General features: G+C 42.5%; 4 protein-coding genes across 12 annotated transcripts; 2 read left to right on the top strand and 2 right to left on the bottom strand.

The window, feature by feature from the left end:
- The first annotated feature begins 3455 nt into the window (after positions 1–3455).
- On the top strand, positions 3456–37444 carry LOC146977036 (uncharacterized). Of its 3 annotated transcripts, none has more exons than XM_085792937.1 (4): positions 3456–4067; positions 10201–14069; positions 16358–16429; positions 36427–37444. In XM_085792937.1, exons 2-4 carry the CDS (start codon positions 11062–11064, stop codon positions 36614–36616), a joined length of 3270 nt encoding a protein of 1089 aa, XP_085649063.1. In that variant the 5' UTR covers positions 3456–4067; positions 10201–11061; the 3' UTR covers positions 36617–37444. The 3 variants fall into 3 exon arrangements, with proteins under 3 accessions (XP_085649063.1, XP_085649062.1, XP_085649061.1); XM_085792936.1 differs by having other exon boundaries at positions 3457–3818; positions 16355–16429; XM_085792935.1 differs by having other exon boundaries at positions 3457–4067; positions 16355–16429.
- An 8369-nt stretch (positions 37445–45813) lies between these two features.
- On the top strand, positions 45814–81166 carry pcsk5a (proprotein convertase subtilisin/kexin type 5a). Its single transcript, XM_085792934.1, has 37 exons — positions 45814–46255; positions 47598–47702; positions 49267–49446; positions 49606–49749; positions 50043–50119; positions 50403–50491; positions 50597–50769; positions 50979–51185; positions 55492–55592; positions 55687–55790; positions 56176–56296; positions 57489–57677; positions 58872–59008; positions 59150–59272; positions 60840–60945; positions 61184–61374; positions 61666–61750; positions 62243–62346; positions 63331–63469; positions 63736–63851; positions 64180–64282; positions 64803–64939; positions 66163–66363; positions 66530–66598; positions 66780–66822; positions 67041–67183; positions 68787–68987; positions 71583–71666; positions 71808–72006; positions 72812–73026; positions 74055–74297; positions 75162–75398; positions 76097–76274; positions 76927–77144; positions 78080–78180; positions 78563–78758; positions 80189–81166. Exons 1-37 carry the CDS (start codon positions 46103–46105, stop codon positions 80686–80688), a joined length of 5712 nt encoding a protein of 1903 aa, XP_085649060.1. The 5' UTR covers positions 45814–46102; the 3' UTR covers positions 80689–81166.
- Positions 81167–81237: 71 nt separating this feature from the next.
- Positions 81238–93752, bottom strand: prune2 (prune homolog 2 with BCH domain). 7 transcript variants are annotated; one of them, XM_085792928.1, is made up of 11 exons: positions 93672–93752; positions 90692–90758; positions 90340–90540; positions 88765–88941; positions 86732–86834; positions 83905–84036; positions 83695–83781; positions 83147–83245; positions 83018–83056; positions 82481–82531; positions 81238–82348 (listed from the first exon to the last, which is right to left on the bottom strand). In XM_085792928.1, exons 2-11 carry the CDS (start codon positions 90744–90746, stop codon positions 82315–82317), a joined length of 978 nt encoding a protein of 325 aa, XP_085649054.1. In that variant the 5' UTR covers positions 90747–90758; positions 93672–93752; the 3' UTR covers positions 81238–82314. The 7 variants fall into 7 exon arrangements, with proteins under 7 accessions (XP_085649054.1, XP_085649052.1, XP_085649058.1 ...); XM_085792926.1 differs by having other exon boundaries at positions 88765–88944; positions 93672–93732; XM_085792932.1 differs by having other exon boundaries at positions 81238–82345; positions 93672–93730.
- A 201-nt stretch (positions 93753–93953) lies between these two features.
- LOC146977033 (guanine nucleotide-binding protein subunit alpha-14-like) lies at positions 93954–101558 on the bottom strand. Its single transcript, XM_085792924.1, has 7 exons — positions 101152–101558; positions 98866–99050; positions 97885–98039; positions 97547–97675; positions 96506–96635; positions 96226–96379; positions 93954–94676 (listed from the first exon to the last, which is right to left on the bottom strand). Exons 1-7 carry the CDS (start codon positions 101267–101269, stop codon positions 94486–94488), a joined length of 1062 nt encoding a protein of 353 aa, XP_085649050.1. The 5' UTR covers positions 101270–101558; the 3' UTR covers positions 93954–94485.
- Positions 101559–106242: the final 4684 nt, after the last annotated feature.

Raw genomic sequence — 106242 nt, 5'->3', positions numbered from 1 at the left:
GTGATGCTAATAAAATGATACCACAGTTCTAATGGCAGTCGCCACATGCAGTATTCAATATCAGTAATATATTGTATGTTTATTTCCAGCTCTAAAGCTGTTGTGATAAGAGCTAATATTCTTTTTACAGACTCATTACAGTGAGTATTTTTAAATTCTGTCCAGGAAATGCAGCAACATCACCAGTAGCTCTGCTTGCCTATTGTGGCCTATTAGCATTCTCACTTCTGTCATTTGACAAAGCAGGCTGCAGGCAGCTGCTGTGTCTGTGCTCACGACTCTCTAAAGCTGGAGAGAACTGTTTTTTCCAGCTCTCCCAAGATGTCCTGGTCCTCACACAACTCCTCTCTAATCACCAGCGGGATGGTTTAGATGGTGGTCAGCTTCGAACCTCGTCAAAAATATTATGGACAATAAACTAAATACCACCTATAAATGCTGCCAGCAGAGGCTCTTTGTCGTCTGTAAACTCAAGGTCCTCTCTGTGGCTGATAGACGGCTCCGCCTGTTCAGAAGCCTCATAGAGTCTGTCCTCCTTTCATTATCCTCCACTGCTCCATCTGCTGCTTCGCCATGCTGACAGTCTCCTACAGACACACCAACACGCGCTGATTCGAACATCACTGGGTCTTTCAACTCTCACAGACGTCAACGTCGCTGCAGTGGCGTTACAGCCCAGCTCTCAGTGCAGCTCATGACCCTGAACACCCCTTCAACCAACCAGTGCGTCACTCTGCTTCACCCCGGCTGCAGGTGCAGATCCTGGGGCCTCTTCCTGTCTGATCTGGACAACACATTTAATTTTGTCACGTGTTATTCTGATGATGATTCTGATGATGTTATTCTGATGATGAACAAAATATCATCCTTAGATATTTTGTTTAATGAAATTAACTCTACAACAACATCAAAAGGTTCTTATAGATATAATGTGTAATTTGTCCACATTAAAATGGCTAGACCTGTAAAAGTGTTTTCTTTGTTCATTCACCAAATCAAAATAAAAGACAATACAGGGAAATAATTTACAAGAGGAATAACATTGAATAACAATAAAAGAAAGGATCATTAGGCCACAGCAAAAAATAAAATAAAATAAATAATATTAAAACAAACAAACAAGAAAATATGGATATAATATTGAACAAATATTGAAAAATATCTATAAATGAGTGGTATGTGCAAAAGTTTCCATCAATTCTCAAACCTGTCATTTGGTCGCCTGTCAATGACATCATATCCTCGTCATATACCATATGGCAGCTCAGCGCACAGCGCGAGGAGGCCTCCTGTGCTGAGTCAGCTAAATAGAGTATCTTTGGTCAGCTATATTTTGGTGTAAAAAAAAAAAAAAAAAAAAGTGGTGTAAAAGTTAAAACAGCTTTACCCGTTTACTGGTTTAAATCCTTGCACGTGTTTGTTATGGAGAGGACGACACCTCTGCGGATAATTTAGCTGCCGGGACGACTGGTTCTCAAGTTGTAAGAAAAAAACAAAGGTAAGCAGTCTCTGTTTGTGGATGACTGACTCTGTAAAACGGTGAAACTGCTCCATTATTTGCGGGTTTTAATTCCCTCGGTCTGTTTGTTTTGGAGGTGACGCACCTGGTGGTTTATGCAGCTGCAGGTAAAAACCTGCTGAACATCTGGTTCACAAGTTATTAAAATAACATTAACTAAACAGCCACTACATAATGTCATTGTAATTTTTTTTTTCTTCAATATTAAGTTTTTCTCTTGGAGTTAGTTCTCGTTGCTACAGTGTGAGCTCTGTGGTGCAGGTGTTCTGTGGTGCAGCTGGAGGGTTGCCCTGGATGGGTGTTTCTGCTGGGTTTAATCACATAGTCCGTTTCGACAGGAGGTAGCAGCAGTCTCAGCTCTGAGCATGTGGATTTTCTTAATAGACTAAATGAATAATCACATCATCATATTGATTATATTAGTAATCATTATTATGCTGACCCTCTTGCAGTCTATGCAAATTAACACCTCTGAATGTAATGTAGTCCAGTACAACATGACATATAACAACAACAAAACATAACAGAAATATGAATGAATGGTAGAATTTATGGCAAAGCTATTACTGTATATTGCATTGCAGCAGATTGTACGGGTCTATCAAATAAAGTGGCCACAGGGTAGGATATGCAAAGTTGCGCATGTACTGTATGGTGTGGAATATTTTTTTTCTTGAGTCCATGTTCATATGTATGTTCTTCGCGCTCCATGGGTACATTATATCCTATTATATACCATTATGTATCAATATTGCAGCCGCTGGCCCGTCCATTCTGCTCCTATTACTCTAAGTTCCGTGGAAATAATTGTGCTCTTTCCATGAAATTGTATTTGAAATCCATCCGAATGATGATTCCCAGAAACTGGGTCTGCAAGTGTATAAGTAGAACATCTGAGAGATGTAAAAACCAGATTCACTGAGATTTTAATGTAAGTCTGATAGAGGGAGAGAGGCGATAGGACAAGATAAGTGATCAGAGCTGATAAAATGGGATGAGATGTCTCAGCCCTTAAGGCATTTCAGTGTAGACTTTATCTCCGTATCTGCATGAGCTGTATGGAGTGATTCCTACTATTCAGCCTCAGGTGACAACAGCCGGCGCGGTGATGACAGGGTCGACGTGAAACAATAAACAAACAAAAAACTAGTAAAAAACTATTAAATCAATTTATTCTACTCATCATGCCTGGACAAAAACAACATATCCCCCATGCTCAGAACTTCGGACGGGAGACAATCCAAGCAAAAAAAAAAAAAATGCATGATTGGTTTTTGTACAATGGGGTGTTTCGCCTGTTAATTTGCATGCACAACACTTACGCATGTTAATTTAGAGAGGCCTGAAAACACTGGAGTGGTTTAACCTTCGCTGACTGCATGTGGATCATTGTGGCCATTGTCCATGTGTCTGTATTATCCTGCTGGTCACGGTTCACCGGCTCTGCCCCCCCACCCCCCACCCACCCATCCCACCCCCTCAACCCCCCCACCCCCCATCCTGTTCATATGGGAGATATCTGTAGAATAATTCCACCTGTCTCTTCCTATCTCCTTCTCTCCCACCCTCTCTCTATGCATGACCTTTCTGCATTCCTCTCCAGCTGACCTTGGTGTCCTGTCAGCTCTTTTCCTATTCCCCACCTCACACTACTAGCAGCCCCCCTCCCCACGATCAAACCACCTCGTGCCCCCTCATTTCCACCCCCCACTGACTGCTTCTTCCCTCCTTGTCCCTCGGTTCCGCCCCCTGGATCACTCTTCTCCCCTCTCTCCTCCTCTCGCTTCTCTCCCTCTTTGCTCTCTGCAGCTGTACATACTCTGCTTTTTAATTAGACCGACTCACTAGCTCCTCCTCTCTCTCTGCCTCCTACTCTCCATCCCACAACCCTCCCCTCCCTCCCTCCCTCCCTCCCCTCTCACCCCTCTCCCCTTTCTCCCTCCCTCTCTCTCTTTGCTTACAAGGATAGAGGGGCTTGCATGGCGACACGGAGAGGAGGTCATGATGGAGAGACGCAGAGAGAAAGGGGGAGAGAGGAAAAGGGAAGAAGACGGGGAGAACTGAGAGGAGCATCTGAGAGGATAACTGCCTGTTTGCTCACTCTTGTCTTCTTGCTCCCCCTCCTGTCCATTCACTTCCACTCGCAGCGCAAACGCTCAGACAGCTAGGTATAGGCACAGCGGAGCTCAGAGCTCTGAGGGATGGATAAAAAGGTTCCCACGTGAAAGGCATGAATCCACGGAAGAAGAGGAGGGCGAGCTAGAAGAAGACACAAGCCAGAGAGGAGAGGAGGAAAGAGGTGAGGAGGAGAAGGAAAAAGGGGAGAGACAAGAGAGGAGCAGATGGACTCTGTACAGAGGAAAGGAAACGGTGAGAAGCTCACCGAGCAGCAGTGACAGAGAGGTGGGAATAAAAGCAAACATGAATGTCAGAGGGATGGAAGAATGGGAGGAAGAGACGTGAAGGAGCAGCGGAGAAGAGGAGCCAGCGTTTGTGTGGGGGGAAAAAGAGACAACAACAGAGGGAAACAGGAAGAGAGAGAGATGTGGTATGTGTGACTCTCTGTTCTCCGTCTGTCCTGATGGAAGATAGTACAGCAATCTCCCCATCAGCCTCCTCTCAGCAGCATCACCATAGAGATAACGAAGTGAGAGATCAGAGATTTTAAAAACATTGGACAAGTGTCTGTTTTGATTTTGTGCAGTGACACATTAGTATCTGTGACTTAACGCTTTGTTTTGGCTCTTTTCACATTCTGCCGTACAGCGAAAAAGAAAGGCAGTGTGTGCGTCTTTGCATGCGTGCGCACACGTGCATGCATACATTTTGTTTATGTGTTTGACAGGTGTGAGTGCGTGTTGTGTGTGCACATATTTATTCCGACAATGAGGCTGTGTTCAGTCCTGTGGCTGTGTTTGTGGAATGAGATCGTGTGTGTGTGTGTGTGTGCGTGCATGCGTGCGTATGTGTGTGTTTGGGTACTGGGATTTGCTTCACTGCAGGTGTGGGAGTTATTTTCCGAGATTGTGCAGCTTTATGAGAAGCTTTAAAGAGTGAGGAGCTTAGATTGGTCTGTCAGTGATGTAGCTTTGCAGATTCCAGCAGCGTGCTTTCATTGCATATTTGTCAGGAGGAGCAGGACTGTTTGTGTGTGTGTGTGCATGTGTATGTATGTGTGTAGGGGGGGTATATATGCAGAAAGTTTGAGGAGGAGGAACTGAGAGGGAATTCCATTTGTATGGGTGGATATGTGTGTGTTTCTGTGTGTGCGTGTATCCAAGCAAGGTCCAATGCATCAGTGCACGCTGCTCTCTCTGGCTACATGAGCATTTAATTTAGCAGATTCCTGTAAGTGAGGTGTGAAATTGTTGATGCATCTCAGTGTCACCGATGTGCTTCAACACCAGGACCTTGTAGGCGCTGCATGTCGGAGCTGCAGCTTATTGTACTTTCCACATTCTTCTCAATTGACTTGTCACATAGTAATAGTGTCGTCGGTGGTCGTGATACAAATCTAATTGCACATGTGCTCTCTCATGCATGCGTGCCGATGCTGCGCCACGCACACACACTTGCGCTCATGCACTCATCGTCACGCACAGGTGCACACTTGTACACACACGTTTGCTGCATGAAGAAACGCTGTGCTGTTAATCCTGTCTGTCGTCGCACAACTCTTTTCACTTTCTTTTCGCTCCCTCTGCTCCACACTCTACGGTATCGCTCCTTTTCATCTTATCTCATCAGCGTGTCTTTTGAGGGGTCAGCTATCTTCCATCTCCCAGCTTCGTTTTTTTTGCTTTCTTTCCGTCTACCACTTAATCCTTTTTCTCACATTTCTTATGAATCTGTCATCCGTCCTCACACCGCTTCATTTTCTCCCATTTACCTGGAGAGAAGTGAATGTACTTTCCTCTCATTCCTTTACTTTAATTTTCTTTTTCCACGCTCTGATAATCTGCGTGCCTGCCGGCCAGGTGTTTTTCGCTGGACTGACAATGATTTGGCTTCATAGGTATAACGCTCTATGATGTACTCCCAGGACATTAGTTTAGACAGGGACATTGCAGCACGACAGCCCGGGCAGAGAATAACCCCCGCCGGGTAGGGGGGGAGAAGAGCGAAGGTCCACGCTCTATGTGGCTGCATGTAGCGTGTTGCTGTGCTCTGGACATGTCAGTCATGCCACCTGCTCTGTTTTGTTGCTGATAATCCACACGGACGGAGAAGTTTGGTACTTTTAACCTCTCCATCCTGTGGCAGAGTGGAGCGCTGAGAGAGACACACAAAAGCTCCAGTAACAAAAGAACTAACCAGCCAGAGAAACAAGACAATTAGGAAGCAGAATGAGTGCAGGAAAGAAAACAATGTTTACTCTAGCTTTCCTTCACAGATACCCAAACATCCTCGAATTTGCTCACAGTTGGCTAAGTGTGCTTATCACAATCCATTGGCCTACATATAGGGATTTCATATTAGGCAGAGGATTTTGGTCAAAAGAGGACAGATGGAACAAATCATTCCTGGCACTCACACTCTAAAAGTTAGCGGTAATCCGGCCATCCTTCAAGGAAACTGGAACAAGTAGGGTGGCCGTACTCTCCTCTTCAGTAATGAGCTGGCCAGGAACTGTGCGAGCCAACGGTTGTGTTTGTTTGCAGGACTGAGAAAGTGATGTTTAACCTCGAAATATTTGCATCCTGTGCTATTGTATAAATAAAAAAAATTGGTATTTTGAAGAGTTACAGTGATAAAAAACCTCCAGCATTGAATTCTGAGAGGCTGCGTCCATGAGGATCAGATTGTACGTGAGTAACTATACTTAGGATCCTCTATGGAAGGAGGTAGTACTCCGACAGTATTTGTGGAGTTGGTATTTTCATACTTGGCACCCACCGTATAAACATCATGTGTCTGCTGCAATTTATTTTTGCTCTTGGTTCTCCCCTACATGCTGCGTGTGGGGGAGCGAGGATGTGCAGGTGGTAGTTCACATTCATGTCATGGTGCTTCTGTGTTGTTTCATGGATCAGCAGTGATGGTTTCCACTTGGGCAACAGCTTTATTTTGACCGGGGCAAAAAAAACAAAACAAAACAATAAAAAACACACACTAGAAACTTCCCAACTCTATTTGCAGACGTTGATTATGTAAAACTTCTGCTGCGGTGGCTTGTGCCTGGTGAAATATGGCTGTTGCAGCAATGGCTGACTGTAACTGGCCAAATTGGATGCCACTACACAGTCATAAACAAACAAACTAGCATTTGCATCTTGCTGCTATTACTCCCCGAGTGTCTGACAGGAATAACAATAGTCATGTTCACCGTGCTGCCTCAGATATATAATGAATTAAGAATCATAATTTAATTTGTGTTTGTTTGTGTTAATTTAATTTGTCTTTAAGCATGATCAGGCTTAAGGTTTCATCAGTCAGAGCCAGCTACATCACAAACACTGTTTCCTGCTCTGAGTAAAAAAGTCATGAAGATTGCCAGACTAGTAAAAAAAAAAAAAAAACTTACTTTACCAGAGTGATATACTTGAAATATTCCTCTACTCTTCTCTAATAACAGTTTGTCAAAGCTGCAGAATTTGGCATTGCTTGTGTATGCATAAGTTTTTGTGCGTACATGTGCATTTTTTTAAAAATGCGCTTGTTCGTTTTATTGTATCAAATAAAATGAAACCGTATTGAGACCTTGCTGTGCCGTGCTCCGCTGCACACAATGCTTACCTCACAAATATTCATGTATAGGCAGCTCTCAAAGAGTTTTTCTCGATTTCGAGATCTCTTTGGACACGAAGGCGAACACCACTGAGGCTTATGCGCTTTACGTCTGTTGTGTGAGCTTGACTGTGTTGTGAATTCCTCTGACGGAGCGCAGGTATAACTCTTGCTCTTCCTTGTGCTCACAGGACCAATAACTGATCATATAGCTTTGCTTAGTTCCTCTCCAGTTCCCCCTTAAATGCCCTGACACGCTGATGCTCCTGATTTGCCACTCCACTGAACCCTAACCATGACATTTCCTCTGCTGCCAGGGGTTGTTCCCTCCTGCTTTGCTCCCTGTCCCCCTACCTCTGCCTGTCTGTCTCCCACCGCCTCTTCTCCCTCCTACTTATTCAGATTCCCACTCCTCTCAGTTTGCTATGTGTCTCATAGCATCTCTAAATATAACCAAGCATGTCTACCTCCTCTCCTTCCTCTTCCTCTCTGTGCCTCCTCTTCATCTCATTCCTGTCTGACAAATTTAAGCGTGCCTAGACAATCCGATCTGACATGCCTTTACATAACAATTCAATCCACAGCACCTTCCACCTCCTCAGCACAGTGAGACCCAAAGGTGTGTTATTGGCGTGGATGCAATTCTCAACATCCCTGAAAGACTCAGGCTCGGAATATTATTAGATCTGCGCAACCACAGTCTTGGCTTCTTGAATTTTGCATGCATCAGATATGTTTCTCAGAGTCAGCATGGCTTAGCACAAGGAGATCAGATGTGACCTTAGCGTTATCATCACACACACATCCCCAGTCATAAAACCACACACACAGGGAAGAGGATAGAAGCCTATATTCACAGTAAAGGCTTCTCAGAGAGGTAAGCAGCTAGCAAAGAGGCTGTTGTAAATCTTAAATAATAACCGCAAAGAGTTATGACCCTTGCTGGCATTATGCCGTCGCACACCTTCCTCCTCCTGCCTGGTGATTTATCTCTTGTCTGCCAATAAAGCTCAACATGAAAATGTCACATGTGGGAAAGGGCTGGCCTCACCCACAGGAGTGAGGCCGTGCAGCATCAAGAGGGTCTGAATTCATTAAAGTGTCGCCGTAAATTTAGATCCAAGGGTAGTTCGCAGATAGAGAGGGAGGAAGGGATGGGGAGACCAAAAAGAGGTAGAGGGAGCAAGTGGTTGGTGGTGGTGGTGGGGGGAGGTTAAGAAAGATAGGTGGTGTGACAAGGGTGGAAACAGAAAAGGAGAGGGAGCAGATGGAGCAAAGATAGAAAGAAGACGGGATCGGGATGACACCCCCAGTGAATGAGTGAGGGTAATGGTCCTGCGACGGGCGGACGAAGCTCAGAGGGAAATCTATCTGGGTGAAGGTTGACAATGGAGCAGGTGAGGAGGAGGAGGAGGAGGAGGAAGATTGGCAACTGGTGTGAAATGGCTCGTTAATGAAAAATAGAAGTGGAAAAACTGATTTTTATGCAGAGATAATTAGGGAAAAAACTCATCTCGAAGGTCAGATGCGCAGTGTAGAGGTCAGATAGATAGATAGATGAGCCTTTTGATTTTGATTTCATACCTCTGTAGTGCAGGATTCATCCACCTCCCCATCTGAGCGATTGTGTACTGTTACCCAGAGCGATCTGGTCTTCTGTGTGAATCATGCTGTAGTTAAACAGCTCATCTGTATAGACTGCAGTGATAAGAAAGTCAAATGAGAAGGAATCCCGTGGTTTGTTTCTAAATGCATTAATATATCTAATGTATAGTATGCATGGCAGCTATTTCCCCTTAAGGTTTCTGTCTGCTGTGACTTTAATCATAATTAATCCTAATAACCATGTTTTTTAAAGGGGTTGACGGTGGGGGCACGGGCGGTGACAAAGATCCTCCTCTCCAGAGCTGGAGAGAGAAACAGAGAAAACAGTGGACGTAAATAAAAGTGGCAGCCCCTCGGGTATCTCTCTCCCTAAATAACCTGGGAGCTGTGAAGGAGTCACTAATTACCCCTCCCACAGAAAAGAGAGGAGGGGAGAGGAGGAGGTGGGGGGGCAGAGTAACGGCCAGTCACACTCGCACAACAGAATTAGCCCGGGCCTGTCAATGTCAGAGGCTATCACAGGGAGATAACAAGGCACAGATCCATAGATTGTGTAAGGCAAATGACAGCATCACGCCTGACTGCCAGTGGCACGGGCAGGAAATGGAAGTGATATATATATACGTATCAAGGCCATAGATTGTCAAAAGCAGAGCGCAGAAATCGCAGTGACGAGAATATACTACTAACTACAGCATGTCGGACAGACTGTCATACAGTGACCAGATGAATCAGAAAGGATGTCACCATGGCAGATCATCAAGGACTGATAACAGGGCCGCAGACTGTTAAACATGGAGGAAAAGAAAAATCTGTAAGACACACGCACATGAGGAATAAAATAAGAGCCACAGGAATAACACAGTGCATCACCAGTATCACTGCTGCTCCTACAATACAGCCACTTTTAATGATAGTGTTAGTACATGCATATGTACAATAGACATAATATAGGGAATTGCAGGGAGAGTGATATGAAATAGACATAAAACATAAGTATCCCCCTTAGCCAGTGTGAATGGGCCTTAATTACAATCTCTTTTCTCTTGTTTTTTGGTGGATATCGCTCCATTGCTGATGATATACCTAGTGTTTTTCCTATACTCTTTCGCCACCTCCGTCCTTTCATTACTTTCTCTGAATTGATGTCTTTCGTTTTCCCGCTCTGCATTGACCCCCGCTCTCATGCATTTTTAAAATAGCTGCCTATCTTATATCTTCTTCATTATCCCGAGGAACAAGCACTTGGTGTTTTCAATGGAAATGCAATAATACGGAAACAATTACAGTCCCTTACTCCTCCTCTCTCTCTCTTTCTCTCTCTCTCTTTGTCTTTCCGCTGTCTTCAGGAGCTCCCCGAGTCTTCAGCCATGAGAGAGTGAGTCGCTGAGAGAAGAGCTGCGAAAGCAAGAAAGAAACAGAAGGAGAGTGGAATAAGATCACAAGGAATAAGGGAGAACAAAAAAAGGAAGTTGTAAGAGATAGGCCATTATGGGGAAGAACGCAGGCCCATCACATGCTTTGTCCATCCAATCTCCTGAGGGCCCAGGGGACAACACAGGTAGACAAGGAGGGCCCACAAAGTAGATAAGCCGATGTGATGGACACAGAAAGGATGGACAGGCTGCATTCTCCTCCTCCGGCCTCATCAAGAGTTCATCTCCCTGGAAAGTTAAAGCGAAATGGGAATAAGAAGCAAAAGTGCACAACTTCTGGAGACATGGAACAAGTATGGACACTTCTCCCGTGCTCATTTTAAAGAATATTTGATGCTGCATATATTTATTTTTGTATGAACATAAAGAGTAAAGACCCACAACGCTCTTCTTCGGGTTTGCATTTATCAGAGTGATCTATACTCAGTTTATACTTGATGTGCTTAATGTTGAACTACATGTTGAACTGTGAATATGGTCATCCACTTGTTTCTTGAGGACAATCTTACTTGCAGTGCTTGTCCTTGGTGTGTAGATCTGAGATAACCTGAGCAGCTGCACACAATCCCATAAAGAGACAGCTCTACTCTAAGCCTGCTCTGGGATGAAACTGGAACTCGGTCAATCAATTGTACAGATCTCTCTCTGTTAGAATTGATATATTGTAGAGGAGAGGTCACTTCTCTTGGTGACACACAAACACGACTGGGCTTTCACAACATCAAACTGCCTGCAGAGCCTGTGGATGTTGGGGGGGCAAGAGAGACAAGAGAAATGGTGAGCAAAGAGCCCAACCACTTGCTCACGGGCCAAACCAACGGCAAGAGCACCTTGGCGGACAAACTGCCCGGGACAATGACTGTGCGCTCTGTGCTGCTCAATCGAGACTCCCCAGATATCGAGAGCCGCCTCAAGCGCCGCCGCAGCCGCACCCACCAGGTCCGCTTCAAAGACCTGGAGGACGGAAGCAGCAGCAGTGGCAACAGTGGTACAGGGGAAAACAATAGCCATCAGAGGCCTGCCACGGACTGTGACAGCCCGCATCCTCTCCGGAAACACAGCAGCAGCAGCAGCAGCAGATCCCCCCAGCCATGGACTGACAGGGATGGGCCACGGACTGACAGTCTACCTGGCCAAACCTCCGTGGTGGGGGCCGTTCGTGGGGACATGGCGAGTACTATTGAAGTGGTGGCCGCTTTCTTAGCCAGGGCCCCTCCCCATCCACTGACGCCGGGTCCCACACGTCGATGCTGGGCGCCACCACAGACTAACTCCCTAACCTTGCCAATGACACGCAGGCCCAGTACAAGCACCAGCACAGCCATCCAGACCTCCCCATGCCTGAAAAAGCCCCAGTCCATCACTTCCACACACACACGTAGCCACAGCCTCGGGGACTCGGTCGGCGTGGACGGGGACGACGAACACGACTCCCAAGACGAGTATCTTACGCACAACCATGTGTTGTCCAAGGACCAGAACGGTCCTCCCGGTCCTGGGGATCGAACTGTGGTTGAACGGAGGTCGAGAGCCTCCAGGACGGACATGAAATCAGCTGTTAGCGTGGTGAAAAGCTCGAGGCACAGCTGCCCCCCTTCGGTCCTTCACAGCACTGAGCCATTTCACTGTTCCTCCGTATCGTGCCGTGACGGCCCCAAGCGGCAGGGAAGCAGCACTCCCTCCGTGGTCCGGAGGAGGAAGCGACTAAACAGGGCAACAAGCGATCCTGGGAAGGAGGTGCACTACTGCACCACCCCCACTCAGACTGAAAGCCCCAGTCCGTCCCCACCGCCCGCAAATACCAAACTCTGCACCACTCAAGTCCAAACCGAGAGTCCGTCCCCATCGCTGCAAAACTCCAAGTACTGCACCACCCAAAGTCAAACGGAAAGCCAACAACAACAGGCTCCACCTTCGAGTGACAAACAATGCACAACCCAAATTGAAGTCGCCAACTCTTGTCCAGCCCTACCTCCAAAAGCTGAACAGTGCGCCACTCAAATACAAACAGACTCTCCCTGTCACTCTCCTTCAGATAATCAGCCTTGCACTACCCAGACTCAAACGTGCAGCCCCTGTGCTTCCCCGCCTCCCACGGTATCACCACCGAGTCCGGTGCAGATTGAACCTGAGATTGAACCCGTATCCCTATCACCTGAGACTCAAGACCCTCCCACCACCCAAACAACTACTGTGCCTTACTCTACCTCTCCCCCACCTCCAAGTGCGCCACCAACACCACCACCACCACCCTCACCACAGACCCCTGAACACTCTGCTAAGCCACCTTGCTCCTCTCCAGTCAAGCCAGTTTGCACCACCCCACCTCCCCCCATTGCACTACCCATCCCTTGCACCACTTCTCCGCCTCCTGTTGTTACCCAACAATACCCCATCCCCTATTACACTGTTGTGTCACCACCGACCACCCCGGGTACAGTGGTTGTCTGTGCCACCCCTTCCCCAACTACTGCACCACCATGCCCCACTCAAAACTGCACATCTCCAGTCTTAAACACAAGATCACCCACTCCCTTAACCTGTTCCACCCCGACCCCAACTACCACCCCCAATGTAACTCCCATTGAACCCACCAGACATCCAACCGCCGCCCCAAACGTGACGCATCAACCACCGTACCATGCACCGAACGCCGCACCCCCTCCCAATCTAACACCCTGTACGTTTGTAACTCAGACTGCCCTGTCTTGCACCTCGATATCGTATTACACCACCACGCATCCAGTTGGCCCCCATGCCCCTCACCCAAATTCTACTTCACCTTCTTATGCGACTCTTATACAAACTGTATCTCATTGCAACATCCCGCTTCAAAACGCTTCCTCCGCCAACACAGGCTTAACCCCCTACTCGTCCCCCTCCCCAAACCTGAGATCTTGCACTTCTCCGCCTCCACTTGTGAAAACGTATGCGTCCACTCTTCCAAACGTGCAACCGTGCGCGACGCCAACTAAAGCTGTTCCTCTGTACTCTTCCACATTTCGTGCTGCGCCACCATACACCCCCCCCTCTCAGGCCTCCTACAACGCTCAGGATAAGAGGGGCATTCGACTTCCACCTCCTCCCCCGCCGCCTCCGCCCTACACGCCTCGTAAAAAGGGAAATGATCCACCAGGTCCTGCGATCCGAACACCCATGCTCAGGGCAGACAGCAAGAAAGATAAAGACAGGGAGAAGGAGAAAAAGGAAGGTATAAAATGTACAGACTCGCCCAAGCTCTGTGAGAGAGCCAGCTCTCTGAAGCACAGAGCTCAAACCCCGCCAGTTGCTGTGATGAAGGGAGAGAAGCAGTCCTCCTCATCCTCTCCTGCCAAGGCCTGTTTTAAGCCCAGCTGTCTCAGCTCAGCCCAGGCTCAGCTTGGGGCACTACACAAAATGCTCTGCTCAGGAGCCAATGCAAGGCCCAGCACTCCCAACAGCCAACACCCTCTCCCTCCAAACCAGCAGGGTTGCTCTGGAGCTAGGGGCTGCTCAGCTTCCGGGGAGCGGTCTACAGCTGGGCCCCTGACTGCCACCCAAGCTGACACACTAAGACAGGTTCAAGAAATTCTGGGAGGGTTAGTGTCTGGGGCCAGGTGTAAATTGGACCCGGCCAGAGTGACAGAAAAACTCCTGAGTCCCAATGGGCCCCTGCATGATATACGTAGCCTGCAGAACCAGCTCCACAGTTTGGAGGGGGTCCTGGAGACCAGCCAGAACACCATTAAGGTCCTGCTGGATGTCATTCAAGACCTTGAGAAGAAGGAAGCCGAAAGAGACGGGTGAGGCAATATTTCATTTCAGTTATATAAATGAAAAGATAATGGATGCACACTGTCTCCAAACCACAGGTCTGTTGTCAGATTTAAAAATACTAAACTTTCCACTGTTTACCTGATGACAAAAGATGAAATGACTGCTGCTGTGATAACTCTCCAGAATTGCTAAATCTCGTCTCTTAGTATTCTAAGTATGCTGTGCAGTGTCTCGGCTTATTATCTAGCTTATAATTCACTGTCTCTTCAGAATCTGAGTTGTGTTGCTGGATGCAGGGCAGTCTACCACTTGGAGGGCGTCTTCACCACATTAATGCATAGACTGTTTGACCTCAATTCAGATTTCACTTTTGCAGGGCAAACACAACCCGGGATCACAGTATTGTTCTTTGCACCACATGTCCAAGGTGGTGTTCAAAGTTAGTGTTAACAGCAGTGTGAAATGTCGCATAGCCCAGGGTTAAATCTGGGGTTTTGAAAGGGGGTTCGCCTTAGTTTAAATGTAGTGTGAAAGCCCTGGGCCAAAAGATGAGCTATCCCGCATTTGAAGTTGTAAATTCGAAATGACTGGAGGCCTCGGGCTAATGGAGCTGTAAACCCAGGGCTAACGGGGGGCTCTCAGCCCAGGGCAGAGTGAAGCGTGGAATACCATCTGGTAATCTGTAGCCATAGATAGATAGATAGATAGATAGATAGATAGATAGATAGATAGATAGATAGATAGATAGATAGATAGATAGATAGATAGATAGATAGGTAGATAGGTAGATAGGTAGGTAGGTGGATAGATACAGCTATATATCTAAATGGATACAGATACAGATACTAGATAGATAGAGAAATAATAGAAACGGTGCAGAGGATGAGCAAACAGTAGGAGTACGTAAATTATGAGAGCCTGGTGTTGTGGAGACCTGGAAAGTAAATGTCAGCATGTAGCCTAAGTGCCTGCTGTTTTATTCCCAGACAGTTAATTTCTCGAGTAAGATTCAGGTTGTCTCTGCACAAAAACAAATGAGGGGCAGACATGATAATGTGACCGTAGCTCTGCACTAAAAGACTGTCTCCTCTCTCCTGGAAAGGAGTAGACAAGTGGGTTGTTGCAGGCAGATTATTCTTCACCAAAAAGGGAATATCCACAACCCGGCAGTAATAACCTCCCTGCATCATGTGCTGTGAATATTACAGATAGATGGTTGTTGTGCCTAAGCTTTTGCTGTGATGCAGCTTCTCTATTTATAGCCAATCCCAGCATTGTAAGAATTGTAAATACTTTGGCAACAAAAAGCTACTGTGGACAGGACACAATGAAAAATTGGGTAAGAAAGAGGAACGAGAGAGGAAGAGGGATGGAGAGCGGGAAATACCTGATTGAAAGGAAGACAGAAGGCAGGAGAGCGACTGTAGTTATTTTTATGGAGTCTCATGTCAGTCATGGACGTCTCAGCTGTCCATATGTTTAAGAATTTATGTCAAATTAGACCACAGGGAGACTTTTTTTGGGGGAAAGTGATTGCACCTATTTTGCAGCATCTGTTTCCTCATGTTTAAATGCAGCAGGCGAGGATAGATAGATAGAAATCAGCGTTTGGCTGTCATGATGTTGGTGGATTCAGATGCTCCACGCCTCTTAGTGTAAACCCTTTACCATTCTCATCAAGTCTTTAATTAATCTGCTTCCTACATTGTAAGCTGCTTAGTAATTTCTCCCGCCTTATCACACCAAAATAGTACACGATGCGGGGACAAGAAAACTCCAGGATAGGAAGCGATGGCCGCGGACAGATGTGTGTCTATGAATCCATGGAAAGTGTTTGACTGATATCTGAGCAGTGTAATCCAAATAACACTGTTAACATTGATGCCGACACCACACTTTGACATTTGAACATGTGACTGTGCGATCGCCTCTCTCATAAAGTGACATATCTCATATCTTGCGTGCTCTGGTATAAGAAATCAGTGATGGGACTAAGTGTAATGCATGCAGACTTGACTTTTACCTCATAAGCATTATTTTATGCCTGGAGTGATATGGTGACTCATGGTTTACGTAACAGCCTGAGCCTGTTGGAAGGGGTATCGCTCATTAAAAAATGATCAGGGGTGATTTCAGAGAGGAGATTGGTATATCTGCAGAGATGTGTGCGTGTGTGTGTGCCAGTGTGCCAGAAATCCGGTTCAACGAGGGAGAAGATAACCTGAATATGTCTTTGTGGGCTCACACAAACACACACACACACAACATCACCCTTTTACCCCTGATATGTCATCTCTGTGCTTCTCAACAGAAGACATTCCTACAGGACCGGACAGGACATTGAGAACTGTGGGACCTGCAGGGACTGCGCCTGCATCATCTACAGGTATGTGGCTGGCTGGCTGGATGCAGCGTGTGAATTTTTCTGCATATTTATTATTGCTTGTTTTTACACGTGAGCGAGCGAGAGAGCGCGCAGTGCACGTCTCGGCACCACGCTGTCATTTTGAATCGCGTCAGTTTCGGGGGGGGGGGGGAGTTCAGTTTTTACGGCTCGGTATAGGATTGTCGTTGTGCTCAGTGTGACAGTGACAGCACAGCCGGATGCAGCGCTTCGAGTATGGCCACTCGTTGCAGGTTTGATCACTGAGCACATGTTACAAGAGACTGATTAAGACTTATCACACACACACTTTCATGCCCTCTCTCAAGTTTAATGAGGTGAGCAACAACACAAACTTAAGTCGTGCACTCGTGTGAGCTCCCTTTTTTTTATATGCCTCCCTCCTCCTCAATACTCCCTTCATTTTTCTACTCTCCTTATTGCTCTTTTACACAGAGATGCTCAGATGATACAGTGTCAACAGAGTCACTGCATTATCATTCTTCTCTGAGATTTGAATTGAAATCAATAAATTAAGAAACAGGATTTCACACTTAACAGGAGGGTGAAGAAAAACACACAAAAAAAGAAAAGTGTGAATTGCTATGAAATTGAATAGGCAGGACATGAGGGATATTAGAAAAGGAAGGGGATCGTGTCAAGGGAGAGGAGAAGGAGAAGAGGGAACGAGAGAAAGAGCAGGGATGGCATTCAGTGAGTGCTTACATGCACAAATGTAATTTGATTATGACAGGATTAAGGCGGCACTCTGATTATTAAAACTTTCATGTAAACACCTTACAGGGGTTATGTTTGTCAAATTATGTCATAAATCTCAGAAAGCATAACCCGATTACCAGGCCCAGATTCATCATCAGTCTTTCTAATTGTGTACTGGAGCTGTGAGATGTGGTGTGTGTGTATGTGTATGTGTGTGTGTGTGTGTGTGTGTGCACCTTAGATTGATTACTTCCAATAATTTGATTCTGCACACTCACCTACCCACTCATTTATTAATCTTATTTATTTATTTATTTATTTATATATTGCTAATAAGGTGTTTCCCGTAGCTACCGCACACCCTCAATGTTAAACTGATTATCAAACAAATTATATTATTGCTGAAGCTGAGTTACTGTAAACCACATGAATGATTCAATCACGCTCTTACCCTAACCTGGTTATACAGTCATTTATTTATACTGTGTATACGCAAACCCTCCCCGATCAAGGAACAAGAAGAAGAATACGAAGAAGAAAAAGAAGAGGAAGACAGTGGGGGAGGACAAGAAGAGAGACAGCTGAGGATAAGAGAGTGGAAAGCAAAAAGGGAAGAAAAAAAAAGATCTGAGAGAAAAGATCTGAGATTTAGAAATGGAACAAGAGAGAGAGAGAGAGAGAGAGAGAGCCGAGGGAGAACAGGCCTATAAAGAAAATGATTCATTCAGAAACTAAATACAGCTTCATCTCAAAAGATTAGAATATTACAGTGAGGGTTACTGCTCAGGAACGTCAGTGTGAAGCAGCCGCGGTTCCTCATCTTGAAGGCAGAGGGTAGGAAACACAGATGAGGAAACCTGACAGTAGACGAGTTATCATTAGGGCGTGTTGTACTGTGTAAAAAAAAGAAAAAAAAAAAAAGAAAAGTGATGCCTTCCCTTCTCCTGGGTGGCCACTCTGAAATATTACACTTTCACAGTCGAAATCCCAAGCCACTGTTTTATGGTCAGATGAGGACTTATCACTCAATCACCTGTCAAGTCGACACGCTGCTTTCATGTGTGACAAGAGGATTTTCCTGCTTTGAAAGGGGAAGAGATTTTCTTTTCTTTGAGGTTCAACTTGAGCTGAGTCTAAAAAGAGAATTTGGCAGCGACAGAGAAAAAGGTGTTGGAGGGGGAAGAAAAAAAAAAAAGATAAAGTGAAGCCTGAAAAGGAGTGAGTGATGGAAAAGCCATAAAATCTGACAGGACAGATTCCATCAATTAAAAAGCTTCTTGAAGAAGTCTTAGTCCTCAAAGGAAAGCACAGCTCAGCACACCACACTCTATCAATCTACTTGAAAAGCTTAGAGAGGAATTTATTTAGAAAAATGAAAATAATTTCACATTTGCATGCAAGAACGTTTGTCCCCGCCCAATAAGCTTCTGATGAATTTGACCTGAGTAAAATGAATGTTACAGGAACTTTTTTTTATTTTATTACAAAGCTGCTGTAATCGATATTTTTTTAATATCAGCAATAGATGAAATGACCAGGCGTAATGTGAAAGAGATCGCTCACAGAGAAATATCAACCATTTTTATCCTGGGCTCTGCACGGTGTTGCAGCCTGTTTCAGCCTACAGTATCATTTTAGGGTTTCAGGTTCAATGCTTTACCATTTTCACCTGGCTGAGATAAGAAAATGAATGAATATCGATTCATATGAACACACGGTTAATATGAAAAAAGCTCCAATCTGTAGTAACATACATGTATTTCCACCCTTGTTTTCAAATCAAGCATTATGCAATTGTGTGATTTACCGTTGTTCAAACCTCCTGCTGTGTTTCCACACTAGCAGTTACACAAACAACCAACAAATGGTTAATAATTGATATCAGTGAAACAGGTAAATTGTTAAAATATCATGAAAAATTTTGCAAAGCAGAAGATGAAGCAGGCATGAACTTAAAAAGAATAAACGTCAATACATACTGTTTATATAGCTCTGTGTTGCATCCCTTTGCTTCCAGCATAAATCTCCTAAATCCCACTGCATGTTACCTGCTGAGGCGTTCAGCAGCTAAAGATCCAAGAAAACCGAGCTGAAAGGATAGTGAATATTGAACTGATACAAAATGTTGGTGCGGCAGGAAACGCTACAGGTATTATACTTTATAACAGCTTATAGTTAGGCAGCTGTTTTGATTGTCATGGTTGTGTTCACAGCAAATTGGCCAACAAAAAGATGGATGAAGTTATTACGTTTTAAAATATAACAAATGACAATGAAGTTAGGGCATTGGGGCAACTTCAACAAAAAAAAAAATCACTGTAATGCATTGCACACAAACTTTATTATGATACTGTCATGTGGTGTAGATTTATTATTTAATATTTCATTTTTACACCTAAAACCCTGAAGGAGGAAATTAAGGGAAGAAAAATCATAGCTGTACACAGAAAACATTTCTTTGGAGAAATAAGAGTCCAACATCAACAATATTAACATGTTAAGTACAAAGCCATTACGATACATGTGTGTCTTTGTGTGTTTTTGCACACACAGGGCTTTGTTCTCCAGTTACTCGGGACATCTTTCAGGGCAACGCTTATATAAAAATGCTAATGACACTTCAAACATGCAAATGTAGATACTTGTGGCTACAGAATGTAACATTTTGAACATTTTGTACCCAACCAAGACTCATAAATAAGCACTTCATTTGTTCTGCTTTTTTAAGGGTCTTGTATTACAGGAAGAATAATGCATGATGTATGTGATGTTATTTATCCAGCACCAGTGGCACATTAACTGCATATTTATACGTGATTGTGTGGCCATGCAGGAGTGTTAATTAGCAAGTGCAGTGGTGATTTTTATTTTTATTTTTTCAGGTTTTTTTTGCTAATGGCGAATGTGCCGTTTGAAACAAAGTAGGGAGGTCTAACAAGGAAGTGTTGTGCTTAATCCCCGTGGAGTGTGCGGAGATGGCAGCCTTAATCAGATCTGTGCTGCGCTGTTTTATCTCAGCCGCTGCTCTGTCTATTGCTCGATCACGCATTTGGCTGGAGGAGCTCGATGGGCTGCTACTCTGAGATGGATTAATGACTCTCTGGACCATACGATTTCAGCTAAACTATGAGTCCACAAAGAGGTTTCTTTTTTTTTCTTTTTTTTTCCCAAACACAATCCGTCATCGCCTTCGCTGAGCAGCAGATAATTGAGAAAAGGGGCTTGCTGAGGAAGCAGTCCTGCTCCTTCTCCCCTCCCTGCTTGCTGCTATCTGTGGGGATGCCACTCATGCTTGTTTAATATCTGTACTGTGGCATCATTTCACACTTGTATTGTTGTCTCTCCGGTCCTCTCATTTACAGTCTGCGCTGACTCTTTAAGTATCCTGTTTGTCAATGAATGCCTCCTCACATCACTGATACGCATATGTATGCCAGTGGTGGTGGTGGTGGTGGAGGAGAGGAGGAGGCTTCCTCCTCTGAGTCTCCAAGACTCGTCGAACGGAGGCTGTGGACGGATCCATTGGGAGGGTTTGAGACGAACATTTTGTGACAGCGCCTACAGTAACAACTCATCACTCGCCATTCTCACCACACACCCATCATGAATCAGCGCTTCCTGACGCACATCTCCACTGACACAACATTGCATGACAGGAGTGGATACTCGCACGCTGTCTTTCGATTGCGATAGACCAGAGAGTGAGGTGGTGGAGCATAAGAGACACTGGAGAGAGAGACTGGGCACCGGGAAGGAAACTGGGATGACTCTTCATGCATCTCAATATCTCCAACTTTTTTTTTTTTCCTATTCCTACCTCTCATAGTATCTCACCCATTTACTCTCTCTCTCTCTCTCTCTCCTTCCTTTTTTTAAACAAATGCCTAACTCTAGGGTGCGGTGAAATATTCATCCACATGAAAACTTAATCACGGCGGCTTTAAAAGATTTTAAAAAGTAATAAAAGTTGTTAAAAGAGACCTGGAGACATCTCTCTGTTGGCCTGGTGTGGCTGAAGGGTGGCTGCCAGACACGTTTTGTCCGATACATCCCCTGGATGGAGCAGTGCGACATGTTTTGCATGGTTAAACAGGCAGTAAAATGTGGGCTGATAAGTTTCAGTGAGAATTAATTTGTCGCATTAAAATGGAAAAAAAGAAAAAATCCATACCGGCGCATGGGGACATCAGTTGTCTGTGCACCTGAGTCAAGGGAATATGAAGTGCTCGTACTCTAAAGTGGAGAATCTAGTAGGAAGAAGAATGCATAGTGTCTTTCTGTCACTCAAGGCAGCGTTAAGAGCTGTGGGCCGTGGTGCATGGAGCCCTCATTCACATTACTCCTGCCCTCTATAATGTGCTTCTGTCTACTTCCCCCCGTCTCCAGAGTGCCACTTCTCGGCGTGGACTCGAGTCTCCTTTCACCGCCTTTGATTCACTTTCTCATGTGGCCCAGAAAGGCATAGCAGTTCCAATTCAAATACTCTCCACATGGTCCCAACACTGGCCCCATAACCACTGACAGCTTCTCATTGTCCTGGTTTTATCCAGACGAATATGCTATTTTACAGACATCAGAAAGAGGCGCCTTTTCCACTAGATTGCTTGTGTCACTTCCTCCGCTCTCTCTCTCTCCGCCCTCACTTTTTCTGAGCTTTGAATATAAATACATTTCACACCTAAATGGGGATGAGGAGAAGTGGTGCAAACTCGCAGCTCTGGATTGGGTATCGGAGCAGCAGGAGAGAGGGGTGAGAGGAGCGTCAGGGAGGAGGTGAGCAGGAAAGATTGCCCAGGCAGCTACTTACAGCTTTGCTTTCCCCCTCTACGGCCAAATGAACCAGAACCTGATGTGTTTTCCGTGCGCAGTTTATTCAGGGAAACCAACATCTGCACTATACATACAATATGCAAATCAACGCAAACTTACTTGTCCAAAATAAATCTGGGCCCCCATGTGTGTGTGTGTGTGTGTTTAGCTGAGGTCCTCTGAAACACAGTGATGTGTGAGCGAATTATAGATGAACTTCTCATGTTCACAGTTATGAGGATATTTCTGAACCTGTATCCAGCCTCCAGCCATTCATTAAACATTGACAGTTCTCTACCATTATCATAACAGGGAGCGAAAAGACCTGACTGAATAGAATATAAAATGAAATCCGGGGGAAAATACAGAGGTTAAGTAAAAGGAGAGGGAGGGAGAGTGCATCTGTATTTGAGGAAGCAACGAAGCAAAAGCGACAGAAGAAACAGAGCAGAGTATATTACAGTGACAGAGGAGCCGGTGTGTGTGTGTGTGTGTGTGTGTGTGTGTGTGTGTGTGTGTGTGTGTGTGTGTGTGTGTGTGTGTGTGTGTGTGTGTGTGTGTGTGTGTGTGTGTGTGTGTGTGTGTGTGTGGTGTGTGTGTGTGTGTGTGTGTGTGTGTGTGTGTGTGTGTGTGTGTGTGTGTAAAAGAGAGTGAGAGAAGAGATAATATGAATTTCAAAAGCAACTTAAAAAAGAAATTCTGCAGCCCAGTATCGTAAGAAACTATGTTTATATTGGACTATTCTGAGCTCCACAGTGTTCAGTGAACTAGACCCTGACCCTGACCTTTGGACAAGTTCAGGGTCCATTTAATTCTGCCTTTTAAACAGTATGATTTGTAACCACAACCTTTCCTTAAAGGGATAGTTCAACATTTTGGCAAATTGGCCCATTGCCATAATCGCTATAGTCATAGCAGTAGGTTCGTTACCTTTATTTGTCGTGTAAGCTATTTTTAGAACGGCGGAGCAGAGCCACTAGCTGCTCAGAGCTACGCTACGGAGGCTAGTGGAATTTCTTGGTTTCCCTCTTCAAACTCATAAAATACACAATCCAAAAACTCCAAAACGCTTTCGTGGACAAGTTGTGACCTGCACATTCACCACGCTATGAGATAATAATGGAAAGTTAAGAAATGGAGCCATTTTCGAGGCTATTCGAAAATGGCTGTATTCAGGAAGAATACAGGGACTGCTTGCTGAAAAACTGTCCCTGAACGCAACGCGCATCAGCGGTTTTGCATGAATTCACCTCTAAAACAACTCCGTCTCGTAACGTTCCGTTATTATCTCATAGCGTGTTGAATGTGGTCACAACTTGTCCACCAGAGCGTTTTGGAGTTGTTGGATTGTGTATTTGATGAGTTTGATGAGGAAAACTAAGAAATCCCATTAGCCTCCGTAGCGTAGCTTTGAGCAGCTCGCGGCTCTGCTCTGCCGTTCTAAAAATAGCTTGCACCGACAATTAAAGGTAACAAACCTACTGCTATGACTATAGGGATTATGGCAATGGGCCAATTTGCCAAAATGTTGAACTATCCCTTTAACTTGCTCTGGTTGATTTCCACCGCTCGTAGTGTTGTTGCAGACATGTAGCTGTTTTCATTATTAAAAAAGCCTAAAAAAAATCATTACACTACCTGCTCAACACCAAAGAGAAGTCAGATACTGTTTTCATTTTGGTGGAGACCAAACACAGAGCTAAAAGAAGGTCAATTTTGGCCTTAATAGTAGAAGTATTTTAGTAAAAGGTAGACTGTGTCATCCATATCCACACAGTGTTAATTAAAGAATGGAAATGCAGCGAATGGAATTTTGCTGGCCATAATTAGTTTAAAGTTTTTGCCTTTATTGTTCAAACTGAGGAGAATTTTTCTTTCTCAAAAGAGAGAAAACAAGCAGTGCAAATGTTACACCCAAAGAAATCAGACAGCTTACCGATGGGTCAATAATACACCTATTGAATTCTCAGGGTAAGTCCCTGCTGTGTATCAACATCAGGGCATAATCTCCTCACAGCAGAGCCTGGATTTACTTGTTTCTGATCTTTTAAATCGCCAGGTTGTCCATATCTGCCAAGAAATTGATCCGAACCTGAACAGATTTCTTATTTCTTATGTCGTATCTTTAACCACAAATATATAGACAGAGAAACGGAAAGTGATAGAAAGACATCAAGAGAGGAAAAATGGGGCCTATATTGTTCTTTCAGTTTAACTAGATATGAGAGGTTTTTGTTTTATCTGAAAAAAAGAAAAGATTTGTCAGATTCTTGACTTGACCTTTTGCTAACAACCCCGTCAGTGCTTTCAGACCTGTGTGTGTGTGTGTGTTGTGTTCGTGTGTGTGTGTGTGCGTGCACATGCGCAGCACTTCATCCCCGTGGATGAGGCTGATAATGGAGAAGTGGTGTGTGTGAAATGTGTAAAGGGCAGGGCAGGCAGTTCTTCTGCAGTAATCCATCTTTACTTCAGGCTGAGCCGCGGAGCAACAGGCATCTCACAGGGGAGAGGGGAGGAAAATACACTGTAGGCATCAGTCTCATTCATATGAAACTACACACAGGAAATGTTCAGCCAGCAGGAGCACGAGATTTTCACAGCAAGAAAACAAGAGAATAGAAATGAAGAGTATTATTTGTTTCATATCCTCTGTTTTTCTCCTGCAACCGCTGCTGACAGCACCACGGTCACAAAATAACAGGCACAGTGGTGTGTGACGTGTTAGCAAGCAGTGCATACGTCTTAAAAGAAGTCAAAAAACACACACACATAAACACACATTCGTCTCAGATCATTCACTGGAAATTTGAAACTGTAGAAATTGTTATACGTCCTTGCAAATGTGTATCCATCCACTCGTGAGTTTGTTTGTGTGAAGAAATGACAGATATAGGGGCTGGGTGTGAAACAGAGAGGGAGAGGGAGCAAAAGAGACAGAGAGAGAGAGAGAGAAAGACACACCAAGAGGAGAGGGAGAGCGAGAACCCTTGTTCATGCTGTTTGGCAATAATCACAGAGCCCAAGTTGTGCCAACAGTGAGTGCCAGATGGTGCCCATCACCGTCGTGCCATGTCTTTGAAACGGGGAGGAGAGAGGAAGATAAAGAGTGGCATGTGGAACAGGGAAGCGCTGCCTAATGTGGATGATGTGTCATATAAATACTAATCACTTTAGAATCACACCCACGGCTAAATTAGATCCCTAAAGCTCCTCCACTAGCACCCAATCTTCTCCCTGCTTTGGCACCGAGCTCATGTCATTATGAGACATGATCGATGGATGAGATATTAAATCCTCATGCACATGAGCAATAGCTTCCCATACATTATCGTCTAATCGTATGTATAGGCAGTGCAAGCGGTAATTATTGGTAATAATCTACTAAAGGTTTTTATAGATCATTTATAAACATCATTTTTGGGATTGGCAGGTTTGAAGAAATCGCTTTGGCTCCCCCAGCATGAATGAGTTGAGCTTGAAATGAATTAGTTTGCACGACGTGTCGTCCTCCCTTGTCTGCAGGCGAGTGTTTATAGTTGCTCTCAACAGCCACAAAAGACGGGATGAAAAGCCTGCCGTGGACATGATTATTGTTCAAATGAGGATAATGGCGCACAGTTTCTTCAGAGAAATAGCTTAGCACTTTTTTTGTGGTTTGTTTGTTTTTTTTTTACACACAATTTTGTTTTTATTAAACACTGCAGGTGCCGAGGGTTTTCAGACGCTGGTTGACCATCTGATAATTACTACATACTGATGCTGCGACGCCTCCCCGTCCTTCTTGTTTGGCAACATCAGAGAGATTTTTTAGAAATGACACAGTTGACCACTTGTTTTCAGGAAGACGACTGCAGCGCCTCCACACCAACATCCACCTATTAGCAAATAAACATCAGATAAATTGCTCTGAAAATAAATTTGTCGTGATGACTACTGCGATGACACAGACAGTGACAAACAAAAACATTCACAATCTTGCGTAGGTGATCTTATAGAGCCATTACAACAGGACAAGGCTCAAAACAACATTATTCATGATAAAAATCAAACACATAAGAACATATTTAAATACAGAAAATAAATAAATGTTAAAGCATGAAAGGTTTTCAATTCAAAAGTCAAATAACCAGAGAGAATGTGATTCTTTTGCTTTTACTGTCCTATTACTTCTCCATTAAACATTTTGCATGATTTATTAACAGTATTTAAACCATTATTTTTAATTTACTAAAACTTCATAAAGAGTTATTCTGGAGGTTACTGGAAAACTGTATTCATGTACAGAACAAATATGTATTGACAACAACATGTCATGGTCTTCTTGTGCGCAAAGAACACAAGGATTGTAGCCTATTTATTTTATTCATGTATAATTTGCATGCAAATATAGCTTGAAATCAGCCACGTTCATACACATTAGGGATTTGTTTATTTTATTTTCTATATTAGTTTCTTGTCAATGATGTGTGACCCTCTTTTGTATCGCAGCTACGCCAGAAACCATCACCTGAAACAATTAAAGCCTGTATATTGTCTTGGCAGCCATAGCAAAACGAAACAAAACACTGTTATTCTGTTAAATACGCCTATTAGTATTATTATTATTATTATTATACGATTTCACCTCTTCGGTCATCCAAAAAAAATAACAGTGGAGGTGTGCTGCTGTTAATCAGCTCCCTATTTTCTGCATCTGTGCACAACGATCCCCCCATGGCTCACCTTGGTCCTTAATCTTCATTACCCCTGCAGACTGTCTTTATCTGCCCCACCTCCAAATGCCACAGAGGCAAAACAAAACACACCCCTCGCGCATAGAAACCTATGAAGATGGCTTCAGTGTTGTGTTACAGTGCATTTATGAATAGGTACGACAGAGATAAAGATGGATGGATTCTTCTCCTTGTTGTTTTTTTTTTTTTTTTCAAATGGCAAACTGCCACCCTGCCGTCACACCTCCCTCTCCCCCTCTCCCCCTCTCTCTCTCTTGCTCTCAGATCTCCCTCAATAGCCACTCATCCATCAGAGCCTTCCGCTCCAGCAGCTATCACTCAATACCTCAGTGGTGCTGAGGACAAACAGGTAGAGCTGCTCCGTGCTCGCTCGCAGCCATCACCTCACGTCTTTTAATTCACCCGAGCTGACTCACTGTACCAGGACGAGATGCAGAAATATACAACTTAGAAAACTTTCACAAGGAACAGGAAAACTCTACAATATAATATACTTTGGTGTCATCGCTGAGCAGCTGATAAATATCCGTTGTGGGCGGGTGCTGAGGGAAAAAAAAAAAAAAAAAAACTGGCTTGAAATTTAGCAGAGACTGTGTGAGCACACCTCATCACATATGTTGCACTAAATTTGGCCCAAAACAGCCGCAGGAGGCCGAACAGTAAATCCTGGTCCAATTTCTTCAATATGAACCATCAGTTTGTGTCGACACAGACACACACTAAAGTTGTGTTTAACTACACACACACACACAGAGAAAAAGTGCTTATACTTAGAGTCACTGTTCGACTGTATGGAAACGACACACTCAGCAGTTCAGGAGAAAAGGTTAACCACACTATAGCTCAAACTTTATAGTCTAACTGCAGTCATACTGAATGAAAGGTTAACTGTTACAGCTGTGGCACGTTTAAAGACATCTAAGGTCGAATTTGAAGTTTTGTGATCCATCTTTTTAGCAACAATATATCTAAAGTTGCCATAGTTGCAAACCCTCTGATTATTACGCAGTTTCCCCCTGAGCTCTGCAGAGCTTTACAGCAGTTTTTAGGGGTTCATTGTTTTTTACGTTAACTCATCAGTATTGTTTCCAGATGCAGCAGGTGGTTGTGTAGTTCAGTGGAAAAAACCCACTGTGCTCTCTCTACCTGCTCAGCAACCACCTGGTGAACATAGTGGAAGATTTAGCAGCTACAGAGCCAGATATTTCCCCAAGAAGCTGGTGGAGATCAAAAACAGAGCTAAAACAGAGTGAATGTCAGATTTTGTTTATTTGTTAGGATCCCCGTTAGCTGCGCTCTAGGGCACCGCACATTTAAAACCAGTACATTTAAACATACATTTACAATCACAACGAGACAAAAGACAAGACAAGTCAACAAAAACTTACATTAAATCTGCACAATTGGATTGTCATCTGCATCAAAGAACATAATAAGATACATATCCAATGCACAGTGGTTATAAAATAAAATAAAAGGGTAAAACAAATGCAAATGACAACAACAAGAAAACCTATGACCCTACATAAAACCCTTGTTTTCTGTTCTGTGTGAGGTTAGTTATTGGCAGTGGTAAAAGTGAAATTATTCTCTAACAGTAAGGAGTTCCATGCGTTCATTGTCAGCTGTATATATTTGACTCCAAAGTGCCATAAGTTCATCGTATAAACTTAGCAAAAACAAAGCTGTGACGTTAAGTTGCCAAAAAATGTAGTGCAGCTTTTCTCTTAAAGTGTTTTTTAAAAATGAAGCTAACTATTTTGTCCATTAACAGCCAAACATGATGTATTTATGTTGCCACAGCTCGACGTCTGACCTATCACTACCACTTTCATGCTACATTTACTAATCAGGTTGCTGAAAGCAGCCGCTGACAGAGGCAGTTAGGTGATAGCAGCATGCACGCACCGTGAACTCCCAAAGTAAACCAGTAATGAGTGTGAATTTACAGCAAACAGCTTCTTTTTTTTTTCCCACAGAGCAGATCCTGGATGCTCGGCACTGCCAGCGTAGCTTTTGGCTGCTGGTTCAGTAAGCTTGTCTCATTTATACACTTTGTACAGCGTCTTCCCATGGTACAATGAGCTCTACAAAGTAAACAAAGCACTGAGAGTTAGACCACAATAGCAGGTCAGGTCTTAAGCTGGTACAAGCTAACTCTGATGGGACTGTAAGCTCCTGGCCTACATCTGCTTTTTATTTCCTCATCCCGAGCTTATGCTTCCTCAGTAATCAATCTTAACCTCACTTGCTCTTTATTTACAAAGCTATTTGATGCAGAGGATTTTCTCTGATCTTAAACCTTCCAGGTTCATCATCTGGTCTCTTCAATAAACAGCATGTTGTGTTATTTATCCATCCACATGGAGAGAACCAAAGACAAACAAGATGAGAGTCTCTCTCTCTCTCTCTCTCTCTGTGGATGGCTGTGCTGTTGGTTTTTTGAATACAAAGCACCGTAGGAAAGCGCCAGGGGTCACTAATAAGGTCACATTAGTGGAATCTATACGAGTAGCTGCTATGTAAATGTAAATATTAGATATTTATTATCCTACAACGGAAAACAAAGGTGCCAGACAGAGGACATAGATGCAGGAAGAGAGTAATATCATGGCTACACAAGGTTAAAATTATCCACAACAGGTTTCCCTTTGTTTATTCTGAAATGCTGCCAAGAACTTTAGCACTTAGTTATGAAGCCAAACATAGTGACCTTGAAAAGGCCACAGATTTGAATCCCAGCTCACAGAGATTCAATACGATGTATTGTTGTGTCTTATGCTAAAGAGGTGTTGTGGTGAAATGTGATCTGACTGCTGCTGATGTGCATTTAGGCTTTTAGCATCCTATGATTACCATAAATTATACCGCATAGTCAACCCCTACCATGAATAGCATAAATCATACCATGATGAGTCCCCGAGGTAGAAGTCATGTTTACACTGTCACTGTCTGTTTTTTCTTGCTCAGTCAGACGGTCTCCTCCTCCCAGCCGTATACAAACTGAAATAATACTTTGCCTCACCGATCTCAGCTTGTTGCAGACATCAATTTCAATTGGTTTGAGCCCGAGTCCACTATCTTGTTAGTGAAGCCTGCCGTATATCTTCAGTTTTTGTGATGAGATTTCCCCCAGATCTCTGTGAGCTTGATGAACGGGGGCTGAGGGGGCAGGGGGGGTTGAGTTGTGTGGGTGGAGAGGGGGGTCTGGATATGCAGGATTAGTGATTTCACTGTTTTTTTTCTTCCTCTATAAAACTTCCTGTGATAGCTCTGTGGCTACACTGGAAGCCGCCCGCTGTCAATCACGAGCAGACAAAAGCAAAACAAGATGCCTCAGCCAGCTGTCAATAAAGTGAAGCTGACAATGGGAAAACTGTCTGACTGGGCGTCCAGCTTGAGATAACGATTGAATTATCTCATTGTGTGTAGGTGTAAAACAAATTCTCATTATCATAATGTAAATATCTTGAGCGAAGACTCTTGTCTCTGTTTTATAGCCTTTTATCTCCATGGGAAATGGATCTAGACTGACTTTTAGTTTAGTCTGGTATTTTCACTGGACGACTGTTGGGCGAACTGATCAAATGTTGGCCTGCAAACAAATGAAGTCAAATAAGTGAAAATCAGTAAAAAAAAAAACATTTTACAAGCGTTGTCTTTCTGTGTACTGTATGTTGAAGGGATAGTTCAGCATTTTGGCAAATTGGCCCATTGCCATAATCCCTATAGTCATAGCAGTAGGTTCGTTACCTTTAATTGTCGGTGCAAGCTATTTTTAGATTGGTGGAGCAGAGCCGCGAGCTGCTCAGAGCTACGCTACGGAGGATTGGGATTTCTTGGTTCCCCTCATCAAACGGAACGTTACGAGTTGTTTTCTAGGTAAATTCATGCAAAACCGCTGATGCACGTTCCTGTTGGGAGTAGTTTTTCGACAAGAAGTCTCTGCATTTGCCTTGAAAACAACTCTTGTCTCGTAGCGTTCTGTTATTATCTCATAGCGTGGTGAATGTGAAGGTCACAACTTGTCCACCAGAGCGTTTTTGAGTTGTCGGATTGTGTATTTGATGAGTTTGATGAGGGAAACCAAGAAATCCCATTAGCCTCCGTAGCGTAGCTCTGAGCAGCTCACGGCTCTGCTCCGCCGTTCTAAAAAACAGCTTGCACCAACAATTAAAGGTAACGAACCTACTGCTATGACTATAGGGATTATGGCAATGGGCCAATTTGCCAAAATGTTGAACTATCCCTTTAACATGCTGGCAACAGCATTATGACAAATCTATATCTCAGCTTTAATCATGTATTCACATTTTTATTGATCATTTATCTCTTGATATTTGTCAAATTCATGCAAAAAGGAGTACTTTTTTGCATCAAAAAGTATTTTCTTCTGCAGTGAAATGATTTCAAGCACTCGAGGGTGTTTCCTATAATTTTGCATCTCTTCCCCCGCTGGCACAAACACGTAGCAGCCTATGTTTTCACTCCACAGACATCTTCACTGTTTCCATCATCTTCCTCTGGTGGAGAGTCCTCCACTGCAGGGTGCAGCTACCCACAATCCCACAGGCAGTGCTTGACGTACATCCGTGGCTTTTGGCTATTATAGACACAGTAATCAATACCCATGACAAGTCCTTCCATAAGTGTTTACTGGAAACATGCAATCATGCGACACTGAATGGCCTTAGAGCTGGAGAGCAGCATCACAGAGCCACTCGCCGCCGGGCCGTAGGCTCTTCAGTCGTGTTTTATTTCGTGATGCCCTTACCTCTTTGTTAGAGGCTTCTGATTTCACTTTACTGGTGTAATTGTGTTACCACCAATTTTCTCTTTTCTCTGTTTCATTCTAGTTTCATTGCTTGGCCAAATTCTAGACGGTCAATCAATGCACTTACTGCCCAATATTTCTAAGTGATTCTCACAGAGTTTCTGCTTAGTCTTGACTTCACCTGACTAGCCTTGAATGACTTCACAAGTATTGATCAATGCTATAGAACCCCTCTGGCCCACACCTATACTTTTACTATATTCTAAGGAATTGCATACGGTTTTCAAGAAAATTGCACTGTGTGGGTACACCTATTGTTAATTAATTGAATTTAAGTTGGATAACACAGTGAAATTGCTTTACATATAATTTAGTACAAATTGAGGCAAACTTACAAAACAACACTGAGGGGAGTGAGTGTGTGTGTGTGTTTGTGTGCATTTGAAGAAGATCCTTTTATTTCTAATATTCTAAAGTGTTTCATATCAGACTGCTGCAGAGTTTATTGAAAGGAACAAGCTAAACAAAATCACGCCCGGCCGGATAAATTACCATCTTGTGCGAGAATCAAACAATGCCGAGATGGACACACACACTGTTCAAAACATCACACTCCCTCTCAAAATCAGTGCAATCTGAATGTTAATGCAGGTATCAAAGAAGGATTTTTAAAGCCAGACCATAGTTTGGGACACTGTGTGTGTGTGTGTGGCAGCCAAACAGCTGGTGCGAGTCGACCATCTCAGAATAATAGTCCGAGGAGAGTGTAATAAGTCGAGGTACAGCCTGTTCTCCTTAGTAGTAATAGGGAAGCGTGTGTGTGTGTGTGTGTGTGTGTGTGTTGATGTTGAAAAGGTTGTGTTTTGTGTTGTGTGTTGGTATATAAGCATCTGTGGGTGTGGTACCTCATCACAGATGAACATGGCTCTCTGCTGAGACTGACTGCTCATGTAATTCCTCCTGAAATGAGATGTCCTCTCTTTTTTTTTCTTTTTTTTTAAAGAAAAAAGAAAAAGGATGTTCAGCCCATAGCAGAAAGAAATTGTAAAGATATTTGGAGCTGATTGCCTTTGCACTACTATATCTCTGCTGCTCAAAGTCTCTCCTCCGCTACTCAGCAAAAGCACAGAGGAGGGGAGATAGAAGAGGAGAAATGATGATCTCCTGCTGGTGCTGTTGTATGAATGTTTTATAGATGGAAGGATGAAAAAGAGATGAAGACCTGCTCAACCTCTGCTCTGTGCCTATATTATTCTAAAATATTGTTTTCAGCCTGTCAGATTTTTTAGCTTGTATCTGTTAACATCCTCATTTACAGAGAGTGAAACCAGGGGGCAGGTTGCTGCCTGCTGTCCAGCTCTCTGCAGCACCACACACAGTCATATGAGTCTTTCTACAGTTAGTAATATTGTTAATTAAAAATCAAACGAGTGTAATCTCTCTCTCTAGTTGTTTCACATGGCGGTTGTAAATAATCTTTTCTGAATAGCAGGCGAATTATGCGATAACTACAAATCTGCTGAGTCAATCCCCTCTAGAGATGCACTGCTCTTGGGTAAGGTCACTGTGTCCCAAACTGAATGATTAAAAAAAAGAGAGAGGAGATTTATACAGCAAATCTCTGAGGATGGAATAACGTGTGCAAAGTAAAGGACACACAGTGGGAACGGATACTGTACGGACAAGTGCACCAGCTTTAGTTTTACAACAAGAAACATGGATTTTTTTCTGACTGATGTGTTGTTGACTTTGGCATCACTTTGATCCTCCCACTGAAACTCTGAGGTTATAATTGTTTCAACCAGCAGGAAGTAGAGGATCATAAATTCAGATACATGTAAAGGCAGAAATAAAAGATCTCCTCTGGAGATGTTTTGGGACACATTAAACACTCTGCTTTGAAGGATAATTAGCATCTGATATGGTTGTTTAATTCTTAAAATCACATTTACCCTTCCTAACACGGGTCTGTGCAAATATTCCTCAGTTCAAAAGTTTAACTGCAGCGCCCGCACATCCCATACAGGGCTAATTAAAAGCTCAATCAGTATTTTTTGAAAAGTTAATCCGGCTTTTAACCTCTAATGTGGAGACTTTAGTCTTTATGTTTTTAGGATTGATTTTTATATCCCTTTTTTTTTAATCACGTGTGCTTATTTTATCCTTTACTGTGTTATTGACTTTTGTGGGAGGGTTTTTTATTGTTTTGCCTGACTATGTGAAGTGCTTTGGGCTGCATTTTTGTAAAAGTGCTAGATATAGTCTTATAGACTCTTACAGACTCATCTCTTTTCCCTATTGATGATTTCTTTCTTAGCATTTATGCTGCGTTTGATTCTTGGTCTTGGGCTCTTAGCTGTGCACGGCTTTGTTATGAATACAGACCCAGGTGCTTAGTTATTAAGCCATCTGAACATTTTGGGATTTACTGTATATATTTTCTTTATAGTGGTTAATAAATAGAGTGGGGTCGAAAAGTCTGAAACCACCATTGTTCTTGTATCTCGGAGAACCTGCAACAGTCTGTTCTTCTGTGGACTCAGACTGTCTCAATGTCTTCTGCCTCTTCATGTAAAACCCAGACTGACTCCATGATGATGAGATCAGGTCTCAGCAGAGGCCAGACCATCTGCTGCTGCAGGACTCCTTGTTCTCCTCGTCTCTGAAGATCGTGCTCTATGTCTCTGGCGGTGTGGGCTTGCTGCAGAATGGATTTCATAAGACTGCTCCCAGATGAGATTATTGCACGATAAGAATCTAGACATGTTGTATAGCCCATTCAGTGAAAGTGAAATGACAACAAACAAAACACTATTTTAGCTTTGGGGGGACTTTATAGTACATACACAGCTGTTACTGTGCATTTTTTGTGGAAACACAAGGGAGAGCTTGTAATTCTTGAAGGCAACCCACTTGCACGATAGTCTCTATTCTCAAGTTTTGAAAACTATACATTGTAGCACACTGACACTACATCTGAAATATGGCCTGCATCATCTGTAAAACACCTCTAATTTACCCACAGGCAGGGCCTTAAGTTGAGGGGGGGGGGGCTGGGCCTGTATTGTAAGCCAAAAAGTAAGAGCAGAGGACAGAAGAAGAGCTGCGGGAAGAAGTGTGTTAGGTTCACAGCTTCCTGCCTGCCACAGTTTGTGGGCTCAGTGTGCAGATAATTAAGGTTGAGGGTGGACAGCTCCCTACAGCGCCAGTGTGCCTTGATCACGCAGAGCTGTGGACCGGGGCTATTCATTTTCACAAAGCGGGAACACAGCAGACACAAGGCAGGAGTCACTGGGGAACTCTATAGGGAGCCGAGCTGTATGGTGGCACAAATATAGAGGCTGCGAAAATAAAATGGAGGAATGGGACACTTTATTTACTCTATTCATTTAAGGGGCGGTAGAACGGCAGATACAGACTCCATCAACTTGCCTTTGTACTGACTACAGCGCCTCATTTTACACCACTTTGGAGGTTTGTTTCAAGCTGTGAAGCAGTCCCAGCCGCCACAAAGAGGTTTAGTTGAAGTAGCTTTTTTCCCTACCTGCTGTAAATATTGCGGAGAGAAGAAATCCTCTTCACTGCTCTTTGTACCCACTCACTTTTTTACTGTTTACTCTGTCCGCACCCGTTGCCTGCACTGTGTTCCTGTCTGGATTTTGATGTTTCATTTGTGTTTTTTTTTTGTTCGTGCATTAGAACACCAGTGGGCATCCAGAGTGAAGTGGTTGAGTGACTGAGGGAGTGGGAGGTTTGAAGCCAGATGGATATGAATGTGAGAGTCCTCATTGTTCTTGCTTGAGAACTCCAGGCTCCACTACGGCTGCTGCTGCTGCTGCTGCTGCTGCTGCTGCTGCTGCTGGTGGTTGTGTTGGTGCTGCTGCTGCTGCTGCTGGTGCTGAGCTCAGTCCTCCTTGCTTCCTCTGCAGCACTTCTCTCCTCATATCGTCAACCGAGGGAGTCCTCTTTATTTCCAGCATCTGTGCTGTGATGAGAAACACCAGCTAACTAGGCCACTGCATAATAAGCAAGAATAGCAGCAAAGTGAAATGAATAAAAAAAAAAAAAAGAAAAGAGGGGAAAAAGAATCAGTTCACGGGGGGAAAAAGCTTATCCAACATGCAACTGCTGACAAAAGTAATTCAGCAAGCAAATATTGTCCTTATTCCTTTACTGCAGATGCATTCATTTATTATTGCTTACCTTTACCTATAGCTTCTGCAGAGGTGCATCAGGGTTCACATCTCATTTCGGCAGTGGACCCCCCTTGAGCGAAACTGTCATGTGACTTGACGATGCACCTTGCTGACTTTTCGTTTGGTGTGCGTGTCAGCTGCAGTCCTGGGATCCCTCCTGGTGCTGCAACATTTCTGTGACACTCAGCGTTTTTTTGCACTTGATTCACTTTGTCAACAGCTTCATTATTGTCCACCAGGATGTGGCACATGTGGGAGTCTTCACTGGTTTTTCACACCAGTTTCCTGATAACACCTTGCACTGTGCACACTTTCTGTGATAAATATTTTATAACATATCAAATAACAGTGTGAGTGTGAGGTGAGGAGGTCACTCATAGTCATAAACCTACAGTAGAGAAAATTGTCACCTGAATGCGCAAGGGCCTCTCTCTCTGCCCTCTCAGCGTCACAGGGCTTTACGGCGACTTTCAGCTCATTGTTCAGTTGTCCAACCTGCAACGTTACGGTTTTCTGTTCACTCTTCACCACCACTCTCGTCTTGTAGCTGTTTTCAGCAAATAATCTCTAAAGACACGCTGTGTGCAAACTTGCTCAGCACGAAACAGCGAGTTAGAGACTAGCTGGCAAACACGGCGGAGCATTTAGCAGCTAAAGAAGACACATATTTCCCTCAGGAAAATCGAAAAATCAATGGCTGCAGGTTGAAGTAACACACCACTGCATTGTCCCTCTCTTTCCTTTTTTTTCTCCTTCTCTTTTCTGCAGTGTGGAGCATGACTTTCGTCTGCAGGAAGGGCAGGTGGTACGCACATGGAAGGTGGGCGACCCTCCGGAGGGCTCCCCGCAGCCCTCCACTCCCCAGGCCACCACACCCCACCAACAAGACTCCCCTCAAGCGGTGCGGCCGCCTGCCACGACCAAGAAGAACAGGAAGAAATGCTTCTGGTTCCTCTGAGCGTCGGATGAAGGAAGAGACATTTTGATACTGTAATGCACTGCATAACGTTCTTTAAAAAAACTTTTAAAAAACACAAACTACAAATGTTTAACTGTGGTGGTTTGATTGAAAAACAAGTGTGGAAGGGACTTGGAGAATTAAAATTCAAACACAAAGCTGTGGGAGGAGGAAGAGCTACAGAGGTTATGGTTTTAGCTGTTGCTGTTGGAGTTGATGAGAATGGTTTGACTGGGGCGCACATGTTGTTACTGCTCTTAAAATGCCTCTTCAGCACTTATAGGTTTGATACTGGTGCAGGGAAGTAAAAGTGCTGAAGTCAAATAAAAGCAAAAAGTTCAGTCCACAATATGAGTCACAGTTAGGAAGCAATTAGGAGATATAAAGAGAATATATAGCGGGTGGAAAGGGGCAAGGGGCACAGTACAACAGGCAATACAGCAGAGAGGATAGAGCATATTTATAAAAGATGAAATGAATAGAGTTTCTAGGTAAAAAAGACGACGGAGAAGAAGAATTCATCTTCATTAATGGACTTCATTAATGGGTCAGAACACCAGCTTTTATATCCAGAGACATTTAAAAAGAATTATTATGACCTGTATTTAAAACTTTTAATATACTGTAATTGATGACAACCTGCTACACGTGTCCACATGCACACACAGACACACACATAAACACACACATGAACTGACACATTTACATAAAAAAAGCAAATATAAAATGAGAAAATGGGTGAACTGAGTTCTGTACATATCAGAGCTATTCTGCTTGGATGCTATATTTCAGATATGGATTACTGCTCTATAAAAGTATTTTACCACAGCTGGCCGGTGTGTGTTGTCGTATTTTAAGACATTATCAGTGGGGTAAAACCCACCTCAGCCTACTCTTACATTGAGAAATCTACTAAGAAAAGGTAGAAGTGTCTTCTTAAAATATTAAATTATACTGTTGGTGAAGCTTCTACAATTTATATACATATAAACTACTGATTTAATCTTCAACAGTGCATATAGGAACTATTTGTAAGTTTTGCTGTTGCTACAGTACAGTACATTGCCAGGATTAGCTGTTTATAGTCTGAAACATAAGTCCAGTATCAAACTTTATTAATAAGCGTCAGTAAGGTGCAGCTAATGTTGACTCTTATTTTGCTAATATTTCTATCTCTTCTTATCTTCTACTGAATTTAGCATGCTAATCGGCGAGCTACCACTTTGCCATTTTCCGATACCGAGTCACTGCAGCGTCCAATCTGCTCTCAACAAGTAGAGGTTTTATTGTAGTTTGTATGTGTCAGCGTTAGCTATAACAAAAAGTAAATTTATGTAGCACCTTTAAGGCTAAATTGCCAAATGATACATAGAGTGGAGAAAAAAGGTGTTGTGTAATAAAAGTGGTAGGCTAAGTACCATAAAATGAAAATAAGCATAATGAACTTCACTGAATGTAGCTGTTTGCCATCATTTGCTATTAGTCACTGTGTGAGACAAGGGGCGCTAGATGGCTCTGACTTCTAACTAACAAAACAACAAAAACATTTTAATGCATTTCAAGGATGTCACAGCCGAAATGCAAGTAGCAGCAGCTTCTCAGTCCTCAGATGGCGGCTCAGACAGCCCACTTTCCTGGACACTCCAGGGCAAGTCTCAGGAAATTAAGCCTCAGCTGTTTGATGGCTGTGAGAAGCCCCAAATATTACTACTTAGTAATTCATGACACACATAAGCTGCTTCTATGTTCTATGAGGCTCTGAGGTGGTGTGAGATCGTGGCCTAATTTATCCCAAACTTCAGAAAGTGTTAGCTCTCAGTTTGTTGTTTGCTTTCACTTTGCCTCAAACAAAGCAGTTGGAAGCTGTTTTGTTTGTCGTTGGGAAGCGTTATTGGAGGAGATGAATGTTTTAGACATCCTTCTCAGGCAGTCAGGGGTCCACACTCCCTCATGTTGTTGACTTGGAAATGCCCCTTTTTTTCTCTTGCTGGGCTCTCAAGACTGTAAGAGCACACAGGCATGCATACTGTATGTACACATGAGCAGACACACACAAACACATCAACCCTAAGCTTGTTCAACAGAGGCCCCATGTTCGCCGACTTAACTCTCCGTCCTGCTGTGCTGCACTGAGGTGGAGAAGTTAAAAAGCTTTTCTTTTTTTTTGCCGCACGCACCTCCGCCTCAAAAATACGCAACACATTTTACACACATACCCCGTCACGCACGCCCTGGAACCACACAATTCCACTTCACACACATACAGTACACACACACAATCGCACAGCTAACATATTGTTCTCAGACCAACACAATGCATTATCTCCCCCGCAGTTGTTCCTCTCTCCCTCACAACCAGTGCACATGCTCCCTTTCCTAGTAGCTCTGTGTGTGCCGCGCAATGCTGAGAGGAGTGTAGAGTTGTCAGTCATTAATCTGCTACAGCACAGCCTGTAATCCTGATGACAGAGCGGAGCGGGCTTACAGAGAGCAGAGAGGATCTGAGCCCAGCCTGGAGTGGGGAACAAAGGAGCCAGAGAAGACTGGCTCTGAATCCATAAAGAGAAAGGAAGTGAGCGCGAGTGTGTGTGCATGTGTGTGTGTGTGTGTGTGAAGGGATTCTGGGGTGAGGTAGGTAACTATTTTGTCAGCAATGCTGCAGTGCTATTCAAGAATGAATGCTGGCACACACAAAAGGGAGAGAAAGCTTTACATGTGAGGCAACCCGGGCTTGTTTGGGTGTGTCAGGCTGTAACTCCAGGTAAACGGGGGGCTTTTGGTCCCAGAGCTGCAGAGACAACGCGGCGGGCGTTGGTGGTGGTGGTGGTGGTGGTGGTGGTGGCCCTGCAGAGAAAACGCAGAGCTCATTCTGAGGCCTCTCTTCAAAGAAACATCAAGGGGTCAAAGTTGGCTCACGCAATTCAGCGCAACATCAGTCGAATCTCGGGCTGAAAATGAAGGAGGAAAAAATAACCATGTCTCCAGGCATCAACAAGCATGCATAATGGGCATGTGAAAACAACTACAACTGCCCCTGCATGCTGAGAGCGGAAGCAGCAAAGCTAATACTGCATGAGTCATTGAGCTTAGGCTGCTATAGAGATATTATGTTTCACTTTACCACATTACAACTAAAGAGGTCATTTCACAGTCAATCAGACCGTGGAGTCAGAAGGTGCCGGAGACAGAACCTGTCCGCCGGTCTGGCGGCCGAATATTGTTTGGAGGCTAATGCAATAAATGATGCAACATAAACTGTGTCTTTTCTCAATGACTTAATAATGATGCTGATAAACAAGCCCCAAAGTTGCAATGATACTTGAAAGAATTTGCTTTTCTTTGAACCGAGATAGGAACCTCATTAGTGACCAAATAAAAGAAAAATATGGATTGAATGTGAACCAGGGGATTCAAATTAAAAATACACCCACACGCATACACATACATAAAGAAAGAGGGAGGGAGAGAGAGACTGACACAATGCCTGGTTGCATCCTCTAGCTTGGCTTTTTAGATTGCAGCAGCATCACATACACATACACAAACACACAGTATGACAGTCACATCGCTCTGCATGTGTGAGCGTGTGTGCATGTGTCACTGGGAAATTGTAAATAATGAATTAAAAGGTACCCATTTCAAGACGACCCGCCAAGTTTCTGAGTCAACCGCGATAGCTGCAGATTGGTTTAATAAAATATGAGCTAAATTCTCCCCTGCCACTGCTGTCACTGATGCAAAAAAGGGCAATGAAATGTAAATACGTTGTAGCTTATCTGAGAGGGACAGGGAAACACTGCAAGACCTGAGACACCAGCTGAGGACGGGAAAATACCATCAGATCTTCTTCACAGCAACCTGTGGAGGCAGAGAGAGAGAGGGAGAGGAGAGGTGTGTGGGGTGGAGGGAAATGTCAGTGAGCTGAATGAGTTGTGATTTCGTTTTGGACATTTTGGCTTCACAGGAAACTTCAGAGGAGGCAGCAAACAGCAAAGACTTGAAGACAGAGTGGGATGGCGTGCACTGCAGCAAGGGCCGAGTCTGAATCATGTTGGAGGAGGTTCAGAAGAATCAGAGGAACTTCCCAAATGTACATAATTGGAGCTTGGAGGAACATCAACATAAGATCTGGACGGCTGTGAGTGAAGTTTTTACTGTGTGCTCATTCCTTCACGTATGATTTTTTTTCTTTTGTATTTATTATTTAGGTGTGTTCAAGCCGCCCACCTTCAAGCCCCAAATGCCGTCACACACACACTCGGCAGTCAGTCTTGAGGTTGAAATGTGTTTTTTCTGTTTTCTGTTTGATCCCCATATATAGGCAAATTCACACAGAGATAATTTTACATTCATGTGTCGGTTTTTCTTTTATATACACCTGCACAGAAGCTATCACAGCATTTCTTTTTCTCTGATTCAAACCGGCCTCCCAACAGGAGATGGATCAATCAGTCCGTTTGCTTGAACTTGGAATTAGCTCTGGTTCAGCCCTGGAAAAACAACCCCAGGTAAAAAACAAAACAAAAACAGCTTTACTTTCATCTGAATGTGGCCACCTCCATTGATATAATGAAGGAGCCAATACAGAGGGTTCAAACTAGATAACGAAGGGTCAATCAGGAAAGAAGTTGAACTAAACTTTTGCTGCAACATAATACAGCAGTATCTGGTGGGGTATGAGGTAAAATGAATTACATACACACACTCCTGGGTCGGTCATCAATCCAGTCCTTATTTATCTGATCAGATTTAAAGGGATACGCCAACATTTTTTTTTCGTTTCTTGCCTCACTCCCAAGTCCATGACAAGCAGATAGACACCATCCTTTCGACTGTGCGTGCAGTAACAAGGGAGATACGGGCAGAGCTGGCGCACCGCTAATTAGCTTAGCTCAAACGCTGGAAGTGCATAAGTAGCCTCCACCTAAACGGCTCCTTTCTCGACTAAAAATGTTTGAAATGTTGATAAAGTGATATATTTACAGAGTTTAGAGCTAAAATGAAATCAGCTTCTGACTGCTGATTTCGGCTCGCTTAGGAGGCAGGCTAATACTACCTATGCACTTCCAGCGTTTGAGCTAAGCTAATTAGCAGTGTGCCAGCTCTGCCCGTATCTCCTTTGTTACTGCACGCACAGTCGAAAGAATGGTGTCTATCTGCTTGTCATAGACTCGGGAGTGAGGTAAGACACGAAAAAAAAAATGTTGGCGTATCCCTTTAAAGTATCTTCAGCCATCAAACTCCTAGTTGTGTTCTCAACCAGCCCTGGTGAATCTTTATTTCTTGGTCTCACTGGTGTTTGAATCAACGCATCCCGACCAACAAGGGGCTGTTTTTGTCTTTAACACATTTGTAAGTGTTTTTAACGTCTCATCTGTCATATCCCCTAGAGCTCTTCAAGGCATTGTGGGAAACGGCATCAAGCAGCTGATTGGTTCATGCAGCCCCTGCCTGAAGCTGAGCTCAAAACAGAGCTGTGCAAAAAAAAGGGGAGATTTATACAAATGAGACGTATAGAAGAAATAGGCGACATGCATTGGTCCTCGGTGGTCTGCACAAAGTGTTGTTGATATTTGACAGATGTGTGTGTGTGACCTATACAGTAACATCCTTTACTGAGTGAGGTCGTAAAAATATTGATGTCTTTTTGCAGAGCTGTAATTCCAACACATGCACTTGGTTGTCAGACACAGAGTCGTTATCCTGCCACTCTGTAGCTTTCAGTTAATCACTGCCCCCGTACACAGGCACGAGGTTTGAAAGTTCACAAGCGAAAGGATCAAAAGTCAAAAAAAAAAAAAAAGCTGCTAAATCCACACGACGGATGACAGCGTTCAGCACTTCAAACCGTGAACTTCTTACCACGACATGTCATGTGGCAAAACTCATGACGCTGAACAATGAGTTCATAAAACAGCGAGAAATTTTGAACTAAGAATAAATAAGAGTTCATGCCTGTGCTGCCTGCGGGGCAGTCAGTGTGCTCAGGAACACATTTGACAATTATTTTCAGGGGAATGTGTCACTGTTTGAGAGGAGTTTTCTGAACATCAAAGTCAGTCTCTCTGAAGACATGTTAGATAACTTCAAAGTCCTGTGACTGCTTTGCCGAGAGGTGCTTTTCCTTTGTTTTGTTCAGCTAGTTTGTTTTCCACCCCATTGAGGAGCAGATGATAAAGACTGTGAGTGCGTATTGCATCATGAACCTGCTCTTTGTAATTTACGATTCAAGGACACAGTGGACATCGAACATGACTTTAAACCCCCAAATACTCTGACAGGTTGCATCCAAGCATGAAGCTGGCAGAGGTAGACTACCTTTTCAAATGATTTTTTTTTCTTCTTTTTATTTAGCAACTGCAATGAATCGACACGTGATGACAGAGCTGCATTAATCAGGGCCACCACTTGCATGTACCTGTATGCTTTATGTAACAGACATTGGCTCAAAAACAGCTTTTTCTACCCTTATCTATTAATTATTTTTCTAGTCTTTGCTCGTTTAAGTCTATGTATAACAGCCTAAAGGCTCTGAAAACCATTTTTCCTCTAAATGAACAATATGTTGTATTGAACAAAAGGTTTTCCAATGTAGAGTTCTGTTTGTTCATATTGCCAGGTTGCTATTATTGATCATATTTGATCACATCACATTGACACAACCCTGATGAAAACAGATTACATGAATGTTTTAGGGGTTAAACATTTAGAGGAATTTCAGAAGACTCACTGAAACAAAGAAACAGATATAATTTTAATAAGTACGAAACAAAAACAAAAAGATCCTACCTCTTTTTTTATCCTGATGTTAACCAAAGCTAAAAGGCTGCCAGTGTATCAGTTTTCTCCAAGAAGTCTCAGCAAGAAGGTAAATAACAAAAATATTGAACTTTAATTTAAAGTGTTGCTGACAGTTATTAATGTTTAAGGTCACACAGAGTTAAATCTGAACCAAGGAGCTTTAGATATTTCATATAATAATACCCATCTGGGTTTCAATCCAAATACACTGTCTGATAGAAACGAGCGGCTGCTGCCTTATCAGAGATGATGATCAGCTTTTGTGCTGACTTTTATTTCCCACCGCGTCGAATCAGCGGCGAGACTCTGATGCCAGTAACTCCTCTTAATTAGTAGCAGATCCTCCACCAGCATGCAATATACATCACATTATAAACCTCATCTACCTGCCACACATAGAGTGGGTCTCCAGTGGCATTATTATATGACTAATGCTGTGGCATTAATTGAAATTCCTGTCCCTGAAGATCAGTGTCAGTGGATTGGCTATTACAGAGCTATCTCCATGTGTCGGGGCTGGAGCCCATTCCAGCAAAGTAAAGCCACAATATGCAATCTATAATGTGAATCTGATCAATAAGAGGAAGGGCAGCATTTATGAAAATGTAAGGCATCATCTGCTTGGTGAAAATGCACAGTCTCACTTTTTACCTTGTTAATTTAATCAGCTAAACTAAAAGCAAAGAGTAATGATACCTTACATTTTGATATTATGAAAAATAAATATTACCATGAAATGTTAAAATATTATTTTATGTGATGAATAGTTAAAAATATACCGCATAACACTTCCAGTGCCAGGACAATCATTTCCATGAGGTTTGGTCTGATGTAATGTAAAACAGGCAACATAGCCTCTGAAATAATGCACAAAGATTCAACTAAAATTAACATACTGGGACATGTTGCATCACATATTCTGGTAATCCTCCTCCAGTTCCTATCAACTCCAGCCATTTGCATTTCTCTATGTAACACAGTATTGTAGCATACGAAACATGCAATAATAAGCTTCTTTGGCACTGGATGTTGAGTTGAGCTTTGTCTGTGTGCTACAGTGTAAGAAGATAAATAAAGCTCTCCAGCTTTTGTAGATCATACAAAGGATTTCAGTTTGATCACCTCCTCACGCAGTTTCTCCTCCAGCTTCCTTAACAACTTTTCGTCACTCATACCTGAATGTTAAACAAGTTATGTTACCAACGTGCAACTAAGTAAATAGTCCAACGAGTTTCACATGTACACCAGGCTGGTTCAAATCAGACTGTGTTGACTTTGAGTGTGTTTTGACTTCCAGTCATAGCACCAAGTATTTTCGAACATTTCAAATTGTACTTAATTATGTGCAGACGTCACCAATTGTATTGTATATTACACGTAAGCCTATGCTGTCTGTCATTTCACAGTTCACCAACTGCAATTTATGACCACTCAAATTTCTACTCATTCCCGTCTATGTAGCTAGACCTGCAACATTAAAATTTAAGAATATCTCGATGATCCTCTCGCACACCCTGAAGGATTTTTTTTTTGATTGCTTCAGATTGACCCAGTTAAAGCTGTGAAAATTTTATATGCAGGTATATCGTTTCACAATTCACTGACCGCTGGGCAAAGGACTTTAACTCTAAAATAAAATAAAAACACATTGCATTGCATTAGAGCTTAAAAAACAAACTCTGTGTACAGACATCTGTACTGAGTAACTGTGATGCAGACATAAAATCATGAACATCAATCCATTTGTCATTTTTCATGCTAATATTGTGTTGTGAAGGATTCACAAAACAACACAACACAGCTAGACACTGTTTCTTAAAAGGGGCCACAAGACAAAATGCATACTCCTCTAACCTCCGTTATTATGGGAGCATTTTGCATCTTTTTAAAATGTAAATTATGAATCTGAAAAGTAAATTTTAACCACAGCTGTGGTGGATAACTGCAGTTTAGAGTGTAAAGTGTAAAATATTGAAAATAAATTATGATTAAAAGTGGCAAAACTGCACTTAAGAACACATTCATGTAAATACAGCTGGTATGATATTTCTGCTCCTCAGGAAACAGTCATCTTGCACCATCAATAACTCCAGAAGATAAACAAGAGCAACTGTTTTGTTTATTTTAATTCATCCAGTATTTATTCATTGGATGCATCTGAGACTCTCCTCCACCTCATAAAGACAGTGGGACCTCACTAAATTTGCGCCCTGCAGCTGTCAGTTTATTATGCAGGCCTATAAAGATGACACTTTACTACTTTCTGTCTTCTTGTTGGATCTTTTTACGGGTAATTAGCAGAGAAATTCACGGTGTATTTGACTAATGTGCAACGTACAGATGAGATGAGGCTGCACCATAAATAAGGGCATTTAGTTTTGGTCCAATAGTATGTCAAGGACGCGTGTGCAGCTGATCCCTGGCTCCCATGTTGAAGCAGTAACCTGATCGCTGCTTGTTCCCACTGAAGTCAAGTCTTGGAAACTTCAGCCAACAAACATCCTTCCGTTTCTGCACAACATCTGATGACAGCAGTTTCTTCACGACAGTGGACTTTTTTTTTTTTTTTTGGTTGACATTTAATCGAGAAAGTATGAGAAACAGTGGATCATTGAAAAGGGAAGCAGACGCATGAACCTGCCGGGGCTCCGTCTAATTAGTGGAAGCGTCTTCTTCTGAGCAGTGATGGTGCGTTTTTCTCTCTCTCTGTGGATGGGAGCTCTGCTTCAGCTTTGTCATGCAACCATTTACACCAACGACTGGGCGATAAGAATAAGAGGAGATCCGGAGAGTGTGGACAGGATAGCACACAAGTATGGATTCACAAACATGGGTCAGGTACGTGTGGTCCAACACAGACCAGCACCAGACATGGACAAGTTTGCATTATTGATCTCAAGTGTTAGACCTCTTAATTCCTCTTTCTGACAGTCAGACTAAATGTGCAAGAAACAAATGTGGACAAATTACAGGGCATGCACAAAGTGTTGTGTCAAATCTTGAGGATCTGTGTCCTATTTAGCCATTTACCAGACAAATAATCAACTTAAGTGGCAACAGTTTGGGATTAAGTGCAATGAATGTTTACCATTCACATTGAAACTTAAGAAATAAAGATCTTTGAATGTGAAGATATTTGATGTCAAAGGATTAAAAAAATAGATAATTCTCACTTGTATTAAACTGCCACCAACATGCAGCAAAATATCAGTTTGAATGTTTCCCCTGACATTGCTGGGCCTTTGCATCCTGGAGAACTTTTTATGTCAGAAGTCAGCAGCTGCTCATCGACATTACAGACCTGTCAAGCTGCCAGAAATCACATTTAGCTCTCTCACCTCTTGCGTTCATTTCAGCACCCTGACCTCATCCATATAATGTTAATTATCCACCCAGTTAAACCCCGAAGAACCAACATCCTCCGCTTTTTATTGCTGTTTCAGTTCAAACCACAAAGCCTCTTGTCGGGTATGTACATGAAAGAAAATAAAAACAAAAATCAATTGAAGCATACTCGTCAATACGCCCACAGAATGACCAAATAAAAAGACAATCAATAAATAATAAAACTAATAAATAAAACAGAGAAAGCCCATAAAATCCAACACATTTACTCCCAGGGGATGGGGTGGTGCTTTAATAAAAGTTGGAGGTCTTGCGTCTCTGTTTCTCTGTGGGTGATGATATGAAGCAGCTTTTGAAACAGAGAAAATACTTGGCTTTGTAGAGCTGGGGAACAAAATCAAAGAGCAAATTTCACAACAGCACCATCAGGGAATAAATTAGGAGCATAATTTATTCTTGTCATTCACAGGAAATGACCAGCACTTTTTTATATATATATTAAACATAAATTACTCAGAGACTTCTCGTCTTCTTGCTGTATGTAATAAAAAAAATCTGCTTACATCATGGCATTGTGGACACGGACACACACACACAGCTGCAGTATGTGCATGTATAAGGCACACATGAGCAGCAGTGTGGCTGAAGCCTTGTGGCTCAGGTTGCCTTCGCCTGAAAAACTATCACAGGTGTAAGGTAGTCGCCGTAATAAAAGACACCGAAGGCCCGTTCATAATTTATCAGCTGTTTAGCTTCAGAGACAGAGCTGCACACCTTCACCTGGAAACATATTCATCTAGACACATGTGTGATGTCTTGATGTCTTTTTATCCAGATCGGAGACCTGAGGAGTTATTACAGTTTTCGCCACCACGACACGGCGAAGCGGTCCACTGTGTCCAACAAAGAGGTGACTGTCCGCGTCGCCAAGGAGACCAAGGTATGGTAACGGGAGATGTGGAAGGACTCTGCTGGATTATTAATTAGCTGTCCCCTCCCTGCCTCCTCATGCAAATACACACATGTTCATGTTCCTCCCTGCACACCCAAACACACACTCATGACCTCACATCATGGACCTACACACACACACACACACACACACACACACACACACACACGCGCACACACTTAACAAAACCTACAGATGCCAAGAGTCAAAAGAGGAACAACACAGCCCAGTGTTACACAGCACATTTAAATTTTTACACGCATTAAAATTAAAGTTGCCCAAAGGACAAAGCACAGACAAGAGAGAGAGAGAGAGAGCATAAACTGAAATGGAAACACACAGAAAAGCTACAAATGTGAGACACATGCCAAAAGGGGAAACACATGCAGCAAGATTTGCTTCACCAGCAGTCCTCCATATGACACTACTACAGATGGACTTATCTCTAAACAGACTTTTTAAGGCAGATAAAATGTAATTGAAAGTGAGCGTAGTAAAAGAAAACATCTGTTATGTAATCTGTAATATACATATATATATATATTTATATTAAAAATATTGAACTGTGGTGATGTAGCTGCACATATCAGAATGCCAAAGTCTACAGAGGCGGCTCTGTTGTTAAACTGTCCAATAAAACATGTATTTATAATGTATTCAGCTTTACTCTCAGACAAATTGGCAGCAGGAAATATTAGCTGTATTTCAACAACGGCGCACATCGACCGGCCATTCGTCTGCTGTGTGAGGGCTCAAAACCTCACAGCAAATTTCTAAACAGACATTAACCTGGACAAATATCTTTGAAATCTTAAATGAGTTACTTATTTCTCAGGTGGAGAAAATACCTAATTAGATTTGATAAATAAAAGTGTTTAATGGTTGTATTGTCCACTGCTCTCTACACCCATCCCGAAACACATTTCTGTATTAGTTTCTATTAAGACTTTTCAAGTTGATGCAATGATGATGCAAATTCCTTTTAGTGTAAGGACTTTTTTTGATGCATGATTAACACATGTTCTGTTCTGTTGCCCAGAATTAATCAATTCTCAGTTGCAGGCTGAACTGTCTCTGCTAACAGGTACCACTCGGATCATATTATTTGACATTTATTCTTATGCCAAATGCAGTGAGGCTTTTTAGCGTTTCTGGAAAATATTTGATAATGTTTATGGTTAATGTATGAAAAAGTTAGATTTGATTGACAGTCCTAGTTTATATGATCAACTCTGTACCTAATCAAGGTACAGTTGTTGACTGTTGTGAGCAGACAAGTCAGAGAATCACGATTCATCCTCTGGGAACCATGAATGTTTGAACCAGAATCTATTTGGGAGATTATGAGATTACATTGGGTAGAAAAAAAAATGACACTGACTGAAAGAAAAGTCAGAGTATTCATCCTCTGGGAACCGTGACAGTTGTGTCGGTGACTGAAATTTCACCCGACTGACTCAGACACCATTCTGCTAATGTGGCTTAAAGTCTCACGTCTACATGAGTACAATTGCCCTGTTTGTTCCTCTTTTTTTTTTTTTTTTTTTTTAAGGTGGAATGGCTCCAACAGCAGGTGGTCCTGAAAAGAGTGAAGAGGAACTCTGGAGAAAAGCTCAACCTCTCCATCACAGACATGAAAACCACACACCTCCCCCCTCCTCCCCATCCTCAGTCCAACCGCACCCAGATGCTGCACTTCAGCGACCCGGCGCTGAACAGCCTGTGGTACATTGTGAGTCAGTTTTTTTTTTGTTTGGTTTTTTTTTTCTTTACTAAACTCAGCTCTGAAACACAGACACACACAAACCCAGACAGACAGAGCCTAAAATAGACCCTGATTTATTCTTCGCTCCCAAGGGCTAAATTGAATGTCCCACTGTTTGCTCCACAGCACTGCAGCGATGAGTCCACGGGCTGCCAGCCTCGCATGAACGTTGCGGCGGCCTGGAGGAGAGGGTACACGGGGAAGGGTGTGGTGGTGTCTGTCCTAGATGATGGCATTGAGAGAGAGCATCCGGATCTGAAGCCAAATTATGTAAGTGCCCAGGGATGGGACGCTGTTCTCGGGAAGGGGACATTAATCATAAGCAATTTGGCAGAGCTCTTAGTGTAAGAGCGCAGAGCTGAGACAGATATTGCAGGCAGAGCTTTTGGGCCAAAGGTTTGCAAAGGCCGGCTAAGAGTATTGGAATGGACATTAAACGTCTGATCCACTTAACCGTCGAGTGGACTGGTGAATAATGCTCTTTGTGATTTGTCTGATGAAACGGAGACAGATAGCCGCTGGCATCTTGTTATGTGCTGCTACTTACTATCCATCTGATTCAGGATCCTCTCGCCAGCTATGATGTGAACGGACAAGACCGAGACCCTTCTCCCAGACATTCGGACAGCGCCGAAAACTAGTGAGCACCTCTACTCGTGTCTGGATTTGGCTTTGCACCTGTTTGGTACTGTAGTTTCCTGTTCCAGTCGTAATTCCAACTTTAATTAACGCACGCTTTTCCTTTTCCTTTTCCATTTCCATTTTTTTTAAACCCTCCAGTAATTACATGCATATATGGATATGCAAATTCCCCAGTCTGAATTCTGTCTTCTCACTGGTTTGATGTAACGGAAATAGCCCATCTTCTCCTCATGCATATGCATCTAACCTCATGTTCTGATGTTCTCCTCCTTTCTCTGAAGCCATGGGACTCAGTGTGCGGGGATGGTTGGTGCCGCTGCAAACAACTCTCACTGCACGGTTGGAGTGTCTTTCCACGCACGGATAGGCGGTGAGTCCACGTGACGGCACGCAAAAGCGGCACGCTCAAGGACTTTTTGGAGGTCAGAGTTTCGTATGTAGTGGATCCAAACATTATCTTTGCCTCTCTCTGTAGGCATCCGTATGCTGGATGGAGATGTGACAGACGTCGTGGAGGCCCAATCACTGAGCTTCAACCCACAGCATATTGATATCTACCTAGCCAGCTGGGGGCCAGAAGATGACGGCGCCACTTTGGAGGGGCCGGGGCCTCTGACTCATCTGGCTTTGCAACATGGCGTTAATACAGTGAGCGCGAGAATTTGTGTGTGAAATACTGTAGCAAGAGGGGGAGAAAAAAAAAGAAGCTTGTTGGCTCTGTGTGTGTTTGTTTACATCTGTGTCCCACCTGCGGCTGTATATTTACTTCGGGGGTTTATCATTTTCTCCCTATCGATGTGTAAATATCATTAATAAATGAATCGCCTCTCTCTCTGTGCCTCACCAATTAATCTCAGGGCCGCCACAAGAGGGGCTCTGTTTTCGTCTGGGCGTCGGGGAACGGGGGGCGAGTCGGTGACCACTGCTCCTGTGACGGCTACAGCAACAGTATCTACACCGTCTCCGTCAGCAGCAGCACTGGACGGGGCAGCCGGCCAGATTACCTGGAGCAGTGCTCCTCCACGCTGGCAGCAGCTTCCACCGGGGGGGAGACGGAGGACGTGGTGAGTAGAAAGAGGAAGTGTGTCCTGTATGAAAGGCCCAAAAAGATGTTTACATGAAGCTCTGTGTGCTTAGATGGATCTGTAAAGTCACATTGTCCCTTTTCAGTCACCAGTCATTAGGGTTGGAAAGGGGCGGAAAATGTCCAGTAAATTTCCGGTAAACTTCCAGAAACTTTCCATGCAAAGTTAAGCTGGGGAATTTTGGAAATATTCCAAATTGGAAACTTTCCATGGGGGTAATTTAAAAACATAAATGTAAATATTTTGTTTTGTCATATTGCAGACATCCATGCAAAGTAATACAATTAAAAAAACATGACATTTCAACAGATTTATTTATGAGTAGAACTTTATCAAGTTTTAAAGGGACAACGAGGAGTTTTGGAAAAGCGAAGCGTTTTCACACTACATTTATGAGCCTCCGAGCGCACCGTGAAATTCTTTGACCGGCAGCCTCATGACAGACTCATGTTTTCATTCATCAATAATTCAAGTCAGAGGTTCAAAGAGGTTCAGATACCGTCTCAGTTCCCACTATAAACGGCCTTTCGGAGGCGTTATTCTCATGACTCGGTTTCGCTACGAAACCGAAAGTAAAGAAACGCTGGTCGGCTCGACCAGCATTTCCGCCACCACTAATAATAACAAAATAACGATAGAGACAAAACGATATATTTATCGAAAATGGGCCCATTAACAAGGCAAGGCAAGGCAAGGCATCTTTATTTATATAGCGCATTTCATACCAAGGCAACTCAATGTGCTTTACATAAAGACAAAACATTAAAAAAAGAAGCATAAGACAGAATAAAAACAAACAAAACACTAAAATCAGAGTTAAACAAGTGTGGGTAACGTAGATTCATCCACATTAACGTGAGACTTTTTTGTAACCAAATAGAAACTCCTCGTTGTCCCTTTAATTCTTGTATGAACAATCAATAATGGATTTCATTTGTATAAGTCTAACGTTTATTTTTGGGCACAAAACTCCAGACTCAACCTTTAAGGGCCAACCTTAAATTTTGTAAATTTTGGATTTATTCCCATTTATTTCCATATATTGCCGTTAATTCCCATATATTCTCGTTAATTCCCATGGAAAGTTTCCAACTTTGAAAATTTTGCAACTCAACCAGTTATAAACATGCTCTGCACATCTCTTCTTCACTGTATCGGGCCATTTTGTTGTGTAGTGCGAGTTTTACCCAAACTTTACAAAAACTACTTCCTTACTTGAGGTCATTGCCCCAAATTCAAAACTATACTGTAAATATACAAAATTAAATATGCAAGTACACCATATATAGAGATTATAAGTTGTTTGAATTCTTAGATCTCAGCATTTAAAGTAAAAATTCAGACTGTGACAACAAATCAATTTATTGATTGAAGGTTTTTTACTCTGAAGTGCAGGCAAAAGTAGTTTTCCCCTTGAGGTTTTTTTTTTTATATACTGTAAGTAAATAAATCTCATATCAATGTTGTTTTTTCCCATATTTCCCAACATTCATTGCATTCACATTGCATTCAGGTTAAAATCACAAACTGTATAAAATATTATCTGGTGAATGATGGAAACTCGTATGTGTCTTTTTGCACATTCAGATACTCAGACTATATTGAGTGTGTATATTGTAGATGTGCAGCTCGCACACTTCCTGCATCCTTCATAGTGTGAGGTGCTTGAATCATAAGGGTCCTCTTAAGAAGCTCTGTTCCTGGGGTTTTTTGTGTGTGTACGGTACATTCAACCATGAGGGATAAAACTTTACACAATATATTAGAATCGATTCATCTTTATAGTCATTGTGCAGCTGATGAGTACGAAGCCAAATGCACTTAGCATCTAATTAGTAGTGGAAAGGAAGAGCATCATTCACAGCGTAAGTGCAGGTATGAGTAAGCACCACGGAATAAATTATGCTATCATTTCCAGAGATGAGCACTTTAGCACTTAATTCGAAATTAGTTTGTACTTGGTCTTTTAAGTTTGTTGTTTTATTGTCGAGTGTCTTGTGTTCTAAATTGTTTTGTATTTATGTCTTGCTGCAAATCCAATTGCCCCCCGAGGACAAATAAAGTCGAAGCTGAAGCCGCGTGTACAGAGATGAGATGATAAAATGAAAAACACTGGAAGCCAAGATCATTTGAAAACAGAGAGAGTTGTGGAAGAGGATGCAGCTCCCAGACTGAAGTTACTTTGATTTAAAGTGTAAATAAGACATAATGAGTTGTGATGATGTAAAATAATGTCGTTTTCTGAGCTGCATAAACTCAAAAACTAAACTTGAGATATTCAGTAAAATCATACGCAAGGAGATATCAGCCTGACCAGTTTAATGTAATCAAAGATTGCCTTATAAGAAAGACTTAACGTTTCAGTTGCATCATCTATGAATAATTTTACAATGATTCTCCAGACATTAACTTAGAAACATTTAATTAATCATTCCAAAAAATTGCTGAAATAACTGCATGCACAGCAGGTGAGCTGAATATGCACGTTTACAGATGAGTATGCAATTACCTAGAATACTCTTTCCAATAATAAGTGTTTGACTAAGGAATATTTACCTGAGTTATGAAGCAGTTTACGTTGCTTTTTGTCAGGAGCTGATGTAAATACGTTGACATCACAACTCCCTTTGCTTTTCCTCCAGAGCCAAATAGAGATTATGCATTTAATTTAGTTTGTTGTGTTATGATATTAATTTTGTCACTGTCAAGACTCTGAGGGCAAAAACGGCGACACTGCCAGAGTTTTGGAAGCGGAATGAGCGTTTGATTATATTAGCAAAGATGTTTTCTTTTTTCAGTTATTAAATTTATTTTGACGCCAAATGTGAAAATCATTTCTCCATCCCTTTATGATGATGACACTTGGACGTTAGGGCAAAGTGATGTTTAGAAGTCCACAGTTGGGTGTAATAACCACCGTCGCCTTGCCAGCTGCTTAAAGCCAGAAAAAATACACATTTGGGAAATGAGGTTGAGGCTGGGGAAGGGGAAGGGGAGGGGGGGGGCAGTGTTGGGGGCGAGCGAGCGACAACTTCTGCAGTTGAGTGTGATCGTCTCAGACACCTGTCAATCAAGCAGATATGCCCCAGAAATACACACTGGGAACTTTCTTCCTGCTGGAGCTGCAACTTATAAATTCACAAAAAACATGAAGGAATGAAATTAGCTAATTAGACCCTGTAACCTCCTGTGGGAAATGATTCTGGCTCTTCAGGGTATTTTCCTGTTCACGTTAACAGAGTTGAGTGTTTTTGGAGAGCTCCTCTTCTTCTACTTCCTTGTGCGTATTGTGTTTTCTTCACTCCACTGTAAATCACACTTCAAAAACCCCAGTTGGTGTTTATTTCAATTCAGTAGGTTTTTGTTTTCTCTGACATGGCCCTGAGAGTTGAGTCAACTTGGCACAAATGTCATTTGAATTATTAATACTAACTTTTTAAACACAGATATGTGCAAACCCCTAGTCTACAAGGACCATAGTGTGTACATATTAAAATACTAAGAAAATACATGAAACTAAAATTACCACCTTGTTGTTCTGTGCCTTTACCAAACCAGCCAAGTTACAGATAACATGCGTTAAAGGACTGATGAGTGGCGTAATGTTTATTGGCAGAACATTATGCTACAGTAAAGTTGATCTTTGACTGTTAAAGGGATAGTTCAATATTTTGCCAAATTGGTGCAATCCGTTACAAGACAGAGTTGTTTTAGAGGCAAATGCAGAGACTGCTTGCCCAAAAACTGCTACCGACGGGAACGCGCATCAGCAGTTTTGCATGAATTTACCTCTAAAACAACTCTGTCTCGTAACGTTCTGTTATTATCTTGTAGCGTGGTGAATGTGCAGGTTACAACTTGTCCACCAGAGCGTTGTGGAGTCGTTGCATTGTGTATTTGATGAGTTTGATGAGGGAAACCAAGAAAATCCCATTAGCCTCCGTAGCGTAACTCTGAGCAGCTCGCGGCTCTGCTCCGCCGTTCTAAAAATAGCTTGCACCGACACTCAGAGGTAACAAACCTACTGCTAAGACTATAGGGATTATGGCTATGGGCCAATTTGCCAAAATATTGAACTATCCCTTTAAAACACAGTGCAGTAAAAGTGCAGCAGAGGCTTGGATGGTACAGTAGACATTAAGAAAAAGTGCGTGTGTGGTGCACTGGTGTATTCACCTTGCTCAAAGTCTTATGCTACTCCATTGTGGTGAAGACGCCCCACACCTCTGCAACAGTAGGTGAATAAATACTATTAAATAATAAGCTGATGTGTTGCTGCCAACAGGTAACACTGGGGCCACAACATGGCTGCAGCCGGGCCCCGTCAGGAAGCTCCATCTCCTCCTCCGTGGCTGCAGGTGTCATCGCTCTAGCTTTGGATGCAAAGTAAGCAGCTCTCCCACACAGTTAAAATCAGTAGGTTACACACTAGTCAGGTGCTGAGAGCATGATGGTTTTTCTCTGTCTGACCTTTTCTCAGCCCGTTGCTAACCTGGAGGGATGTGCAGCATATTATTGTCCGAACATCAAAATCTCATCATCTTATTGCTCCAGACTGGCACATTAATGCAGCCGGATACAGAGGTATTCCCATCAGATCTCCTCTCTGAATATCAAACAGTGTTTTCTTATTTCAATATTTGCCAGTGGTTTAGAAAAAAAACATCAACAATTACATAATATCTCTTGGATGCAATCGTCTGAGAATGAATGATAAAGAAGAGCAGGGACGGCTTGATAAGCATATTTTTGGTAAATGTTCTCTCAGCTCTTTTTAGGGAAATCATAAAACAGCGAGCATGAAACTAATGAGATGCTGTGAGCAGAACAGTGATAAACGCCTACAAAGTCCCAGGAGTGTGTGAAGTCTTTTATAAGCTACAGCGCCTTTTATGCCCCAGCTAATGTGATGTGTGTGTGTGTGTGTGTTTGTCTGTGTGTGTTTGGGGTTGTTGGGGTGCTCTGCCAGTGAGCCACCTGTACGGCTTCGGCCTGCTGGATGCTGAGAGCATGGTGAAGGAGGCTGAGCGCTGGAAACAAGTGGCCTCGCAGCAGGAGTGTGTGGAGGAGGCTCCCATCCAGCTGAGCAGGTATCACACACCAACAACAACAACACGGCACAAGAAGAGAGACATCTCTGCCTTTTTATTCAGGGCTTCCCCTTGATTCCTCCTCTTTCATCACACTTGCTTTATTTCTGTCTCAGTTCTCTCCTGGATTTCTCTCACATTTATTCTCGCACACTTTAAAAAAGGCGAGACACTACCGGCAAAAGCATTGTTTTTTCATGCAGAGATTTTGGGCTAGTTTTCTTCCTTAACATGTATTTTTTTTTACTTCATTTTGTCTCTTTCCTCAGTAGATTTCTCCTAAATTTACAAAAAGTTAACATGCTACTGTGACATACTGTGCTGTGCCTGTTGTCTGACCCATGTCATGTCAGGTATCATTGTAAAGCTCTCTCTCTCCTGAACAATTATGTACTGTAGGCTCCGAAAATTGTCATTTTCTCCGTATCCGCAACCAATCGTAAAAGTACAATTCACATTAACAATCTATGGAATTTTACAGTGCAAGTCTTTTAAAGGCCGTTTACTCAAAATGAGTTTTTCCTCAGACTCTGAGCTAGAAATCTCCACTTCAGCAGCACCTACAGACACCAAACCTTCCAGTTTTATTCCTGTCTGTCTGTATTATGAAGGTTTTTACAGAGGGATTTGTTGATATATCATTCACAGCCTGATTTATACAACATTTTATTTCTAAAAACAGGGCGAAATTAGATTCTTTTAGGGCTGGTGACAGTATTTTCTCATTTACAGAGTGATAAAAAGAGATATCCAAAATCCCCTCTGTAAAAACCTCTGACTCTAATATGTCAACAAAATAAAACAAGAATTTTCAAAGTGGCTTTATCCATTGTTCAGATTTCGGTTCTGGAAATGTATGCAAATTAGTGCATATTTCATTAGATATCGCCTCATTTACGTATTTAAACATAAAATTTGACAAAACTTGTAATACAAAATATATTTGTCTTAATGTAAGTGATAAACTTGGGAAGTTTCATGGTGATATGTGTTAGTTAAAGTTTTTACCCTATTCACCTGTAGTGTCTTTCCTTAATGGGTGTCGTTTTCTTTACCGCTCTCTCCCCAGCTCCTTGTAACTCTTCTCTTGTGCTCCTTGTTTTCTACCTCCTCTCTTATCTCCTCCGCCCGCTGCAACTCTTTATTCTCCCCCTCTCTCTCTCTTTCTCTCTCTCTCTGTGTCTCATGACAGAGCTATTCATCCCGGCTCGGCGCTGACGTCTGTGTATGAGACTACAGGCTGCTCCGCCAACCCCCAGCAGCACGTTGCTTATGTGGAGCATGTCGTCGTCCGTGTTACCATCACTCACGGCCGTCGCGGCGACCTCTCTATCGCACTCACATCCCCTTCAGGCACCGTGTCGCAGCTGCTAGCGAACAGGTAACTCAGAGCAATGCTTCATCCAAAAGTAAAATAAATTCCTCAGTTTGGCACCTCAGACCCATCAGGAGGAGATAAAATGTGGACTTTGGCAAAGACTACTGGGAAAATACAGGAGCGGTTGCTCACATGGTGTTTTCACAGGTGCTGCTATCTGGGAAAGTTTCTCACTAAATGAATTCCTGGCAATTTTCTTTTTTGTTTTTTCTGTCTTACATTTAAAGCAAATTAACAACAAGCGCACAGTGTTACAAACTATTTAAAGCACATTGGTGCGAAGTAACGACTGTGTGTGTATATATATATGTACATTTGCTCAATTGCTCTAGTTAAAGCTGCTCTTATCAGTATCTTTACTTAAACAGTGTCTGACATTAAAGTGTGTAATCTGAAAGGGATGAAAACCGCAGTTCTCCTCGGCTCCACTGAGCATTTTGGTGTCTTTCAGCCCTTTGACCTGCAACTTTTTAATGTTTTGGTTCCCCCAGCCACGACAGGCAGCTGTAAATCCCATAACAACCCACTGTATGACACCTGTTCAGCTCCTGTTAGCAGCGAGCCCCTAAAAAATGACATAGCAGATGATTTAGCAGCTAAAGACTGAGGTGTTTCCAAGAGTGAGTAGTCTATTTATGCATAGGCATAATAATGTTTCTCCATATCTGCTGGATGTGTAAATAAACAACTATGACCTCAATATTTTCTATATAATATGTCAGAGCTTGTTATGCGGTCCCCAATTAGACATAAACACTTACAGCTTTAAATACAGTTCTGAGATGCTTGGCTTGAATTTTTTTAATTTGTATGCCACGCTGAGGTGAATATTACATTTATTTAACAGATGTATAAACTGTGAATCTGGTCTGATTTACATATGAAAAAATTCTATGTTACTTCAGTCATTCTGGTGATAATAGTGCATTACTTTGAGAAAAAATAAAGTCAGAAGCAGGACTTTTTCTTGTAATAGAGCATTTTTACATTGTTGTATTGTTACTTTTACTTAACTTTTTAAGTAAAAGCCCTGAGTAGTTAGTTATGTACTGCCACTGCCTCTTCCTGTGGCGGTAGCAGCAGCAGTAATAAGTAGTTGTATTAGCAGCTCTAGTGGTGATGGTTGTGTTGTTGTTAGTAGTAGCAGCGGCAGCATTAGTAGCAGTTATATCATGATTATGTAATGTTTTGTTTTAGGCCTCTCGACGACTCCACAGAGGGATTTGAGAACTGGGAGTTGATGACGACTCACTGCTGGGGGGAGCAGGCAGCGGGGGAATGGACTTTGAAGATCGAGGATACTCCTTCTCAGAAGAGAAACGGCACAGAACTAGGTCTGCTGTTGCTCTTTGTAGCATCTCAGTATTATGAAACACACTGAAGTTCAACTAGAACAGCAGCTAAAATACAGCCCAGGCCTCGTGGGACGGACTTCTCGTCTCATCTCTATCTCTTGTTTCTCTGTTGTTCCTCAGGGACGCTGAAGCAGTGGTCCCTGGTGATTTACGGCACCGCAGAGCAGCCGTACCCGGCGCATCGTCAGCGAGCCCGATCAGCTGAGATGCCGACGGATAATGACCTCACTGAAGAATACAATGGTGAGTCATGTGCTCAGTATTATGATCAGACAGCAACTAAACCTACTCGTCTGTAATGTTAATTTACAGAATAAAGATTTCAGTCAGCTCAGTTTTAGTCAGTAAGACACTAAGCTCATCTACACAAATGGCAACCAGGTGCTTGTTTTTAAAGACAGCGTTTTTATAATTTGAAACATAACATCCAAATAAATTATGCAGATTTTAAATTATTAGTTGTTAAATTGTTTTGCTGACTTAAAGAATTATGAATGGCAGCTCTTATTATAATAACAGCAACTAAACTGAGAAATGATTTCATCCCACACTGGGGAAAAATATTAAGCACAGTAATTAATTATAAAAGTTATAAAAGCTGCAGCTTTGGTAAAGGTACCATGTGTTCTTTTACATAATTTATTTAAAAATTAAACCAAAGACCAAAGTCCAGAATAAAGTTCTAATATAACTCCATGTTGAAAACTTAATTCAAAGATTAAGTGTGTAGGTTTGTAAAAATCTTTGAGTCCCTCATCTCATCAACAAAAGGGAACCAACTTGGAGTCCAATGAAACCAGATTGGAGCGTCTGTGATTTATATTAAAAGAAAAAAAAAAGAACACTTTGATTTTGATATTCAGCAAACATCTGCTGATGTGAACCATGGAAAAAAGAAATGTCAGAAGACTTAAAATACAAGGGCGGTTGATTTGCATAAAGCTGGAACGAGTGACAAAGTCATCTCAAAGTTTCAGATATTCATCAGTCCACAGTTAGTTCATTTAAAGTTAGATGATACAGTTCTGTGGCCACTCTCCCTTGAAGTGGGAGCAAGGCGCAATGCAGAATGCTCAATGAAGGAGAAAAGAAAACTCAGAGGAACAAATAGAGACTAAAAAAAGGAGCTGCTCCACATCTCTGTTCTTGAGTCAACCATAGACAAATCATGATGCATGGAGCATGGCGGGGGGAAAAAAACTTGAACGCATCATTATGGCATGAAAAGAGAAGCACATACCAGCGTGAAAACATGATCCCAAAGGTGAATAAAATACATTCTTATATTTTCTTACAAGATAATTTCAGTGTGGTGAAACTGCAGCAGGACAATGACCCTAAACATCAAAATAAATCTACCACAGAATGACCTCAAACTCATTTGTATTGGCCCCGTTGAGCCCAGTAAAGAAGCTGTTCACACCAGATGACCTGAGAAGCACCTCTGCAGGACGAATGCTCTAAATTTCCTCCTGCACGTTGCACAGGTCTGATCAGAGCTTGTTTGGGGTTATTGCTGCCAAAGGAGGTTCGGCCGGTTTATTACATCCAAGGGTTCACTTGGATTGTCCACCGGCGCTGTCGGAGGTTTTGATGGGTGTGCTCAATAAAGATACAGAAGAATATAATTGTTATGTGATATTAGTATAAGAACTCGTCTGTGTAATCAGTGTCGGTGTGTGGAGCAGATTTACAGCGTCTTTCTTCAGGTAGTCTCTGTGTAAACATGGGAAGTGTATCAGCAGTTTAAACAACTTCTCTTGTTGTTGCCATGGTGGCGCGGTGACGTTGCGAGCGTTTGCCCTTCCAGGACCCTGCGACCCAGAATGCAGTGACGACGACGGTTGTGAGGGGCCCAGCCCGCAGCAGTGTGTCACGTGCTTACACTTTTTTCTCAAGTTCAAGAACAACACAAGGTTAGCATGATCGCAGGCAGACTGTAGTATGTGTGTGTGTGTGTGTGTGTGTGTGGCTGAGCACGTTGCAAAAGAATGATAAATTATGCATGAGCTTGCATTTACGAATACGAAAAAAGACATTTATTGTAGTGTAAATGGGCCCAGATTGTTGTTTTTTTTGCCACTCGCTCATTTACTGTAGACACTCACAGCTCGTTGTCCTCTGTGGGCTTTTTGGTTCGTGTTTGTCCGACAGGATGTGTGTGTCCGAGTGTCCCCGGGGATTTTGGAGCGACCGCCGGCGTTGCAAGAGGTGCTACTCCTCCTGCCAGAGCTGCACCGGTAGCCGCAGCGACCAGTGCACTTCCTGTCAACCTGGTCATCACCTGACTGAGGGGACCAGCGCGTGCACAGCCGGATGCGGGGATAACTACTACCTCGACCACGGTTGATGTTTTTTTTATTGTTTTTTTTATTTTAAAGCCTTTATGCCTCTATTTTGTCACTTTTCTTTTTAATTATACTTCACAAGACAAGAGGAGAGTATCCTCCAGTGAACCTTAAAGGATTCACGGCTTACAGAGGAGCTGTTTAAATACAGCTGCATATGCGTCCCGGTTAATGAATAGTCAGTTGATGTAACCGCAGTTGAGGGGTGTGTGTGTGTGTGTGTGTGTGAGTAAGATTGATTAATGGCTCTGATGTGTATTCTATGTGTATTGTTTGATTTCCCCACAGATGCAAACATGTGCAGAAAGTGCAGTGAAAACTGCTTGAAGTGTTCCTCCTACAGCATCTGCACAGAATGCAAACCAGACACAAGGTTAGAGGCAGATTCTCTAATGGTGCTTTAATGAACTGCTCGGTAACCACAACACCGGTTCTCCTCGTGCACACACACACACACACACATACACATACACACCGTCTGCAGCGTCATGACAATCAGAGAAGGTTACGGTATTTTTTAAGTGTGCTCAAAACAGTATGTCATCCTCCCCACTTTGCACACACAGACCAAAAAAAAGAAAGAAAGAAGAGAAACACATCTCAATTTCTATTTTGCCGTATCATCACAGGAAAAGGGACAAAACATCCCTGACAAATTCACCATATTGTTTAGTTAGAAGTTTCCGGAATACAGTGTTCACTGACTCAGTTCGCCAAGCGCTCGTGGTGGTGTGCTGTGGGTTGGAAAACCGAGCCCGCAGTCTAAAGGCAGTGAGTCATCGCTACAGTGTCACATGATTGGCTGTGTATTTGTGTGTGTGTGTGTGTGTGTCACGGTGCCACATGCTCTCTCCGCCCTCTCCAGTCTGCAGGGGAATCGGTGCCAGCGGAGCTGCGCAGCCGGGTTCTACCACGACAAGCAGGAGGGCACGTGCAAGCCCTGTCACAAGGCCTGCGCTACCTGTGCAGGTAAGAAGAGCGGAGCATGAGGAAAAGGGGTCACGACCTGTGTGTGAAAATATAGATGTCATTAAAGGGATACGCCAACATTTTTTTTTTTCTGTGTCTTGCCTAACTCCAGAGTCCATGACCAGCAGATAGACACCATCCTTTTCGACTGTGCGTGCAGTAACAAGGGAGATACGGGCAGAGCTGGCGCACCGCTAATTAGCTTAGCTCAAACGCTGGAAGTGCATAGGTAGTGTTAGCCTGCCTCCTACCCGATCCGAAATCAGCAGTCAGAAGCTGATTCCATTTTAGCTCTAAACTCTGTAAATATGTCAGCAGTGTGTTGTTAATTTATCTAAATACCAGCTGTTTACAATTTTGTTCGGACGAATTCGGCGCTACTCAACCTAGCCGTTGTGACCAACGCACTTCCGGTTACTTTCACAAAATAAAACACCCGTTGCCCTTTACATACAGAAAACCATGACGATAGAATTTGTGCTTTTGCTTTGAAATAGGAAGCTAACCTACCCTCGATGTAGATAGCTTGAACCAAAATAAACCGTCTTTGCTTGAACCCTCCGTTTTGTCCGATCTCGTCCCGTTACCGGCATTTGACCGCTCAAGATGCCTTACCGGAGAGTTTTGTCAGCTCTGAGACGAAGATCGGCCAGACGGTTTCCGTTTAGAGTTGCTGAAGATTTTCTCTAATGACTTTAGGTGGAGGCAGGCTAACACTACCTATGCACTTCCAGCGTTTGAGCTAAGCTAATTAGCGGTGCGCCAGCTCTGCCCGTATCTCCCTTGTTACTGCACGCACAGTCGAAAGGATGGTGTCTATCTGCTTGTCATGGACTCGGGAGTGAGGCAAGACACGAAAAAGAAAATGTTGGCGTATCCCTTTAAAATACATGACATGGGGCTGTGTGTTGGCTGCAGGATTCCTTTGAGTGCTTTTATCCATTTAGAAAAAAAAAAAAAAGTGAGTTTGTGTTTGTGGCTCAGGTGCAGGTGTTGAAGCATGCAACCATTGTGCAGAAGGCTACTTGATGGAGGAGTGGAGGTGTGTGTCCTCCTGCAGTCCTGGCTTCTATGCCACACAGCCAAACCCAGAGATAGCTGATGGGCACAGGATATGTAGGAGGTGAGTTCACTGGTGTGTGTTCAGGTGTGGGTGGTTTGTTTATCTGCTGATGGCAGGCCTTATTCTGCTGGTTGGCTCCTGAGTGAGAGAGAGAGAGAGAGAGTTAGAGTGTGTGTCTGTGCTTTCACACTTGTGTTTGTTGCTATGCGCCTGTATGGGTGTAGTCTTTGTTTTTTTTGTTTGTTTTGGTTTGTGGTCAGTTTGTGTGTTTGTGTGCGCGTATGTGTGTGTTTGTGTGTGTTCAATCTCTGTGCTCCACTCCTCAGGTGTGACGCCAGCTGTCTCACCTGTGTGGGGCCGAGCCGCGGGAACTGCAGCAGCTGTTCCAGCGGTCACGGCCTGCAGGAGGGAGTGTGTGTTGTTAGCACGGGATGCACAGACGGTCAGTCAACCATCCTCATCCTGGATAAATATACTGACATAGAGTATTTAGTTCATACTTCTCTAACTGCAACAATACAATTACTTCAATTTGATATATTCAGAGTATGAAGGGTTGGCATTTTATTTCTATATACAGTATGTATATGTGTGTATATTTGCAGAGTGATACTGTATGTGGTTCATAATGTGAGTCAGCCTTAAGCCGGCCATGTTTATTTATGTATGTGTATACGTGGCCTCCATTCTTCAGCATCTGACGTAAAGCCCACCTCTGGTTATTCATGTCTGAGTCAGCCTGGTTCTCGTGCTGTATGTATGTCTATCAGGACAGTACCAGGACGGTAACGGGAAGTGCCACGCGTGCGATGCAACGTGTCTGAAGTGCACAGGGCCGCAGAGCGAGGACTGCATCAGCTGCGTTTCTTCACGGTGAGTTGGACTTGACTTTTTAGATTGAGGGTCAGAGGGGACATGAATACGTCCAACTGTTTCTCTGAGTTAAAAAAAAACCAAAACAAAAAACACGGTTTCACCACAGCAAATAGCAGGAGCGTTGCATAGATGTATCAGCATGGTAAAATTAATGGTAAAAAGGCAGTTATAAAAGGCTTCCAATTACAAACAAAAGTTTTAAAACTAATGGAAAATACAGTCATTTAATGAAAATCAATTTTAATTGCATCTGTGACAAACACAATTTGAGTGTGAAGAAAAGAAAAACACAGCCAGTTTCTACAACTTTGCATTTTAAGGAATTGCATTTACCTTGGTTTTGTCAAAGTTGCTGATACAGGATAATAATCATTAGCATCTAAAAAACACATTTCCTCCCAGTTGAATCTACATCCTCCTCCTCCTCCTCTTCCTCCTCCTCTTCTTCTCCCTGTGTCAACACATCGTAGTGTTTACTGTAGTGTTGATGTTTTTTTCTTGTCGTGGTCGGCTGCAGGGCTCTGGATGAAGGCCGCTGTGTGTTGGAGTGCGCCAGGGGCAAGTACCAGTCAGGTGGTCGGTGTCACCTGTGTGACCACACCTGTGCCACCTGTGTGGATGCAGGACCGGCCAACTGTAACAGCTGTGACACTGGTGAGAGCTGAATGAGTGAATCAGACGTGTGTTTTTCATGATCTCCTTACTTTAAAGCAGAAGTAAGCTGAATTTTTGTGTTAATATAAGTCTTAAATAGTTATCTTATATCTTCTGGCGGCAATCACTTACATAGAGTATTTGCTCCGAAAAACACGGGTCTGTCAGTCACTCTGCTCTGCTGTAAGCCGAGGAGAAAACTTTCCTTGTATCCTACAACCTTTATCCAATGAGGAGAGAGAACGGCATAAAGGGGCGGTCCTCTCTGTGTGTGCAGCCCAGGGATGCACATGAATGTGGTGACGTAGGGACGTGGGCGGGGACTGCTAACTCCATCGGCTGACAAGAAGTTAGCCAAAACGACCGGATCGCTTACTTCTGCTTTAATGATATACGTATATTGATTATCATGTATTTTTTCCTTTCTTTTTCCAGTTGCTTTAATGGTTAAACAGACTGTAACACACTGTACAGACCATTCAGAGTCTCATATTCACTCTTCTTTTATTGGTCCACTCTGGTCTCCACCAGCTCCTGAGGGAAATGTCTGACTCTTAAGCTGCTAAATGCTCCACTACTGTTTGATTGACAGTTAGTAACTGTGTCTGCTGTTTGGTGCTGAGCAGGTAGTGCACAGTGGGTTTTAGGGCTTTTTTTCTCCACTGACCTTTTTTCCACTTACCTTATGAGAACAAAAAAAGTAAAAATCCTGTGCAATTTAAAAAAAAAAAAAAAAAAAAAAAAAGGGTATAGATGGTATGAAGTCATGATTTATGGGACAAGTGCTTGAATTTCTAGTATTTTGTTTGGTATTTGCTGAGTGTGTATTATGTCCCTCTGGGACAATATGCATGTGTGTAGGTGGTAGGTTTGCATGTTTGTGTATGTATAGGTACTGTGTAATATAGTATATTTACATGTATGTTTTAAAGGTTAGGGCATTTATAAGCTAGTTAGCTTCAGCCTTAACCCTTTCTTTTGGATGGATGTGTTTGTTTGTTTTTCCTGATAATGGTAAGTGTTGCTGATTGAAATAAACTCAAACTCAAAACTGCTGCACTTGAACAAAACAACAACTGTGCATGAGACTGGTGTGATTGAACCTGTGAATGCAGGATGTGAAACCAATACAATGACCTGAAAGATGCTAACATGTTTGTTAGAGTCAAGCTGATTTAACCAAATGGCAAATGTGTATTACTTTATGCTATTTGTCCCTCCAGATAAGTTTGCAGTGGAGCGTTACCTGTATAAAGGCCAGTGTCTGGACGCCTGCCCCGAGGCCTTCTACCACACCAAGGAGAGGAGCTGTGAGCCGTGCTCGGACCACTGCTGGCTCTGCACCAGCTCCACCCACTGCCTCAAGTGTAACTCCTCCTACTACGTCTCTGACGGAGCGTGTACGAAGCTGGAGTGTGGAGAGGGTAAACATCTTTTTATGTGTGTTACATTACAGACGACCTTCAGCAGCATCGTCTGTCTCACCTCTGTCCACCCTCCACCATCTCAACTTCTTCTCCTCTCTGGTCGTCTCGCTCACTTCTTCGTTTCTTCCCTCCACACTTTGAATGTTTTCTCTTGTTATCTCAGGGGAGGTGGAGGATCCAGATTACGACGACTGCATGGCCTGTGAAGAAGGCTGCAGCAAGTGTGTCTTGTGTAAGTCAGGGCTCAGCAGCCATGATATAGTTTTTCCTCAAAATGAACATAGTGTGCAGTAGACTGAACTTTCCTCCCGGTGTGTTGCCAGCCGTGTTCAAGGGCTTCTTTTTTTTTTTTCCCCAAAAGAACTTCCTTCCTGTTTAAAAGGAGAGCTGAGTTTTTTGTCTGCTTTTAACAGATAACCCCAGGCATTGTCTGTCCTGCACTGAGGGCTTTTACAAGTAAGGCTGTGTGCCATGTGTGATCTCGCCTCTCTGCACTTGCTCTGTTCAGTTCACTGCTGTACTAGAATGAAAAAGGCTCTTTTTTGCTGTGGAAGTAGAGTGGATTTTTTTTCTTCTCCTGTGTCTGTGCATGTGTGTGTGTGTGTGTGTGTGTGTGTGAGTGTGAGTGAGAGAGAGGTTAAATCAAAGGTATCAACTGCTGTTTTCGTTATCAGCTTTCAGGATGGCTGCTACAGAAACTGCCCGGCTAAGACGTACAGCGTGGAGGAGGAGATGACCTGCGTCCCATGTGATGACAACTGTGTAAGCTGTGATGAACACGAGTGCTACTGGTGCGAGACCGACCTCTTCTTATCAGGTAAAACTGCCCCAGTGGGTCGCCACATGGAGTCATGAAGTGTTATTTACAGAAGTATTCAGATTCTTCTATATTACATTATGAAAAAAAACCAACCTCTGTTATAAGTACTGAAATGTTATTAAGTATAGAAGTATTACAGTATTAGCAAAACATACTTAAGGTATCAATTAGTTCAAAATTAAGATTATGTTTGGATGTTTGTTTGTGATGCATCAATGTGTGAGTATGATCGGTAACACTTTATAATAAGTACACACATTAAATACTGAATTCATCATTTATAACACATGAATACTCATTAGTATGTAGTTTATGAACACAATTAAAAATCTTTTACTCATCAGTACAAGCACAAGTAACTACTTACTAATGAGTATTCATCCATTATAATAAATGAAGTATTGGTTAAAGATGGAAGATGGATCTACTAACTGTGGGGTGTCATGTTTTCTGATATGATCAAATATTTTCTCTGTCCATTCGTTACATGTATGGTCATGCAGGTGTCAGATAAATGTAGTTGAGTAAAGTGTAGAATAGCAAAAAAAGAAAGAAAAGGAAATACTCAAGCACCTCCAATTTGTACTTGGGATAATACTGAGGTATTATTGTATTATTACATCATTATTCGTTTATTAGAAATAATGTTTCTAGTGTCAAAGCATCATTTAGATAATAGAGGTCAAACTGATTTTAACTGCTTTATATGCTTCTTAATGTGGAGTCGTTTAGAATGTGATTATGAAGATTACATTGTACAAGGTGATCAGTCATTTTGTATTTCAAATATTAATCTTCCCAAAGTGATTAGTAACCGTAGCCAGGAACAGATTAAGCCAAATTAAAAATGAGCTTTGGTTCCCAAATCTGTTCCCACAGGTTTGTTTTAAGATGTTTGGATTTCATACAAATTTATTCAAGAACAAGCACCATTTAAAGAGATATTTAGAAGAAATGTGAATGCTAATATATTAAACCTACAAGGTTATATTGTGCTTCAGGGTGGTCAAAAATTGATTTAAATTAGCAAAAAAGTAATTGCCGCTTGTGACATCTTCAGGGAGATTTGGGACTGCGGCACAGTTGCCTTGTTAATAATTTAACTGCAGCTGTCAAAATATATGTAGTGGTGTTCAAATCAAAGTATAAATTCCTGGAGCATAAAATGAAAATATTGAAAAGGTTATTCTGCTGATTCAAGCATTGTACTGCTATAACAATATAACAGTCAGGTTCACAAAGTTGTGCAGAAGCAGGTCTGATAAAGTCACTTCTCTCTACCTCTGCAACTCCAGATTTTTTTCTTTTTCTCTTAAAATCTCGAGATTTATCGTCCTCAGACCCACCTGATTAATCAGACTTCACGCAGCTCCATCTGGAGCCACAAAAGGCTTTACACAACTTTTAACACATCCACATTAGTATTCCTCAAGACCTGTGCGTAGACTCTGATGTGTCAAATCACTGGAGATCTCCTTTTAGCGAAGAACAAGCACCTAAGATTGTGAACGAGCCCCCGCTAAGTAGGTTATGTACTGTGTTGATCTTTAAAAAAAAAAAGAAAGAAAAAGAAAACGGCAATGTCTCTTCTCATTCCCAGAGGGGAGGTGTGTTTCGGTGTGTCCCGATGGTTTCTATGGAGACGAAGACACCAACGACTGTGAGGAGTGTCACTCAGACTGCGTGACGTGCGGCGGCCCGGAGGACAACGACTGTTTGTCGTGCGAAGAGGGGACGACGCTGGAAAATGGAGAGTGTGTGTCTGACCAAGAGGTCTGTCCCATTAAGACCTTTCGCACCGGTGAGATTAACACTTATATATTCCACTAATCCAACTGTCTGCCCTTAATGAATCAGGGATTTGGGCACTTTCACAGGGGCAGAAAAGAAATCTTGGAGGGTAATTGGTCTGTGTGCCACATCCCTGAACCCTGTACCAACTTAAGCACTGAAAACAGACAGAACGACTGAACGTGGGCCAGATACGGACTTTTAAATAATTGATTGTATATGCTGAACATTTAGTTCCCACGCAAGAATAAGTTGGACAGGCCTTAAAACAACATATAGTAATTAGCGAGAGGAAAGACATCTTAATTATAGGAGCTAAAATAACTGAGAAAAGTACATAGGTTAACTCAAAGGTTGAAAATGAACATGCAGAAGTAAAGTTATTCTTCAACTTTAAATCTTTGATTAAAGCCTCACACGCCTTCACACAAAACCTGTGTTGCAGGATGTACTCTGGCTTTTCTGTAATTTCCAGTTTATTTTTTAGATTTCGAAGCTACATAATATACTGTAAATGTTTTATATAGTTTTTTTCCTGGTGCTGAAGGACATTTCTAGACAAGTATTTTCTTGCTGATGCCAAACTCAACTAGTTACCACAAAGACTGGAAGCAGGAGGAATTGGTCTGGATGTGTTTTTTATAAAAGTAATCCATCAGAAACTGTAAAGCTCTCTAATTAGCCTGTTATATTTACTTTTGATAATCAAAAAAAAATCAAAAATCAAAAACATAAAAACAACAAATTGTTTTATGGCAAGATGGCTGAAATTAGCCTCAGTTAGCATGAAGGCAAAGTGTTGAAGAAACTCGTTTTTGTATAATTAGTTGTGTGGAAACATATTGGACATAAATTACTGAACTTTACTATGAGCATTTTAAAAACTAGCAAGTTAAAATTAAAACCAAGTCTTTAGCTTAAGCTTAAGCTAACTAGCGGCTGTTCATATTGGGAAGCGGACAGATGCGTTCAGTATCAGTCCTCACTCTAGGTCTCTGCAAAAGTCTTGTCCATAAATCAGGTTACTAATACTGAACAGTGTTGTTGCAGTAGTTTTTCTTTTTTCCAGTCTTATAAAATGCTATTAAACTTGGATTTTCATTGTTTTTCCCATAGCAAATACTTTTTTAATACTCGAAGTTGGTGAAATGTTCAGGTTCAGTCTGTGAACAGGGACTCTGATATTGTAGCTGCTTTAAGATAAGATGAGGCCTACCTGTATTGATCCCCCGTAGGCAAAATTCAATTTGATGCAGTGGCACCAGGGGGATATAGTTAACATTAAAGAGAGACATTTTCATAAATACCTCTACGTCAAAACAGGAGTGATTGCTGCAATAAAAATAGATCTGTGTGTGTATAGTGTGTTTTGCACAATGCAGTGGTGTCTGGTTGTGAGTCTCAGTCAGTGGAGGTAGGAGGTTCTGGGCGCTGTGGCGATGTGGAGTCTGATGGCTTTCTTTGAGGCACGTGGCCGGATGAGTGTATGGCTGATAGGGTTGCAAAGGGGCGGAAAATTTCCAGTAAATTTCCGGTAAATTTCCAGAAACTTTCCATGGGAAGTTAAGCTGGGGAATTTTGGAAATATTCCAAATTGAAAACTTTCCGTGGGAATTTGGGGAATTATGGAAATTATTGGGAATTTATGGAAATTATAATATATATTTTGGGGGGCTTTTTAGTGCCTTTAATTGATAGCACAGTGGAGAAAGAGACAGGAAATGGGTGGCGGAGAGGGGGAATGACATGCAGGAAAGGGCTACCCGATGCGGGATTCGAACTGGGGCCGCCTGCAGTGAGGACTGTAGCCTCAACATGTGCATGTGATTGAGGAATAGCATATAGATATTCAAGTGTACTTGCAATAAATCTGGTTGTTTTAGCCAAGATTATGCTACAATATATTTTCCCCAACTATATTTAAGTTCCTTGTTAAGGGCCAATCTTCAATTTTGTAAATTTCAGATTTATTCCCGTTTATTCCCATATATTCCTGTTAATTCCCATATATTCCCGTTAATTCCCATGGAAAATTTCCAAGTTTTTGAAAATTCCCAGAATTTTGCAACCCTAGTGGCTGAACATGCTCCCGAGCCCCCCTCAACTCGCCACAGAGAGGATGAAGGAGGGGTTGTCCTCCTCTCCTGTCACTATCCAGCTCCACCACAGAGCTGGCCTTCCTCTGGCCTTCCTCTGTCCTTCCTCTGGCCTTCCCCACTACAAGCTTTAAACCCGGTTTGCTTGCGCCACACAACCCAGTGCCAGCACCGCCAGCACACACCACATAGAAAGGAGCCAACACTGGCCACAACAGAGTGCTAGAGCATCCAGAGAGTTGTTGAGTTGCACATGCAGATACTTGTAGGTGTCCACCATCTGTACCCCAAGGGTGGAGAGCCTCTCAGTATGCCAGAGATCCACCACCAGCTTCTTGGTTTCCTGAAGTTTAGCTGAAGTTGGTTGTTGTTGTTACACCATCCTACGAAGTTCATCTCTGTCCTCCTCCTCCTCGTTGTCGTGTCTTTTATCCTACAAAAAGATATTTGGATTAAAAGTGTGGTTTCATTTCTTGTTGTGTGTCGTGTCACGGCTGCTTTCCCACCAGACGACGACGAGTGCGACGACTGCCACCCGTCCTGCGAGTCCTGCTACGGAGAAGAGAGGAACCAGTGTACAAAATGTGCAAAAGGTCTGTAAGTCACATGATGCAGCAGCTTTTTGTGTTTTGTGCATAAACCGCTGTTGCAGCAGTGTTTCACATTTTCATGGCTACACCAAAAAAGATATCCACTCCAGTGATGATGTTTACTCGTTCTTCTCTCTCCTCCAGGGCAGTTCCTGACCGCACAGCAAACATGTGTGTCAAAGTGTCCGGGGGGTTTCTTTGCCAGTCGGCTAAGCGGTGTGTGTGAGGCCTGCCCTCCAGGCTGTTTGCAGTGTGCGGACGGTCAACACTGCAGCCGCTGCCAGAGCACTCGCAAAGCTCAGTTATTCCTGCAGGACGGACAGTGTGTCCAACAGTGTGTCAGGTCAGGAGTCAATCCAATCACTGCTTGTTTTTTGGCTTAAATCTAACTGTATTCATATGCTGTTGACATATTGAGACACTCCAAATGGATTACTCTCAGTTGGTAAATACAGTGGGAATTAAACCCTGCTGGCAACATCAAGCTGAAATCCCATCTTTTAAACATCAGGCCAGATGTTTGAGGCACGTCTTCTTGGGGGCCAAAAATGCAAAAAGAAAAGCAATTTGCTGGCCTTGATTTGGACGTGTCTCGCTCCATGTTTATGCCATTAAATTTGCGAAATCCTTGAGACTGAAAGAAAATCTCGTCCTTGCTGAAGAGGTCCTCAAGGCTCCATTAGCACTGACATGACCATTTCAACTTTTTGGCCATGAGGGCTCTACTTTTATTTTATTTTTTAAACTACAAACTGCCAAGCAGCTTTTTTAGCAATGCTTAAGCACTACACACAATTGTCTGGAATGATAAATTATTGGTTGTCCTCTGCAGAGTGGAGCAGAGCAGAACAAAATGTCAGTCCTCTTGTTTACCCCAGCAGCAGCATTCATGACGGCCCATTCAATTTCTTTTTCTTTTCTTTTTTTCACTTTGCAAAAAAGAAAAATATTCAGCCCAGCTTGACATGCATAACAATGAAAGCTAATGAATTAATTAAGAGAGTTAATACATCACCGGTTATTTGTTTTTCACACGCATCGCCATAGTCTGAAATGAGAATTTGATTCATGCATCTGTCTTAGTAGTTAATTCATGTACGTCATGTGGCGGGGCGGGGTTCAACTCGTGTGTGTTGGGTCTTCATCAGGGGTTATCCTGCAGGCCAGGTGTGCCGCAGCTGTGCAGCAGGCTGTGAGTCCTGTGGGAGAAACGCCACTCACTGCCTCAGCTGTGAAGAACCTCTCGTCCTACACAAGCACCAGTGTGTGGAGGAGTGTCCTCCAGCGCACACGCTCCGGGACGGGGAGTGCCAACGCTGCCCCTCGGCCTGTCAGGAGTGCAGCCCGCTTGGGCAGTGCACAGGTACTGGCTGAAACACACAGTGCAGACCGTGACTCAGCTGTTAGAGCTTGTTCAGACTGATCCGCACTGTACTGTACATTTACATCTCTGCACCAAAAACATGTTGGAAAGATGGCCGTGAAGTTTACAGATATTGATGGTTCCTGTGCAGAGGATAGATAGGTGGATAGATTGATGGATGGATAGATGGGTACAGTAGATAATAACTTTGGTGACTGATTTAGCCATAAACTTTGGTTCAGATGTTTATGATCCCAAAAGGATGAGCTGCAATAGTTTTAGTTTGAATAACTATTCCAAAAGGTGTTGCTTTATTATTATTTTTAATTATCACCTGAATTTGTACAGCTTTACTTTTAATTTGCTTTTACTTTTTAATCTATTCTCAGCCATTGCTTCAGCTATGTTAGCGCTGGTTCATCAGTTTTCCTTCCTGTCAGGTTAGCTGCCGATTTCAACTAACCGTTATTCTTAAACATGCAGGATTTCAATGTTTTCCTCTCCTGTTAACATTTCTACTGCTTTTTACCTTTAAAAGGCATATTTCATCCCATACTACAAGTTATATGTTTCAGCTTTAGCATTAACCCTTTTCAACATTGCTTTAACAGTTTCTTCAGCTAATTTAGCATTGATTTAACACTTTTTTCAGCTCTTTCAGCATTGCTTCAGCAATAGCGTTCAGCTGCTTTCACATGCATTTTCTGCAGGAATCTTTTTCTAGTTTTAATAACTATTCCAAAAGGTGTTGCTTTATTGTTATTTTTTAATTATCACCTAAATCTGTACTGTAGCTCCCCTCAGCTTTAAGGAGCTTTACACTGAGTGTCAGCTCATTGTTATGTTGTTTCTATTCCAACTGCTGTGAGCAGACTGGAGTGAAATCCATCCCTCTCAGAGGCAGAGAAAGAGAGAGCTTTTTACTTTCTCTTGCATTCCTGTCCAAGACTTTAGGATACTTAGTACAGTTCCACTGACTTGTGCTAAACTGTTCTCCCACTCAGCACTGAAAGCTGTTCTTTGTGCAGGCTGCGAGGAGTATCACTTTCTCCACGAGGGCTTGTGCGTGCTAGACTGCCCCGAGAGGTTCTTTGAGGACAAAGAGCGAGGGGAGTGTTTGCGTTGCCACCCTGACTGCGCTTTGTGCGACGGCCCCAACGACAACGACTGCGATACCTGCACGGACCCCGAGGCCACGCTGCACAACGGCGCCTGTCTGGTGGCCTGCCCCACCCACACCTACAGGGACGCCACGACAGGAGACTGTGAAGGTACCAGAGAGCTTCTCCACCTGCTCCACGGTGCTCCTTTGATAAAATCTAAGTAGAAACACATTTTATTTTGTGATTTTTATTTGACTTTTTATTTATTATACATGCAGTAGTCCTGCTTTTCAGTTAGAGACACTGAGAGACGCCCTGATGCAGCATTTTCTGTCCTGTAGAACATCCTTCATGCATTTCAGGCTGTTGCAAGTGTTTTGCACAGATTAAACCTGGAAAAAAAGTTTCTTTTTAACATCACAAAAACCTGACATTTTAACAGGAGTGTGTCGACTTTTTATATCCGCTGTACTGTATATTCTCTACTACGCCCGAGTGTGTTTCCTGACTTTGGCTGGGATGAAAATAGCTTCTCAGAGAGTTAACAGGCAGCTGTCAAACCTTGAAAACAGAACAGCGATGCCAAAGACAGTTCCCTCGAGAAAGACACACCGCTCTGGCTTGTGTTATTCAGAAACACAGAGGATGGCGTGTTTCTCCCAGGAAGACGTTGTAGGCGATGCCCACTTTTTGTTGCTACTTACAGTCGCTGCCAGCAGCAAGGCATGTGAAAAGAAGCTCTGAGAAATGGACAGTGGGTGATTTTTAAATGTCTTTCATCTGAAGTGAACATGGGCAGAAAATGTTTTCTGAGAACCCAGCGGGTTAAAAGTAGCAGGTGAGATGCATTCCTGTAGAAAAATAGAAAGTAATTAACGGCGATAATGTTTCATTGTCAGATAAATGATTACCATATATAACAGACAGAGATCAAGGGGGGTCATATTGACTCTCCCTCACATGCGTCATTGCGGTTGTGACAAACGGCGTCCTGTGATTCAATCAATTCTCTACTTTGTGTGTTTTTTCCAGACTGCGATGCATCTTGTCTCACCTGCTCCGGGCCCCACGCCAGCTCCTGCAGCAGCTGCAGGGAGGGTCTGAGGCCGGAAGGCCACGGCCGCTGTGCGCCGGCGCCAAGCAAGTGCCCGCCTCACCAGTACGCCAACCAAGACGGGGAGTGCCATCCGTGTCACAAATACTGCCACAGGTGTTCGGGTCCCAGGAAGACCGAGTGTCTGAGCTGCAACCAGAGACATCTCCTGCTCAGTGAGTCGAGTTCGCTCTTTTGTGTACGGCTCGGTGAATTCTCCGAGGTCTTGCATGTCCTGGAAAACTCAACTTCAGGCATCTGCGACTTGTTGTTGTGTAGCTCGCTTGATGGTCCTATATGGTCCTTACATTGGCTCCCAGTCAGCTACAGAATAGATTTTAAAGTTCTGCTGCTGGTTTACAAATCACTGAATAGTTTAGGTCCACAATACATGAATGACACATGTTAGTAGAGTATAAACCCAGTAGAGCTCTGAGATCTACTGACTCAGGTCAGATAGTGGAGCTCAGAGTTCAAACCAGACATGGTGAAGCAGCATTTAGCTGTTAATGCTGCACACAAGTGATAACAAACTACCAGCAGAACTGAAATCAGCCCCAACTGTAAGCACTTTTTAAATCCAGGTTAAAAACATTTCTCTTTTCATGTGCTTATAGCTGAGCTCTTTTTAAGAACTTTAAACTTTATGTATTTTCTTTTATTTTACTTTTATTTGCTCTTGCTTTTAACTCTGTTTTTAGTGTTTTGTTTGTTTTTATTCTGTCTTATGCTTCTTTTTTTAATGTTTTGTCTTTACAGTATGTAAAGCACATTGAGTTGCCTTGGTATGAAATGCGCTATATAAATAAAGATGCCTTGCCTTGCCTTGCCTTGCCTTGCCTTGCCTTGATCATTCATGTGTTTGTTGGCGCAGATGGCACCTGTGCGGATGAATGCCCGTCGGGCTACTACGAGGACGAGCCGGGGCAGAGCTGCGAGTCTTGTCACCCCTCCTGTGATGCCTGCGTGGGGAAGCACAGCCAGGAGTGCCTCACCTGCAAAGCCCACCTATTCCGAGAGGGCAAAGAGTGTGTGGAGACCTGCCAGCACGGGTAGTTTAACCTGCTCACCATCCAGCTGTGCCGCTCATCCATCACGTTAAGTGCGGCCGCAGAGTGTCGTCATTAATAAAAGATCAGCCTAGTCACATAATGTCACTGTGGACACAGCTTCTCTCTGCCTATCTGGACAGAGGTGCTTTTTCGGAGGTGCAAGCTCATTTAGCCCGAGATTTAAATAGCCCTTCATGTGGCCTGTAAAATGCAAATGAGAGTAGATTTTATTTGGGATGTGGTGATTGAGATAGTTAAATTAATGTGCCGTTAAATTGATGTGCAGTTAAATACTCGAGAAAACACAAAAGGGACACAAAGGCTATTTATTCCTGTGACGTGCCACCCTCACACTCTCAAACCTGCACGAGAGCAATGCACCATGAAGCAAAAAAAAAAAGAAGAAAATAGCACTTTAACTTAATCATGCAGAACCGTTGCCTCACTTTCCTCAGTGATGATTTGAAGTATTTTGTTATGAGCGCATCCTCTCTGTCACAGCGTCTTAGTCTGTGTCATGTCTGAGTTGTTCTGGTTGTGTGTGACTGAGTGGCCGTGGAGAGGAGTTTCCTTTGAGGACAAACAAAGCTCTAATCTCATCTCGTTTAATTGGACCTAATCTATCATAACTTTCTCGCCATCTCTCCGACAGTCACTATGGAAACGCGGGCTCAAGGATGTGCGAGAGGTGCGACCCCAGTTGCGGTGAGTGCATGGGGGCCGGGGAGGACAGCTGCCTGAGCTGCGCTCCGGGTCTCATCTACATGCGGAGGGAAGGCCGCTGTCTGCCTTCCTGCCCCCTGGGACACCATCACGACGCCGAGCACAGGACCTGCGAGCCCTGTCACGCCACCTGCAGAACATGCTCAGGTACCAGCGGCTACTCGCAAGCAGCAAGTTGATGTCATGCTGACGAGCGCGCACACACACATGTAGGGGATGAGATGTTGATGCTGCAGAGGTAGACGTGCTGTGCATCTATTAAAGTAAAAGTTCATGTGTGCTGTACTCATTTAAAGGGATAGTTCAACATTTTGGCAAATCGGCCCATTGCCATAATCACTATAGTCTTAGCAGTAGGTTTGTTACTTTTAATTGTCGGTGCAAGCTATTTTTAGAACGGCGGAGCAGAGCTGCGAGCTGCTCAGAGCTAGGCTCATGGGATTTCTTGGTTTCCCTCATCAAGCTCATCAAATACACAATTGATGAACAAACGCTCTGGTGGACAAGTTGTGACCTGCACATTCACCACGCTATGAGATAATAACGTAACGTTACGAAACAGAGTTGTTTTAGAGGTAAATTCTTGCAAAAGTGCTGATGCACATTCCCGTCGGAGCCGTTTTTCAGCAAACAGTCTCTGCATTTGCCTCTAAAACAACTCTGTCTCATAATGTTTCATTATTATCTCATAGCGTGGTGAATGTGCAGGTCACAACTTGTCCATGAGAGCATTTTAGAGTTGTTGGATTGTGTATTTGATGAGTTTGATGAGGGAAACCAAGAAATCCCATTAGCCTCCGTAGTGTAGCTCTGAGCAGCTCGTGGCTCTGCTCCGCCGTTCTAAAAATAGCTTGCACCGACAATTAAAGGTAATGAACCTACTCCTAAAACTACAGTATAGGGATTATGACAATAGGCCAATTTGCCAAAATGTTGAACTATCCCTTTAAAAAGTCATAAAAAATAATAGAAATAAGTACATTTGTGCATTTGTTGGTAATTAGTTTGTGTTTGTCAGTTGCCTCGGTGCACTGCTGCTTCTGATATTTTAATGGGATTTGTTGATGATCATGTATCTGCAGGAAAAGATTCCCAAAGCTGTGACTCATGCTATACCGGATACCTGCTCTCAGAGGGAATGTGCGAATCCATGTGCGACATCAGCCAGTATCCTATAATGAAGGTAACAAGACTTTTCCTAGAATTTAATTTCACAACTATGAATTTTTTATATTAAAAAAACCCCTTATCTGTTCCCTGCCTCGCCAAAAATAATTACTACTAATGTTTTGGCCCCAGGTGTCATATAATGTATTTCAGATTGACTTCACCAGGAGAAATCTCAAAGAGCAGATTGAAAATTATTATTGTGTAATGATTTCAAAATAAATCATGCTGTGAGGCAGCCTCGATTGGTTGAGCTGAGAGGAAGAGCAAAACTTCACTTCACTCCTTTTTAGAAATGGAGGTTTTTTTATTTGCATATTTGGAGGCGAAGAATCGGTGGCTCTGTGTCTGGGTATGTGGGCCGCTCATTGTCAGTCTCTGTTCCCGTCCCTCATCAGGGTTCAGGCCACGCTTGTGAAGACTGCGACACTTCCTGTCTGGAGTGTCGGGGGCCCGGTCCGGCCAACTGCACCATGTGCCCGGCTCAGGCCATCTTAGAAGCTGGAGGGCGCTGTCTGCTCTGCTGCCGCCACGACGACGACGGCGACGCCACGACGCAGCAGCAGGACTGTTGTAACTGCACCGAGACTCGAGGTAAGCTACCGACAGACAAGGGAAGAGGATGGAGAGACGTGCAAAAACTCCAAATCTTAGAATCAAGAATATTTGTCGTATTTCTAGTCAAAATGTAATTTCTAGTCAGAACAAATCTCATTCTACTTAAAATAAGACTCATCATATGTAAAGTAGCTTGTTTTTAGACACTTTGTAACTTCTTTCAAGGATATTTTCACTTGAAATAAGTAGAAAAATCTGATAGTGGAGCAAGTTTTTCTTTCTTATAACAAGCACAAAAAACTCGCTTTCACTGGAGTCTTGTACTTATTTTAAGTAAACATTTGTTTGAAACAAGTGAAAATTATCTAAAAACAAGTTCATTTTTAGATGATGAGTCTCGTTTTAAATGGAAAGAGATTAGTTTTGACTAGAAATGAGACATTTTGAAAAGAAATAAGACAAATATTCTTGGAAAGATTTTGAGTTTTTGCAGTGGGGTCTGATAAAAGGTCAACACTGACATTCAGATTTCTACATTGAACCTTTAGTTATTTTTCTACCCAGAAAAGTTTAGAGGAAAACAGCTAAAAAATGCCAATCATGACTGCCAACACCCCAAGGTGACATCCTCAAATCACTTTTTTTCTGTTCAATAATCCACAACCCACCAAAAAAAAAAAAAAAAAATTAACTGGCAGTAGCAGAAGAAATTCTTCACATTTTAGAAGCGACAACCAGATGCTTTTTTTCAAGGGACGGATGAGAGGTCAGTATTAAAGCAGTAAATATCTTGACTTTTTCCTGGTTAATCTTCCATTTCAATATTTTCTTTAAAAATAGTTTAACATAAATTTGTGGGACTCTCCTGGAGGTTTATGTTTATCATTTAAAAATGAGAGAAGCATCTAAACATTACAATACTAATGAGGCATAGCAATGAAAAGTGAATGTTATGATCTTACGTAATCCTTTATTTTTCACTCGCCATTTGAAGCGTGACTAGTGACTGGTTGTTTCATTATTTAAAAAAAGAAAAATTCGAATTCATAGTCAACTTTTCCTCCCTGCTTGCGCTTGTACCTTCTGATTTCTTAGGAAGCATATTTTCTGGTGCATATGCTCATCTTTTGGGCTGAGTTTGATGCCTACTGAAGCCGTAGAAGCACCAACTGTGAGTTATGTAACGCTTGTCTGAGAGGAATGATTCAGGACTTTAACTTGAAATGTCCTCCCTACTGAGTGACTCCATTTCTCAGACTTTTGGACCCTCCCTCCATCATTCAGGGGTTGTTGACTGGTTCACTGGTTCTCTCCATTATAGACCGAGAGCTGCTGCTGCTGCTGCGTGCGTTAAGATTGGTGGCGCAGCAGTTAAGTCAGTTAATCATCTAATCGTCTTAGACAGGGGAGCACAGTTAAGTAGCACATTATTAGTGTCTTAACTTTGTGCCTCTGGGGGCATTTAGGAGAGTGCGTCCTCAGCACCAACTTGGCGTTCACCAACGACGAGGAGGAAGAGGAGGCCAGAGGTAACCTGACCGTCTTCATCATCGCCTGCATCCTGCTGGTGCTGGGGCTGGTGGCCGTCGTCTTCCTCATCAGACACTCCCGCTCCAAAAGCGCGCCGCCGGACATCCCTCCCCGTGGTTACGAGAAGCTGGGCTCTGGCGGATACAGAGGAGGAGGAGGCAGAGGCTACAGCTCCTCTGGGTCTTACAGCGGCGGTTCCTCCTCTGCCGCCGCCGGTGGTGGTGGTGGTGGCCGCTTCCAGGAGTCACAGCTAGTTGACATTGGTGAACGTCGCTCGGGGGGAAAGGACGACGAGGACGATGACGACGAGGATGATGAGGACATTGTTTACATGGGCCAGGACGGCACAGTGTACAGGAAGTTCCGCTACGGACAGCTAGGAGAGGACAATGACGACGAGCTGGAGTACGATGACGAGAGCTACACGTTCCGGTGAAGACGAAGACGAAGAGTTGCTCTGGAGAAATATTTCCTCCTCTGTGCTGTTTATCTCCTCCTGCCCTGAGGGACAGACCCATTTATCCTTCACTGAATACGAGTCGAACAAAATGAGACATGAGAAGCTATTTATAACGAGTTGTATTTTACAACTATTATCCATTCACAAAATGAAATGAGCTGCAGAAGATTCCATGTCGTTTAACACTCTTATGGACTTTAAACGTAATTAAACTTGATTTTCTCGACTTTGTTTGGAGTATGATGACGTCCCACATATAACGTAATTTATTGTGGGCATTTACTCGTGTTGACAGTTTCATTAGTCATATTATTCAACTCTATGTTAATTGTTGTGCTGTTGGATTAGCATTTTAAATTTGATTAATCATGGTATTTCCTAAGCTTTTTCTATATTCTCATGCGTTTGCCGTCATTGAATTTTGTTTTGAAAATGTGTTCAAATAAAGTCTTGGAGGAAAAAAAAAATTGCATTAGAGTAATTCATGACAGAGATTCAAGTTGAAAAGAATGAGTGAAAACACGGTTCAGACTTGACTCCATTTTTATTGAATTACTAGACAGTGATCCATAATTTCTTTGCACATCCTCATTGGACCATAGTAGAAGACTTAAGGACAAGAGGACCGTCAGTTATCTATGAGGGGACATGCACTGATGCACAAACGCACACACATGCGTGTAGATACACACACACACATACACACAAAGATATTGTGCTTTACAGAGATCCCATCTTTTTATCTGAGGTTTTTTTTTCATCCTGATGATCCAGGAGAAGCTGAGGAGATGATTCCAGTTGATGTGTCTTACAGAAACACACACTCACACTCACATACGCACACACTTGCAGAACATGGCTAAAAGTACATGCTCTCACATCGCACTGACAACTCCATCTTCTGAACTTCTCCTTCCTTGGTTTAAGTTTGACTCTATAAAGTTAAAATATCTATGTTTTACTGTTCAGCTTCAGAACAAGTTATTAAGACAGAGGACTGGATTGTTGAAATGCAAAAGTTGGTCGTTGTTTATGGCACAAGGTTTCTTTTTGGCCTCACCTTGTGCTTTTATTGTGGATTGCTGACGCACAAGTTGGCTTTCTCTCCCTCTCTCTCCTTCTCTCTTTCTCTCTGAAGTACTGAGACTGTGTAACCAGTAAAGGGTGATATTATTGCTCCACTGTTTCTCATGCACACACAACTACAACACTACAGACTCTACGAATGGATTTGCGCAGTGCACTGTCTGCTGTGTAATTGCATTTCCTACCCTACCGTGAACGTTGATGCTACTCTGTACTGTAGGTGCTGCCAAGCCTCACACTTGACTATATTAGTTTCTCTGGACTGCAGGTGTAAAGGTACAGTAGATAGATGCTACAGCAGCCATAAAGAATGAGATCCGAGTGTTGACTATCCTTAAGTTGTGTTTTTCATATTAAACTCCGACGTCTAATTGACAAACACTTGACTGACACACACACACACACACACGCACAAGCTTAACAACCCCTTTTGCCAATGCTTTCAAGCTTCGGCCTTACAATACGACAGTGACTTCTGAACATCGAGGTGACCCCGTCCATTTAGGATGATTGGGTTTAAGAGCTGCTGGCACCGGCTACGTCTGGTCTGCTGCGAAGACGACAGAACAAAACAGGAGGTCTTATTTAGACTCGGGTTGTGTTTATGTACGGGTGACAGACTGCTGACACAAGACTGTCTCTCGTCTGTATGTGTGAACTAAAACATCTTAAGAGGACTCACTCTGTTCTGCTCGCTGCTGTTGGCTCCGGCCCCTGCAGAAAGCTATTCATCCTTGAATGAAAGGGAGAGAGAGGAAGAAGGAAAAAAAAAAAAACAGAGAGGTTGTTAGAGCCGGATTTATTGTTGTGATGCTCTCGTATGTTGTGAATTTGAAGACACGTGCAGTTTGTGATTCAGCGTATTAGTCAGCAAAGAGATTTGTGTGTAATTCTGCAGCTTTGTTCCAACATTTATTATCAGTGTAATGGATCACTCTGCAATAAGGACGGGCTCATTTATTTTACTGTAGTGATAAAAGAGATGAAAGTGATGCATTTAGCATCTTTTTTTTCTCTCTCTGTCTTTTTTTCTGTAATTGCAACCATAACCAGATCCAATTGGTCCTCATCCAGCAGAAGAGTCCCTGTGATCTAAAAGTGTGCCATCTGATAAATGAGTGCTTCAGCCAAGGATAAAAAATAAAAAAAACCACTGAGGCTGGGGCTACTGCTGCCTCCACAGAGGGCAGTAACGAGAGACAGGAGAGTTGGTGCTTACTTCGAGTTCTCTGCCGCGTCTTTCAGTTCCTTGTCGAGTCTAAAAGGTGAGAGTTCAAACGACAAGATGAATATAAAGTCATTTTAAAAAAGGAAAGCTGCGGCCTGGAGGAGGTGGGCATGGTCTCACCTAATGATGCACTCTGGGATCTGGATGTATTCCATGGGGATGAGCTGCTGCAGCTCGTCCAAACTGTTCACATACTTTATCTTACTGCTGAACTTGGCGCTGGGACAAGAGCGACACACACACACACACACACACACACACACACGTATAAATATAAAGCGCAGTGACATCCATGTGTTCCCACTTCCCATAAGCACACAAACACCCAGAAGCCGACTGGTACGAGTAACCTCAAAAGTAGGTTACACTTTAAAGATGCTATATGAAAATTTCCAGATAGTAACTAATTAACTACTTTCAAATAGCTGCTTTAATATTTTAACCTAATGATGCAATAAATGAGAAGTTAAAGCGGCAAAGTTACTACAGTTCATAAAATTACATTTATACCGATTTAATGAAAATCCATCCAGTCGTTGTTCACATATTTCACTGAAAACCATAAATGTCACCATAATTTGGTGCCAAAGGGAAAGTCGGAGGAAACCAGAACAGCTCATCCTGATGTAAATCCATGTTATAGATTTTTTTTTTAAAGTCATTTTTACCTGATGAATGGCTTGGTAATGGCTAGAATAGTCCTGATAAACCACGATGGATGGAGGATAATGAAGGATTTCAAATTCTTCCTGAGCCTGAAGGAAACACAGTATGACACATATTATAAATGTTTATGTCCGTGTTGGAGCTCATTTAACTTTCTGAAGCGATAAAAGAAGAGTTGTTGAATACTATAGGTGTATTTGAACAGGACGAACCTTCTGTCAATCATCTGATAGCATTTCTTCAGCCAGCCAAGACCAGGCATTCTTCTGTGGGGCGTCGCTCCGTTCAGGTACACGATCATGTAGTCCTCCGCCACCATCAGCTCCAGCGTGCTGATCACATACCTGAAGACACACAAATATATACACAGAAATACTGTAAAAGACAAAAAATACATGTTTTTTTTCCCTTTAGAATTCGAGACGTAACTTTTGTGAGCCATAATTCAACAAAATAAGACTCAAAAGCCATGCTAGCACTGTGCTAATGCTTCCATCAAAATGCTAATGTCAGCATGTTTGGCCTGTTATGGATCTCATACAGTATGAGCCATATAGCTAATAATGTGGTGGCCACATAAAAATCTTGACCTGATAATGGTGCTAGAGAGGAAAGGTCAAAAGGTCATCAATGGTCATCCCAAGAGGAGCTTAAATGTGTATTAAATTTCATGGCAATCCATCCAATAGATGTCAAAAATAAGTGTCTGTAAGTGTGGTTCATTGTGGTGGTCGACCGATCGATTGATATTGCAATCTCAAGAGCTATACAGTAGGCTACATCCAGCATGGCTAAAAATTAAAAACACTTTTCTGCTTTCATTGTGTTCGCCTTGAGAGAAATGAGAATATTACAACTAATAATACAAGTGACAAACAGCAAGTGCCAACAAGACTAAACCATCAGGGCCAGAAAATAAAGACATCACATCTACGGCTTGTCACCGCCACGTCCCAGTGGACAGATGTGATGCCTCACAGCTGCCATGTATTGAAATCGGTACAAACTCCTGATACCAAAAGAAAGAAGAGAAAAAAAAGGCAATGTCACTGTGTTTTTAAAGTTACATATGTCAACATGGTGAAATCTAGGGGCAAGAGACGCAGACCCCGTGTTTAATTTAAATCTGAATGCCAACAATATGAGGAAATAGGAGGCAAGTTGAGTCCAGGTTTTGAAAAAACTAGCAGCATTTTTTTTATTCAAAGTCTTTCGTCTGATGTTGGCTACGAGAAATTGGTACAAACGTTGCTTCATGGATGAGCTGTTTTGCTTTGAATTTCTTCTCTTTTTTGTCCTCTCTGCATCAGTCTCAGCAGCTCAATCAGACGTCTACCTTTTTCTTTAAAATCCAATACTCTGATTCAAGCAAAAAAGAAGCCATTATCTCTGTCTCATTTCTCTCCTCGCACCCCCCCATCCCACCTTCCTCTCCTTCTCGATCAGCAGGGAGCTTTGTCAATTTTTGACAATATCCTCATCTACTACAGTCCTTCCAGTTTCCTCAGTAGCTCCTCCAACTTCAATGAGTTTAGGATCACTCTGTGTCTCGCCTCCCCCCTGATCCAATGTCATTCTCCAGCTTACAAACCAACATCCACTCTGTTTCGTGACTATTGTGACTATCTCCCACTGACATCAAGCTGTATACCGTTCACCTCCCAGGATTGGTTCTTCTCCTCCTCGCAAGTATTCAGACTTGAAGCCATCTGGCATCGGAAAGTGCAGACACTACGGTTTACCTCCTTTCATTTCTATCCAAAACTCTCGGAAATGCCAGCTTACTCAATATCTTTCACAGAACAGCCTGTGGGATCCCAACAACACTGTCCAAGCATGAAATGCATCTGTGCCAGCACGACAGTGAAGACATCAGCATGGGAGTCTGAGCAAACAAGCCAGATTATCACTTTATTTAGAGAGCAGACAGTTTGCCTTGTGCAAAGGGGGCTGTGTCCGATTTAATTTAGTGAATACATTTAATTATAAATATAAAAACAAATCATAATGATGATGACAAATATACAATTTTAATTTAGTTAATGAAATAAGGCTGCATCCTCCATTTGTTAAACACAATCTAAGAATAAATTGCATTTTCAAAATAACGTACTCTTTCTCCAAATTCAACAAGGGTGAACTCTGTGTGGTCGCAGGTACGGTTAATGAATTTGAGCTAAATACAATGTCAGCATAATGACAAACCATCGTCACTAAAGTTCAGCTGTAGTGTTTGTTTTGCACAAATTTGGATACCAGGCTAAAAACACAAACAGTCAACCACAATACCACAATAAACGCGGTTGCACTACGAACTCACCAAACTATGACCATTCAGTACTGTCATGTATGGATTGTTTTATATATGTGTGATATGTGGATTCTATTTATACATATATATATGCATTGTGTTTATGCACCATTAGGAGTAGCATCTCCAATTTCGTTGTATACAATACAATAACAATAAAGCTTCTATTCTTCTTATTCTTATTCTTCTATGGTGATACACAAACCCACAGGATCGCCATAGCTATGACTCACATCCTTTGGAAGACCATGAATGACTGGAAAAACGTTATGCCGTATACAATTTGGGTAGTTATTAGCAGTATGGCTCTGGGGACCAATATTTGTCACTGAAATATTTAAGCACTTAAAGGACATTCATAGTCCCCAGAAAATGAACCGTTTTACTTTGGTGTCCACTCATTTCTGTCGTAACAACCATGATTTTCAAATGCGTGGTTTTTAGGCAAAAAAAAAAAAGTTAATCTCAGTCCAACTATTAGATGGAGTGCCATGTAATTGGCTGCAGCCATTCATGTTCCCCGCAGGATAAATTGAAATAGCTTTGGTGATCTTCTAACTTCTCATCGAGTGTGGCTAAAATGCTAAGAGAACTGCAGGAGCAATAACTGTAACGCTGATTTAATTAAAAATTTGGATGAGTGACAGAAATTTTAAACTATGAACACGGGAAGAAGAAGAAAAAAAAAGTGAAAGTGTTTGTTAGTCACTGCGGTGTATAATACTCACAGGAAGAGGTTCTCCATTATTTCATGATAGTCCTCTCTGTCACTGTCTGGCAGGAAACAGGCAGCAAACACTATAATGGCATTCACTCCGTTGCTATAGTAGCCTGAAAAAAACACACAAAAATAATAAGAAAAAGGAATATAAGAGTCAAGTTGACCTTGTTCCATTGTTGGTGAGAGATTGGCCTTAATTAGCATAGTTTTCATAATTTGATTGTTCTTTCATTTTCCTCCTTTTTTGTTCTGTTTATCTGCCAATCTGTGTCTCTTTTGTACGACTGTCTCTCCGTCCCGTTTCCTCTCACTACTTTTTCAGATTAATGTAATTTCCTTTTATTCACCAGCCCATTCATCAGCAGATTTTGTGTCACTCAGACAGAGGGCCTTTCATCAAAATGACAGAGCTGGTGATATTGACTGCTCGGTGACAGACGTCTCTTGTTTCCATGGGACGGCTGCGTGTCACTTAAGCCCACGGCGCAGAGCGCAGCGGGAAAGTAAAATGCACTACCTGCTATGGTTATATGGGCTCCGATTTCCATCAGTAATGGTAATGTCGCTGGGATTTACTGAAGGCACGGGCTTATTAGGGTGCAAGCCCTTGGCCCTTGGGTTTTAGTAGGCCCCATGGAGAGGGAAGAGCGGGGAAAGATGGGGCCCCTGCCTGTGAAATCAATATGGTGTGACTCCATGTACGGCCTCAATTCAAAAACCCAAGTCCCCGAGCAGTCTTAATGCAGCTGTAGATGGGTAATAAATTAATGGAAACTGTTATAGTAGGAGTTGGGACACCAACACCTCCAACGCTCCTTGACAAATATTCTTCAAGTCTCTGGAGCTCTGCTGCAGGGAAAACATCATCATTCTTCCTCATTTGGTGTTTTATAGAGCTGCGAGTCAACTGAGAGAAAAATAACGCTATTGGCTGTTTTTTTAAAGCTCAAATATTCATCTTAAAACACATTTCACTGCCCCCCTCATGCCCTCTAATGGAAGCATGGGTTTTTCCTTTAATCCGTCACCTGTCTGTATATGCTCGTAGCGAGTGGTTTTGGTCAGCGACCTCCACCCTACATTAAACACATTCACTGTAATATTGTTAAGTGGCCACTTCACTGCTTTTCAGCCTGAATCCTATTGTTCAGAAGTTCAGTGGGGGGAGAAAAAAAAAGGACATCAAATTTTCCGCTGTTTTGTTTGTGGAGAGTTTCCTCTCTGATGGTCAATGTGTTATGTAAAACTCAGCAGCTGGCTTCAGCTGCAGCCTGTGTTTCCTGGTTGTTGGTTGGCTCCAGCCCAAGGTGAAGATGAGGCATCTCCAGAATGATCAACATCATTCTGCCGACTTGTTTTCCAGCTCAGTCACAACAGGTGATTCTGTTACTTGGATTAAAGCCGACTGAAAAAAAAAAAACACACACTCCCGCATTCCTTCTCCTGAATAGATGCTGTTCGTTTTAGACAGTTTTTGATTCGGTTGTTTGTCTCTGTTTATCTTGGTGCCAGCAGCGCTGACATGTGGCAGAATTACAACAAATACTGGGAGTTATAAGAAGAGCTACCTAAGAATAGGTTCGCATTTCTTCAAGTCTTCACGATGCCACAGTTTCTGGTAGCTGCGACTGCTCTTCCTGTTCAGCCTGGCTGTTTTATATTGTCTAATGTGAATCCAGTATAAGTCGTGTTGGAGTAAAGATGATATTGAATGTGCATTCATAAAAACAGACATAGATGTAAACTGTTTGCTTGTTAGTCCACTGATCCCACTAACCTGCTGCCTTACGATGCAAAAAGAAAGTGGAGGTATGTTTGTGGGGTGTCATCTCACTCTCATCTGAACTTATAGTTGTTCAACGGCATACTTTGTAAACGTGAACCTGTCCTTTACCTGCATGGCAGTGGCATTTCATTTCATTAGCTCGTGTTGGATATATTTGAAAAATGTGGAAGTTCAGCTCAGGATCTAGTTGCAACGACGATGATCTAACTAGATAACAGCCACAAGTTGTGATTGTGTTGCAGTTTAATATTCACCTCCGTGGGAGATGACTCTCATGTAGGGCTCGATGATCTTCATGTTGATGCGGTGCTCCTGCTCCCCGATGACGACCGTCCTCCACAGCTTTCCGTCCTGACGCTCCTCCTCGGCGCTGTATGTTGGGATGGGATCATAAGGCTCACACGGCCCACTCCTACTGGCTGCATTTGATTCTGCTGTAGAGGGGAGAAAAAGCGTTTACTGTGTGGTTTTCACAGCAGATATTTTTGACTTAGTAGTAAGAAGAGCACAATAATATACACTACTCACAAAAAGTTAGGGATGTTTGGCTTTTGGATTAAATTTCAGAATGCACCTAAAATGCACTATAACCTTTACAGGTGAACTTAATTTAACCTTCTCTAAACTTTTGAATGCACATGTTCAATTGTTAAATGTTTCAGTACTTATTGAGTAACATGCTGATTAACCACAAAAATCACAAGCATACTGCACAAACTCAAAATCTTTCAGAGAATACTTGTCTTATTTCTTGTCAAAATGTCTAATTTCTAGTCAAAACTAAACTCTTTTCACTTAAAATAAGACTCATCACCTAAAAATTAACTTGTTTTTAGATAATTTTCATTTGTTTCAAACACATTTTTCAGTAGAAAAATCTGCCAGTGAAAGCAAGTTTGTTGTGCTTGTAATAAGAAAGAAAAACTTATTGATTCACTATCAGATTTTTCTACTTATTTCAAGTGAAAATATGCTTGAAAGAAGTAAAAAGTGTCTAAAAACAAGCTACTTTTTAATGTGAGGAGTCTTATTATACTTAGTATAATGAGATTTGTTTTGATTAGAAATGACATTTTGACTAGAAATAAGACAAATATTCTTAATATTTTGAGTTTTTGCAGTGCACCGTAGACAGTCCTCTTCTCTCTCCCTCTCTTCTCAAATGTTGACATCATGAGACCAAGACAACACTTTGATCAAATTGATCAAGTTATTGAGACATTGAGATTTTTGTTGTGTTATAGCCACCACTGCTATTGTTTGAGATAAAGAAATGACTATTGCATCCTTCTACTTAAAAGGCTTTCATGATAGAATATCACTGTAGCATGAACTTTTTATAGGGATATTCTTGTCAAATATCCCTAACTTTTTGTGAGTAGTGTATAATATCAGTGATGGTTCTGCTCTATACAAGTGTCTCTGTAAACCATGACAGTGTGAACAGTACCACCAGCCACGCCAACCTGAAGCAGCTAAAGGGAATTCAGCCATTGTTAATCTTATTATCTGCACCTGTGGGTTTCCTCTTGTGCCATATCAGTCAATGTTTTTTTTTTCTTCTAATGAGCCTCTCAACCCTTTTTCACAAGTTTTATTTAACAAAATACGAGTCTAGTGAGTGAGGAAATTCAGACCTTGTAAAGAAGGAGCGGAAAGCTGCAAACTCAACTTAAAATTCATGACTCCAGTGTAAATTATCAACATTTCAGCACATCTCGCCTCCTGCAAGATCATGATGACTCAGGACTGTGTGGTGCTGCTGGTGCTGCTGGTGGGGGACGGAGGGGGTTGAATTGATCTTGGTTTCTTGATTCTTAACAACCCACCTTCCCAGTCTGTTTCGTGGTCCGTGTAGTCGAGGTAGTCCCCCTCATCCGGCGTGTCGAGGTCGTCCACGTTGATGTCGAGATCGTCCGGCGTCTCCCCCAGGTCGTCCTCGCTCTGGTCCAGTGACAGGCTGATACGAGGGGCAGATAGCTTCTTTCTCTGGGAGGGGCCTCCTTGCAGAGGAAGAGAGGTAGGAGGGACTAGTGGAGGAAGGAAGGAAGAAAATAAAACAGCAGATAAAAGCAGTTATTCGCTTGGGCCTTGATGGGTATCTGACTCAGATGTCAAAATCTTTATGTTTCCTCTTGAATGACTGTTGGTTTGATCGTCTGAGTCTGACTCAACGCTCACCTGGTCTGCCTTCGCCCCCCTCAGAGTTCATCTTACTCTCTGCTGCCGGGTCCATCCCCAGGAGGACCTGAGGAGATAATTACAGTCGTTGAACAGACTCTCGTGATACAATAACAAAACCCGGAGAGTACTGTAACCAGCCACGTCATCCATCGCCGCCTGTGATTTACACTTCATGCTATTTTTATGTTTTTACTCCCCTCCAACGCAAAGGGGAAATGACCTGCTTATTTATTCCTATACATCTATCCAACAGTTACAGATTTGGGTTTTATATACAAAACGGATGTGTTTTACAAGGACTTTAAAATGACATTTAACTACCTAACAGTCTATCAAATTGGCTCAATGAAACGTCAGCAGTTAAATCTTGCTTGTGCTCATTCTTGCTCATTTATGCATCAATACTGACAATCAAATAATATAATAAACATGGACTCACAGGGCACATTTTTCCACATTGTTTTACTGGTGATACTTTCAGTGCATTTTGCTGATGGTGTTCACTTTCCAATGCATAACTGGTTTTCAATGGATTGTTTTTATATTGCAGTATGGCTACTGTCTTTTAGGTAAAGATTAAGAATACATCCCCCACAACTGAAAACTCATCTCTAAAATATTGTTTCTTCACATAAAGACGTGATGAAATAAAAAATGTCTGTCTGTCTTGAGTAAGAAATACTGTGATACCATCCAAAAAAAAGTATTTTCTTTTTGCAGTCTATATACTGTAACCATCTTTTCTGTGCATCTGCACACGGAACAATATGATCCACTATTTATTAAGATGTTGCACAGAAACACACCATAATATAATACTGCAAGTCAGAAAGCTAATGAGTTTGATGGAGCGGGTTAGGGTTTTGTCAATGATACGCAACAACAAATGGACCAATGCCAATACATCAGCCAATATGAGGTTATTGCAGATATACTGGTATTGGCGTGTTGGCCAATAAGTACATTTTTCAGCTCAGAAATACTAAACGAGGTTTGAGGTAAAGTCTTTATGACATAGTTTGTCCAGCAGAGAGCACTGACAAAGTGATGGTTTCAACTGTAAACTGACCTACTTATTGTGTGTGCTCTGTCACATGATTGAATTTGATAAAATCCATTTCAAGATTGTTGCTTTTGTTAAAAGCTTTAAGTTTTTTTGCTTTGTTTTGTTTTTAGTATCTGCCTAACAAGTCCTGAATGGTTTGGGTTAAAGCACAGAAAATAAAAGAAGCCCCCAAACACCAGAATGTGTTAAAACATGCTGTTAATGATTGTTCTTGTCTAAACAGATGTTTCTGTAGTCATCAGAGAGCGGTGGAGGGATGGGGAGTGGGGGGGGGGGGGGGAGTAAAGACAAGAGTGGTGAGGTGGTAGAGGGGGAGAAAAGGGGGAGAGATGAGGAAGAAGAGACAGATTTTGAGGTGAAAAGGTCATCTTCCCCTGTGAATAATCCTTCCATTTAAACTGGAGGAGAGGAGGAGGGGGGAGGAGGATGCTGAAGGGGGCGTGGGGGATGGAGGGGGCTGTTACATCATGACAAGCTCACTCCCCCTCCTCGCTGCTGCCTTTTTCTTTTTTTTCCTTCTCTAGTGCTGATTCAAATCGAATGACTGCACGCTCGCCTGAGCACAGATTGGGCAGAGATGCAAATTCACAGTGAGTCACGTGTGCTCGCTCGTTCGCACGAAAAAGAAACATCCTTGTTCCTCCCCCGGTATATACAGTATACGCTCAGCCTGGAACAAGGAAAATGTGATTGCATTAGCAGATGCAACAGAAAGAAGAAGGAAAAAAAATGCTGAATGGCTGATCCCTGTACAGTGGAGAGAGACGACTGTCATGACATGCTGACAATTCATAGAAATACAGTATGTCCACACAATAAACACACAGATAATAAACACACAGTGGCAACACACAGCAAAATAACACAATCAGCATCATCCGTTGTGAGCATCCTCCATGGATGCTGCTGCTGCTTCACATCCACATCCACAGTGCTGATGACAGCAGCCCCTCCCTCCCTCTCTCCCTCCCTCCCCCCACACTCTCCCTCTCTTCCTGTCTGCTGGCTGTGAGGAGGAAAATAAGAAAAAAAAGAAAGAACATATCCCTCTTTCTCCTCTTTTTATCTTCACCAAATAAAAACACCCATCTACTCACCGCTGCTGGGGCTCGGGGGTTGTGCGTGTCCTCCTGCGTCTCAGAGCATGGATGTGCTTCCCAGATCCCTGCCTATTTCCTGCTTTCCCAGCCTGTCTCGGTGGAGAGATGCTCAGCTTACAAACACCTCACAGCTTCCACCATTTTGTGGTCACATGATCTGGGCCATTACCAAATAAGGGCGATCACCTGCTACAACGGCTCTGTGCACAGCAGCAGCCTCCTCCAGGCAGTGCAACTGAACGAAGGGAAGGGAGGAGGGGGGGTGGGGGGTATAAGAGGGCGTGTTTGTGTGTCATTATTTTCCTTGACTGGAGGGGATAAAGTGTGTGTGTATATGTGTAGGCGCTGTTGTGTTATTATTACCCGCAAAAGAGTGTGGGACTAGCTGTTAAAGCCTGACAGTAGATTTGTGAGCCAGATTGTGCAGCGACTGGATTTTTTATTAACCCTCAGGGTAAAAAAAAAAAAAAAGCAATAACAATCAGAAGCGAGAACATTGTCAGCTTCATGTGCTGATAATATTCACATTCTTTACCACATGCTGGTAAGAAAATAGGGAACTTGATCCAATGCAAATATCTGACGCTTCCCCCGCCAACATCTGCTGTAGCTACTGTCTTTAAGGCAACTTCAAATGTGTCTTTTATATTCTGCATTAGCACCTGAACTTTTCAACCCCTTAAACAAGCAAACTAAAGCCGCAAAAGCAGATAAAATCAATAGTACCTAGACAGTTTCTGCTTCCGTGTGGAAACATTGCATTGTTCTCCCCACAGGTCCTAACCTAAGCTGAAAGCCTCTTTTCACTTACCGCTGCTCAGTCCCAAAAGTTTAGACAGGAAGACGGAGAGCAGCCTGGCAGACCTTTGTACGGATGTGCTGGTCAAACAATGGGCAAAGGTTGTTAACCACAGCGCAGTAATCACTGTGACCACGCCTGTAGCTGCAGCACACAGTAGGGCTATGCAAAAATTATACAGTACATGCAGTATGAATGTTAGTATTTTGTATATTCTACATATTTCTGTATGGTTTTTCATATATTCTGATGTCAATTTTGTGCAAGAGATATAAGAAACAGTGAAGAATTCAGTTGGTTTAAAAACATGTGTAGTTTTTAATATCTATAATCAGTGAAAAATGGTGAAAAAAAATAAAAAGAAATAATTTCACAGGCTTCATGGTTTTTTTTTTTGTTCTTGCAGAGAGATAACGCTATCAAGACAATTGTATGTACTTCCTTGTAGGATATCCCTCACTTCCTCATCCCACAGCGGTGAGACAGGGTGGGTTGCATTCTTTCAAGATTAGACTTTGACAAACCAGTTCGATAGCAGCAGCTGATTCTCGCACACAAAGAAAAGGAAAGAGTGTGTAACAGTGAATGTATATAAACATAAAGTGACAATGTCATTGTCTATTTCACTTCTGTTGCAGTAGAAAGTGTTTTTTTTTAATAACATTAACTGGATGATGAGCTGGATGCAGATGTACACTGTCACTGTGCATCTTACCTGACACCACAGGTAAAATGTCCACAGAAGAAGTGTTTTTGACTGTAACCAGCTCGCTTGTTCCTAAAAAAAAGGGGCGAAACTCATCATCGCTCCGTCCCGATACGTCGCTCATTCCAGGTTGAACTTCTCCAGGTTGTTTTTGAAGAGCGTGTTTTTGACGGCCTTGAAGACGACGCGGATGTTCTCCGTGTCCGTGGCGCAGGTGTAGTGCCAGTAAAGCTGCTTGGTGTGGCCGCTGTGATGCTCCTTGTACATTTGGAGGATGAACTCTTGTGCGGCGTTGGCGTCACACTGAGGCCCTGTGTGGTCAGAGTCAGAGGGAATCAGACTTTATTATTACTTTCTTATTCACTATTCCCAAAGAAATGCAGTCAGAATTGCTTTATAACAGAGGTGTCAAACATGTGGCCCGGGGGCCAAAACCAGCCCACCAGAGGGTCCAATCCGGCCCACGGGATGAATTTACCAGATTCAAATTACATAGAAGACAGAAGAGGCATTATGTTGTTGAAATTGCATGTATTTTTCTCAAGAAATTTCAGGTTGGTCATAATATGTTTTGTAATAGGATAGTTCCTTAATGTAAACATCTTAATAATGCGCTTCTTTGCACTAAAACAAAGAGAAAAGTTAAAGGGATAGTTCACCCTAGAATCATATTTCGCTCATTATCTACTCACCCTCATGTTGACTAAGGGCTGGAAGAATTCTCAGAGTCCACCGTCCCTTCTCTGAGTTACAGGGGGTCTTGGCGTAGCAGTGCATGTCCATATAACGGTTGCAAAGGGACACCAGAGCTCTTCGTAAAAAAACACACACAAAAAAACATCCAAATACCTCCATGATGCTCGTATGTAATGTCCGTCTTGTGCTGAAGCCCCAAATTGCGTAATTGTCCCGAAAAAAATTAAATAAGTCCACATTCCAAGCTTGTTTGTAGCGGAAGCTTCTCAAAGCTCCTCTTCCTGGTCCGTCCAAATCTCGCGTGATTTGCGCCGGCGTCAGTGCGGTTACTGCGAATCACGCGAGATTTGGACGGACCAGGAAGAGGAGCTTCGAGAAGCTTCCGCTACAAACAAGCTTAAAATATAGACTTATTTAATTTTTTTCGGGACAATTACGCAATTTGGGGCTTCAGCACAAGACGGACATTACATACGAGCATCATGGAGGTATTTGGATGTTTTTTTGTGTGTGTTTTTTTTTACGAAGAGCTCTGGTGTCCCTTTGCAACCGTTATATGGACATGCACTGCTACGCCAAGACCCCCTGTAACTCAGAGAAGGGACGGTGGACTCTGAGAATTCTTCCAGCCCTTAGTCAACATGAGGGTGAGTAGATAATGAGCGAAATATCATTCTAGGGTGAACTATCCCTTTAAGAGTTCTTATTATTTATAGGATATTATGCTATTATTTTACCAGTCTGGCCCACTTGAGATCAAATTGCACTTAATTTGGCCCCTGAACTGAAAAGAGTTTGACACCTCTGCTTTATAACATGATATTTCAGATGGTTGCCTTGAAAAAAAATGTTCTATTGGGTGATTTTACACTTCATTAATTCTGCAACTAACAAACATTTTACATCATATTCTAATGTAATGGTTGAAATAAAATAACAACAACATTGTTTCTGAGGCCAAGATGATGAAATTGACTGTTTTCCAAACCCAATAATATGACATTCACTATGTAAAATAGCAGGGGGAAAAAAGCAGCAAATACACCACACAGAGTAAAAGTGGAACCAACCAGTGAATGTTTGGTATTTTAACTGATCATCAAGATAGTTTCTGGTCAACTTTCGGTTGCATTCCTGAAAAACAGAAGAACGTGCTTCATTCACCTTTGAAGGCCGGGAAGTAGGTCGCCAGATGTGAGCGTACGATTTTCTCAGTCAGCAGGTCTGTTTTGTTCAGGAAGAGGATGGTGGACGACTCCTGGAACCAGGAGTACGTCAGGATGGTCTTGAACAGGGCGAGGCTCTCCTTCAGCCGATTCTGAACGAGATGGAGAGGGAGAAGGAGAGGGAGAGGGACATTCTTAGACGACTGACGACAACGAAGGAGAAGAAATCGTGAATCAAATTGATTCATTTTGGACGACAGCAAAGTTTTTGAGCTTACATCATTCTCGCTCTCATAAAGGACCTGGTCGTACTCGCTGAGCGCCGCCAGGAAAATGATGGAGGTGACGTTCTCGAAACAATGAATCCATTTCCTCCTCTCCGAACGCTGCCCGCCCACGTCCACCATCCTGCAGACACACGGCCATCGATTTTAGTAAAATGTACCTAATTGTAATGTGTCTTTGACTTTTATTATATAAATAATTATATTACATAACCTGGTTCTATCCAAAGGTATAAAAAAAGATCTGTCTGCTAAAAATAAAAACCACAAATTAACTCATTAGATTGTTTTACACTGCAAAAACTCAAACTCTTACCAAGAATATTTGTCTTATTTCTAGTCAAAACAAATCTCATTATAAGACTCATCACATTTAAAGGGTAGCTTGTTTTTAGACACTTTTACTTCGTTCAAGCATATTTGCACTTGAAATATGTAGAAAAATCTGAGCAAGTTTTTCTTTCTTATTACAAGCACAAAAAACTTACTTTTACTGGCAGATTTTTCTAGGTATTTCAAGTGAAAATTAGTTTGAAACAAGTGAAAATGATCGAAAAACAAGATCATTTTTAGATATTTTAAGTGGAAAGAAATTAGTTTCAGCAGAAATTTGACATTTTGACAAGAAATAAGACAAATATTCTTGGAAAGATTTTGAGTTTTTGCAGTGTAAGAAGTCATCTTTAGAGGTGCTGTCTTTTTGCTCAGCTAAACCTCTGCCTGGCTGCGGCTTCATACTAATCTACAGACTTCAGAGAGCTCAATCTTCTCATCTAACTCTCAGCAAGGAGTAAAATAAATGAGCTAATTTCCCTGAACGTTGAGCTGCTGTTTGAACAGATGAACTCTCTGCAATTATTTCACCAAATGTTCAGATTTCTTCTGTCAAGGATCAAAACAGCATCAGCAGAGACTCAGGGGGAAAAGTTCCTCTTCATTTGTTGTTTTAGTGAGAAAATCGTCACAATTTTCTTTATTTTTCTTTCTTTCTTTCTTTAACTTGCTGTGGCAGGTGATGAAGTAAAAATGTCCTACCTGAAGATGACTTTTGAAAGGTCGAAGGGGTACTCTATGATGCCCGTGGTGGCGACCCTGACCCTCAAGATGTCCTGCAGGGTCGGGATGTAGAACGGTGATGCGATTCTCTCTAAATCGGTCAAGTAACTGAAAAATCAACGAGAGTGGATACATTTTTATTCCCTGACACACACTCAACTGGATAGGAAAAAAAACATCATACAGAAAACTGCTCTTGTTCTATCACAGATTTATGTATGAGTTGATAAATGGAGGATAAAGCAGCAGCTCTGGTTCTGTGGGAGAGGCTGGTGTTTATGTAAATGACCTGAATATGAATCATATTAAAGTCTTACTATTTGGCAGAGTCTGATAACTGGAATTCCCTCCGGCGGTCGTAGCACCTTTGAACACCGTGGTCATTCCACACTCTCTTAATTGCCTCCACCTGCGAGTCCAACAGAGAGGACGTCTGGTCCACTTCCAGTGTGCTCAACATCTCCGCGTGTCTCTGTCACACAGAAAAACATCCACAGAGGATTTTCATGTTTTTTTCTGAACACTGACTTTGGATCTTTTTTTGACTCACCAGTAAATAGACATAAAAAGATGAGAGCTGCAAAGATGTGGGTTGTGAGTCAGATGTGAGTTTTGTTGCAGGCAGCATGGAAAAAAATCAACAAAAGCTAATTGTTAGCCACGACTGTCAAGTATTTAAATCAACTTTTAGATTAATTGTCACACACAGACATTCATGGCCCCATGATGATGAACCCTGATGACTTCAGCAATCCCCTGGTTTTTATTCTAACACCACTGTGAGGTAACATTTATAGTTTTGAACTAAATGTCTCTATGGGACTATTGGATTATTCATTTTGATGTAGAAATTCTTATTTCTTATTTCAGATGAATTGTTATTACTTCAGCACAGTTATTATGACTATTTCTATTACTATTTTATTATTATTCCAGTTATTATCACAGTTACAAAGTAAAAATCTTTATGTTATTCATTATTGTGGTTCATCCTAAACGTGCATATTGTCAAACTAAAATTAAGTCAACATTACCTACTAAATGCTAATAAAGACTGCAAGTTTGTTAGCATGCTACATTAGCATTTTGGAGCTTCCTATTGTTATAGTCTTATTATAAATCAGTACAGAGAATATCAAGACCTTTATTACGTGTTTTCTTAACCATTTTGTGCTCTTTTTCCCCCTGTATGTTAGTCACTGTGCAGCACTTTGCTAAACTTTTATGTTTTGAAAATGTGCTACATAAATGAAGTGAATTGGATTGGACTTTTAGTTAAAGTGTGTGCCGTTTCTCACAATGTTCTGGTCATCGACGAAGTCGATCTTTAGCGTCCTCATGGCGCTGATAAGGGCCTGGATGGCCGTGACGATGTTCTGAAACACCAGCCGAGTGAAGCCCTTCCTGTCAGCTTCAGTGTATCCGTTGCCATGGAGGATCCTCATCTGTTTGATGAAAGTGCTCTTCCCACTTTCACCAGTCCCTAGGCAAATGAGATGAATGAGACCGAAGGATGAAAAATGGAATAAGATCAAAGCAACGCCGGAAATAGGACATCTGTGACATGCACTAAAAGAAAGAGAGAGAAAAAAAAGTCTGAACATCAATCAGCTGCAGATAGACGGGATTTCTGCAACAAAACAAACACAAATGCTGCGTTCTTTGGTCTGAGGGAATATTCCCACTGTCTCATTCATAAGTTGCAATATGTTTTTTGGGGGGGCAAGTTTTTTCAGATGGTTGTAGGCCACCAATTTATGTTTTATAATATGTATAATGGATCAATTATATTCATTTTTGTGTGAGAGAAAAAACCCCACAATCAGATAAAGAAGCAAAATAATGAAATCAGTAAAAATGTAAAATAAATCATAAAGACTCTGCATGGTACAAATGTGTTTCCTTCTCTTATTTGTTACCGAACACTGAGATGATGTACGCGTATCTTCTGCCATGTGTCCACTTGTGTGGAATAGCCAACTACTTCCTGTCTGCAGTTTGTAAACTACTCTGGGATAGCAGTGTCAGCTAACCACCTAAAATGCCTAAAAAATGTTAACCATTAGACTGACCTTTACAGCAGGATATTGTTGTCCAAACGGGCTAACTCAAGTTGAAGTTTAAAGTAGTGCTGACCTTTAAACAAAGTCCTTCATGTTTAATGTACTGTTTCCAACATAACCAACAGTCAAGCCTTTATGTGGACTGCTTTGATAGTTGTAAAGCTGTTATGAGCTGCTGTAATATATTTCATACATATTTACTCATCCTTATGGTTGTCAAGATGTCGCTGTACAAATGACTTTGTTTTGCATGCTGACAATTCAGTGTGAATGGCTTTTTGCAGTGATGCATTATTATTTCAGACCCGTATGTCTTTGTCTGTGTGAGGAGTGTGACAGTAAAACTGAACGTCTGCTCTTATCAAAACATGTAGGAGTCTCGTTTGAATTGAATAAGGAAAAAAACCACAACAAATCTCATGAAGATTATCATGCTCCTGACTCATCACATCAGGCCCTTTCAGCAACTATTTCAAGAATGCAAGAGGAAACCCGCTGCCACTTTAAAAGAAACAGTGCAGCCAAATTAAACAAACCAAAGCCCTGTTATCTATTGATCCAGCATTCTTTTTTATTTCCTGGGTTGGTCTGTGAACTCTGTCGAAGTGACTCACTCAGCTCAAAACTATGTCCGAATATTATAATACAGTTGCAATGCTCACAATCTGAAACTGTAAACGGTAACATGGCTCTGAAAATCTACTCCACCACCAAATTTATCTCCATCTCTGCATAGACACTTGTAATTAAGCCACCTAATTAATCATCTTATTGATGTGAATATAGGTCATGACGCTATCAGTTACTGTAGTTGGTCGGGCTGCTTTTAGACAGATCATGAATCCTGGGAATAATTTGGGGGGAAAAGTCTCAACAATCATTTGATGGATTAAGTTTGTGCACATGTTCCTTCATGGTTCCCAGAGGAGAAACCATCACAACTTTGGACATTCCCTTTGGATTTCACTCAAGGTTTTACGCCAACACTAACCCTGACAATACTTTGGGGTAGGCTCCTCGTAAGCCTTGGCTTCTTACCTATCCTTTTCGTCTGCATATGTGTCATTCATACAAAATAAAACAATTATTCATTCACTTTTATCAACAAAACTGATATGATATCCCATCGACCTCAGCTGCTGTAGCCTACTTTGATGCCATTTGGTTTAATAGTTTGTAGGGTTTGTTTCTGTTAGATTACAAAGTGTTTTTAGTTATTTTAATATAGATTTCCAGATTTTGGCCTGATTGGTTACATTCACCTGTCACCATTAGCCTATAATGTATCAACTTGTTATAATAAGAGTTTATAGCCTACTAACTTAACAGGAAGTAAAGTATGGTGACTTCCAAGATTTTCGTAGACTATATAGTCCTACTATATTATCCACCTGTGATTGACACCCCAGAGTGCCAGCTCTGAGAGAAGTGGGTTTTAACAAGTGGTGGGTTCATTACTTTCCCCAGCAGCAGTTTCCCGTCTCAGTGAGTGAACACGAGGACGTTAAAGATTAAACTCACCTAAGAGCAGCAGCTTCAGCTCCCGGTGAGAGTTCATCTTGTCCCCGCGGATTCTCCTCTCGATTTCATTGTGTATCCTGCGTCTCTCCGCCTCCTCGGCAGTCATGCAGCACTCCATTGTTGTGGTCCAACTACACAACTTCACAACTTCTTCTTGTTCTCGGCTGACGGACGGACAGACGGACGGACGGAGGGAGAGAGAGAGAGGGGGAGCAGCGGCGGCGGAGGAGGAGGAGGAGGAGGAGGATGGAGGGGAAGAGAGTGAAATGGATGGATAATGATTTTTCTCAGTCAGTCCTCAGCCAGAGAAAACTTGTGTCACCGAACAGGTGAGCTGGCGTCTTTCTGCAGTCATTCTTTCTCGTGCAGGATCCAGTTCAGGTGCATTTCACATTCCTGTGCAGCGGGAGGAGGAGGAGGAGGAGGAGGAGGAGGGATGGGCAGGCTCTCAATGAAAGGCAATACAAGTGTGTGTGGATCTCCTTACAGCTCCAAAACTCCCGTGGGCCGCTGAGGACTGAAACTCTTTTTGCCCACAGTGAGGTACAGTCAGTGCAGGAAGGGAGGGAGGGGAAACATTACACACTCATATAAGCTACAAACACACGCACACAAACCCCCCCAAAAAACATAATGATGCCATTGTGGGAGGAACAACTTCAGATCTGTCTTGACTTCATAAGTGTTTTAGCTTTGTCACGCCTGTAACACGTGTCCTGGCTGGAATACACCTGTAGGCTTCCTCATCCTCACTGCAACAAAGGCAACCAGTTGAACCACTGGAGGACAGGACAGACAAGATGACAAGATCCTTAGTTGTCAAGGTGTTGTTTAAATGCTAATGACACATCATCACTGATCCCAAGTTTATGTAATGAGACTATGGGCCCTAGTTTGCTGGCGCAGCGCAGGTGGCGCAAGGTAGTGCAGCCGGTCTAATGCAAGTTTCGACCAGCGCAGCCTAGCGCAAAGTCAGATTGGAAGATTGGCAGATCGCGCTGCGCTGAGATAGGCGTGGCCGCGCAGCAGGGGGAGGCGTCACAGATTCTGCTTGGCGCAGTGGAAGTTTTGTCCGAAAATGTCCCGCCGAGGTTGCGCTGAAAGCTCGCCACCTCCAACCAGGTCTAGTCTCAGCGCAGCGCGAAGCGCAGCAGGTGCAGTGGAAGTTTGGCTGACTGACCTGCAGTGCACACACGTCACCAAGACCTCACAGGCAGATCTCCACAGTTCCAGACACATTTCAATGCAATAAATATCCACAATAACCACTATTTAATGCAACTAACGGAATCAACACGTGAATTTATATCTATATAGATTGTCCCGTCACATCTGACGTCAGATCAAAGCAGAGATCAAAGGCTGTGGCACGCGCAATGGAAACTCCACCTGAATTAACACAGCAGGGACGAACTGGCACTGAAAAGCAGCTGTGGATGTCCCAAAAGCAGGACTGAGGGTGGATGACTGCATGTCGCTGCCGTGTCGAGATACCACTCTGCCCTTGTGATGATCCCCTTTATTTATTTATTTATTTATTTACTTATTAATTCATTAGCGGAGAGCGACCGCGTCGTCACGCAGCCGTAATGAAAAACAAAACACAAATCATCATCTCTCTTAGTCCACCACAACAGCCTCGGTATCAGATAGTCAGTATATAGCCTACTACAGTATACTCAGCATCTCTATCACAGAGAAAAAAGAGAAAAAAAGAGACGGACAGAGAGAGAGAGAGAGAGAGAGAGAGAGAGAGAGAGAGAGAGAGTCCTTTACGCTGATTTAATCCACATGGTCTGTGTTTATGTTGTGATTAGTGTACACCTGTCATCTTGCTTACATAGGGTTTGAATAAATGTGAGTTTCTTTATTAGTGTATTAGTTGTTTCTTAGATTGGGTAGGGGTTCTCAGTGTATCAGATCAAACCTGGTTAAGTATATTAGTAAACTCATTATTGGTCACTCTGAGCTCGGACCTCCGGACCAAAACAGCTGTTTCCTCCTGGGAGAGGTTCGGCCTCTGGCGTCGCTGTTTCCTCCGTCCATGTCAAAGTATAAAATGACAAACTTGCAGCGCGCATCACCCGCCGCGCAGTTAAAGGTGAGGAGAGGAGCTCCTTTGATTGGTGAAGATCTGACTCGGCTGTGTCAAACCCACTCCACGCCTTTCTCTCCTCCTCCTGTCTCCCTCCCGCCCTCTCTCCTCCCTCTTCACCGTTTGCGCCGGTGGGAGGGACGAGGGGAGGGGTTGCGCTGGTCTAAGTCTGACTGCGCGGCCCAGCAAACTTGCGAAATGGACCTGGGCCACACCCCGTTGGCGTGGCGAAGCTGCGCTGATGCTAGACTTCACCTGGTCGACGAAACTAGGGCCCATCATCTATATGTATGGTTTTTCATGTTCTTTTTGTGATATTTAACTGATTATGTCTTGTTTTGCGATGCCACTATGTGTCTATATTCAGTTCACTATTCAAAAACAAATCAAGTGAGGATGAAACCAGCTGTTCAACAACACATTATACACTGTGGGGCTGCATTCCTCTAATGCTGTGGTATGCAGACAGCAGACATGCAACCATGATAGAATTACCATTAGTGCTTTATGTGCTGTAGTGTATTTAAACTGTAAAGCGTACGGTGGCCCCTGAGGGCTCAACACACTACAACTTAAGAGAACACGATCATGCAAAGACACAAATGTGCTATTAAAAGTTTTTGGGGACACAAAAAGTTGACAGACGGTCTTGACTTTGGTGTTTGAAGATAATGTAGCTGGTTGCGATTTAAGGTTCCCTTAATGAGGACTGAGTTAGGGATGAGGACCCTCTCCTACTTTGGGCCTTGGTCTTGGAATGACCTGCAAGTCAAGATGAGGATGGGAACTCTCATCCCTCTTTCTGGCTTTAAACAATCTCTCTCTGAACTATTAGTCACCAGTTGCACTAATTAGCTTTCAAATTGTATTGCACTTTTGGGGTCTCTTTTATTGTATAAATTATCATTGTCTCTTTGCTACCTTGCTCTTGCTATGTATTTTCTCGCTTGTTTTGTAATGCTTCCTGACCAGGACATCCTTGGAAAAGAGATTGTCAAATCTCAATGGATCCTTCCTGGGTAAATAAAGGTTAAATTAAAAAGAAAAGAAAAGTATAGTATATAAGTCTGTTGGGTTTGTTTTAAAGCAGAAGTAAGCAGAATATTTGTGTTAATATAAGTCTTAAAGGGATAGTTCACCCTAGAATGATATTTCGCTCATTATCTACTCACCCTCATGTTGACTAAGGGCTGGAAGAACTTTCAGAGTCCACCGTCCCTTCTCTGAGTTACAGGGGGTCTTGGTGTAGCAGTGCATTTCAATGCAACGGTTGCAAAGGGACACCAGAGCTCTTCGTAAAAAAACACACACAAAAAAACATCCAAATACCTCCATGATGCTCGTATGTAATGTCCGTCTTGTGCTGAAGCCCCAAATTGCGTAATTGTCCCGAAAAAAATTAAATAAGTCTATATTTTAAGCTTGTTTGTAGCGGAAGCTTCTCGAAGCTCCTCTTCCTGGTCCGTCCAAATCTCGCGTGATTTGCGCCGGCGTCAGTGCGGTTACTGCGAATCACGCGAGATTTGGACGGACCAGGAAGAGGAGCTTCGAGAAGCTTCCGCTACAAACAAGCTTAAAATATAGACTTATTTAATTTTTTTCGGGACAATTACGCAATTTGGGGCTTCAGCACAAGACGGACATTACATACGAGCATCATGGAGGTATTTGGATGTTTTTTTGTGTGTTTTTTTTTTACGAAGAGCTCTGGTGTCCCTTTGCAACCGTTATATGGACATGCACTGCTACGCCAAGACCCCCTGTAACTCAGAGAAGGGACGGTGGACTCTGAGAATTCTTCCAGCCCTTAGTCAACATGAGGGTGAGCGAAATATCATTCTAGGGTGAACTATCCCTTTAAATAGTTATATCTTCCGACAGCAGTCACTTATATAGAGTGTTTGGTCTGAAACACGGGTCTGTCAGTCACTCTGCTCTGCTGTAAGCCGAGGAGAAAACTTTCCTTGTATCCTACAACCTTTATCCAATGAGGAGAGAGAACGGCATAAAGGGGCAGTCCTCTCTGTGTGTGCAGCCAAGGGATGCGCGTGAATGTGGTGACGTAGGGACGAGGGCGGGGGCTGCTAACTCCATCGGCTGACAAGAAGTTAGCCAAAACGACCGGATCGCTTACTTCTGCTTTAACTTAAAATTGTAAATAGTACTGTTATCTTAGCATCAATCTTTAGCCAGGTTTGTCACATTTTTGTGTCCCCAGAAAGATGTCCATTGTGTTGTAAGTTTTTGCAGCACACTGTCAATTTTTTTTCTGAACTTTTAGCATGTTTGTATCTCTAGTTGTTACAAACATCTATTAAAGTTATGAATTAAATCAGTGGGCAACTTATTTGTTTTGGTAACTGATTGAGTCTTTTATTTTCTTTCAATATAATCTTTAACAGTGACCGTGATAAGCTTCCATGGATATTTGTCATTATTTAACAACAGTCGAAACAATTTAGTCAGGACAGTAACGGTTAAGATTAAAGCAGAAGTAAGCGATCCGGTCATTTTCGCTAATGCTGCGTTCCAGGCCGGCTTTTGAAATCGTAAATTACAGCTTCAAGTCACAACTTAAGACTTTGTAGCGTTTCAGGCAACCCACTCATGTTTTTCCGACCTGTTTTACCGGTGAAAGTCACTATAACGGCCACTCGTAACTTCCGACCCGTGAACTCGCACCAGATCGAACTGGTATGACTTCACAGGTCGGAAAAACACGAGTTACGGGCTGCCTTGAACGCACCATAACAGTCCTCGTCCCTACGTCGCCACATTCACGGCGTCCCTTGGCTGCACACACAGCCCTGCATGCCGTTCTCTCTCCTCATTGGATAAAAACTGTAGGATACGATAAATGTTTTCTCCTCGACTCAGAGCAGAGCAGAGTGACTGACAGACCCGTGTTTCGGTTCAAACACTCTATGTAAGTGATTGCTGTCGGAAGATATAACTATTTAAGACTTATATTAACACAAATATATCACTTACTTCTG

The sequence above is a fragment of the Trachurus japonicus genome, chromosome 12 (assembly GCF_045865225.1).
Source record: "Trachurus japonicus isolate A0001 chromosome 12, Traja_1.0".
In the NCBI taxonomy this organism is placed as follows: domain Eukaryota; kingdom Metazoa; phylum Chordata; class Actinopteri; order Carangiformes; family Carangidae; genus Trachurus; species Trachurus japonicus.
The sequence above is the reverse complement of the archived record's forward strand: the minus strand, read 5'-3'. Positions and strand labels throughout refer to the sequence as shown.

What these genes read in the sequence shown, in the direction of transcription:
- prune2 (XM_085792926.1), bottom strand. Translation starts at nt 90,746, where the DNA reads ATGGACCCGGCAGCAGAGAGTAAGATGAACTCTGAGGGGGGCGAAGGC. An exon ending in CCACGAAACAGACTGGGAAG is followed by an intron (nt 88,945 to 90,339) that starts GTGGGTTGTTAA and finishes TCCCCTCTACAG; the next exon opens with CAGAATCAAATGCAGCCAGT. An exon ending in ATTACCAAGCCATTCATCAG is followed by an intron (nt 83,246 to 83,694) that starts GTAAAAATGACT and finishes CTCTTGTCCCAG; the next exon opens with CGCCAAGTTCAGCAGTAAGA.
- LOC146977033 (XM_085792924.1), bottom strand. Translation starts at nt 101,269, where the DNA reads ATGGAGTGCTGCATGACTGCCGAGGAGGCGGAGAGACGCAGGATACAC. An exon ending in GCTGAAGCTGCTGCTCTTAG is followed by an intron (nt 99,051 to 101,151) that starts GTGAGTTTAATC and finishes TCATTTGCCTAG; the next exon opens with GGACTGGTGAAAGTGGGAAG. An exon ending in TTATCAGACTCTGCCAAATA is followed by an intron (nt 97,676 to 97,884) that starts GTAAGACTTTAA and finishes TTGATTTTTCAG; the next exon opens with TTACTTGACCGATTTAGAGA.
- pcsk5a (XM_085792934.1), top strand. Translation starts at nt 46,103, where the DNA reads ATGGTGCGTTTTTCTCTCTCTCTGTGGATGGGAGCTCTGCTTCAGCTT. An exon ending in CGGATCTGAAGCCAAATTAT is followed by an intron (nt 49,750 to 50,042) that starts GTAAGTGCCCAG and finishes CATCTGATTCAG; the next exon opens with GATCCTCTCGCCAGCTATGA. An exon ending in CACGACAGGAGACTGTGAAG is followed by an intron (nt 74,298 to 75,161) that starts GTACCAGAGAGC and finishes TGTTTTTTCCAG; the next exon opens with ACTGCGATGCATCTTGTCTC.
- LOC146977036 (XM_085792936.1), top strand. Translation starts at nt 11,062, where the DNA reads ATGGTGAGCAAAGAGCCCAACCACTTGCTCACGGGCCAAACCAACGGC. An exon ending in AAGGAAGCCGAAAGAGACGG is followed by an intron (nt 14,070 to 16,354) that starts GTGAGGCAATAT and finishes GCTTCTCAACAG; the next exon opens with AAGACATTCCTACAGGACCG. An exon ending in TGCGCCTGCATCATCTACAG is followed by an intron (nt 16,430 to 36,426) that starts GTATGTGGCTGG and finishes TCTTTTCTGCAG; the next exon opens with TGTGGAGCATGACTTTCGTC.